This window comes from Ciconia boyciana, chromosome 2 (genome assembly GCF_034638445.1).
Source record: "Ciconia boyciana chromosome 2, ASM3463844v1, whole genome shotgun sequence".
Classification (NCBI taxonomy): domain Eukaryota; kingdom Metazoa; phylum Chordata; class Aves; order Ciconiiformes; family Ciconiidae; genus Ciconia; species Ciconia boyciana.
The window spans coordinates 163,162,104-163,303,006 of record NC_132935.1 but is presented as its reverse complement, the minus strand read 5'-3'; the positions used below and the strand labels follow the sequence as shown (position 1 = coordinate 163,303,006).

The following is a 140,903-nucleotide window of genomic DNA, read 5'->3' as shown; positions in this document are numbered from 1 at the left end:
AACCTGGGCTTCAGGAGAGTCACAAGTTTAGCCCGGGGGTGGGTCACGCTGATAAGAGGAGACAATAAATTTGTGGAAGAAAGACCTACTGAGGGCTATTCACCATAAAAGTATTGCCTCTGGCTCAGGAAATTCCCTAACTGCAAATTGTCCAAAAAGATAGATTATAAAAATAGATTGTAGATTATACCTAAAAGATAGATTATTTTAGGAAAATATCACTATGCTTATTTTATCCTTATGTTCTCCCCTAGGCATCTGTTGTTGACCACTGCTGGAGACAGGATGGACCCTCAGCCTGACCCAGCGTGGCCATTCCTCGCTTGTATTATTTTTGGCTGAGGGTTGCAGCTAGGGCCTCTGGCCTGTTGCTAGCACTATGAGCTCTTGCAGAAGTTTGAGATATTTACACTCATAAAGGGAAATGGACGATTGCGTGCACTCTTACGCACAGTATTTCCTGATGCCAAGGGTATCTTTGTTTATGCTGTTAGGGCTCCTGCAGTGGGATTCAGCTCAGAATCAGAAAACATCAGCATTGAGGTTTCTGCAGGCTGTGGTTTCATTATAGGACGTGCAGATCTGGGGCACAATTCAGCTGTCTGCACGAAGGCATCTCAAGTCATTTGAGAGGTCTCAGGGTATCCCACATGGCCCCTACCTCCTGATGGACACAGGTCATTTGTAGGTCCAGTGTCACACCTGGTAGCCCATAACAGATATCTTGGACACTCTGGGCTCTCCCAAATGCCACCTGATGCCCTTTTGTGGGCAGATGAGCCAAGCTTCTTTGGGACACAGCATCCCCGTTGAACACAACTCATTGGTGCTGTGCAGGTCCAGAGGACGTGTTTGGTTTGTGGTTACTGCAGAACCAGTTCCCTCTCTTCTCATGGTGTGCTCCATTCCTGGCTATGCTCGGGACGCTAAAAATCGGTGTCTCCCACAGCCTTGAATAGTTCCCCTTTTGGCCGCTCTGTACAGTGGGGTTGCATTTAGCTGCTCTCCTGTTACACTGTCTGGAGTCTAGACACTGGCAGGGTGCAGCTTTTCCATCCTAGCAGATCTGCCCTAAGTGTGGTCTTTCCCAGCATCTTATTTTGTTGTACCATCATCTTCAGGGATGTGCAGCTCTTTGCTTTGGTACGTTTGTGCTCTTTCCTGATGAAACTCAATGATTTGTTTCCCCCTGACCCATTATAAAGATGCTGCTTTCTTGCTTGATCGGGTCTGTTTTCTCCATCTTTGCATCGTGCTAATAATTTTGCACTTTAGGTTTCATGTTTTTATTGTTTCTCTCCAATATCTCAGGCTTTTGTTTGACCGTTAGAGGAATGTAAAGCCTGTACTGTGTGTGTTAGATGCTGGGTGGAGTGGGAAAACTTAGCTTGGAGGAGTTTCTTGCTACTTTGTGTTGGTTTGCATCCTTTTTCTTGTACAGTCAGGCACTGCTTCCAACTGGGCACTAATCCGTGCCAAATTATTGAATGTCTTTCATCCTTTCACGTTCACTGGACCTGCTGGCACTTTCAGTGCGATAGCGTCCCTCGTTTGCACTTGTAATAAAACCACGAGGCTCCGGTGTTTTGTTTTGAAAGCTTTGCCCAGCTCTCAGGTTTATCCTGTAGGGATAAATGGGGTCTGGGATTACAGCATGATGCCATCAAAACTGTGCACATAGGCTTGACTAGATGAATCAGGAGAACACTTGTGTTAATGAGTGTTGTGTGTCAGCCGTGAGTGGTGTGGTGATGAGCTCCGTGCACCAGCCTAGAAAAACACAGGTCAGGCCAGTGTAGATGCCACTTGTGCAGGTGGGAGAAACAAGGAGAGAAGATGGGGAGCAAATACACTTAAAAGGAACATTTCTGTGTTGAGCACTAGTATTAGTATGTCTTTAAATAGTTGCCTGTTCTTGCCTGTTCAGCAATATTTTGGATGGCGAAGCTGGCTACCTACGGGACCAAGGCGCAGGTAAGGTGGTGCCTGCGTGCTAGTCCTTCCCGTGGAGCTTCTGAACCCATTGGCCAATTCAGAGTGGCTTTAATCATGATTTCAAGGACACTGACTTACCTGACACGAAATGTACATACCTCACGGCAACAGGCAGCTGGCAGCACAACAGTTTGTGCTTTAGTGAGGAAAGACCTGAAATTGGAACGTTCTGGCTGGTCGAGAACGCGGCTGATTCTTCTCTCCGCTGCAGGACTGGGGAGGAAGGGGGAGGAGAGAGGCAGATTGGGAGTGCCTCAGCCTCAAGAAAAGCTTTGATCAGATCCGACGCTTTATTAGAGTGGGGTAATCCAGTCACGAGATGCAAAACTATGAGATAGAAGCAGAGGATGGGGCTTCAGGAGCTGGGCTTCCTCCAGACCCACTCCTTACCGATGAGGGCTGTGTTACAGCAGTGCTTACCGGGCTCTCCCCCGCACCCTGCACTTCCAGGAGATCCTTTACTCTCCTACTGCTGTTGTACCAGAGATCTCTGCCACTGTGCCAGCCAAACCCTCTAAGTGATCAGTACTTTCCTGATTGATACTTGTATTTTTGTTTTATTTCATTTTAAGTAAAGGAGAAGGCTCTAGGGAGTTTCATCTTTTTGTTAATTCCTGGTTTCACATCTCCTTTTACTTTCAAGTTCTTCTGTAATTGCATATTGCAGAGTGGCAGAGGCTGCAGGGTTTCTTGTCACTTCTCCAAAGACTTTACATTTAGAGTTATCATTCATTTTTAAACAAAATCTGTTTATAATAGATCCGTGTCCATCACCGTCCTGTTTGGGAAGTTCACAGCAGCAACCGTGACAGGCCTGCTTGCCCTGCAGTTATCCCAGAGGGGATGTACGCGCCCCCTCTGCCTCAGCTAAGGAGGATCTCCACTAGTTGTTGCACAACCTAAAGCCCATTCTAGGGGCTCGCTAGGACATTACGTGGTCCTCCTGTATGTGGTGGGTGTGTGTACTCATCGTCACCTGCAGTGCGACTCAGCTAGTGTGTGTCTACATTTATTAGTAAAAGACAATATGAAGACTTCTAATTGAGACACACCCCCCCACACTTATTTGATGATTTTAAATACTCCAGAATGCATAACAATGAGAGCAGACAGCGGAGTTGAGACCTGTTACGCACATGATGCATGCTGCTTAAAGTGTACTGGGATATACTAGAACTAAGGATAATAGGAGGAGATAGGTTTAAAACAAATAAAAGAAAGTACTTCTTCACACAGCAAGAGTGAGCTTCAGGAATTAATTGTTAGAGGACGCGGTGGAGGCAGCATCAAGAGGTTTGAAAAGGGGTGAGAGCAATTCCAGGACATCAGGTCCATAAACAGGTACCAAAAACCAGACAGGGGTTTTCCCTCTAATATCCCTGACCCATGAAATAGCTATTCCTCTTCTAAAGAACTCCAGCAGTGTAAAACCACCGTCACAGGAGCCTCTCGCATTGGTTGTGTGTTTTTGCAGAGGAGGACTGTAAGAAGTACTTACAAAGGAAGCAGGAGCAGGCTGACCAGCCGCTTCAAGTGCCAGCAGTAGACAGCAGCGTGCCGAAGACGTCAGAACTGATGGGCATCACCACCAGGGACGATCCGTACGGTAAGCATCCGTGATTACAGTGCTGGGTGGTACCTCGTGTTGGAATTGCCTTCAGCTGTAGCAGATCCCTGTGAGAAGTACAGAAAACCTGTTTGCTTTCCTTACTCCCTGTGACTTTTCACAGCCTAGGCCAGAATGCTTTAGCTGGTAGTCTGGAGGCACTTTCAGTTTTCCTATTCCCTAGGGCAGAGAGGAGAAGCAATTCCAGGGAGCGCCGTACCCAGAAACAGGCTGGCACAGAGCTCACTGGACACATGTGGGAAGAGACTTCCCAAAAATGTGTCCTTTAGCACAGCCTGGCACAGAGCAACAGCTGCTGAAAGTACAGCGGGCTGGCGTCGAGGGGGAAGGATGTCAGAGCTGATTGCTTTGGCTACGCTGCCCTGTCTTCAGCAGATGTAACCACCTTGAATAAAAAGGAAGCAGGGTTTGAAGTATGGCTGGGTGTGAAGCGGGGGGAGAGAGGAAACACAGTTCTCTGTGTGTGTGCTTGCTGGGCTGTGCACGCAGCTCTGCATGTGCAGCCACGTGCGTGTGCAATGGCATGCTGGGCTGCGTGTGCAGCTGTGGGCTGAGGAAGCGGACAGCCTATAAGTTTCTGTGACAGACAGAGCAGCAGCCGAGGCTGAATGGATACACGTCAGCTCACCTCTTCGGATGCTCCTCTGGCGAGTCCGACTTTGGGTGGCCACCTTTGCTGGATGTGGGGACATCATTAACCCTCCCCAAATGTCCATAGACCAGTATGCTGGTGTTTGTACATGGCAGCTTTGCCTGATGTGACCCCGAAGTTAGTACTGTACCCCTAAAGCAGTACCCTCAGTTTGATTGACCTGGCAGCCAGTTACCCTTCTGCTTGACTGGATGCTTCTTGGGCTGGATCTGCCTGCCGGGTTGATACTTTTCTCAGCAGCTTTTAGAGTCTGACCTATTTTTTCACTGTGGTAGGCTTTAACTGGCATAAAGACTTGAAAATATATGTAGTCACATTGATATGGGAAAAAAAATAACACAGTGGAAAACCATCCAGCAGTATTAAGGCACTTAATTATGAGAGACATTGCCCTTAAAATACAGCACTTTAATACTTGGATAACTGCTAAATAAACAAGAGCTGCCAGCCATTAACGTCTTTGGGAAACAGGGCCATTTACTTAGGATATGACTTCAGGTACCCAAGTTCGACCTCTTAGCCATAAAAACTGCAGGTTCCAAATTTCAAGGCCTACCTCATAGCTCAACGGACAGCAGATGTCAGGATGTTGCTGGATGAAGGGCCTGCAGGAAGGTTTTGGTTGGGAAGTTTGAATCTCTGTGACCTGAACTAGAGAACTAGGACCCAGAGCTACAAGGATATTTTAGATGCGTAACTTCCAGTGAATTCCCAGAGCATCGGGGCTCGGAGTTGCATCCTCTGGGGTACTCTGCTCCCTTTAATTCTTCCCAGACTCTGTCTCCGCCGCCTTCCCTGTGGCTGGATGTTACTGCCTCTGCAGATTTTGCATGTCTGCATCTCAGCTGCCCTTCCCTAACCACTGCCAGCCAACGTGGGTTTATGCGAATAGCCTGGACTGTGGAACAAAGCGGTCAAGGCAGACGTGTTACCTCCTGCCAGCCCTATTATGGACATGAGTCTGGGCTGAAGGGTAGCTGGTCTGGTAAAATGTTAAATTACCTTCACAAGTTTGGCCAGAGCTTGTCTGTCAGAGCTCCTGATTCTGAGTCAAAGTCTGTGGCAGCTAGTAGAAGTTCACTACAGGAGTTAACTTCATTTATAGTAGAAGATGACAGCTAAATTTTTAATGGTTTCAGGGAATGGAACAGAGATGTTTGATGCCTTCATCTGCTACTGTCAGAAAGACCTTCAGTTTGTCCAGGAGATGATCAGGGAGCTGGAACAAACAGAGTTCAAACTGAAGCTCTGTGTATTTGATCGGGATGTCTTGCCAGGAACGTGTGTGTGGTCCATCAGCGGAGAACTTATAGAAAGGAGGTAAGTGACCCGTGGCTGTTTGGGACAGCTGAGTGTAATGGAACATTACGTTCATTTTACCATGATGTCTGCAGTGTGGTGCCAGTGAAGCAGCAAAAATCCACAAGGATGTCTTCATGGGGTTTGTTTTATGCTCTTGGCTCCAGAAGGAAGACTCGAGCGTTCCCAAACATGTTGCTTCATTGTGTTCACAAGGAAGATGCCACTATAGTGGTGCTGCTTACGTTTGATGCTTTTTCTCTTGGCTGGATTATCCTGCAGTCACATCCGTGGAGGTGATCTGGAAATGAATACAGCTCCAGGCTGAGTTAGCTCCACCCCACAGTTTGGAGTTTGAGGGGACAGCACTGGTGTTGGCTCTGGCACTGACTTCAAGGATCCTTCAGACCTATGTGGGACTCGGGCATGGTGGGAGCTGTGGAACATAAAGCAGCTCCTGAGATAGAGAGTGAAAAATCCCAAGGCAGGTGTTTGGGTTTTAAACATCAGCCTTTCAGAGGGAGGTAGCTCGGCGTTAACAGATGCCCTCATAAGGCCTCGCTGTCCTGGCTGTTGTACAGCATAGTCTTCCCTACAGAACCTAACATGTAGTTTACAACCAGAAACCTCAAATGAATGTAAGCAACAAATTGGAGAATAAAGCTCAAACTTATGAAGCCAGGTGAATTCACAGTAATATGAGTACAATAAAGCTCTGTCCAGTTCATTCTTATATTAAAAAGTACCAGTTATGCTCAGTCAATAAAGGCAACATGTAAGCAGATAATTAAGATGGCATTATTTGTAATATATAGACAGAGGATCAAATAAAGATTGTACAGACAATCTGGACTTTCCTATTTCTTCATTTTTAGTATATGAGTGTGTATCCGTAATCAGGTTTTTATGTGTAACGTAGCTATCTGTCTGTCAGTAGTTCTTGCTCTGTAGTTAATTCCTGCTGGAACACCGCTGGTGGGTTCATTTCTCCACTGGAGCAATTCAAAGGAATACATACTTCTACCAGTGAGAATGAGAAGTATCTCTGTTGACATTTTATTTTTTTCTCCCCTGACTTCTCTATTTTCAGGTGTCGGAGGATGGTGGTCGTCATTTCAGATGATTACCTGGAAAGTGATGAATGTGATTTTCAGACCAAATTTGCTCTTAGTCTTTCCCCAGGTAAGATCTCACAAATATCCCATTTAAAATTGCATATCAATGTTATAATTTTTGTTACAGTAACACCTCCAGCTGAGATCAGTGCTGTACTATTGGGCACTGCACAAATGCAGAATGAGGGGTAGTCTCAGATGTGTTTAAACAGATTAGATAAATACAGGTGAGAAGGGAGAAAATAAATAACAGAACCGGTAACTCGGTCTCAGACCTGAGTTCTCACCACGGACCTACGTTTCACGTGTGTGAAAGTCCACCCAGGCACAGGGCTTGCTGTGGGTGTAATGCCCTTCACTAAGCACACAGAGATTTATCGCTATTAGAAGCAGCCATTAAAGCTAACGGTGGCTTTATAATTTTGTTGTGCAGGCAGGGACCCAGACTTGGTTCCTTGCCCTGCCGTTGACCTTCTGCATGACTGCAAGCAAGAAGCTTAGCTGTCGATGCTTCAGTGCTCCAGCTGTCAAGTGGGCTAACGCTGCCTGCTCCAGAGACATTGCAACTGCATGTCAGGCTTGTGAAGTGCTTTAAGATCCATTCAGGAAATACGTTACTAAAGAGAAAAGTATAATAAATTCAGGATGTGAGTAAATGCTGGGAATAGGGTAGCAGGTAATGAACCTGCAGCTTTTTGCAGAGATCCTTGAGTATTGTGGCTAGGTAAACAAAATACGGAATGAATGTTCAACTTAGATTGGAAAAATCTGTTACATATTTTGTTCTGAATTGAAAAGCCATCGATTTACTTCTGTCAAGTCTGTTCAGATTGCTTCTCTCTAACCATTAGTTATCCTACACTTGTGTGTGTTGCTGGGGAGTAAGTGCAGCACAGCCTAATAGTATGGAGGATATGTAGTATGTGTAGGAGCGTCTGCATGTAAAGTATCTTTTCTCGATGAAGTATCTGACATGGTATTATAAGTGACATGCCAGAGGTTAAACTGGAAGCCAGTAGCAGAGCTAGGAATTAGCTCCGTCTTCCTTGACACAATAATTTCATATGATGGCCGTTAATCCACTGAACACCCCTAGCATGTTGCATCAGCCCCCAGTCATCAAGATTTGTAGCAAAGTCCTTTTAGTTCTTCACCAGTTTTTTGTTGGCATCATATCTTTCATTAGAATAACAGGAAAAGAAATGCCCATCTGTAATGACCTGAGCTCTACCAGTAAAAACATCCGTGTAAGTACAGGCTTACAGAAATCACAGAGTTACTTGTTTGCGTGGGGTAACTAACGCACAGAAGGGTTTGGTGGCAAGTTCTGGCAGCTCCATGGATTACTTAAGCATCTGCTGCAGTTATGAAATCTTGGTTTCTTGCCTAATCCAGGTCTCAGTGTCACCTCTTGCACTGGGCAGCAGAGTTTGGCTGATAGCGGGTGTCCCTATGGAGAATTACAAGGGGAGAGGTTCCTCTTTAGAAGAGCTGCTCCTTCAAGCAGCAGCAATCACAGGGAGAGTTGTCTGATATTGTGCATGCCTCAAAAAAAGCAGTTCATGTTAGCGGAGTGATTCCTCGCAGCCCCTTGTAATCGGTGGGTACTGTCTGCAGTCTGAGTGAATCAGGGTAGGAGGAAAAAGAATGAGAGGTAACCCAGCAAAGCTGACCATCTAGAAGCAGCTTAGTCTCTCAATTTTCTCTTCATACACACCTGGAAGTAGTCAGGACTGTATACTCCGGTTTGCATTCCACAAGAAACTGGGCTCTGTTCTTTTACGTCTGCAGTTCATTAGGCCTTTATCACTCCCATCAGCGCAAGCCGCCCTACGCATGCTAGATGGGGCCCTGCTACGCGTTTGAGTGAAATGTTCTTAGCAGAGGGCTTGGGATTCAGAAACTTGCTCTCCAGGGTGAGAGGTAGTTGCATTATAATGAGGTGACAGAAGATCAGGAGCAAACCTGGATCTTGTGATGTGTGTGCTGCTGTGGGGAGAAAATGGGTAGAGGATCTGACTGTGGCTCTGTGTAATCCTCTGCCTGTGTGACCTGTCTTTCAGGTGCTCGTCTCAAACGGCTGATTCCAGTCAAGTGCAAAACCATGAAGAACGAGTTTCCAAGTATCTTACGGTTCATTACAATTTGCGATTACACCAATCCTTGCACCAAAAAATGGTTCTGGATGAGACTGGCAAAATCCCTCATGCTGCCGTGATGCAAAGTCATGAGAGCTAGGTGCTCTTTTGTAATCTATCCTGGCTGTGCCTTCGGACCGTGGTGTCGTTCACGCAGGGTCTTTTACCACTTCAGAACCTGGATCCTTGCAATTGGTGTTTGGAGCCTGCGACCGGGAGCAAAGAATTTTCTTTAGCACTTTTTTATAACTTGGAAGGGGAAATAAAGCAACTGTGTGGATGTTCCTGCTCAAGTCAGTGAGCAGCAGCATCCAGCACTTTGTGTAGTAAGCACTTTCACTGAAAATATAGAAAATATACGTTTAAAGACTGAGCGTCTAATACAAGAAGGCTCTATTGAAGCTTTTAGTAAGACCTCAGAGCCTCAAACTGCAGGCTTTCTTAAACAAATATTTCCTATTACTTTAAAAGCAATTTAATGGCTATAGTAACGTCTAGGATTGGTGGTTTTTTTTAAATTCCAGTGAAATCCCATGGCTGCCTGGTGATCTGCAGGAACTGAGGTTTCAGACTCTGTTTCCTGCTTCGTGAATGACCAGTGCCATGAGAATGACTTATTTTGGCAACCTGGTCAGCGGGGCCCAGCCTGCCCTGCCAGGGACGATGTCCCCTGCCCTGCGCTCCAGCCCTGCTGCTGGGCAGCGCGAGGGAATGCGTGTGGGCTCTCCCTGGCCCACACTTGTTCTGAGGGTAGACGGTCTCCTTTGGTCTTTGTTTTGAGAAAAGCAGAAGTGTATTTTAATTGTTAAAGCATTGCAAAGAAATGAATGGGTCTCCCATTGTTCTTAGCAGTATCTGCAAAATTAGAGCAATTATCCTTGTAAGTATAATTAATGCAGAATTACTGAGCTTGGTTTATTTTCTGTGGATGTTTCCCTCCTCAAGTTATATCACAATATTCCTGTCCCACGTTCATTTACAGGGTAAATCCCTTGTCACTAGTATTTTCTGGGGCAGTCCCTCAGATTTGCCATAATTACTTTTTCCTTGTTGAAAGCAAGAAGTGTAAGGAAAGACACTCTACCATGTTGGTCAAGTCTGTCTCTGTTCAGGTCACATTTGATTAAGCGACCTTATACCAGCATTTTATATTCACAGATCTTATTAAAGGTTTACAATAGAGCCTTTCTTTAGTAGAAATTCAGTCTTGAAATACATATTTTCAGTGAAAGTCCTCACTACACAAAGTGTGGGGTCCTGTTGCTCATTGACCTGACCAGGAACAGAGCTGTGCACATAAGTGGGTCCAGATCTTAAATTGTTTCACCTTTAAGAGCCTTCCAAAACACATGAGCTTTTGGGATGCCTCAAAGGTACAGGGATAAATATTGAATAAAGAGTGTATCAAATTATCGATTGGGCTATTTAAAATAGGAAACATTAATAGGAAAGAGCATATTTTAATAAACCCCGTGATCATTAATGTGTTTCTGTGACTAAGGCTAGGAGCAACATTGATATTGCTGTGCTTGTGAGACTTAGCCTTGAATCCTGCAGAGTGCCTGGTGGATCTCATCCGTTCTCAGTGCTTAGGGGTGAGGGGCAAGAGTTCTGCCCAAAGTCGTGCTTTAAAGTGACCCGTTGGTGTGTTAAACAGATTTACAGTAAATATTTACTTTTTAAATTGGGAAGAGAAGAATCTTGCTTATGTATCTGCAGTTGCTTGAACTCTGGCACTTTGTTCATTACTTCAGCCACTGACTCATGTTGATTTTATGGCTTAATGTTTTACTAGTTTACATTTTTAGGGTTGCAAGTGGATGTGATTTTTTTTTTTTCTTTTAGGATTTGTTTTAAAGCATTATCAGGGCTGAGGTGCAGACAGAAACGTGTGCTCTTGCCTTTTCCTCCCCCAGCCTGTCAATGAATGGTCCCTTACCAGGGGGTGCTGTGAAGTCCTGTCCACGTGCCGCTGCTGGTTCCTCCGGGCTGAGAGCAGCCAGCCCTTGACCTGAACATGGTGAAGCTTCTTCACACGCCTCCCGCAAGCGTCAGGGGACGTTTTTGGATAGGCCCACGAGCTGGGTGTTTTTCAGTCCCTCCTACAAATGTAACTGCTGCCATCGTGCCAAGGTGACGTTTGCACCTCTCTGTCTTGCTAGAACAAGTGAGAAGTCCGTGGGCATGGGAGGAGAAAAGTTAAGCTGATGATGGATTTCTAAATAGTTCGTCTTCATGTCCTATCGCCCTCAGGCCTCTCCTGCAGAAGCGGAGACAGCTGCTTGCCTCGGGGTTTATGCATAATTGTTAAATGTTAATTATAGAAGAGTTTCTGGAGGCTGCTTGATCCCCAGGCGCTCCTGAGGCTTGGTGAATTCTCATACTCTGGAGTGTCTATAAACATTAATTATGGGTCATTACGCACAGGACCAAACCAGGTTCCTCTTGTTTCGAGAGCTGAAAGGACTCTGGTAACTAATTAAGGGAGAGCACAGGCAGAGGAGGCCGAGCTGCAGACGCTAGAGGGAGGCAATGGCCCGTGCTGGCACCCTGGGAGGGATCCTGCCCGCTGGGTGGGATGGGGATGGAGGAGAGACGCAGGGATGGACCAGCTGCACGCTGACCCGCTGTCACGGGCGGGGTCCGGGATGGAGAAGAGGAGTGGTTTTTCTTCCTCTGCTCCTTGCACCCTCTTCTGAGGAGGCTATACCAAAAATAGTGAGCATTTTGGCAGATTGAACCTCGTGCGGTGTCTTCTGCGCGAGTCCTGATGGGTGGTTTGGGACATGGGATGTGGCAAATGAGGAAAAAAGAACAGCAGCAAAAATAATAGTCAGCTTTGTAGGAGATGATCTGGTGATTGCTGAACAGGGAAAGTGCTGCTTCTGCAAGGGAAAGACAAGAGCTGACTTCCAGTAGATAAATGCAATATTCCAAATAATTGTGAAAGATGTCAGTGCTTCGGTGAGATCTCGTTATCACCCAGCTCTCTGTGCCGCAGCCCTTCTGTCTGCCTGGCTCGGATGCCGGGCAAATATTACTGTTGTCAGACTGTTGCTTTCTTACAAGCAGTTACAATTATCTTGTAGGCTAAAATAATTATTTTGGGGTAAAGTGAGATAACAGCCCTAAAACATAAAATACGTGCTTTACATATGTATCCTCTTCTATGCAAAAAACAGAGTTTATGCACTTCTGACATTTTCATATCTGTCTTGTCACGGTGACTTGATGAAGTGTGACATCTATGAATGATATAAAATCTAGTTATTGTAAACACATTTCAGTGGCAATTGTGGTTCTCCTCCCCTCTTTCATGCTCAGTGGAAGGTCAAAATTTTTAACACCTTTAAAATTACAAAATTGTGATGTTACATTTTTTTCCATTTTGTTTCTTTCCCTCACTGAAATTGTCCTAGTTGAATCTGTTAGTACCAAATCATTTATTTTTATATATATACATAGATATTTATATTACTTTCTATCCTGACACAAATCTTTGTAAAAGCGTATGTGTTTTATAGCCATTCTGAAAACAGTCAATGATTCTGTGTTTTTTTCCTCCTCAAAACCCCAAACTTTTGCTACTTGTGAAAACATTTTAAAATAAAGAATTAAAACCCAGCAGGCTGAATCTCCGTCTTGGGCATCAGAGAATAAATACCAGGTCTCAAAGTGAAGTGTTAGTGAGAAATAATTCGGGCTAGTTCTTTTTTGTTTTCTTGTTTTGCCTAAACAGCTTCCTCAGGGGAGCTTTTTGTCCATCCCTGGAAGAGGGAGAGGTAGAATTGTGTCACGTCAGGAGGAAAATTATCAAGGAATCGTACTTCAGACACGCGTGGTTCCTCTCCAGGTCTCATTTTTGGTTTTGCAGTCTGTGTGTCGCCATCCTGGACCTGCTTCAGTCCTGGTACCCAACAGGCTAGAGGGGATGGAGCCAAGGCTTCCGCTGTCCGCCCCCAGCAAGCAGGGATGCTGGATGGTGAGCTCCTACTCCACGTCCTTTCTAGAGGCCCCGGCACGGGATATATTGCAGTGCAGCGATCTGGAGGATTTTGCCAGCTTTATTTCCTTTGGCTCAGAGTCAGTCCAAGACAGGGAAATAACTTAACAAACCCAGCAGCTGTCCGGCGAAGGCCCTGCCACAGGAAAAGACAAAGGATCACTGAACCACGGAAGTTTTGGTTGGAAGGAATTTCTGGAGGCCAAGGATGAGCTGCACTTCACAACAGGAGAGGCTATACACTAAGCCGCCTGCAGGACAATATTCCCTATAAAGCATGTGAAGTAATGTCTTTGCTATGGCTACTATGAGTGAACATATGCACAGTGATACAGAAACCATGTCTGAATTCATTATTCTAGATAGAAATCGCTGGCAAGAGCAGCCTGCCAGGAGAGTCCCACTCCCAGAAGTGCTGGCATCCCATCACGTTCAGCGCGGCTTGACGCCACTCACCTGTTTGGGTGTTTTTGAGAAGTTAATGATTTTTGCCTGTATTTAGCAGTGGCTCAGACTCGGGTGGGGTTAGGGGGTCCAGCTGTGGTAGCTCTTTCTATCTGTTACTCCTCTTGTGCCAGAAGAAATATTCCCAGTCCTCTCCTTCATTCCGATGCAGGAACGTCGGCGCCATTTCCTTGGGTACTGGAGGACAGCGTTTACCTGGTGAAATTCAGTAACCGCTGCAGAATGTTCCAAGCTTCAGAGATGGAGGGTGCGATGAAGAATTGCCTCTTGATGGATCAAATTCTGTTCTTCATTACGCTGACGTGAAAAGAGTCACTTTATCATGATTGAGGCACTGCTTGGTCCAGAAGGCACATTTAGTGGAAGAAAATTAGCATAGGGAAGAAAATGTAGTTATGCATAAAAATGGCTGGGAAAATTAGCATCCTGGAAACATATTTTAATAAGGCAATAAAAAGAAACAAAAACTACAAGGTTCACATTACTGGAAAGCATGCTAATAATGCTTATTAGAAAGCATCTCTGTCAGACCTGTTGGGGTTTTACCAGACAACTAGACATGTGCTGTGTACAAATATTTCTCTAATGATAATTTTCTCTAAGTGCTATGTTATAACCGTTTTTGATTCAGCTGATCCCCACCAGGATTTTGAGATGACTTTGAACCTGACACAACTTCATGATAAGCACTCTCAAGCCCTGCGGGGAAAACCGCTTTATTTTGTAGCAAAATCGGCAGTCAGGAGAATGGATATTGTTGTATCCACTCCGGAGCTGTGCTGCTCTGCAAAGGTTTAATTAATTGAAGGTGTATTTAGGTGTTAAGCTGTTCCAAAGTCTGATTTACAAACAATGCATTTTCTGTTCCTGTAGCAGAGCCCAGTTTAGCAATGCACCTTTCCCTCCTCATGTTTCCACTGATAAAGCTGCTCATGCAGTGCAGAGGTTGGGGCTGACCGTGCCCACCGGACAGCAGTTTATTCTAGCTCAGCTGGGTAAGATGGTTTCTGCAAAGGCACGTCATGGTGCGCCAGCGGCTGTGAACTGCTGTCCCGTGCTGCGTGGGATGCATCCCTTCAGTTCAGAGCATGAACGTTTCATCAGCTGCACTTGGGAGTTTCTCCTGGCTGGCAGCCAGCGGAGGGGCTCTGAATCCAATTTCCCCAATTCCTAGGCTTGCTTAGGTTGGGTTTTGGTGGGGCTGGACTGGGAAGGAGGGAACGAACGCGGTCTGCATTGGCCATGAAACACTTAACTACCTCTCTTTACAAAAGGTTGCTTGAAACTTTTTTCCTCCTCCTGTATCACAGCCGCTGCTGCCCTGCAGAGCGGGGACAGCCGAGCGCAGTGTCTGGGGCTGAGCCTGGGGACAGCAAGGTTGTTCCGTGCTGCGCTTCCAAGCCTCCCCTTCCCAGCAAACGCAGAGCCCCCCAGGGTGAGGAGGCAGGTGGCAGATGGCTGGAAGCACAGAGGCACCAGCAGGAACATGCCAGGGTTTCCTCAACAGCCAAGCATCCAGACTCTCCCTGGACTGGACAGATTCTGTACAGCTCTCAGCCCTACGGTGCATTCACGTGGGGAAAGAGCAAAGTAGCGTGCGGGGGAAAGGATCAGTGGGTCCTGCTGGCTCGTAAGGTGGATGGCTGCTTGTTTCACTTGCGCTGAGGGAGCAGGAGGGCTCTGTGGACGAGGCGGCAGGCAAGACGGTGGGAGGAGGAGGAGGAGAACCCTTGCTCCAAGCCCAGTGAGAATGTGCGGGCTCAACGCTATGAATCTTGTCTAGTTTGTTAATGAAATCAAACTCATGGGGTGATGAAACGGGTCTTTATCCGCTGTTCAGGATGCTAAAGTTAGGAAAAGGATGGACTCATGGGAAATATGTTCAGGCAAATGTGGGGGTTACGATGAGGTGAAATTTCACAAAGTCTTTGCAGCATTTTTCTGGCTCTAATCTTCAACTATGTTCGCCTTCTGTTTGTGTCAGCAGATCTAAATGTAAGAGCCACAAGTCCTAAGGTGCTTAACTGCTGGTGTGCCAGTTTATGGTCTGTTGCCTCAGAAACAAAAAACCCATTCAGGAGGGGAAAAGTGGGTAAGCGAACCTGAAGGTCCACATGCCACTCCCTGTCCTGCCGGAGCCACGGTGGACCCTGTGGACTGCTTTACAGCAATGTTTTCAAAAGTCTTCAGAAATCTGGGTGACGGATCTAAAACTAATGAATTGTGGAAGACTTGGTGTTTGATTTTTGGCAGCACTTGGCAGACACCCCCAACTGAAATACACGTGGAAATGAGATTTAAAAGTGCTTTGAGCTGAGGACTAAAATGGACATTGGCCTTAAAATGTCAGTGCCTCAGCATCTCTAAAACCTCACATGGGTATGCAAAGAACATAATTTTTCAATACCAGTAAAGGGCTTTTGAGATCTTTAGAAAGAAAGGCAAAGAAGAGAAACATCACATTTTTTACTCTAAAGCTATTTAGTCTAAAAATGAATATTCCCTGTTTTTCCTAACAGTTATTCTTTAGCCTCCTTGGTGACTTAACCTCTCCTAGCACTGCGTCTGGCATCTGCTTAGCTGCATTGTTTTATTGAGCATTGGGAATGGAAGCTTTTAAGATTTTCTATCTGAGCTCTCAGAAATCTCGCCTCATCAGCATGCTGCTCTCGGCAGATGGGTTTTTCTTCAGCTCCAAGACATGCATATTGATCAGTCATTTTCTTTTGTTACCTAGCATCCTGTCATCGATTTTAATTGTTCGGTATTGAAGAGGAAGCATTCAGTACACGTAGAATTACCAACTATGAAATTTTGCTTTCCGCATCTTTTGCCAGACGGTGCCCGCTGCTAAGCCCTTAGGAGCTGTGGATACCTCTCTCTCAGCTAGCAATCTGCACAAATTATGCAGCAGTCAATTTTTCTCTATTAAATCAATTTCTGATTCTCTGTGACAGCTTTCCCTGCCGCATGATTTCACACTTCAGCAATTTGTTTCTGAGGTGCCATGCGGGTTTTTTTTCTTTCAAGGGGGTGGTGGTGGGAATCCATTTAATTCGCAGATACCTTGCTCACGTCTTCCCAGTTCCCCTTTCCTACTGCTGTCCTGAAAAGATCTGTACGACTTCAAGTGACTCTTAGCAAGTCCCCTCTTGTGGGTCCTCCTTGTCAGCCCAGAGGGCTGCTCCTGGGCTGTTCCCTGAAGCTTCCTCTCCTGCTGCTAAAGTGGGACAGCTTCTCCATGATGAAACTGCAGGTTGGTCCTATATCTGATAGAGAGATGAATCTTCCTATCCCCACGGTGCAAAATATGAAAGCTGGGAGCTGGTGCGATTCATTAACTCTTCTTCCTCCTGCAAAATATCTTCTTAGATTGTTCCCATCTTTTGAAAACATTCCTGCACTCTCAGAGGGCTTCCATTACAAATATTTCCTGAAAGCTCTGTATGTAAGGGCCTTGGTCCCCTCCTACTGTCTCTCTGATTCTAGGTTTTCCTTTACTTTAGATAACACAAAAAGGATCCTATTTTTAGCAGCCAGCAGTCAATGACACAGGAATTCATGAGTAGGGAGGAAAGGATGTGAACTATCCAAATAGATTTTTTTTCAAATGAGATCTCTTTACATTCCTATCGCCATAGTAATAAGCTATGAGTCACTGTTACACTGAACTATTAGACTATTACTGTAAACTCATATCATTAGAATCTGCTAATGGGAACCACAAACCTTGCCTGGCCTCAGCTTAGCTGGGTTCAAGAAGATACTGGCCATTTATAAGGATAAGAACAATATTGCCTCACAAATTTTATTCCCAGATGGCAAGAAGTGAGTGAAATCTTATCCAACCCTATCTTTCTCTTCCTAGAGTTTCTCTTCTCACTGCCTTTTAAGAGAGTTCATCTTGCTTCATTGTAATGTCACAAAAGATGTTTTATTTCTTCAAAGTTTGCCAGCAGTAAATTGGGTCCAAGCACTCCCAGCTGACAGAATATCCATGCTGTATCACCTGAGAGCAGTCGTGTTTCCTCCAAAAGCTGCTTTCTGTGTTCAGTCCTGCCACGGGCAGCCCTCAGAAGGAGATTTAAGTACCCAGGGACACTTGGGACTTCTCTGTTGCAACAGCAAGTGGCAAGGAGGGGATCTTCTCTGGCATCGCTAAGCTGATTTCTGTCAGGAGTTATGTCCGAACTGAATATTTTTCTAAAAGAGTGTTGTTGAATAACAAAATGTCTGAAATGGTCTTAAATACACACACAAAGCTTTACATAATAGAACCAACAGTCCTTGGCCACCCTTCATCAACGGCAAAAGAGGAGTCAGGCCAGGTGTGCCCGCTTCTGTCCAGGGTCTGGAGGCTTATTTTGCACTTATGAGGGGAAAAGCTCTGAAACACATTCTCAACCCCCCTGTCCTGCTCAGCTGCTTAGAAAATGTTTTATGATGGAGATTTACCCTCCACAGAAAAGGCCAGTGGGAAAACCTTTCTGTCCCTAGAAGCTGTGACATTCCCAGGGTGAAAAGAGGTATGGGCATGTGAAGTGTCTTTCATTAGCTTCTGCAAAGACAAAGCAGTATGAAGAAAGCATTATTGTAAACCAGAGGAGAGCAAGAGCTGATTATTAAACTGTGGCTCAGGTATGTGATAATCAAGATTTTCTTATAATTACGTCTTAAACCTAGCATCGATTTTATATTAGATTTGAAGGAGGCAGCAAAGCTATAATTTGTTACAGAGAGGCTTAACTGGCTTTCAATTTGTATACTAAAAAGTCATAAACTTAGAAGAAAAGAGTAAGAAGAAAAAACTTGTCTTGGTCATAAGCTCTTTGCTTGTTTCCTGGAGCTTAAAATCTGGGGGATATTTTTGGTGGAGGAAGTAAGAGAACAGCACAGCATTTCTGTTGAGAGGCAGCAGTGATGGGATAAGAAGTGTGTTTGCAGAGCGAAAGCTGGTTTCAGTAAACATACTGTGAGAACCAGAATTCACCTGTTAAAACCAGGCCTTCAGCTACTTGACTTCAAAGTGACCTCAAAGGTGAATTTAAAATGACTTAGTACACCGGCACTCAATGACGGGGCGGAGGTACACGGTAGTACACAAGATCACTCAGGAAAACCTGCTGGTGTGGTTTAGACTGGCATTTGGCTTTTGTTTTGTAAACAACTATTAAAAACTTGCTCCAGTTGGAGGGTTTTAAATCACTTCTCCTTCCTCCAACGCAAGGTCCTTGCCTTATTTCTCCAAACCCAAAGCAAAGCTGCCAGAATAAATCCCTGGAGATAAAGTGCAGTGCCTGCCTTTGTTGGCTGGAGCGGAAACTGCCTTGTACTTTGTTAAATAATCAGCTGCTGTTTGATACAGTAGGGTCCCTTCAATAAACCTGGAAGTGTTTCCACGAAGCAAGAATAGTGGGCAAACTTTGTAGTGAAACAAGGTCAGGCATTCTGCTTGCCGACGCGCACTTGCCCTATTCTGAATGCAATAAGACAGGCATTGTTGGGCTCCCCCTCGCTTTAGCGAACCATGCCCGTACCAAGCAGTTCAATAAGCACATTAACTGCTATTGTTTGCAAGAATCATGGTAGCTAATGCACAGTCACTTACAAACAGCGGTTTATGATGCCTTAAAAAGCCTTTACCTAGAAATGCGGCAACAAATGCCGTGGCCCCAAACACTACTGAACTGTGACAGCAAATGCCTCTGCACGGCTGTTCTGAAAGAGCAACTTTAACAAGAAGAAAATGATACATTTGAGAGTCTACATGAATAGTAAGATGAAATCTGCAGTGCCTCGATGAGCAAACTAGAGTGTACACGAGTTTTCTACAATCCAAGTGTAAACGAAGTTAGTTTATGTTCACGCTTGTGATGATGATAAAACACACCAACCATCAAGGATCCTTTACAGGTACTAAAGCTAGTAATGTCTGTGCGCTGAGTATTAGAATCACCAATCTATGCATGAAACAACAGTTTTATGATAGCCAATATTACATGAATGGAAAAAAATAAAGGGCAAAGAGCTGGATAGTGCCAGTAGGTTTCACTGAAACAATAAGTAATTGGCCCACAAAGGCAGGAAACCGTGTGCCTTACGAGAATGGGAGCATTTTGTGCGAAGGCATGCGTTGTGTGCCTGTTGTGCAAAGGCTCCCAGCCAGTCGCCAGGGAACATGAGCCCCGGGGACATCAGTGAAATGCAGGTGTCAGAAGAAAGCCTTTACTCTGCAGCAGAATCAATGGGAGGAGGGCACTGCCTGCTCTCATCACCGTGGTGTTTTACTGGAAGACAAAAAATATGGGAAACCCAGCTCCGAGACTTTTTCTCGGACTGCAGCCTTCCTACCTGAAAGGCGTCTGGAGTTTTTCCAGTTCTCAGTCTCCCCTAAAGCCTGATCCAGAGCAGAGATGGATACACCAGGAAAACTGCTTTTCCACTTCAGATTTCTACTAAAGTTTCTTGTTATTACAACAAACCACTTGATTCAGCAGCACCACTTCACATGCTCTTTTATAGAGACACTGCCTCTGCCCTGAAGAGCTTACTACCTACATGGGACAGACAAAATAAAGCAAATCAGGAAAAGTAGGATGAGCAGAATATTAACGATAAAACAGGAGAAGGTGATGCTTGCAGATCTGACGTGGGCTGGAAGCCAGCTCCTTTTTTTCACCCCTCATCGGACTCTGGTTGAAACAACCCACTGAATGAATGAATGCAACAGCAACACCTGACTTTTGAGGAACCCAAAATGCTGAGTTCATTTAAAAAATAATACAAAATTTGTGGGACCCAGATTCTATGTGAATGAGAGATGTTGGGTTAAAAATGTGGGAATGCATTTTTCACTGCAGAGCTGGAAAACTAAAATACAGCATTCATTTGTGTATGCTCATGTGGCCACTGGTGGTCTTGTCAGTGCACATTTTAAATTTTAGTTTCTATCAGTCTGGTCTAATTCTTAAAGAACAAGGCTTACTGTGGGCCTAATCCTGCCCCATTGATCTAAATCAACAGAGTTTTAGCATTGCCTTCAGGGGGAGGATTTTTGGCCCAAAATAAGAGAGTTCAAAATATGGTTCTGACTTGAAAAACACTGTGGTAAAATTAAGCATATATAAGTCTCTTTTTGTTGTTGATGCCTGGCTCAGATCCATTTTTAACATGCTGTTAGCTATCAGAAATATGATACTGGCCACCCAAGTGCATGCTCTGGGGTAAAACCTGTTTTTAATTGCTATATAAACTCCTTTTATAACATGGTTAAAAGATCACAGAGACAGTTCCGAGCAGTAATTAAAGCATATTTAGCAAATATTAAAAATCGCTCAGCAGAGGAATGTTTAATAGAGACAAGTAGGAAAAACAAACAGCTTTTCAGTTGGAAGCTCTGCCTCGTGGACAGAGACCATCGTTGTTGAGTGCCTGCACAGCAGCAAGCGAGATGGGACTGTGGGCCTCTTGTCCTACAAGTAGGACAAAAAAAAGAGTAGAAGGAAGGAGTCAGTGTCCTGCGTTAGGTAGCACAAGTGCAAATACTGGAGTCAGACCATGCATTTGGCAGGGTACAGTGGCCCTCTACAAAGCCTGGTTCATCAGAAGCATCTCAGGAATTTGTCCTAATAAGCTAAAAATATGTATAACTGATGTTCTTTGACTCACAGTAGTGCCTGACATCAAGCTAGAAGAAGAACCGTGGCCGGCAAAGAAGAATGAAACCTGATATAGAAATTCCCAATCAGTTCTCCTGATGGTTACTATTGCGCCTGGTGATAGTGAGAGATGCACCGTTTTATCTATTTTATGTCGGAAAAAAAATAGATCCCCAAACTGCAAACACTTTCAACCCAAATACACAGACAGCAGCCTTTGTGGGTTCATGGCACCAGTTAGCCTCATATTCCTCACTCTTTTAATCTGAGTTTCTTTTCCCCACTGACCACCAGATGTACTTCTAAATGCATCTGGATCAACAAAGCTCCAGCTATGGACTTGTGGGCTATGAACCATAGGATAAGGCTGTTGGACTTATATCCATGAGTGTTCAAATTGCCGTGTGGAGCAAGCAGAAGCATCCGGCAGCTGGGAAACCAGAGAACTGCTCATCCTCGGAAGCGGCGAGGAGAAAACCAGACCTCCTGATCCCTCCATACCCATCGTAACCCTGGGACCTATTTTTAAACGCGGAATGTGGATCTCTGAAGCGCCTGGGCTGGGCTCCACACCTGCTCACCACAGGGCCGCGGCAGGCAGGGAAACAGATAGGAGACAGTGGCTTGGCTCTCTTTGCCTTGGGATTAAAATGTCCCTCCTGGATCAAATCCGGGCAAGGCCGCACCATCACTTTCTGTCCTTCTGTCCGGTGGGTTCCAATGTGTCTGGCACACCAGGGAGACACCAAAGGGCTGCCGCACCAGCCAGTTGGCACCACGTTTGGGAGCAGGGCTGCTGGCACGCTGCGCCTGAGGCCACCTCCCACCCGCCACGCTCTGAATCTCCCTCATGGCAGGTCCAGGCCCAGGCGCGGCCACCCCTTCCCGCCGCTCCCTGGTCTTCGCTCCCAGCCCCGGCCAGAGGCCCCGCAGGCGAAGGGACCCTGGAGAAGGACAAGACCCGATTGACAGCCTCTCCGTCAATAGGAGCTGCGGATTCGGCAGTTGACGGCCAATCGCAGCTTTCTGTGGGTCTTAAGCCAGCAGCTCCGCCCGCCTCTTGCCTGAGGGAGGGGAAGATGTGGGCAGCCGCCATCTTGTGTGTGGCATCCCCGCCCTTCCCTTTCTCTTCCTTAATGACTCCCCCTCCGCCGTCCGCTTTCGGCAGCCTGCCGTACCGGCCCGTCCCCTGAGGGCGGTGGCGGCGGCTGAGTAGACCGCGGTGGGGTGGTGTGGCGGCGGCGGCGGCGGAGGGACGCCACGCCCAAGATGGCGGCGGGCGGTTCCCCCGCTGTGGCGGGCGGGGCGTGCGCGCGGCGGCGTGCGCGGGTGACGTCAGGGCGCTCTGGGCATGGGCAGGTGGAGGGAGCAGGCAAAGTTTGGCCGGCGGTAGCGGCAGGCGGCGGCGGAGGCGGCGGGGTTGCGGGTGCCGCTGCCGGCGGGGGCTCGGCTGGGGGCCGGGGCAGCCGGGCCGCGCGGGGCAGCGCAGCGCCTCTCCGCTCCCTCGCTCCTGCGTGGCGCTCCCCCTCGCGGCGCGGAGGGCGGGCGGGCGGCGGGCGCGGCGCGGCCATGGCCGAGGACCCCAGCGCGCTGCCCTGGTCCATCAACAAGGATGACTACGAGCTGCAGGAGGTCATCGGTGAGCGGCGGCGGGGCGGGACGGGGACGCTCGGCCCCTGCCCGGCGTCTGTGCGCACGGCGGAGGGGGGGGTGTTTGTGGGGGGCGCCCCCTCGCTGAGGGGGGGTGTGTCACCCCGAGGGAAGTGTGTGCGTGGGGTCTGTCTTCCCTCAGCTGAGGGGGGGTCCTGTCACCCACCCCCCGTCAAGGAGTGGGAGTGTGTGAGCCCCCCACCCCCAGCGACATGTGTGTGTGGAGGGTGTGAGGGGGTCTGCCCTCCCCACCCCCCGCTCCGAGGGGTGTGGGGGGCTGGGAGACCCCTTTACTGAGGGGGGGTCTGCCCCCTCTCGCGAGGGGGGTGTGTGGTGTGGGGCTCTGCTCCCCTCCCTTCACTCCACTGTGGGTCCGGGCCCCCCCGCCGTGGGCTGTGCGTGTTCAGGGAGGGTCTGGGTGGGTGTGGGCCTGGGGGTCCGCTTCTGCAGCCTCTCCGTGGGCGCGGGGGGGCTGCTCCCCCTCCCCGTGTGCGGGACCCAAGGAGTGGGGGACGTGGGTCTGCCCCACCCCTAGCAGAGGCTTGGGGCAGGCATGGGGGGCACCCTCCTGGCAGGGGGCTCATTTCCAGCCTCTGCCTCCCGCTTCTGCGCGGGGGTGCCTGTATCCTCATGCCGGGGTGAGCGGGGACAGAGCGGGACAGGGCCCACGCTGTGGGGGCTCTTCTGTCTGCCGGTCACCCTGCGGATTCAGATGTGCTGGGCGTGTAGGAGCAAACTCCACGGCTTACGTGGGCTCTCTCCTTCCAGGGCACCCCTGTTCGTTTTGGGGGGACGGCTCCTCTCTTAGCAGTTTTGGAGCCCCGCGTTGCTTTGGTCCGTGCAGGGGACAGAGGGGTTTGTAGTGCCACCAAATGAGCCTTTTATCCCGGGTTTTTGCTGCTGCTGTGAATTTTCATTCATTGTCCTCACAGCTCGAGGCCCCAGCCCTTGCTCTCTCCATTAAATGATTTTTTTTTTCCCTCCCCCTCACTCTCTCTTGACTTTAAACTGCACGGTTACCGAAGGCCTCCCGCTGTACTGATTTATTGGCTGTCTCAACCATTTTGTTGGGGTGTGTGTTTGAGGGATATGTTGCTCTAGGGCGAGTATGTGACACATCTGAGGTGGTGCCACAGGTGACTCTAAGGTCAGGGCCTCCCGTCTCACTCTCCAGAGGCACGAAATAAAGCAGGAGGCAGCAGGGCAGGCTCCTGGCCAAAGGCTTTTAGGAAGGAGGTTAATTCTTAGAGTAATCTTTGTGGAGTGCTTTTATTTGAAGTTTATAAATGACGTAGCGCTATCATGCCCAGGCCTTCCATCTCTGCCTCGTGGGGAGACTTGTTTTCTGTTAAGGAGGGTGGGAGAGTTTGTGAAAATGCTGTTTTAAGAGATTAAATTCTTGGCATTGTTTAAAAGTAGGAAGGAACTAAAGCTGCGGAGGGGGGGAAATCCTTCTGGAAATCCCTGTTGCTCTGTGGGATCAGGCTTTGTCCTCTTCCTTCGCTCAGTGGGAGCAGGAGTGCTTTAGGAAGGAGACAAACTCCCCGTAAAGAGGGAAGGCGTAATCTTAGAGATCAACTCTTTAAACCTCCTTTGCAAAATGCACCCTGGGAGGATGATGTTCAGCCTCCGTGAGGAGCAGGAGATAAAGGTGTGGGGAGGAAGGGGGGGAACATGCCACCCATTTCCCAGGGAAAGGGAACTGCCTGTGTGTGTGTAGAAAATGCTTTTTTTCTTTTGGGAGCCTGCAAAGGGGTCCTCTGGTAGCACAAAGCAAGGATTTGAGCTTGAGTATCCAACGATAGGAGCGAACGGACAATCTGCCTCTTTGTAGCTGGTGAGCAGGGTGGGATGGGAACAAAAGGGACTGTAAATGCATTTCTGCTCTTAGGAGAACTTGCTGCTGGAGACGCGCATCCTACAGCCTCAAAGTATTAGGAAGAGCACAGCGATGTGTCGTTGTCTCACATTAACTGACAGAACTTGGGGAGAAATCAGGAAATAAGTATTTAATTTCTTCCATATCTTTTCCCTGTCCCTCTGTAAACCCTCTGTTTCTGGATGTCGCCTGCTCACTAAATGATTGTGTTGGCATTCTGGCATGTGATGGAGTGTACACTGAAATGTGTATATTGCAAACATATGGTTTCTCTTTTTAACTTTCCCATCCCCCGTTCCCCCCCCCCCCCCCCATTTCAAACATTGGTTTGTCTGCCAGCGTCCTGGATGGAGATGTGACGCAAGTTTCCTAGCACGTATATGATTTGTGGGACAAAATGTCACTGTGTTAACTGAGCTGGACTGCCTTGCCTCCTGCTTCATGTCTCCTGTAAACCTCAAGGGTTTGGTTTTTTTTTTTTTTGAGCTCTCTTTACTTCTGTTGAGCTGTAAAAGTCTTTCAGCAGGGAACAAAGAGATGTCCTGGTGTGGAAAGAGATGAACCTTGCACTGGTGCTTTTAAAGTATTTAACTTGTTTCCTGATGAAAAACGTTGCTCTTTACATTTAGAGTCTGACATTCAGTAGATTACCAGCTCAGCTATTTTTCCACATCAGAATAAAGGAAATCCCTGTGTAATCCAGTTCCTTAATTTGTGCTGGTTTTGCCCGAAAAGAGCCATATGTGGCTTTCATTTGATGTGGATGGCTCCATACCGTTTTGGTGCAGGAATCGAAAAAGCAAGTTCTCTACCTGCAAAGTGAACTTCTCCTGTAAAACTGCCCTCCTGATTCTGGCTAATACTAAATAAAGGATTACTTGGCACTGGGGATGACTCATGCCATTATAAAGGTATGGATTAATGCCTGCATTTATTATGCTTGGTTAGTGTTAGTAACTGCTGAGTAGCCTCCTTAGGCTAAATAACTTCTGTTCCACTGAATCCAGGAACCTTGCTCAGGATCAGAACCCAACTTTCATTTCAAAAAAGGATAAAATGGAGGTGGGGTAGAAGAAACAATTTATAAAGCATTTCTACGAAGTGTACACCCAGAGTAGTGATAGTCTTTGCAGGTGAATGCTGCCTCTGGAGACATCTAAATTTTAATCTAAAAAGAAAAATGTAGTCTGTGCTGGTGGTTGTGCAGGTGGTCTTCTAAGCGTGGATTGCATATAAATCATGGCAGTCGTCCTTTGAAGCCTGAAAAAAAAAATTGACCTCATGCTGCTTGTGCTGATCAGATACTTGCACACGCGGGTTCCCTTGGATCTCACAATTCCTGTTGGAAATGCTGGTAGTGAAGTTGGTTGGAACTGGGTCATTCTCATTTTGCTACTTTTTTGGAAAGATGAGAGCTGTGCTGGCTGTGGCTGTTTGATTTAGGAGCATCCTCTTTCCTGTGAACAGTCTGTGCCAGAAACAGAAGATAAATTAGCAGTGGGAGTGCTCCCTTGCTCTGTTCCTGTGCCCTTTCTCCCCTGACAGATTCCTTCGTAGCGATGAGGACAGCGCAGGCTGCACGAACAGATGTGGTGGGAGTTTCTTCTCCCCTCAGAAATCAAGCTTAAATTGAAAATTGAAGTCACCATTTACTGAATGATTAGGTTTTTTAATGTCTGCGGTTTGTGTAGCTTTTGAGTTGGGCTTTGCCTGTGAACACGTTGATCTTTTGGAGTTGAATATTTAGATTTTTAGCCACGTTCTTCCCAAGCTCTACATGTGAGTAGAGCTGTGTGGAAGAAATTTTCTTTTGCAGATACAGAGGAGCTTCTTAGAAGTAAGATTTCCGTTTCCCCAAATTTTATCAAAATGTCTGTGATCACCCATCTTCTGCTTGTATAGTTATCTCATGTACTGAAAAAGCACTGCCATTGAAAAAGAGCAGCCTGTAAGTATTCACCAGGTACAGTCGAAGTCTTTGGCCGTAAAAACCAGGCTGGAATGGGAGGCTCTTGTCCAATGATAACTTCTTAGGTTTCTTTTTTGAAGCGTGGTGTTGATTGTTACCTGTGAGTCTTATGTGCTAGCTGCAGCCAGTTTCATATGCCTAATTATTTAAAACCCATTCAAGAAAAATGTTACACTCTATAGAATATAACTGCTTGAGAACTAAATTGAGTGTTTAGACTTCAGTTTTCATGCCATATGTTTTGTTTTAGCGTTTCCTCGCAGATTCCCACTCCTCCCCCCCAGCCTAGCTAAACAAAATTGATTCCTACAGTGTATTCCCAGTATTCAGGCTGGTTAATTCATTTGAAGACTTGCTTTGTGTGCTCATTTGTAAATTTTTTCCACTTAAAGTTGGTAGAAAAGCCTTTGTTGTTTTATATTATGTTAAAGCTTATATAAAATTATCTTTGGGCAAATGTAGATCTGTTAAAAAAAAAAGTTAGCGATCATTCATAGTACTTGGTCTGCTCGGGCACTGAAGTGGATGATGCTCAGTACCACAGTTCCTCAGGTGCTTGGACGTAGACAATATATCTTGTGTATTCCTGAGTGAGACTGAATAGCCAGGTTACTCCTGCATCCAGGCTACCTTTCCTTTGAATACTTGGCACATCTCATTTCTTTAAGACCTTTGATACCATCGCTCTGCTAGAATAAGACTAAATTGAATTGATCTTCACCTCTTGGGAAGTGAAAGCAAAAGGTGTTTAGTTGTGCATGTGTCTTTGTTTAGTGTCTCTGTTGTTTGCTCTCTGATAGGAAGGAGGATAAAATGCACAAGGAAGCAGACTGAGGACATACAAAGCCAGGCGGTGGTGAAAGAGGTTGGCTGGGAAGAATACATCGTTGTTATCGAGGCAGTGTGGCTGCTTTTCCTGCTGATTTGAGGGGAGGGCAGAGACGGTTCCTGCTGCTTTCAGCTATTCTGGGGTATTAAAAAAAAATAAAAATCCATATGGAGTGTTTCATATGGAAGTAGTTCACACTTTCCCATGGTTGGTTTCTATGTGGTAGGTGCTTCCAGTACTGCTAGGTCCCGGGGCTGATGAATGTTTAACACTTTCATTTCTCAAGAATACCATTTAGATAGTTTCAATTTAATGCAAATATCTTGGCTAGTGCTGGGAAATTTGGGTGTGCTGTGCTCCTGAGCACACCTGAGGGGTGTATGTGCTGGCTGACAAATGCATGCCCGGGAGGTTTGTTCATTCTGCAACTGATGAAATCTTGGAGAGGATCAACTCTTCCCCAGAACATTTGTCTATTTAAACTTGGCAGCATCTATTTTATTTCTGAGTGTTAGCAGCTTGCCCACCAAGTCAGTGTCTAGAGATGTAATCTTTTAATAAAAGTTGGAGTTGTTTAAAATGATGGGCAATAACACTGGTTCTTTCTGCTAATTGTCTTAACGAATTGCGAAAAACTGCATTTTGGTCAAATTTTCTTGGAAGATGTCCCTTAAAATGCATGATATCCATCATAAATCTCTGTAGTAGTAAATTTAGCTGTGGACATGCTAATGGAGTGCTTGTAAACTTGGTGTTATTAAACTCTTGTAATAGGGAGAGACAGACTTGAGAGCTTTGTGGGTGTAGAAGAATAGCTGTTGGAGCAGTGGAATTTGGCATTGCAAAATCTTTGAAATATCAGGATCCTGGGACTTTCCAGATGAGTTTAGCCTATTACCCTGCACTCCCTTCAGAATCAAACAACTGAGATGCAGATACAAAGAACTTGGCTCTCAAAGTTACTGCAGTTTCCTGTGACTTCACCTAAGGGAGTTCAGCCTTGACATTTCTAAAAAAACATCAGACTCTATCTTTCTGGCAGTCATGCAGGAGAGTCTCGGAGGCAGGGTTAGGTCCCTGGCTGACAGGCGGTCCAGGCTCTTCACCAGAAGGTCATTGCTCCTAGTGTATGAGAGGAGATGTGGTACCTCTGATGTGCAAAATAATGCATATGCTAATGAAAGGAGCTGTACTAAGAACAAAATCAAACTTGTCTGATTAAGACAAGATGACTGTAGCAAATAGCATAAATACAGCTAAATGACAATAGGGTACCTGACTAGGTCTGTCATACCACTTCAGTATTTCGCATGTTCCTCTCATGCACAAATGCAAATGAAGAGACTGACCTTAGTGTGGGATTCTGTCAACCTTAAGTTTGATCCCTTAGGTTGTCTGGGTGCATCGTTTGCCTTGAAACGCTGCTCATGTGTGGGGTTCTCATGTTGATCATCACAGCCTGCCTATCCCCTGTTTTTAACCAGGTTATGTGGTTCTGTCACATAGTACAAGCAGGTAGGGATTTGTGGTGATCCAGGTGCAAAAAAGAAAAATCCAGGTTTTGGTTTTTTTTCACCCCTACTCAATAGCTGCCGCATCCAGCGACGTTTTTTTTCCAAGTCTTTTCTTTCACCACTCCCCAAGGTTCTTGAAGATCGTTGTTTCCTGATGTGTGTCACTGCATGCAGAATTTTTGCTTAACACAGATTTTCTTGCAATTAAGAGAAATTCCACCCTGGAAAAAAAAATACTTGGTTATGTATTAACTTCCACCAAACTAGAGTCTAACATGCCTCACAAGGATTTCTTAGACCCCTTTGGTTCTGCACACTGGGAAGTCCACAGGGGACAGCTGTCTTCAAGTCTTAAAGGCTTTACAAATCCCATCTGTGAATGAAGTACGGAGTAAATCCAGAGCACTGATTCACTTTCTCACCAAATTAGCTGAATCTTCCCTTCACCTCCCATCCGTTAACGTTTTATACAGCTTGTACTGCATGCTCGCGAAACAACACTTTCAAACTCTTATAACTCAGTCGAATTAAAATGCACTTTTGAGATAATACAGTAAAGCTCTTCTGAATGAGGTTTTAATTTCTTGCCAAATTTCAATTTTCTGCCCCATCCGTTTTGTCTTGAGAGCTACTGAGTTGGGGGTGGGAGGGAGAAAAATTTCTTGTTTTGTTTTATTTCACTGTTTCATGCTAAACTGACTTTATAGCATTATCCCAAATGGATATTTCCTTCAGGCAGGAAATGAGCCTATGTAAATTCATCCTGGAGAGAAAAGGTATGAGCAGCTGTTAAAGAAGAATAGTGTGAGCTGAAATACTTCAGTGATCATCTCTTACTGTAGTAAATTCTCCTTGGGTTTCGCCAAAATTTTACCGCTTTATAGTCATGAATGGTAATTTAAGCACAAACTTTACTCTTTTTACTGCTAGCACCTTGCTATTAATAAAGCTGTGTGGGAGGATGCTCGGTTTCCTTTTCATCCATCCACAGAATTGTTAGTTAAGTTAAAACTACGGAGTGAAATTTTGACCTTGAGTACCCCACTGTGTCTTCTGAGCACGTGGCTTGTCCTGTGGTATCCTCTGCTAGTTGGCTGTGTGGAAGAATTAAAGTTGCCATTCGTCTTAGAGCAGAGTTAATTGACAAATTTTGCAGTTCATTAGAGGGGAGAGTGTTGTCAAATAGGAAAATGTTCTAAAAACCTAGTTGTGAATGTGGAATTGCATTGACGTGCTTGTGGTCAGGGTGTGAGATTATTGCATCTTATGGCAATTCAACATATGTTTTGTAAAACTGGTGTTTTCCTAAACATTGGATGAAAGCTCCATAGTTACTGTTGGGCAGGTTGTGCATTTTCATTTTTTATTCGGTCTAAGATAGGCTTTTGCTCTTTTTTGGTCTTCAGGGGATTGTGAGTCCATTTTTGTGGGACCCAGGGTTTGTTCCAGCTCTCTGAAAAGGAATCTTTGAAAACGGCGCAGAGGGTAGTGAAAAATGATAGCATTTGAAAAGTGAGAGAGCAAGTTAATAGCTGTGGGATGAGAGCACTTAAAGAATATCTTTCTTAAGAAAATTAGCTGGCCTTGCTCAGAGCTGATACCTGTTGAGGTTAGTGGGGCGGCTGAAACAGCAGTCAGGCATTTCAGGCCATCTCCAGCTTCAGGCAGACAACACAATATGAGGTTATCTTGATGGCTTAAAAGATCATAAAGATGATGCTTCTTGTCATGGAGTAAACACCTTTCCTGCAAAATCCCCAGGGATGGATTTCATTATGTCAATTTTCAGAGCACAAATGGAAAGCTACTGTCACTTACTCTGCTGAGATGCAGAGCTAGAAAGAACTCCTAGGGTTATGGAGTCCAGTTCCCTGCTATAGCTGATGCCAAACTGTATAATCCCTATACCAAATTAATGAATGCTTGTGTTTGAAATGGCGCATGGGGGAATTAGAGGCACACGTTCTATTAAACACTCAAACCTCCGTGTGACCCTGTCATCGCTGTATGAAACAGCTGCTTAATGGATTCCCTATGACAGTGGGAAGAAACAATGCCTTCTCTTTTATAGCAAGCATCTATAGCTCAGTGTTTTTCTTGCGCTGCTTGCTTTACATTCAGGCTGTATCTGCAAGGACGCTTCCCGATGAAGGCATGGGAGAGCTGCAGCTTGGCGTTCATGCTGTCTCCAGACCTTAAACACATTGGCTACAAACGTCTCTGACTTGTAATTCATTAAGATCTGCCAGTGGAAATTGAGTCCTTTGGAAACTTGATGTGTTATATGTCCTCACCTGTAAGAAACTTCACTTCCTAGGCCACTTCTTTGGTGAACCTCTTTTTGTCTCAGTTTGTGAGGTAGCGCACCAAGCAAGTTGAGAGCTGAGGCTGTAAGTTCCATCCCTTTACTAAAGTAAAAATGGTCAGTGAGGATGCCAAGTGCTATCTAATAAATAACTTGGTATTAACAGCTAAGAAATACCTTGGTGTTGACTTCCACCAAACTGTACTTCACTGGAAAAAGTGTCTTGAGCATGAACTCTTTTCCTGTTGAACGACTCACCGATGCAAATCTTTATTTGAACAGCTAAGAGGCTGATGGACCAGCAGCCTGAGCATAGTTATCTGTCCAGATCCTAAGGCTCAGGATGGTTCTCATTACTCTTACTTAAAGAATGTAATTTTTAACCAGTGGGCTAATCTTGTGTGCTGAACACACTAATAGACACAGAAAGACTTACAAGATCAAGCTATTCCCTGAAAAGGAAGGATAATAGCCTTCAAGAGAGGACATATCGGATACTTAAAAGCTTATTTTACCTAAAATAACCACTGTACTATCAAACATCTGCACTGTATGCAGACAGATTGTTCTGTTTAGTGGAATCCCAGCCAAATAAAATATCCTCTACAGTTGACAATTACAGTTGAGACAGAGTTCAGAGATAAAGGTTGGGAGGGAAGAAAGGAGAACACTGGCTTGGCTACTGTACCAGGGCTGTGTGTCGACCCTTGGTAATACCTGATGACAGCCAGCATGATATTTACATTGCTGCATATACCATAAAGACAACTGACAGTGATTAAAAGGGAAGGATAAACCTTCTGCAGTAATATTGCTGTGTTTGGAAATGAGATGTTTGAGCCTGCTTTCCATCACGTAGGATTAACACTGCGTAGCTCCAGTGCCCTTTAAAATAGCCAGAGATGCTGGCACAAAATCAAATAAATATAATTGGTTGCAAACTGAAAATCTAATTTAGGCAAGCTAATAGCATCTTAAGTAAATGTGGCAGGTCACGCAGGACTTGTGTAACTGGCCCTTGGAGCTTACTGTAGTTACTGGCATGGGGAAAACTGTCTCAAAGGCGTTCCCCAAATCACCTGGGCTCCTTGTGCAACTGGAAGGTGTTTGTATTTTCTGGTGAGATTCTGATCTATTCCCTGCAGACTGTCCCTGTGTCAGTAGTGTTTCTGTCCTTTTCTTGAGGTGGGCTTCAGGTTAAATCATACCTGCTTAAAGGTATGATGGGAATGTATGCTAGTTTGAACTAATTTGGTATATCCTGGGGGCTGCAGGAGGTTAGGCATGTAGCCACAGCAACACCCTCTGGCCATATCTCTCCTCCATGCTTTGGTGTTCGCAGTGAAAAGGTTGGGGAGAATACTAGATGGGCTGATACTTGCCCCTGTTAATTCTTCTCTCCACTAATACCACCTGTGACCAGTGGCTTTTTCTCTTGTCTTTTTTTTTTTCTTGCATCTCTTGTTCCAGTGTAGAGTCTGACACCTGGGCAGCTGCAGCTCTTTGCTGTGTTCAGCACCGCTTGGAGATAGAGAAGCAGCTGCTAGCCCAACTCAGCTGCATGCACTGTAAATTGGTGACTGTAGGTGAAGCAGTTCATTGGTGAAATCAAACAGCAAAGTGATCTGGTGACAATTTTGTCAGATACCTTGCTGACGTGCTTTGCATGGCCAACTCTACTCCTCACCCTCTGTTCCAGTCCTGGCCTGTGTTATATTGACAGGCTGACTGTTTTCTCTCCAAAGCTGTCACTTCTGTGCTTAGTCTGTAAGGATTCCCAACCTGAATGTTTGCTGAAGGTGGGAAAACAGATGATGTTTTTCTGTGTTCAGGGCCTAAGAGATATCGAAAGAGTTTTGAGAGAACAATGCGGTGTGGGGTGGGGTGAAAATTTCCATAAGACTCCCCTTCCTTTCTGCAGAAACCTTGGCATTGAGTTTTGCAGTTTACAGTAGCTAGATCTCTCTACAGCATAGAAATCAGAGGCTCGTTTATAATGTGGGGTTTGATGGGGCTATGGGGAGACGTACCCAGTTGCAGCTATTGCCCCTCAGTTGCTGATGGCTCTGAAAATGGTATCGGACTTCTTATTTGTATTCCTCCTTTTGGGTTTGAGAACTGAATTAAAGACTTGGGCAATAAGTCTGCAGCGTCGAGTGTTTCTGTATTGATGGACCACTGGAGGGGAAGCATGTCTAAACAAGTGCTGGCAGCACTGTGTGATCTTTACTGGCTTATCATCGCTCTCCGCTGTACACGGAGCATTAGGAGTCCTGAGAAAGACATTGTCTTACATGGGCAGAAACCTCTGAGCTCTGAACGCAATGCGTGGTTTTCGGTGGTATTGTCAACAGCCAGAGCTCTCATCAAGATGGTGAATAATTCACTGTCAGCAAGTTTACGTGCAGTTCAAATATTTTGGCTGTATTTCTAATTCGATAGCTGAGTTTCAGAAATCTGCTTCTTATTTTCTGAAATTCTTTGAACATGCTGGATTAACACGGGAATATTAGTTGTCTGTTGGACACTGCAGGTACGAACATGAAATGATTGAGCAAAGATTCTCAGGCTTTGGGGAAAATATGTAATTGAGTCTTAACAACACAAATCCCTCATGTGTGAGTACTGTTTGAAATAAATGGCCTTGCAACTTGCACAGAATTGCAAACTACTTGAGCTCTGGCTATACTGGAATAAGTGACCAGAGGTCATTACAAAGAGATACACCTGCAATTCAAATGAAACAAACATAGGATTTCACAAGTAATAACTGTGCTTTTTCCCGTTCCTTCTTCCAGTTCTTTCATTAAAAGGTCTAGACTGTAGTCATCAGTTGTGCTGGTGTGAAATAGAAGTCACTTGTACTGAACTCTTAATTCTGTGCCTGGACATATTACCTCCCAATTATTACCCTTTCTCAGTGTGTTGTCCAGCACATGCCCTGTGTCTTAATGTATGTGCAGTCACCTTTGGCTTGAACCCAGCTAAATGTTCGCAGCACTTGGCTGTGCTCAAGGTAAGCCTGAAAGAGGAATGAATGTGCTGCATTCAATGATGTGAGTTATACCGTATTGAAGGGCGGGGTGACTTTTTGACATTGACCACATGGAAATGCAAAGTTTTAGAATAATTTATTTAAAACAGGGTTGAGCTATTCTTTTTAAAGCCTTTTCCTCAGAAATATGAGGGTAGCTGCTCTCTTGTAAATGTGAGTTCAGCTATTACGCCTGCCTGTAGGACTGCTGCACACGCATAGTGCAAGTGTCTTCATGTATAGTGTGTACTTACGCTGTGATATATAGTCAGTGGGGATTGCTGGTTTTCCTCCACCCCTCCGCCATATAGGCTTTAAAATTGGCTTCCTCACAACTGTTCAGTTAAATCTGCCTTTGCTTTCTGGCTTTGCTTATGCTTCTTTGTTATAATAGATAATTTATTTCTTCCCTGCACTGTATTAGCAAGTATTTCTTTCCCTCTTCTTTACTCAATATCTTTCCACCTCCGCTGTAGATCAAATACTGCACAGCTGGAGTTGAGACAGGGTGCACCAAGTTAAACCTGGCCTTGTACTACTTCTACCAGGCTTTTAAATAGGGTATTGCCATTCTTGTGCTATGGATGTGTCATCCTTCAGCTTGCAGAAAAATAAATGTAAAGCCCTGGTTCTTCTCTCCGTGGGAAATACTAGTCATAGTAAATCTGTATCGGGAACGAGTGGTGAGTGAGCGTGGCTGTGCTGGGGCAGCTCTGGGAGCTTCCTGGGCATAGGTGCATGTCTGCACTCCCTGTGTTACTGTGGGAGGGGAGCTCTGCTCACTCTTCGGAGTGAGTTTTTTTGTTGTCTTGGCCATGGATTGCTCTGCTGCTGCTTTAGTTTCCCACAGGTTTTCCAAGCAGGCACAGAACAAAACCAGCTGAATTCTCCCTTACTGGTTTCACTGTTGCTTGCAGTGTTTCTAACAGCAGCATTTAGAGTCAGCTTGCTGTTTGGGTTTGCTCTGAGCAGTGCTAAAAGCACCCGAGTGATCTTCCTGCTGGATTCAGGGCTGTAACTTCACTCCTAGCATTGTTAACATTTGCAGCTCTTCCTGCAGTACTGGGCTGAGTAGGTGACACCTTCCTGTGAAAGCTTTCTCCTCACTGTGGGTGAGCAGATTTTTTGTGGCAGTACTAGGAATATGTCTGAGTCCATTCCGAATTCCCTTTGGTTTTATTAATGTTATTTCTAACTGTCAGTGTGGATTGCATCTTCCATTTTGTAGTAGGAATTCGACACATAGTGGGGAGATGGCCTGAAGAGCTGTGGCTGTATTCAAGGACCATTAACGTTGCAGTACTTCACTCTTCCTGAATCGTGGGGCTTGTGCCAGGAAGACTTTTGACATCCAGTGGACTCTTCTTACCAAGTCCTGCTTGGGGAAAGGAGTATTCCCACCCCATACTGAGCTGGCTGCAAATTTAAGAATAGGCTTTTTTGCTAGCTTGTTTTCAGAAGAGGCTCATTCTTTGCGAGAGGACTCTCTTCTCAGCAGAAACCTCAAATGAGGTGGAGAAAATAGAGGCATAACTTTGCCTTTATAGCAAATGGACCGAACAATGCAAGATCAGTCTGAGTTTGCAATCTGGTGTTTAATTTCTGGTTTAATTAGATCTGTATCTGCCCTGTGCTCTGTAAGAACGCTTAAGAAATTCTATTCCCAGTCTTGTAGCTTCTTGTTTTATTACTGTATTGTCCTTGGAACGAGGAACCACAGAGCAGGGCTCCCACAGCTCTTTGGCATAAGGCTGTCAAAGAGTTGAAGCATCCGGAGATGGAGGTTGCCGTCCCCATGCCTGCAGTGGCAGTGTGAATACTGAGTCTGGGTTATAAAGCATTACAGGTCTCCTGGGTTTTGTGTGTCTTGTCTGTGTGATTTGGAGTGAGGACTGTCAATATCACATGCTTGACCAAGAGACCTTGGGGTGTGTGTGTGATTCTACAGCTGGATCTTCTGCTTGTTGTTATAGATGCATAATCCCATAAAAAGATGTAGAGTGAAGCAAACTGTCTACTTCTCTCGCTGCTTCTGCAGCTAATTGCAACAGGTGATTTCTTTGGTTGGTGTAACCAGCAGGGTGTAAGATAAACCCTTCGAGAGATCGTGCCAAAGCCCACAGGACATGGTTCTGAATTTTTGTCTTTTTTTACCTGAAACCGGATACCTGGAGCCTGAGAGCCATTACTTGGTCCAGAGCAGCCTTGCAGGGAAGTGTTTTGTGTGCATTGTTCATAAGAGGAAGACCCAGGGGCACAATTATAAACAGAGCCTGCGTCACGAGCGGCTTTCTGGCGCTGCACTCCAGATAGTGGAGGATGGATTCCAGATCTCTCTTAAAAATAGAGAGCTTGTGTGTGTGCTGGGGAATGGTGAAAGGAGAGGGCAGGGTTGTGCAGAGGTGTTCAACTGAGCGTGGTCTAATGCTGAAGGAGACTTGGGAAGATGACTTACAGGGGCAGGCTGGGAGAGCTGGGTTTCTTCAGCCTTAGAAGAGTGAGCTGAGGGGGGATGTTGTTGCTGTCCTCAGCTATCTAGTGGGACATTACGGAAGAGATGAAGCTGGACTCTACAGAGGTGCACGATGAAAGGCCATAGTTGTGAACAATGTTGGGAAATCTGATTAGATAGTGAAGTGAAAAAAAGCTTTACCATGTGGGTGGTCAAACACAGGAATAGCCAAAAAGGTTGTAGAAGTATCTATTGTTAAATATATTCAAAATTAGACTGAATTTGATGCTGAAGAACCTGATCTAACTTGAGATTTGGCCCTGCCTTCAGCAGGAGAGTGGACTAGAGGCCTCCAGAAGTTCCTTCCAACCTAAATTGCTTGTAACATTCATTTGAGCCTGGAAGAGCGTATTTCCTCTACGGAGGTGATTTGATACCACGTTAAGATAAAGACTGATGCTCCAAGGCTGTTATGGAAGATGTCCCCTGCTGATTGAAACAGCTGTGTGGGCAGCTGAGTTACCTTGAAGGGAAGTTTTCACATCTCTCAGGGTACCTGAAGCTCAGTTTCCAGTAGTGGGATGGATTTAAACCTTGGGCAACACTGTTTTGTGAGCGCTCTTTCTATGTAGCTGCTTTAAATTGCCATTGCACATGGTGGGGGAATACTGTTCTAGAGCCAGGATTTGATGTTTGTCTTGTGACCGTTTGGCATGACTGTTCCCATGGCTTAAGCAGACATCTCTGCCAAAAGGACCTCTGGCTTCAGTTGCATTCACCTGGGAGGAGGCATCACTGCAATTCATCCCAGTCTCACTGGGAGAGCTGCAATGTCTTTATGTGGCTGCAAAGATTCCATTATCTTTGGAAACCGAGTATATATGTGTGCTGGTTTTGGCTGGGATAGAGTTAATTTTCTTTATAGTAGCTAGTATGGGGCTATGTTTTGTATTTGTGCTGAAAACAGTGTTGATAACACACTGATGTTCTGGTTGTTGCTAAGTAATGTTTACACTGGTCAAAGACTCTTCAGCTTCCCATGCTCTGCCAGGCGCACAAGAAGCTGGGAGGGGGCACAGCCAGGACAGTTGATCCAAACTGACCAAAGGGCTATTCCATACCATATGGCGTCATGCTCAGTATATAAAGCTGGGGGAAGAAGCAGGAAGGGGGGACATTCGGAGTGATGGTGTTTGTATTCCCAAGTAATGGTTACATGTGATGGAGCCCCGCTTTCCTGGAGATGGCTGAATATCTGCCTGCCCATGGGAAGGAGTAAATGAATTCCTTGTTTTGCTTTGCTTGCGTGCGGGGCTTTTGCTTTCCCTATTAAACTGTCTTTATCTCAACCTACGAGTTTTCTCACTTTTACCCTTCTGATTCTCTCCCCCATCCCACCAGGGGGAAGTGAGGAAGCGGCTGGGTGGCGCTTAGTTGCCATCTGGGGTTAAACCATGACAATATGAACATGCTATGTCCTCAGGTCAGTCCTCTGTCTTTCCATGCCTCCAAATAGCCTTGAAATCATTGGTTTTCATCAACTTTAACAGATGTCAGAGGATTTGTGTTTTGGGTTTTTTTTTTTTAAAAGCAAGCTTCATATAAGTTATGTGATTGCAGAAGAGATGGTGTCCAGCCTCCCTTGAAGGCTGGCAGTGGACTTCTACAGGGAGTTTGTCTCAGCTTAAGAAGTTCAGGCTGGTGCTCTGGAGGAGCGTGGATCCAGAGGACCAGAGGAGATACCCTGGGAAATCAGGCTTCAGTAACCGAGTGCTTGGGGAGTTTTTGGTTTTGGCTGTTTTCATCCTTTCAGAGGTTGGTTTTATTTCAGAAAGAACCATTTAATCATAAAAACATGAAAGAAGCAAGGGTTAGAAAGGGTACGTTTTCCTCCTTAGGCAGTGTTTCCTAAAGCAGGTTGTGACCCTCTTAGGCAGGAATTTTGCAGCTGCTATCCTAAGTGTTGGAACTGTATCTGAGAGCCTACAGAGGTGAAAGCAGGGGGTATTAAACAGATCCTAATACCCACTCAGGGTCTCTTTCCTCCCCCCCAGCCCTCAACAAAATGCTCTCCTGCTTTTCAGGAATAAAGCAGCAAGCATTTGGCCGTGCCCAGTTTTCATTGTTTTGCTAAGCCGTTACGCTGGAAGAGATTAACTAGGGAGTGAATTTTCTCCGAAAGCTGATCTTGAGGGAGGCGCAGAGGGAAGAGCCTCAGCACTGACCTTGATCGGAGTGTCTTGAGGTAGGGAGCAAGCATGAACTGAGCAGAGGAATATTAACCCAGCGCGCTCCATATCGTTGCAGCTGAGCAGCGTGTGGGACTGCAGTTGGCTCTGATCGCAGCGGATCTGCGTCTGCTAGGAGAGACAGTTTGTCTAAGCTGTGCCACCCTAGTACAAACTGCCCTTGTGTGATTTTTTTTTTTTCTCATTGAAGATGGTTCATAGCAGCCAGGGAAATCGCTTCTCTCCCTACCGTGCCCCGTATATTTGTTACCCGCTCCTAAACTTTAAAAAACTTCCTTGCCAGGCTTTTTCTTTTTCTCTCCGTTGGTGTTGTCATCTCTATCTATGCTTGTTTTCACTTAGCAACATGTTTAGCATCCTTGCTGGAGCTTCCCTCTTTTCCTTCTCTTGCCACCCTGGAATTTCATAAACAAATTGTATGGCTGCAAAGCCTGAAGTGGCCGTGTTGCTATGTTTTCTGTACTCTTCAAAGAAGCATGGAAACCCGTCTTTGTTCGGTCCCAGAAGCACGGCACGCCGCTGCTGCTGCTACCAAAGAGCAGCTTGCTTGTGGCACATCGTGCTGCAGCTTGGCTTAATCCTTGCTTGATAGGCTTTTGAGATTTCATTGTTTCTCTGTAATTAAGGGCTACAGAGGAGCTGAAAGAAATGATGAATTAGTGGGAGAGGGGGGAGTGGGGAGAGCAGGTGGTGATCGAACTGAAGAGAGCTGCCAGAGAAGTAGGAGCAGCAGGGAATTAAATGGGAGGAGTCTTGAGTTCAGATGATTCGCTGCCATGTGCCCAGAAGGATTTAGTTTGGGATTTCATTACTGTTCAAATAACACCATACACCCATAACAGATCGGATCCCTGTAGGCTGGGGCATTGTCCAAACACTTAGTGAGAAGCAGTTTTTGCCCTGAAGTCCTAGCGATCATTGATCAGGCAGGCTTGAGGAGTGGGAAGGAGCTGTAGCATGCATGGTCCTGTTTTTAATTAGTCTGCATCTATTGTTTCTGGTAGTAACATCTTAAAAAAAGAAAACACAAAGCCACTCTTTGTGTAGTCACTTCTATAAAACCCCGGACTTCATGTGAAGAATTCTTGTGAAGAATTCAGTCTACAGTAGTGGTACTGCATCTGGATTGTAAGAAGCATCTCTGCCAGTCATGCTTATGCTGACTGGGTTTAACTGGCACAGAAATCCCGGTACGTCATGTTGTGGGGCGAAGCAGGTGTATGCTGAAGCTATTGAGTGTCTGAGATATCCAGAAAGAGTCTTTGAGCACAGATACTCTTGTGTTAATGAGGACTGTGCAAGTAGCTTTAGAGATGAAAATATGCACTCTTCATTTAGTTTTGCAGTGGAAAGGGTTGTGTGACAAGACAGTCTCTAAGGTGCACAGTTGTATATTCTTACAGCATCTGGCTTGTGTTTTCAGCCTCTGTCTATTACTATGCACCAAGACATCTAAAGAAAGAAATCATAATACCGGTGCTTTGAACGTGTCAGCAGCAACGTTTCTTCTGGGATCTAACTCTTTCCAAAGGAATGATACAGGCACAAATGTTTTGGGTTTTGTTCTGACCTCCAAAGGGCTATTGCTGTAGGGAGACCAGCAGTGCTAGGAAATGCAAACTCGCTTTTCCCACCTTTTGTCACCACTTCTGTATGCTCTGCTCTCTTTGTCTTAAGTCACTTTGTTGTGTGTTTTCACTTCCCCCCCCCCCAAGAAGCAGCAGAAAAGTTTAAAGAAGCAGGTACTGGGTGGAGAGGAGCTGGTCAGTGCAACCCAGGATTCCCAGTGGGTGGGAATACGTCTGTGCTGGGGCTGCTGCTTTTGTGTTGGAGTCCTGCATCTTGTACCTGCTGGGCAAAGCGACTACAGGGAGTGTGTGGAGGTTTGCTTTTGGGATTTGTCCTGTGCTTAATATTGTGTATTTCAGCCCTGCTCCTGGCAGTCTAGCCAAACTTGGCTGTCAAAACCTCCTCCCCTTGCTTTTTTGAGTGCTTTTTCTTAATGTCTGCCTAGACTCTTCCATCATCTCTATCCTTTTCTCAAGAGCCTGCTTATGGCACTCAAACTTTGTTTTCAAAGTCCCTTGTAAATATTCTTGCCCTTATAGCTATCCTTTTCTTCCACCTAAGCTTCTCCTGGTAGCTTTGCTTTGCCCTCTGCTATGAATAATCTCTGAAAAATAATATTTGTGCAAGTAATAAATGGCCTGTCTTGAACTTCTTAAAAACCCCTTTGCTTCATGAAATAGTACAGCTTTAGCAACCTTGCCATTTTGTGTTCTGCACATTGCTGCCTTCTGCTGTTAAAATGTAAACTCTTAAGTGCAGGGAATCAACTGGCAAGCTGAAGCTGTTGTCCAGGGTGTACTTGCAATGCCATATAAAGTGAAGTGGAACTCCTGTAGTTCCCCTGTAGCAAGTACTGGTTGAAGATTAGAGGAGCAGAGCCCCACAGTTCAGGGCTTGTAATTTATTTCAGTGTGACTTTGGATGGAGCAGTTTTTCCTGTATCTTTCAGGGCTGGATTTCAAGCTCTTTCCCCCACCTGGCACTTTATTCAGGTTTGACTGTGACTTGGTGCACTTCTTGCACTGCAAGACTATTGATGGTGGTTGCAGGGAGCTTCAGTAGCCTTTGTTTGAAGATGAGATTGCAGGATTTTGCCCCCAGTTTATATGAACAGACTAGCAAAAAAAAAAGTTTGCAAAAAAGTCGTGCTTGACCTGTATTGCAGAATCTGGGAACAGGTTTTAGAGTGTTAAGAATAGGAGAATCTGGTAAAATAGGTGTTATTCCAAAATGCAGAATAGCTGTTCTTGTCTCCCTTATCAGCCCAAGTGGGTTCAAGAGTTGTACCTGGAATAACGAACAAAATAGCTGTGGGTTTATTTTTAATAGCATTTTTTTAGGTACTGGCAATAGGAAGCTCTTGAGCTATTTTCCACCTACCCTACCTCCTTTTTTATTAATTTGAATTTATTCCTTTCCAGTGAAGTATGTAAATGTGGGGAACCAAGATGAAGGTAGAAAGTAAAGCAACAAGGTGTCCTATTGATAAGGCATGAATGTTGCAACTATTTCTGGAGGCCAACAAATAGGACTTAACATCAACTACATTTTAAGTCTCACTGTTGCAAACTCCTTTTGATATCAAAGGATATGCTATTGCTGAGCAGTTTAAGTCCAGAAGTCTTATCCCCACTTCTAGCAGTTTGAACAACTGTACATTAAAATGAGGTATTTTTTCACTATTTGAATTTAAACGTTCTCTGGCTGTGGTTTTCAACCTAGACACCGAGGCGGTGTGCTACTGTGTGAGAACTGGAACTGAACAGGCTTGAATGAAGCCTACCTCGTGTCTTTGCATAAAATGAGGGGAGACGAGAACAGCAATTAGTACATAAAAATATTTGAAAAATCTAATTAGTGTTGGTAGCAAACAGTGTGGCTTGTTTCGACACTTTGGGTGAACACATCAGGTTAAAAGTCTGTGTGACCTTGGTGGCCTGCCTTTTAAAAGCACATGAGAAGAATCACTCCTCTGTTATAAGTAAGCTGGAGTCTGGGGGTTTTTTAATCTGCAAATCTGTAATGATCCTCATAAAGATTCACTTGTTTTCGTTTGGTTAGCCCAGTGCTTTGATGTCGCAGCTGAGCTGGCCTGCTGAGTTGCACAGACCTGGAGCAGGGAGTGCCTTCCCTGGGTTTTCACCTGGCTGTGCTGTCTTTACTAACTGACACTTGTAATTTTGTTGTCTGACCTCCCTTTCTTTCTGCAGAAGTCCTGTAAGATGTTGCTAACTATCTATCTTTTTCACCCACAGGGAGTGGAGCAACTGCAGTGGTGCAGGCAGCCTTCTGCACTCCAAAGAAGGAGAAGGTGGCAATTAAACGGATCAATCTTGAGAAGTGTCAGACGAGCATGGATGAACTCCTGGTATGCAATCAAAACTGTCTGGGGAGTTGTATTTCAGTTAGCATAATCTCTATGTTTGCTAAGTACCTTAAACAACCTTTCTTGAGGTGGTGTGAGGGTGAGGGGACCCGACTGATTTCACTAGAGGCAGTTCAATTGTCCTGGTGGTGGGACATGGTACTTCAAAAGATCAGCTCTTGGAGAACTTCAGGCTGTTTGTTTAGAGCTAAGCACTTTGTATAATCCCTTTGTTTTGAACAGAGTTAATGTGCAAGTGTGAAGCTCAGCTGTACCCACAAGAGCTCTGCAGTTTGAGGGGCATCCAGAGCTATGTGCTTCCAGAATCTTTAAGATTTAAGGGATTGGTTTTGCTTTCTCTCCCTTTCCTGCAGTTCTTTACTTTTTTTTTTCCATTCACCTGTTAAGAGAAAAACTGAATAAACTAGCTCTTGTTCCTAATTGCTTTCTGGTACTGATGCCAGCTAAGGGATCACTCTGACATATCGCAAGCTGCCGTATGGAAACCCCCACTAATTCTGAGTTCAGGACAGGAGGTAAGAGTCCTTTGGAGCTGTAGCTCTGTAATTTTCTTCTGCTGTGTGCCTCTTTCTCAAGATTTTCTCAATGGAAAACAGCTTCTGGCAGGTAGCTGTGGTAACTAAAATTTCCTTTTTCTCATTTGACTTGTATGTTGATGGGCTTCGTCTTCTCCTTTCCTGTGTATGTGAGCTAGTGCTTCTGTAGTGCAGCAGCTGTCACATTCACCTCACATATGGAAGGTCCCTGGATTTAAGCCGGGCAGAAACAGGTGTTCCTGTGAACATTGAGCTGTCTCCACCAGTGGCGAGGAAGCTCTCTTGGGTAAAACTTTCCATAGTAAATACTGGCCGGGAGGGGCTGAGGAAAGGCAGTGAGATGAGGCCTTGTAGTACCTTTCCTTTTAAAGCAACTCTCTAGAATTTTTTTAGTCTTACCTGTCTGTCTTTTCACTTGCATCTTGACAGCTGCTGTAGTGTTAGCCCAGGCTTTTGTTTTGGTGATTGCAATTAGAAAGTAGAACAGAGATGGAATTCAGGAGGCCTGGCTATAGCTCTACACTTGACTAGCAAGTCACTTGAACCACAGTTCCAGTTTCCATCTAGTGACTAATGCTATTTTATCATTACGGGTACCTGCAAATCTGCTCTTGTAAAGAGGAAAGGCTCTATCCAGGCTGTCACATTTTAGTGCCCCTGTGAAGGGTTGCATGTAGGACTCTTAAGATGACCTGTGTTCAGATCCTCTTACAGCTCATGCTAGTGTAGGAGTTTGAGATCTCTTCCCTTTTCACAGTTGGTCTTTTTGTCCTGATACCATCCCTTGGTACTCTTTTCAAGTCTCTTATGTGGCTTGTCCATACTACTCTGCCTCAGTAGTATTCCTAACTGTATTGCCATGATGTAGTAATTGAGATTGTTAGTGTTTGAGTAATTGCCAATTCCAGCTAAAAGGGTTAGGTTCAGAAAGATACACTGCGGAGACTTGGCATGTAATTTTAGATAAGTACTTCTAATTGCATATTTTAAATCTCTGGCTGACCCATTCCTCACAATGATTTTTCTTGTTACGGGTAGGACTGCAATGAATTGCTGTCATCAGCTCTCCTAACCTTCCAATTTTGTGACCAGATCTAGTGCGGGTCCTTCTGTAGGCTTGTGTATAAGTCTGTTGTGAAGGCAAATATTCACGTCTCAGCATCATGTGGCAAATACTGTTCATTAATTCTAGGGTGAAGACAGGAAACTGAGGTCTTCCCATACCTGCTGTCAGTAAACAGACTCTTCATGACTTACCTTGTAGCATTTTACAGACAGCAACACAGGCATTAAATGGCTCCAAATGACAAATTTGGACACGGCCTATAAAAATAATTGCTTTAATAGTGAGACATTAGGCCAGGAGACTGTGCAAAAATGTAGAGGGAACCTGATGATAAACTGTTCTCCTGCTGAAACCAGTTGATTCCTCGACTGGTTTAAGGTCTTCCTCTTCAGACTCAGAAGTGGTAGTCTGTGAGTGGTTTTCCTTTTCTGTGTACCCCAGAAGGCAGATTATTGGCCTCATCTTTGAAATAAGCCTCTGTACTGTGTCTTGGGTTGTGCTCCCAAAGTCTGTAGCCCCTCTAGAAAACTTGTACAAGGCTTGAGGAGCACGAGTAAGTGATTAGTGTCTGATATTTCAGAGGAAAGTGCAAGAATCAGCCTCTGGGCAATTTTGGGATAATCTCTCCTGAAACAAGTTCTTGTCTGGACCTGTAACAGTTGAGTTTTACTTATCTAGATTTAAGCTGATCTCTTATTTTTGAAAGCTCTTTAAAAATGCAACTATAGATATTCTTGAACTTAAAATCATGGAGAGGTGGAGGGGGGAAGAGGATGGTTCTGAGCTGTAGCAGCTTCCTGAGGCAGTGGTTGCCAAGGTAGACATGTTGCGTGAAAAAGTGTTTTCCCTGGATTTGTTCTGAATTTGGCAGTTTATTGGATGTCGTTTCCCAGTGTGAGAGCCAAAAGGATGGAAGTTCCTGACTTCCCTGCTCAGTGCTCTTACCTCCCCTACTTTTTATCTTGTCTCCATTTTTATTTGCTTCTGCCCCAAATTAAATATTCTGAAGCTTTTCAGTCTTGTAGTCTCCTTTCATGGCAGTTTCCCCAATCAGTTTAATTACCTTTTTTGAGCAACTACTTGTTATTGCAGGATTTTTTTTTTCCTTCCAAAAAAATGTAAATGTAAGTCCTTGCAGATTACAGTGGTGTTAAGAAGCAAGTGCAAAGAGAAATATGATGAGTTCATATTGGGGTATGTTATGCCTCCTCCTTGCTTTCTCCTCTCCTCCAGTGCAGTTAAAAGCATGAACTTGGGCCTTTATTAGATCCATTATCCTTCTGTTGCGCTGAAGGTATCTGAGCACAATAGTCAGCTTACGGTAAACTTTGATGTACCACCTGGGGTCAGGACAGTGCTCTTGTGTTACAGCACTGCCTGGTCATCGGGCAATGAGATAGAAAAGGGAAAATTGTGCTTAAATTATTTTTAATTTTTTTTTTTTCCTATGGTGCTTCAGACCCATAGAATTCTCTGTTGAAGCAAGCTTGTTTATTCCCAGGACCTGCCTAGCAAAGAGGGTAAAACAGTGCCGTGTTGCTTGGGAGAGGGTGCAGAGAGTGGCAAACAGTTCTGCTATCGATAAGGATGACTTGTTTCTTCTACGACTCTTTCAATGTCCATGCTGCTTAGTGGCTGGTGCTTCTGTTTCTTGGGGTGGAGAAGAGGAGGAAGGTTAGTTTGGAGTGGGCTTGGGAAATGCACAGTAAGTGGCCCTGTCACTAGCTGAATGGATGAGTGGCCTTGAGCTTCATTAAGCTTCTATAGCAGCAGGTGCCCAGAGCACCTGGGAATCTGGGAGCACCTGTCAGCTTGTGGAGATGCCATGCTTAGGGTGGTTAAGTGGTGTGACTTGGCTCGTTAAAGGTACTGATCTTGATCCTTGTATCTTCACATACACTTGAGCCATATGGGTGGTCAGGGATAACCTGCCTACTTTGCAAATGCTGCATGACATTTTAGGTTAATGCAATAGATTGATTTATTGCTGCTACAGTGTATGGAAATGTAGGAAGGACCAATTTTATTGCATCGTGACCAAACCAAGTCGAGGGCATTAAGCTCTTCAGCAGAATTGCTAATTGCTGTAAAGAATGCAGACAGGCAGGAGTAATGCAGTACAGAGATGTGGCTCTTTCTAGCCCAGTTACTGAATTAGGTGATGTTAGTCAGGAATTTCCGTGCTTGATTATTTTTTTTCTGTATGTTTTTGAATGCTCCCAGATCTTTTCTAGATGGCATGTGGAGTTCAGCTGGAAGTACAATATAGTTTATGATGATTCTTGCTCACGAGTGTGACTGGAAGTGGAGTGTAAGGAGAGGTGGTCAAATACAGTGTTGTCTACACTTGGTCTTGGACTTTTTGATTTGTTACTGAAGTTCCACTTCTTACTTGTGTTGCAACCCACAGTAGTTAACAAACTTATGCAGCATTTGGTGGGTGTTGGAAAACAGTCTGCTCATGTGGTTTGTTTCACAGCTGGACACTCTTCACTGCTGTGTTTTGCTCTTACCTCTCCTTTCCTTTGTGGGATGCTGGGTGCATTGCTGCTGTTGCCAGTCCTTGAAACACAGTGGTATCACATCTCCCTCAAAATAACCATGCCTCAAGCTTTTTTTCTTGTGTAAGTGTGTTCTTGTTTTAAAGAATTATTGATCTCAAAGGCTTTAAATCTCCCCTCTGTTCAGCAAACTCTGCTTCATTTTCATGCAATTAAAGCTGAGTTAGCTTTCTTTCATCCAGATGGTTTTCTTCTTCCATGCTTTGAGTAGCAGACGACATGGGTTGTCAGCAGTTAGTAGGAATGTTGAATGGCAGAGAGGGGAACATAAGCTATGGGGTATTTCATGTTGGGCTTTCCCAGCTGGGAGAAACTGCTGCCTGTTAGTTTCCAGGGTGATTCAACAGGAGACAGGCTCTGGAAGCAGCATGGGAGATGTGGCATTGCTGCTCCTAGGAGGAGACTCCAAACTATTCCTAGTCTAGAGACTGATAGGACTGGGCCTGACAGCTCTACACATAAGAGGAGTGAAGTGAAGGTGGTACTCTTCCACTGCTATGGTCAGAGGGCAGTTAAGGAAGCCGAGGGAACAAATTTAACTGCAATAAAAAGAAGTGTCCTTTTGAATTTCATGGAATTAACCTGGGGAGCTTGCTGCCAATAATACGGAAATCAAACATCGTATGAGATTAAATAAATCAACCTATACTTGAGAAGGTTAAATTAGATAGGATTTAAAAAAGGGATTATGAACTCCCCTGGTTTAAAGCATAAGCCAACTGTTAACTGCCCAGGCTTAGTCAGAAGTCTTCCCTCTGGGCAGATAATTCTGTAACTGCTTGTTATAGGGTTTTACACCTTCTTTTGAAGACTTGGACAGGATATTGAACTCACTTTGATCTGACAGAGCAGTTCCTACAAGTGGATTAACCAGACTATAAGGTTGTTGGGAACAAAGCAGCAGACTGCTGTAGTAGTAGTACAGACATTTCATCCATGCCTGTTATCCTATGGGAGTTGCCATTATAATTCCATTTCCAATCCTGAAGACTTCTACACTTGCTCCAGGGGAACAAGTCCCCAAGTGTCAGTGCCAGAGAGTCCCATGTATAATATGTGGCTTCTGCATGGTTATTTGATGTGGCATGTTACATGTTTCTTGCATGATGAGATTGCAGTGTTACAGAAGACTTAAACCTAAGCTGGGTACAGCTTAGTTGTATTGTTTCGCAAAGCAGCAACAACAGAAATCTTAACCGCTGTGCTGGTTGAGTGGTTTTGGTTGGTTTTTTTTTAAAGTTCAGTACGAACATCAGGATTAACGGTGGGTGAAATCCTGAATGTAGAATGTCTTCCTTCACTTGGATGAGCATGAGATTGTGCATGTAAATAACTCTGGAGAGTTTGCAATTGACTGCGTGGACTACTCACAAATTTAAGGCATTGTTGAGCTGTAAATACTGGGTATTGATCTGAACAGCTGTAAGGGTCAGTGGTATGTTAGCTCGTGAAGTGGGTAAAGCTGGCTTCGCTTGTACCTGTGAGATGAGTCAGTTGCCTATTTGCTTTGTGGCTGAAACCAAGAAAAAATAGGTGTGTATGAATTGCTCCATTATAAGTTAACATCTGCTTCCTTCAGTACGTTGTCACTAATACTGCAGACCTTGAAAGAGGGAATGACCACTGAATGATGCTGAAGAATAGACATTGAAATGGGCAACTGCTGAGTGACTTGCCGCAGGGGTGGCTTGTTCCCATCACCTGAGAAATTTATGGATGAAGACTTTTTATCCCTTGAAGAATTGTTTCTTTTCTGCTGTTGCTCTGGATGGGCTAATCTAACCCCTTTTTAATTGTGCCAGTCTATCTCCTGTAGCCACATATTGAGGTAAGGAACTGAACTGGATAATCTGGACATGGAAGTTGGATCATAATCTCTGATTTTTAAGCTCTGTGCTCTTTCCCAGTCTCCTTCAAAAAATGTGTCTCGAGTTGATTGTGGTAGGGGAACGTGGGGTTTTTTTATACTGATGTTTAAAAAGGGGAATGAGTATTCTTAATTTTACAGCCTTTTAATTAAACCATTAGAATTTCACTTGGAGCAAAATTTGAACAGTGATGGCTGCCTGTAGGACCAGAGCTCAAAATCATGCTTTAAAAGGATGAAGAGGAGCTTTAATACCTTATACCTCAAGATTTCATCTGAGAGATAAGTTCTTTGCCAGCCATAGTTGGAGCATCGGTGTATTCAAGGAGGAGATCACATCTCACCTGCTTTGCTTTCCCTCCCAGGCATGCTTTCCTCCCTCAATTCTCTTAGTCATGATTGCTTTCGAATAGGGTAGCCAAGTTGACAGCTTTCTGGATTCCTCTGAAGTTGCAGGTAGCCACATAAAAGCAGACTGCTGCTGTGTTGTATCTCTTGAGTTCATGTCAACATGTAGGAAGTAAAACTAAATAAAGCAGGATTTTCATCCTTGTATTTGAGAGCAAGTGTCTTTGAAATGCACCTCGGGCTGATAAACACAAAGAGTAGAAGGTGACGATGTGAACAGAAAATACTGGTAAGAAAGTTCAGCTAGTAGCTTAAACATAGCCTTACGTGCCTTGTATCTCTGCTCCCATTAACTGAAACTTCAGTTGTATGTCAGTGGGCAAATAAACCCACTTCCAAAATAGCAGATCTCCAGAAGTATGCCTGACTTACAGGAGACTAATGGGTTTCTTATGATTCCAAATTACACTTCACAGCAGTTTTATTAGTGTTTCACAAGCCTTGAAATGCTTCTTTTATTGCCCGCAGAAGGCCTGAAAACATTAATCAGAACCCTTAATGGAAGACATGGAGGCCTTTATAGCTAATCGCAGTCTATTTGCTTTTGGTGTTTGACACTGCAGATATTTTTAATATCTAGCCCAGGGTGAGCATGCAACCATCTCCAAACCACTGCCTGTGTCTAGACATGTTTTTATCGGCAATTCATTCTCCATAGCTGAGCAGAAGGCAGCGTAACTTATGGATCCTGAAATTGGGAATTAGCAGTAAGGCTGTGTCTCATAACTGAAGCCATCTAGTGTGAGGGGTGTTTGTGCATAAGCAACTGGATAGAAGAGCTGTCTACCATCCACTGGATCTGCGGATGGTTTGAGTGGTCTGTATCCAGTGACCTGTGCCTGTTGGCAGAGCAGGAGTAAAGCAACGTTTCCAGCTTAAAACTTGTATATAGCAGCCCAAATAAATTCTGATGTTTAGCACTGACATTATTACAGAGGTGTAGAAATGGCTGAGATTTTTATTAGAAGTCTTCCAGTATAGTTTCGATGCTAGCGAGGGGAGCACAGTTGTAACCGGGTTATTTCTTCTTTGTGCAATTTGAGGATAGCAGTCTTGTTAGGGAGGAGGTAGGGAGAGGGAATCTTTGTCTGCTAGGACTTTGTGTTTGAAGAGCAGCAAACTCTCCTAAAAACTTTGGGGTAGTATTAAAGCTGCGCTTACTACCCACAGAAGGGCTGTTTCTGCATTTTATCCCCTCCTGCTCCCTTTTTCTGTAAGCACGCTTATGAGCAGAGCTCCCCAGTGATCCTTGATTGGGATTCCTGCCTTACCTACAGCTCTTCAGCCCTTGCATTTGTACTGCTGTAGCACAGACCATTGTATGTATGACAGAACTGGCTTGGTTTCAATTATGTGAGGAAGCGTTTTAACTGCAAAGCCCACTGTGATTTGCCATGACCAGTTAAAACAATTGTATGTGTTGAGCCTCCAGGATGTTAGTACCCTCTGTGGGAGTGAAGAACGACGAAGCTTTGATGTAGCCAGTGTGGGATTAGCCTAGAAAACTATTGAAAATGGGGTGGGGGTCTGTAGGTGAGAGGGAAAAAGTGTGCCTGGCTGCTGCTCTTTCTTATTGGTAATAATGTAAAAACACTGGAAATCATGGGCTGTGATGCAATTAATTATTCAGAGCTGTGCTACACTGTGTGAGAAACGGTTTAATCTGCCTGTGTTACACATCCACTAGCTGACGGAGGTGTTTAATTGCATAGATCAGGTTTGTGATTATTTATTTTCCCTCTTTGTGTGCCAAAGCATATGACAGACTTGAGCTTTTTTTTTAACTGTGCTTCCCAGCCCAGGCAGCAGACTGTGATAATGAACAAGAGAGGAAGTTCTTGGAAAATAGTAAAACAGTAACTAAGTGTCATGGAATGCCTGCAAAATGCTGTAGTACAGAGCCGTCTGAATGGCAAAGATCTGATCCAGGTCTAGGCTCTTAAGTAAACTTGGTCCAGACTTTGTCTCACTATCTCCTGAATTCCAGTGGGATACACTAATATATATAAAATATGCAGTGTTTGTGTGTATTTCTTGTACTACACTTTTGATCTCCCAGGGAGCTAGTTCAGAATATTTTGAGTGGTCTAGCTGAGAAAAAAATAAAACCAGCTCCTCTAGATCATTTTTGAGTGGTGGATTTGGGGCAGGTCTGGCTGATGGGATGATTAACGAGTCAGTGTCCTTCTTGCTTCTTTCTACCTGTATCTTCCCTGGTGCCATTTGTGCACATGTGGTTTTTTTAATTGTCAGAGAGAGAAGTTAGGCACCTGGATTTGCTTGCATGTTTAAAAGAAAAAAAAAATCTTTAAAATTAAGTTAAAACTTTAGACTAAATGCTAATTTCAGGCTCAGGGACCAAGACTGTGTCAGGTTCATGGATCCCTTAACTAGTGGCTCAGTCCAGTGCTCTGAGCAAGTCCAGAATGATCCTAGGGTAAGCAAATGAGTTCAAAACTCTGAGCTCGATGAGTTTTGGAAAGGTTGCATGAATCAAAAGTGTTGTACTTATGTTTACAGACAGTAGCTGAGAGCTTCCCAACCAGCCGGGTCTTGTGCAGGGAGTGTGACAGAAGGCACAAACCAGTCACTGAGTCTGACCTGTGTTATCCAGGGCCCCAGTTCCCATCCATCCCCTGGTAGAAATTTGAAGCAGGGAAGTAAAAAGAACATTTTTGTTGCCAGCTTTGTCCGTTGAGGGATTTTCCTGCATTGCAAAGAAACCTAACTAGAAGCATTAGAAAACTCCAAAGGTGCTGACTTATTTCAATTTTGAAAATTAGCTTGACACAAGTGAGTTTGCAGAGAAGGGAGCTGGAGCTGTCAGAGTAAGCAGAGGATATTGTTTCAGGCTGTATTTATTTTCACAGAGTGGTTTTTAGTCAATGAGTATGCTACACTGAGATGAATAGCCTACTCGCCACTCTTCAAATGTCCTTTCCTGTTTAGAAGGATTCTTCTTTAATCTGCTTATTGGAGTTTCCCGGAAAGTTGATGCCTCTTCTGGGGAAGTAGAAAGAGGAACTAATTGCATTTGATTCCTCAAATGCACCTACTCCCTGAAAAGCAGTATTAAAGTGGATAAATCAATATTGGCATGTTTCTTTGTAGCAGTGATTGCCAGCTAAACCCTTGCCAAGGGGAAGCAATGTGCCTTTGCGCTGTACTCAGTCAAAAGCAGACCTTTGTACATGAGCAGGAGAAGAATATGCTGCATCCGTGGGGCATCGTAGACAGGGGTAAATCCTTCTCAGGGCTTTCTCCTGTACTTTGGTACCAGGGAGGGCTCGTGCTCGGAGGGAGGAAAGGATCAGGGTGCAAAGAGCCCTTGCTCTCCTCCTTCCCTGTGTGTTTGGGATTATGGTGCTCGGCTGAGTCTGTGTCATGGGGCGGGGGCTGACAGTGAGCAGTGATTACACCTTTGAAAAGTAAATGGCATCCATGTGTTCAGTGAAGGAATGTCTTAGTTGAGAGCAGAAGTTCAGGATATCGGGGAATGAGTGTCTGGTGTGGGTGATGCTGGAGGGTACAACTTGACAGATTGGGGGGCTTGGCTGAAGCTACCAGCTTGGCTGAAGCACAAAGGCCCAGCTGGGTGTAGTACAGGGTGCCAGGCTTGGCTTAATGGGTGGCTTTTGTCTATGGACAGTCAAGAAACTGAGGCTTTCTGTCCAAACTGGTGATTTGTGCTTGCATAATGAAAAATCAGTCAATGCTTTCTGTGGTGTCGTTCCCCCCATAGCTTGGAAAACCTCAACCCTTAACCCATAACCAAATCTAAGAATAAGCACGGTCAAAACTCAATTTAATATCTGAGCATATTTCATATTGTACTCCATCTGTGGTAACTAACAACTTTCTAATCTCGAATTTATTTCAGTCGTCTTCCAGTATGACAAAAAATATAGCTGTCCTTTGTGCCTTCAACCTGATTGAGCTAAGCCATCTGCTTTCCTGCTGGGAAGAAACATTAGGAATAAGAGGCCTTTTTTTTCCCAGAGGCAAATATTTCCCTTTCTCATCCAAATGATAGTCTTCAACACATTAAGCATCTGTTGTGTAATGTCTCACTGAAAGGAGGAGTCAGCATGAACTTCTTAGGTAACAGACTGGTGTGAGTTTTCGTGAATATTCTGTTGTAGCTGCATGCAGGTGTTTTGGTTACAACCACTTTGTTGCCCTTGCCAAGGGGTTTTTGGTCAACTTTTTCTTTCTTCTAGACAGACAGGAAGAGCACCCTAAAATACCTTTGAGCCCTAGTATGATGCAGACTGAGTGTTAAGTGTTTCTGGATTTTCTGCATTTAGCTTCTAGGTATCCTTTTTCTTTGCACCCTCTTTGAACGTTGTGTCATGAGGAAGGTAGCTTCTGTGCCCGAGGAATAATAGTCATTGGGTCCGACTGCTAATGCTTTATTTTTCTCTACAGAAAGAAATTCAAGCCATGAGTCAGTGCCATCACCCCAACATTGTATCTTACTACACATCGTTCGTGGTGAAAGATGAGCTTTGGCTGGTGATGAAGTTACTTAGTGGAGGTGAGTGGTCCACTTTCTTTACCCTAAAAGGCAAGGTAAAAAGCTGTCTTCCTGTAATACCCTTTCCCTTGTTTGCTTCCCACTTGTGAATTAAGATATTTGAACAACACTATCTAACGTCAACCCATTCAGCTCAGATGTACTGATATACAGTCTCATGTTATGTACATCAGTAGTAACACCTAACTACATGACTGTGCTAGCTTTTTTCCCCCTTCCTATTTTGTGTATTTGTCAGTATTTCCTAGCATTATTTTGTTTGTGTTTGCTGAATGACTCACTTGAGTATTTGAAAACTGGAGTGTATGACTTCAGACATTGATAAGAGAAACTTAAGTGCAGATGTAGTAGTTGAAATCATCCTAAACTTCTAGAAAATAAATCTTTACTAACTTTATCGTGAGAATTGCAACTCCTCTTGCAAGGCTAGTTCCTTGACCTTTTTCTCACTTGCAGCTTGGAGGCGTGCATAGTGCTGAGGGCTTGTTGGTAACCAGCCATTCTATTGATTTTAACTTATTGACATGTTGGCTGCCCTTGTGACGAACTTTAAATCACCTCTATTTTGGGCAGGGCTACTCTTATAATGTCAGTGTATGGCCTTAAAAAGGGAGGAGAACATCAGTGTGGGTGCAGCTTGATTTGTATAGTGTCAATCCTCAGAGCTTGGATTACTTTGCCCACTTGTTCTAGTTGACAAAATAACTGGGAATACTTGGGGCAATTTCAAATTACTGCCTAGTTAACACAGAGCCAGGGAAGCTTCCCCTTTCTGGATTTCTTCTCTCAGACACTGGAGAAACAGCTTTTTTTTGGAGAGCTTTTTTTTGAGAGCTTTCTTTTGAAAACTTCTTATCAGTAATGCTTTATTTGATGTCATAATATTTTCCAGGATCCCTGTTTAAGTTATGGTCGAGACAAGAAATGGAATCAAGTTCTGGATGATAACACTGTTGCTAAAATCTTAGGCCTGTCTTTAGGAAGACTTGATTTTCCTGGAACCCTAGTGAAAAGGAATTGAAAGCTGACACCCCCCCCCCCCCCCGTTTTCTTGCTTTTAAAAAAACCCAAACTTCTTGGCTTCTCTGTTCTTGGCTTAATACTGAGGTCTGTAAAATGCCAGAAGATGATGTGGAAAAATCTGGCTAAACCTGTTGGCTTTTTCCACAAGAGCTCAACAATGACCATAAAACATGTGTCTTTGAAGATCATATTTGGAGAATTTTAGCAGTTCTCTTGGGGGCAATCAAATTTCATGCCAAGAAGGGTTTTTAATGTCTTGTGTCATTAAGCAATACCCTCTCTTTTCTTGGAGGGACATGTAACAGGTCAATAAAGATACGATGGCTGTTTGTGTGTAGAAAGGAATCCCCTGCCAGCTTAGTGCAAGTAGTTTTGCTGTGTTTATAAAAAGTGTACCTGTGGGAAGGTTTCCACAACATGACGAAATGGCATTTCAGGTGTTCAGGAGAGTACACAACCTCTTTGAAGAAAGTGCGTAGCTGCCTTAGCTAGTTTTCTGTCAGAACCAAGTCGGAATTAGGCTCATCCTTGAACCTCCAAATATTGTGTCTGTTTGTCCTCATTTTTGTGTGTGTGTCTTGTGTAAAGCTGGAAAAAAATCAGACTCTGTGGACCATCTTTTCATTATCAAGGCACCACAAATGTAAAGACCACACTGGAAAATTTCTGGAAGAATCATAATTGCTGCAGAACTAGCCTCTTGGCAGTGTGAATGATGACCTGTGTGTCATTTAGTATTCACTTAGGCTTCTACGTTATACAGACTGATAATTGACCCTTGTGCAGCTCTGGCATTAAGTTGGGTACTTCACGGAAAGTAGTGCTATGAAATCTCAGTGCTTCTTACTCTTGCATATGTTGAGGACGAGGGTCATACAATAAAAGATGGACTAGTAGCAGTGTAATCTCCTCCCCTTGCCCCCTGCAATATTTCCGTGAGCCAGTGTTAAATTTTCTCACTTAAAATGAATCATTTGGGGGTTGGGGGAATTCCTAAAATAGATGGAAGGACTTTGAGAATGAACTGTCACTACTTTTTATGCAGGAGGGTACCTTGAGAGGTATTTTTCAGCTGCTTTCACGTTGTACTTTTTTCATGGCTGTATTTCAGAAATCTCATTTTAGATCTCGTAGGCAAATTCTATAGGACAATCTTGAGAATGAGGGAAGAAACTTGTGTATTGGAGCTTTCTGACTGAAGAGCTTTTTCATTCACTTTTAATGAGACTTTCCAGTTGTTTTTAGGCCGGTGATTTATGTAACAAGAGACACTTTAAAAACTGCTTCTCGTTCCTTTCAGCTTACTTCTTATCAGTAATAAAGTGGCTGGTTTTGTGATCATCTGTTGTCCAGTGGGAAAATAATGATCTGCGTTTCTCAACAGGAAAAAACTTTGAGCTGTTTTTATAAACCAGAAAGGAAAAAAACCAGGGTGCAGCCTAACTCTTTCATTCCATCTAACTATTCGGCGAGGATGGACTGAAATTTGTACATCCCAGTAAGCACATATGAAATCCGTTTTGATATCCATTCTGTGTCTTGATTGTGGCTTTTGTACTTGAGAATTTCTTCTGGGTAAAAGTTTAGAATCTTATTGCTTCCCTTCCATCAGTGTCAGTCTATGCTGGCATGCGTTTTCAGGATGAAACTAGTTTTAATTTCAGCCTAGTCACACTGACCTTATTACTTTGATAAACAGCCCACAAGACAGACCAGTCTGTAATGCAAGCCCTTTTTTTTGTTGTTGTTGTAAGTGCAATTTAATTTATTTACTGGTTGCAGTTATTTTGTTGAAATCTTAACCTGGTCATATACGCAAGTATTTTAGAAATGTCTCTAAGGGAAAATACTCTAAATCCATGAAGTGTTATTGTCTGATAACTTGGTGCCTTGCTCCTCTGAGCACCCAGCTGGTGCACTCAAAGGTAGCTTAATTGCCTGACAGGCATTGTTGCTGAAACTGAACTATTTGTCTCTGCTTTGCAATTACTGTGTTGGTCGAAGATACCATTTTCCATCTTTGAAAGTTGTCAGCAGTGAGGAGGTAATGTACTGGTGAGCTATTGGGGAGTAACATGTAAAACTGCTAATCTGCATCAGAGCCAAGTCAGTCAGGCTGGTTGAAGTTACTGCTGAAAGCAGTTTGAACTGGCAGATTTGACACCGAAGCAGATGTAGGGCATAGTTGTTGATGGCAGAAATGTGGCTGTGATGATATCCAGCTGGTAGTGACAAGAGGTGCTGGTGTGTCCAGTTACTCTGACACCCTCTTTCACATCTGGTGATGTGTGCCTGAGTCAGGTTTGTGAAGTATCTGCTGTTTCTGTTCCCTTTAGTAGAAATTTCAGACCCTTTCCTCCAATGATGAAACTGTTTTGTAGGGATCTAAGCTTAGCAATGTCAACTTGGCACCCCAGCCTTTTGGTCCAATGTTACTCCAAACTAAACTCCAATGGCTATTTCTAGACAACTGCTGACCTGCACTTTGCCTTGCTGGCATTCCCCTGTTGTGAATTTTACTCATGCCTTTTTAAGGCCATCTGAAGCCCAGTCCTGCTCTCTAACTCCTGCAGCTTTTTAGTAGGAAGAGGAGCAGCTGTCCTTTTGTTCTTGTGCTTCTTCTGATTGTGACCCGTTTGCTCCTCTAAATTCTCGCTGGTTTTAACAAGAGCTCTCATTTCACAGGTGACCCAAGGCAGTGGCTAACTCTACAAAACAGTTGCTCATATGAAACAGCTGTCTGTGGTGGCTTGCTACATTACACAACAATTTTTACTGTCCTAGCCTACAGCAGATGAGACCTCCAAAATATTTTTAAACTGTGTAAATCCTTTAAATACTGAAACATTTCCAGATAGGGCTCTTGGATCTTCTGCCTTCCTGAAGGCTCCTAATTAAATCTGCTAAGGAGATTACTGCATTGGAATAGTTAGACCTTTTATTTTCCAAAAGTTTTTAAGATTATCTAATCAGCCTCTTACTTCAACCTTTGATCTTGATTATCTGATGAAGTGCTTGGCTAGCAGTTCAGCAAGCCAGACCAAAAGGGAGGTATGGCAAGTCTTAGGTCTCCACCAGGGAGGTATGACATCTTGTTCTACTTCTGCTGTGTCAATCTCTGGTCTGGCCACTCCAAATTCCATCAGTGAGTTATGATCAAAGCGCAAACCTCAAGTTCTTAGAAAGCCTTGTGTTTATGTTGAACTATTTTGTTAGGAGAGAGCTACGCTATTTTGAGTCCATCTGGAGGATGTTTGATTTTATTTGTAGAGACACAACTTAATTTCAAACAATTAAGGATGGGATAAGTCAGAGGCAGAAGAAGGTAGGGACTGTACATGATTGCAGAATGTGGAGCTTGTAGATACATTGCTACTCCTAGCTATAATAGGAAAAGCATGAAAAAAATAGTTTGTCTTCAGAAATTCTCCTGTAAATGTCTCAGTCTCAACTGCAATAGGCTGTTTTGCCCCTTTACTGTATTATCTTGCTTCCTGCCTTAATCTTGTCGTATTCCTTACACATCCAGGCAAGTGCTCTAGAAGGAAGGAGGCAAGAAGTGGAAGTTTCCTTAACACTCCCTCTGTGCTGAGGTGGTTTAACCACGGTTAAGGAACTTCAAAACCAGAAACCCCAGCAATCTACTTAGATGTCTTTTCCTTTGTTTTGTATAACTTGTTCTTTCCTTTACTTAGGTGCTCTTGCTATATCTGTATCCCTCAGCCCCATAAGTACTGAATCCAAGCAGCTGTTCCTTCTTTTGCGTTTTCTTCCTCCATTTGTCAGAGGCTGACAAGACGCAGATTTAATTCTTGGCTCTGATGACAGTCAGACTCACCAAAACAGCTGGCTTCTGCCGAGTTGTCTTATAAGAAGCAGCAATGAATCCTGCCAGCTCCCAGTTCTCAAAGATGCAGCATGTTCAGCATCAGTGTCCGTCAGGTTTGGGGCAGATCTTGATTCTTGCAAAACTGTGTAGTGATCCTCAGCACTGCTTTCCAGCCTATTTATGCCAGGCCTCTAAATGGCAAATCAGTGCAGCTACCGTTACCTGCTTTTTTTTGTTGGAAATTAAGTTGGAGTATTAAATTTTCTTGTTCTGCTTGCCAGACAAATTTAAAGGAGGAGTTTTCTTTGCATTGAACTTATGCTGTGTCTTTGTCCTGTCACTTAGGTTATAGTATAACATACAAGATGTGGTTCCCACAGCAACTAGCTCTGCTGTACATTTCTTTTGCCTCTGGGGGCATGTAAAATTCCAGCTGTAATACTCCTGCATTTATCCATAATCTTGTTCTAAACAAGCTTTCCTTTCTGCTCAGGTTTTCATACCCTTCTCCGCTTCAGCGCCATGTGCTGAAGTATTAAGTAGCGTGGCTGACGACTGTCACGTGGATGCTTTCTTCCTCTCCTGAGGAGGAACATCAGAAGCAGGCTTCCTAAATGCCATTATGCGTGCTTGCTGATGTAGGTGAGGTCAAAGAAACGCTCTCTGAATTTGGAACAGGAAGCTTCGATGTTTGCGGTGGCTTGCTGTTGAAAGTGAATCAGTGGAACAATTAGCACTTCTTGCCTTGAGGGTGTGATTACACAAAAGTTTTCTCCAGTAGCGAAGCTAGTTTAAGAAGTTCCTGGCTGCTGGGTCTCCACCCTGCCTGAAAAACTGGATTACCAAGTACTGCAGTGATCCCATTTACAGTATGGCTTCGTAAGCAGATGCGTTGGCACAACAGGGAGGTGGTGAACCGTGGAACTCTTTAATCTCATTTTGCTGCTGAAGAAAACACTGGAGTAGCACAAAGTACAGGGTGTTGAAGGAGACAGTTTTACTGGGTACATGTGTGGGGTGAAAGACAGGACTGTGTTTTCTCTGTTTCAGGACAGTCCATTGCAAATGGTCTGCCTGATGTCAACATACAAAAACTGAATATCCCTCTCACAAATTCAGGGTATTGGTCTGCTTATGGGTTTCTTGTCTTTATTGCTCAGATACTGCCATCGTGGGTGGAAATCAACTACTTGCTTCTGGAAAGTTGGAACTGGCTTCTGTGGATTGGCTCAGGCCTAATCAGATATACTCTAGCCATGACAAAATGGGAAGGGCGACCTGTGGGGCTTCCTGCTCTTCGCTTCTGGGGGGCAGTGGAGTGAGCAATGGGATATCTGTTTGTTTGTGCAGCCGGACAGACATTAGTCTGTCTGCTGCAGAACTGGTGTGAGCAATAAGGACTCCAGAAAAAGTTGCTCACTGCATGTTTGTCTTTGACCTGCAATAGTTACAGGTTGGGTTTCATCAGGTGAGGGTAAGTCTACGTACAGCTAGTTCCCAGTGACTTCCGCTGTCAGTAGCAGCAATTGCATTAGCAGCTTTCAGAGCAGGCTGGTAAGCTTATGAGTTTGAGCAGAAAACCACTTAACTTTCAATTGCTGTACAATTTGCACTGAGAGATTATGCTTTACTAAGTAGATGTAATACAGTTTGTGATTGGTGTCAAAATATACTGGGACACTTTAACGATGAATGATAAATAATGCTAAACGGTTTATCAGATTGCACAATATCTTGTAGGCTTCCTGTTGGTGTGCTGCTCACTATGTATTTGATGGGCAGGAATTTGTTCATAGCCGCATTTTTTCCATATCAATCTCTAAATGTCCTCTCCTGTCTTTTGTCTTCTGTTGGTCTTTGAGATCTGTTGCTCATCACCAGACTTCTTTAAACATCCTTATTAATGACAGCATTATTTATATTTACATTTAGGTTCTAGTTCTGGCTCTTCCCTCTGTCTTGTTTTGTCTTTTCCTGATATTTTTCCCCTCTGGGCTTGGAAGAGCTTTCCATTCAGCCTCAGCCAAACTTAATTTCTTTCTCACTTAAGCCTGACCCTCCTGTTCTGTGAATCTGTAGCTTCTATTTGTGCATTTCTAATGAGAAAAATCAGGAGGGAACTGTTGTAATCAAACATAGTGCCATGTATAATACACACCAGAGTATTTCACAGCATTATCTGAAATAGAAGCTATTTTCTAGGGAGGAGTCAAAGATTTCTTTAAAGAAAGACGTTGTAGCGGATTGATTTTTTTTTTCTTGAAAATGTTGTAACTGTTCTCTAATACAGAGTGGGTGCCTTACTTCCAATGTGAACCTCATCTTCTGGCCACTAGATTATGGGAGACGTTTGTCTTGCAAATTGTTCAATCTCTTTGCATATGTAGAGCACCAATCTATACTGAAACTACATTTAAGCAGAGATCCAACTATGTTTGGATGTACCCTTAACTTCCCCAGTTACTCTTAAACTAGTTTGGAAGCTGGCTCAGAAACTGGCAGTATCAGGAATCATGCTGGTGTTTTGAAACAGGATGATGGGTTTGTAAAGTACATGCTCTTGTGTGGACTGGATCTTAGTTCCAGTTCAGCTGAATTAGCTTCCAGTTAATTTCTAGCAGTTAATGTATTGCTGGATTGGGAACAGGCCAATGTTCCAGTTAATTTCTAGCAGTTACTGTATTGCTGCATTGGGAACAGTCGTTTTCCCCCTTAGGCTAAAGATGAGGCTCTGACCTACTAATCTATTGTTCGAGTGTAATGCAGTTGGTGTAAGTGAGAAAATTTGTCTACATCCTAAGGCAGTGGAGGTCTTACCCTAGTAAGCGTGCAACTCGCTTAACTGATATCCTTGGGAACGACTGCATTTCGACATCAGCCTGATACATATTGCATTGAATTTACCTTCTAGCAGAAAGTGTTTCCCTCAATAGTGACGTTCCTATGACTTCTGCTTTCAAAGTAGCTTCATGCTTAGCTATGGGTTTCTGTTTGGGGATCTGGGTATTCAGTTGCTCCATGTCAGGCTTCCTGAGCCAGAATGCCAGAAGATTTTGAACGTGGCACAAAGCAGTGTGTGGAAATGCAACTTGGCTTTGTTCTTCGTATCCTGTGGTGCTGTGCTTTATGAATTTGCAATTGAGTTGGGAGTCAGTACCTACCTCCCAAATTTACTGATCTGTGAGGTGGAAAAATCACAACTTTACTCTCTTGTGGTGCCAGTAGCAAAACTTTTTTCCCTGCGCAAACAAAGTGGGGGAACACTTTCTTCAACAGGAAGGTGGCTCTTGCATTGCTTTTCTGCTGTTTCCTGAACTAAGTGTTTTGCTGATAGCCTTTTGGTATTCTCCTTTCTGTAGAAGACTGGCAAATTCCTCCACTTCTTTGAACATCTTAATGTGAAAGTGGTTTTTAAAAAATGTGCTTAAAAAGTGGCAGGCTGGACTGGGAGCAGATATAGTATGGGTGTGAATCGGCCCTTTCACAATGAAGGCTGGCTCTGTGTGCCCTCTTGTCTGTCTAACCCCCACCCCCTTTTCTGGGTTAAATACAACCTCTAACTTGGCTAAATACAGGATTTTTTGACCAAGTGAATTTGAGCACCATATGATCTGCCTCCTCATGTTCCCTGAGCCCTTTGCAGGAGAAGGGAAATGTTTTTGAACAAAGTCTGCTAACAGAGTTGTGGGTGGAAAGAGGACAAAACGAGTACGTGAAGAACCACATATTTTCACTGGACTTCCAAAACAAGTGACGGTTTGTTCTCCAGATAAAGGCACATTTGAGAGGAAAAACCTGAACAGTGAAAGTGGAGGGGTTTTTTGGTGGGTTTTTTCTTAGGTGTCACAAAAATTCTTGTCCAAAATAAGAAGCGTCAAGGCTTGTAAGCACGTAGTTTTAAAATATGAATACGTGACAGGCTGAATCCCAGATGAGTCCTCTCATGACACACAACAGAGGACACTAGAACCTAAAGGCGAGATTTCAGTGAAGGGGAGGGTACTCTTACATCTGGGGTTTTACAATTTCCTTCGGTAGAGATAATCTTGCTCCCATGCAGGAAGTCCAACATATGTCTAAACAACCTGAGTTAGGGCTGGGTGAAACTTTTGGCTAACTAAATAAGACCCATGTCAAAATTTACTAAAGATGACTGTATCTCCATGCTTGGACACAGTAAAGGAAGGCTGAACATTGTGAAGAGTATTCTTGCATAAAATGTTGGGGGGATGTTATGCAACTTCATTTCTGTATTTTTTTTCATTTTCCTTATTTTTTTCATGTCTGCTGTGTTAAGGTCGTATCTTCTGCAAATACCTTGAACCAAGCAAAGGTTTTTTGGGATGAGGAAGCTGGAGGTGCCATTCAGGGCAGCCAAGGAACTGGTCTAATTGCTTGCTGCTGACAAAAGGGGTTTCTTCCCCCATTCACAAATGTGTTCTCCCTCCTTCTTCCCCTCCTTTTTCCTCTTCATTGGCTGTGAAGCTCATCTGTTCAGAGGTTATGCTCACTACCAACCAAATATAGCTTCCCCCCTCCCCCTGTTTGTTTTTATGGTGGATTTAGGGGGTGGCTTGGTGTATACTGTGAGCATCGACACTGGTGGGCCGGAGAAGATAGAAGGTGTGTGGCTGGGCAGAGTGGGGAATAGTGACTCTCCTGGCTGCAGCAAGCTGTTAGATGAACTCAGCACATACCGTTTCCCACAAACTAAGGGACACCGTGCACCCATGTAATTGCTTCCTGTGCAGTTTTAATTGTGCAAAACAAGCCTTTCCGTGTGGTGTTCGGATTCGAACCTTGCAGCCTTTTTGCTTTCATGTGAGAATCCAAAAGTAAAGTACTTTGCTAAGTGAAAACCTATGTGCATGATTGTTTTGGCCAAGAAATTCAAATAGGACAGTTAAGAAAATAAATTTTAAAGGGGGAGAAGTTTTTTGTCAACCTGAACCTTAAGGATGAAAAGGAAAAACAAAACCCTCCATGGTATTTTTCTGCTTGCTTCAAGAATTTACAAGGTGGAACTTGTAATTTCCCCACTGACCAAATTCAGGAGAGTAAGTTTCTCAGCTTTTACTGTTCTTCAGATACAAAAATGTTTGGTTCCTTTATGGGTTTTGTGGTTGCAAGTTAGGAAGAATGAACTTTCAGCTTTTCTAAACTAGCTGACTTAGTACTGAGATGTTTGTTCCCTGTAAGCTTACTGTTCAAAGACAATCAAGGCTGGAATTTGTGCTTTGCAGTCATGCCTGCTTTTCTTATTCTTTCAGAACTTCCTAGTACTATTGACACTGCTTTGTGTTCATAGCTCTAAAAATCCTACTAGCTGACTATCCAGTCATTAAACCATAGAAACCCAAGTTTGAAAGGGTGAAATAGCACAGGCCTGGAAAACGGGCTTAGACATCCTATACTGGAGCAATAAAAATATGGTTCTGAGAAGACTGTCTTCAGTCCAGATGCAAATACAAAGAATACAGTACCCAATATATCATGAAAACAGGGCCTTGCACAAGAGGCGTGTTAGTAGTCATTGATTCCGTTTATTCCTGGGTGCAATTCAGAGAGGTGGTTTGCTCCATAAAGCATGGTTTGTCATGCGAGATGATGTAATTCACACCATGGTTGGGAGAGAGACTAAGCGTGATGTTTCTAGGGAAGGATCTCAACTATTCCGGTTTTGTACGCAGTGAAGAAATGACTTATTGTCAGAATTCAGCCTAATTCAGAATAATTTCCACTTTTTTCTTTTAAGGCAGTGTCATCCCTTTAAGTATTAGATTTTTCTTGCTATTCTTCTGCATCAAATTTATAAGAGCTGAAAAAGAGAGTCTAATTTTATCAAGCTTGTTGCCTTCAGCTTGTGAGTCCTGGCAGCCCCTTGCTTTTTCCATTTCCCCCTCCTGCTTCTCCAGTACTTCAGTACTAAAACAGCTGTAGCATCAGTATCTACTTAACCTTCCAAGAGTCCTGTGTATGTACACTTTACATTTTGGCTTGTTCATATAACTTCTCAGTTACTTGTGATCACAGGGATTTTACAGTCCACCTTGAGGATCTGCACGCCTGTAAGGCTCATGAATGTGAGGTATCCATTGTTGCCTCTCCTTTCCTGCAGCAAAGGCTTCAGTTACTGACTCTGATCCTGACCAGTCGTTGCTTTCCCTCCCAATAAATTCCTTGGACTTGTATTAAGTGATTATAAAATACACTTAGCTGAGAATCAATTCTTCTAGTTTAAACTGATGTGTTTAACTATTTTCTCTAGGCTCTGTTTTGGATATTATAAAGCACATTGTGGCCAAAGGAGAACACAAGACGGGTGTCCTGGATGAACCCTGTATAGCCACGATCCTTAAGGAGGTGCTGGAGGGGCTGGACTACCTGCATAAAAATGGACAAATCCACAGGTATTTTTCATCTTTTCCTCATCTTTGTCCCAAAATGTGTGTTGCTGAAACAGAGCAGCTGAGCACATGCAGTCTCATCCTACAACCAGCTGTGAGGGCATGGAAAGAGGAAAATAAAGGTGGGAGCTTAATCAAAACTCGGAATTCAGTGTCTATATAGTGGCTGCTGCTTTAGGACATACTATGACTAGGCCAAGTTTGGGTCAACTTTGGGGTATCGAAAGTTCTGATATAGACAACCTCTTTCCAAATGTCAACACCCAGCTGCAAAGTGGAGTTGTTGGAGCTGGAAAACTTCAGCTGGTTCTGTTTCTTGCAGAGCTACAAATCACCAAGAGCACTGCATAAGAAGTGTTGAGCAATTTAAAAGGGAGGCTTTCAAGCCCTGGTTTTTGGTTTTTGTTTGTGTGTTTTTGTTTTTTGTGGTTTTTTTTTTTTAAGGCTAGCTGCGAGATCAACATCATGACACTTTTATTTGGGTAATTTAATTTAAAAAAAAAAAAGATGGAAACAAAATTAGTGGAAATACTTCTTCTGTAGGCAAAACCCAGTTAACTAGTGGCCTGTGATTTGATGGATCACTGAAATGTGTGGGTTTCTGTGCTGCTATGGTGTTTGGGAGGTATTTTTAAATCATGTTTTCCCTTCCCCTGTTGTCACGGTGTGGTGTAGCTCAGGAAGACAGCATACTAAGTCAGTATGTTGTGCCGTTAAAAAGAATGAGATTTGCAATCCTAAATATGTGCTGAAAATAGAATATACCGCTTGTGGGTAATATACATCATCCCAGCCACACACTGCTGCTGGGAACAACAGCCTCTTCTTTCTTGGGAATTTTGTGAGCTTGGCTGTCTTCTGGTACAATGCCATTATAAGCATAGCTGCTGCTGTGCTGGAGTAAGTTTTTGTCCTCTTATGATAGCTGTGTAAGAAGAGGTAACTCCTTTTTGCCAAAATGTTATTTTAATTAGAAAATCCAAGAAGTATTTATTACATATTTTTGGTCAAACTGACTGGCTTTTGTAGATTGTTTTGGGTTAAAAGGAAAGAAATGGTTGGAAACAACTCAGGTGGAGTTATTTTCCCTGAAAGAAGTCTCAAATTTTGGTTTCCATTCTCTGTTAAAATTCTGATTTAACAAGAATGGTTGTCTTCATTGAAGACAGTTTTGATTTCACAGCTGGTTACTTAACTTAGTTTTTTAGAGATAAGACTTCAGGCAGCTCTGGGAAGTTGGAGTAAAGTAACAGACCAACTTACTCACTGAGTACATAGTAATTTTTCGCCCTTGCTGTAAGTAATTTACAAAACCATGCTCATCTGTGACTTGCAGTTGATTTGCTTGACTAATTTAGTTCATCTTCTGGTTTAATGAAGTTGAAAGATACATGTTAAAGCAGCAGTAACCTGTTAAATTTCAGTTTTTTATGAAGATGTCACATAGTGATTTCTGTATTGAAAGAGAGGTGGTTCTCAATTTGACTTGCTGTAGTGAAACAGCAAAACTAGTAATTGTGGTAAAGATTATAGAGGATATATTAATGTGGTGTTTTTTTGCTGCACTCAGCAAAAATATGATGTTCACAGAAAGTTCAAACTGCTTGGTCTGAAGAAAATGTGATTCATATTGAATCATTTGGAAGCAGACTGGACCAAACCTGCTGCAACCATTCTCGTCCTGCTTGTTTGAAGCATTTTGCCCTTATTTAGGGGACTTCAGCAAAGAAATCAAAGCTGTGTCATTGCTGCAGCTTAAGGTTGCGGTTGTGCGTCAGCTACTTTGCATGTGTTGCATCCCTGTATTTTGGGGCTGCTCTGACAACTGCGTAATGTTTTATCAGAAAAAAGCTTTTGGATTACCTCGTGTTGGGGCACGGTGGTCTGGGAAATTTGGAGAAGTGGTAATAGTCATGATACAGAAGGAAAGTTTTGTGTAGTTTCCTACCTGTGATGCAAAGGATGGGTTTTTAATTGTTGGCAGAAAGCAAGCTTACACGCCTTTGAGGAATGAAACATGTTTCCTTAACAGAGTTAATTGTGCTGTCTTGCGTTTTATCCAGATGTGTGTACACCACTGAGAAAAACAGTTTAAAATGGTAGTGCAGATGGGACCTTTCCTCATACATAGCGATATCTGTATGGTTTTCCCATTTTGCTTAACGCCAGGGGTCATAATATTGGTCATGCCTGATGGGAAACGCAGGTGGAAATCTTGCAGTCGTGCCAGAGATGCTCTGAGAGGAAGCGTTTAAAATAACTAAACTTTGGACCCCTGGCTCAGCTTAAAGTATCTGGCTCTAAAGGAAACCGCATCAGGTGATGGCTGAACTGCTGAATATAGTGTCTACAATGTGGGGCAGCTGCAGTTGGGGTGAGCTTTAGGCCAAACCATGGTCAGCTGTGAAGGGTCAAAATTGAAGGGCTTTGGTTAGCCCTGGAACAACCAACCCAAAGCAAGCAGCCATCCAGCAGAGCAAAGTGTTCAGCTGGTTACACTAAAATATCCTAACTCCATTTGTATTACACCTAGGATAAAACAACTTGATAAATTATGGGTGAAATGAATGTAATTAGCACATCTGAAGTTGGACAACCAGGCTGGTGGCAAAGGCCGAAGGATGAATATCTGGACCCAAATGTAATTTTGTGGGTGCTGTTGACCTGAAGCAGGGACAGCTTGTTACTGCTGTAAATCATCAGTGAGATCAGAGAATATATGTCTGACAGTGGAGTTGCTCGATACTTTTAAATTATGCATCATCTTAAATGGGTAAATTAAGTTAACATGTGGAAGACTGGCTTAATGAAATTTTGCTGCTGCTGAATCTTACTCTGTGTAAGCCTGCCTTGAACTTAATGCCACTTCCAATTAAGGTTTGGGGACCTGGCTTTGCATGGCAGTGTAAATCCCTGCTTTGGACAGGAGTAGCTTGACAGTATTCTCTAGAGGAGATTAGAAAGCCAAATATCTAGTGAAGGCTTAAATTATATTTTTTTTTTTGTTTACTTTCCTGATTAACAGCCAGAGTAAGGCTGAGACTTGAATAGATGCCATTGTTCAGCAGCAAATGCTTAAGTCTCCCACATTGTCCAAAGTGATATTTTTTTGCTTTCTTCTTGCAAGGGCTGTTGGGAACAGTGTCTGAGGCCTTACAGAAAAAGACAAAGGAGAAGGCAAAATCAGTTTGATTTTTCATGAAACACTCTATACCAAGGTAACGATTACAAATGATCCCTGTCTTCCTCCAAATTCCCCACTGCCTCCTGTATCTCAGAGTTGGCAGCTCTCTGCCTTCATTGCCATGTGCCTGTCCCTGGCTGTCTCTCCCATGCCAGCTGCTGCTGTCCCCGTTGTGGCTTTCTGTGTAGCACGGTGATCCCGATGATAATTTGAAATCCTAGTGATCTGGCTCATGTAAAGCCAGTTAAATACCTGGGCACCAGCCAGCGTGCTGAGGACGGAGGGCCGGATTCAGAAACCTTTGGATGAAGCTGTCCTGCAGGAATCCCCTCGGACACTTTTTTTTATGGAGGTCGAGCAAGACTGACGTGCTGCAAGGGGTTGCTCCTGGGCTAATCTTGTCTGGGTGACACACAGGGTATGTTGTACCTCTTCCCCATTTGGACTCTGATTCCTCTGTGTACTTGAGATTTAGCAGGAGTTTGATGAATGACTTGGAAATAAAACTAAAGCAAAACCAACCCAAGAGGTTTTATTGCTTAAAAAGACTTGTTGGAGGGAAGTTCAAGGCTTTTTCAGGTGGTGCTCTTTATGGCAGTCTGACAAATGAATCATGGTGATTAACTGTTACAAGGTGTCTCTGTCTTTCTCCCTATTTTTATCTCTGAGCTTATCTTCTGTTCATGATTAGCTGTTGTGTAACTGAATATTTCAGTTAGTCCAGGTGAAATGATATGCTGCTCAAATATAATCAGATTCTCCTATTGCAGCATAATAAATGTGATACTTGCATGCTTTTTTGTTTTTACAAAAAAGCTTAGGAAGTGATTTAGGGTTGCATGCACTTGAAATATTGGCATGGCAGTGATCCAGCTATTAATTTGTTTGCTGCTCTACTTCTTAGGGGGTGAGAGGTGCAACAGCACGTTTGATATGCTGAGTTAGATCAGCTTATGCCCCCATGCAGAATGTTTTGGGGCTTTTTTGGTGTCTTTTCAAAATCGTTTTTTCTGAGTATGGAGCAGTAGGGTGCCATGGCAGCTGTTCGAGTGTTGCTTTGAAGAGACCCTGGAAACAATATTCCTCCTGTGTTTTTATGCCAAATATATTAGCTTATTTTTTGGACCTTAGGATGGTTTTGACACAGGATCCAAGTTTAATTGTCTGCCTCTTCTACCTACGTTAAGAGAAAATAACTTCTGAAAAAAGGATGTCTGTATGCGAGCACATACACATCACCAACGCTTGTGGGGGTTTTGCAGGAGCGCTCTTCCAGTAGCAAGTTTCGGATTTAAGATGAAGGAGCTGATGGATACATTTTGGCAGAACTTGGCTGTCCTACAGTATTCAAGCTTAACTTTCATGTAGCTGATTAATGCATTGATAGCCGTGCTGGCAGGTATTGTGGTTAAACTGGATTCCAGTATGCCACTAATTATTTTGACGACTGAAATACTGAACTTTTTTTCTGTAGCAATACTGTAGAACTTCACAGCCCTCCTCTCCACAGTGCTATGATCTTGTTTTGGGGAGTGTGTTTTGGAACTGAAGTTTGGTAGGGGAGGATTGAGGGATGGATAATGGGATGTGGAGCCTTTCACCTCTAATTGCCAGTTTGATTTTAAGTCAGGACACTAGTAATTTGAAAGCTAGCTATGGCTCAGCCATGGGAAATGGAATTTTATATTCAGAGAAGTGTACTTTGGTCTCTTCTCCCTTATAGTACGAGATGGGCAGAAGTAACCTTTAGAGGTAGTTGTAAATATAAATTTTAAAGCTTTAATTTCTAAACAGTTCTGTAGCCACAATAATAGAAATGTTACTCTGGGTTTCTCAGTGGGAAGGAAGAAAAGATGCTGCTCTAGATTGTACTGGGCGATTTGTGTCCCCAAATAAACACCTTGCTGTGCAGTGTCAAGGGCACAAGGACTACTGAATCTCCACTCTGTGTGCATGGCAGTCAGACTGGGCTGTATTGTGGTGGTTTGGCGAACCAGCAAGTTCTCCTGATGGCTGTTTCTTCCACTGCATCATCCAGAAATTCATTGTTTAAAAAAAAAAAGTTCCTCTGTGATTGCAGAGAGAAAATATGAACCAGATGTAAATCCCAAATCCGCAGACAGCCAGAAACAATAGCTCCTGTGGAGACAGTTTTTCCTCAAAGTGGATAAAGACAGCCTCTGCTCTGAAGCCTAAAAACCTGGCAATTAAAACTCTGATGGTAAATATCACTGCTGATGAAAGCACAGGAATGCTGGGGGCTCTGCAGTGGCTTCAGGCTAACGTCAGTGCCCCAACCCTCAGGGCCTCCGTCTGTTACAAGGGTCCTCGTAGCAGCTCGCAGGGGGATGCCTGAAGCCAAGCGCTTGCTGTATGGCTGTTGCGTTCAGGTGTCTGTCCCCACGTCACTCTCCTTGGACCCAGGTGCTGCCTTTGGACTTTGTCACTGGGTGTCCTGCAGTTACTCAAAGTAACTTCAATGTAGTCCAAGGGAAAAATAACTTTTTGGTACAACTACTATGCACCACATTAAAAGGGAGGTGAGTGTTTAGGTTTTTCTCTCCCCCACTTTGTTACATGGAGATGAGAAGCAGGAAAATATACCATGAAGAGCAGGAGATAGAGGCCGGGGTGATCTCCGAAAGGCTCTACAGCAATGACAGGTTTTGGTCAGTGATCCACGACAGAGTTGCACACTGAACTAATATGGTTTCCAGCAATTCCTGAGTTGTGAGGAGTATTTGGGTTTGACATGTTTCTAGGGGAAATAATCTTCATTCACTGGCTGCGGCATTAATTGTATCAGGTGAGGATGTAACAGACCCTCTTAGCTTCTGACTTTGAAGAAACCAATTCACACATATATACAACCACTCTGTTCGTGACATCTTTCTCATGTCATGGTTTTTATCTGATGTAGATTACTGGGACCAGATCACCCAGTACAGGCTCTTGCAGCATCTCTCCAGCAGTAGAGTAATTGTTTAAATCACTGGTGTTCATCCTGTTGGTCCTTTCTACTGTGATGCATAAAGTAAATAACCCACTTCAGAAAGATAGCTTTGAATATTGTCCCCTGTTGTAATGCAGCCGATTTTCTGGCCTTTGTAGGTCCTAAAAGCTGCGTATGTAGAGATGCCCTAAGCATTTATTCAGACCACTGCGGTCTTTTCATTCATGTCTTATGCTAAAGCATGAGAAAAAGGTCACTTGCTAAATTTGTGTGGTAACATATTAAGCACACTTGAAAATTTGCGAGGCTGCATCAGAAATTATTTTTGCATGTTTACTAACTCAAATTATATCCTGTCTTACAGAGTTCTTGGAAAATTCTAACAGTATTAAGCTTTACTTTTTAACTTAAAAAACAAAAGTGAGGCAAAACCCACACACATTTAGGACAGCAAATAGGGAACTGCCACAGAGAAGTTTATCATTTCATGGCAGCCTGGAAAGCATCACCAAGTTAGACTGGGAGTGCCAAGAGGACTGTTTCCATTGTACAGATATGCAATTTTATAACTGCTTTCTCCATTTTATAGGAATAGCTGGATGAAATAAGGAGATCTTTCCTCTTCCTATGCTGGCTATGCTTAAAACTGTCATCTTCTAGGTTTTGGAGAAGGAAGTCAAGCTGGCAAGTCTCTCGTGAGCCCTGGTTGTCTTGAATTTCTCCTTCTGCGTCACGTTGCAAGTCTTGCTGAGCAAGAGCTGTGGGTGGCTTTGTAGATATGGGTGGCTCTTGGCTGCTTAAGGGAATGCCTTGGACCTCGTGCGTATATAGATATATATGCCGCTTCTCCAGAACAGGGGTGCTTACTGGCTTTTGGAAATTAAGATCTTTTTGAGCTGCCCTATATCAAAATTTTTGGGCCCTATTTGATCCAAGTTGATTATGTGTTTACTGGAATGAACTTTCATCTCTCCATCATGGCAGGATCAAGGCAGGGAGATACGTGAATCACTGGCTTTCCTGTTTCTTCTGCTACCTGATCCATCTTGTACTCAAACTGGGGCGACCTGTGTGTAGTAGTTTTCGGGAAATTCCTATTTCTGAGCACAGTAGGAACATGTTTTAGCATGCAGGAGATGCCACAGCATGGTGGCGTGCATCACTAGTATTGCCACATGAAGCATGCCCACCTCCTTGCACATTAAATAATTTGACATGAAACATTGAAATAAGGCCACGTTATAACTTGACTATTTTCCTCTGTTACCAATGACTAAGGCAGGGCCTCCCAAAAATATCTGGGCCTCCAGGGGTAGGAGGCAGACCTTGTGACTCCACAGCTTGCTCTGTGTTGCTTTTCATGCAGCAGCTGTTAAAGGAGCTTTGTGCCTTGTCTCCACTGCAGACCTTAGGAAGTAGGATCAGGAAATGGAAGCGCTGAATAGATGAATTTGTGGAAGAAATCCTGGTACCTTTTTAGCTGCTGTTCAATGGTACAAAAACTTGATTTTAAAGCCTGCTGGGCAGGGCCCTTTCCTCGTGGGGGATACAAGAGAAAAAACTGAAGTTCTGACTGAGTAGGGGAAACTTTAAAAAGTGGTGTATGAGGTTAGAGATGTAGCTTCTCTCTTACATTGACTGCCAAAGGGCTGAAGCTTGTCAGAAGCCCTAGCTGCTTGGCAAATCTTCCTTGCCATAAGCTGATATTACAACAGTAATGTGCATTGGGGTGAATATGTGAAGCAACAGCCTCTTTTGTAGGAGGAAGAAGTGGGGCTGTGAGGGTTGGTATGATTAGATCGTCTCTGTGTTGGGAGATAGGGCTAGGTCTAGTGTTCGTAGCACTTTATTATCTGGCTGAAGGAGCTGATCTGTCTGAAACTGTTTTTTAAGGTTTTGGTTTTAGCTGGAGCAACTTCCCCCGCACTGATGTGCAGTTGAGGTTACTTGAGCACTGATGCTGGGCTGGAGGCATGGTGATGGATGGGAGGTAAAGTCCAAGGCAGACAGAATCTGTCATTGAACCGCACCTCCCTTAACTATCGTTAGGCTTGTAAACACGTGGGAAGAGAAGGAATTAATGAGAGCGCAAAACCATCAAAGACAAAGTTGGCATAGGAACAAAAAGCGTAAGCTGGACATAATTTGCTGAGATAAAGGAAAGTTGCAGTCCCTGTGATAACAGTGACTGTGTGACAGACAGGAACGCAGTAAGTGATGTGACACACCGCTTGCTGTCTCGCTTAATGTCAGAGACTTGCACAGAGTTAGCCCAAGGTCTGCAACGCTTCCTTTACTGCCTCAGCATCTTACCAGCCCCTGGAGCTATTCAGATAACTAAGATGACAGAGTGACTTTTGGGAGGGTCTCCTGCAGCTTTCTTTGGTGAGCCCTCCCTTGTCTGAGCTGACATAGCGACTTAACCTAAAATGAATCAAATTTCTGAGTCATGGTTTCTCGGACCCCAAACTCTCTACTTAAAGCAGCAGTCCACTTCTGCAGCATTGGAGGGCAAAAAGCAGGAGGAATTGTACCTAGTAAGTGTATCGTGGATCCTCTGAAAGGTGTCTTATGTTTTAACTAAAATAAAGGAGATTAATTTCCCATGTAGCCCTTACTGAGGTTTCTGTTTGCCTATGCCAGGAGACTGGATGCAGTTCTCTCCCAAGAGGTCTTTTCACTGTGCTGAGTGTGATTTTTACCTGGATGTTAAGGGTAGGGCACGGAGAAAACAAGTACTCAATGTACTTGTATGGCTCATCTTGTTGGAAGCTGACAAGCCTTTCCAGTAGGCTTTGTCTACACACCCCTCTTTGCAAAGCCACAGTCTGTCAGTCACTTCTGCCGTTCAAAGCCTTGCTTCATGCTGCTTGGAAGAACCAAAAAGAACTTTTAAAAATTCCTGATAACACTGGATTATTCATCTAACTTTCTCCAGACATTAAAATGACAGTTAAAAAGCCCTTAAATATTCCTGCCTAGCCCCCATGAAGTTGGGGCTTTAAAAATGCCTCTACTGTTTATGAACTCAGAGTAAATCATGAGTTGCCTTGTGCTGCTGGCATTTAGCTCCTGCGTTGAGGCCCTGATCTTTCACCACGGCCCAGCAGCCGGCGGAACAGCTCAGAGAAGAGGGTAGAAGCAGTCGCTGTGCCTCCCTCATCCTGAGCAATAAAGCGTGTTGCTGGGCTGGTCCCCCGCTGTAATGTATAGCAGCCTGGCTGCTGCCACTGGTCCCGGCTGCCAGTGGCTGCAAGAGCCTGCTGAGAGGGCTGTGCATGAGCAGGGATGAAGCAAGCTGTGGACTTGGCCCTCTCTTCCCTCTGCTTATGCCTGCCTCAGCAGGGAGGCTGGAGAGAGGAGCGTGGAAGCTGCTTTGCCAGCTCTCTGCTATTGGAAGACCTTCAAGCTTTGGGAGATGTTCCCAAGTCCAGTTCTGCAGAGTTAAGTACAGCACTGTAACAGACAGTGATTGCATCTCGCGCAAGAGTTTGAGACCTAAGGCTCAACCCATCAAAAATGTTAGTACACACAGCTTTTCTGAGCAGGAACAGGGAGCATGCTAATGTACAGCACTTCTAATACAGTTGTCTTGAATGGCTTCTCCTGTGTTGTACTGAAGGTGCTGACATTTTAGGGTGTAAAAATACTACTCTGCTTGCATGCTCCAAGCCTGGTTTCCCTTTTGCAGCTCTGTTTCAAATGGTAAAGCTCTTGCGTATAGCCAACTTTTTATATTCTGGATTATAAGGCAAAAGGAAGAGGTGGCATAGGTAACGGCATATCATCGAAGAGAGAGTAATATTCGATAGGAGAGAGAGAATAGTGCTCATTTGGTGTATAATGTCACAAATTGCTTCATATTTAACTGTACATAGAGATACTGTCCTGGAAGTATTTTGCAAGTTACTCAGAACAATGTCAACTCCAGCAATTGGTTGCATTCAGTATAAATATTGAATTATTCATTACTATTAACAGAAAATAGTAATTCTTGTATCTTGCACCTTCTCTATTTTTAAATGAAACTTGGCAGGACCAACCACTCCTTCTTCATGCCAAATTATGCACTGTAGAGTTCAGTCCATGAAAATTTATTGTTACAGTTAATGTCAATTGCATCTAATGGGCAGATGACTCACGGCTGTGCTGACAGCCAGCATTGCATCCTAAAGGCACATACGAGCAGGTTGGAAGCAAAGGCATAATAAATAGGGCTTATCTCCATTTCCCCCTTCATGTGACAGTTTTCTTCTCAGTGCTAGGCTACAGAAGTCCTGGGATGCCGCTCTTTGCTCAGGTCACTTGTATCGCGGCTGCAATGGCCTTAACAAATTGTCCTAGCTATTGCTCCCAATGTAGACTTTTGAACACAAGCCAAGTGAATCCTTTTCAATTTCCAAACAATATTAAGAGCTTGTTTAAAAAGCAATAACTTAACATGCTTCATTGCTTTTCTTGCAAACACCAGTTCTTTTAAGTCTGTAATATGAAGTTTTATTGCATATGCCAGGATTGCAGAGTTGCAGCTGGCTATTGATAACACTGCTCTCCATTATGGACCAGCAAGTCTTGCTTTTTCCTTTAGTGTTGTCACTGCAACGACAACCGCTATATGGCGGTGCCAAGGATTGGGGGCTGTGGGTGAGGGCAGATCTGATCGTTTAGCAGGATTTTAAGGACTCGTGTAGGATTTTTATAGTGGGAACAAGCCATTAGGATACAGTTCCTGTAGTTCCCTCCCCCGTCCCATTGAAAAATTAATTGTGGGGGGTGTGGGAACACTGCACTCAAAACTGGGGAGCATCATCTCATTGCCTTCCTGTGCTCCTGTAGCTGGATGCTTGGTTGTAATTTTGTTGGACTGGCGATCAGTTTTGGTTATATGGCATCTAATGCCTATGGCCCAGCCCTAACCTGGAGGCATTAACGTGATGTAACTGGTACATTAGCGCTTGGCCCATTGGGAAGCTAAACCAGTTTGGAATGCAGATGAGGAGGGATTTCTGCCCTGCTGTGAAACCTTTAAAGGCTGATGTGGAGAATCCAGCTTTGCACTTCAGCGAGTCCAAACCACTCTTCCCACTCTGGTTGTGAAGTATGAGGTAAATAAAAACATAATTGTTATTTTGCGGAAGGGCTCTTGGAGGCTTTAGAAGGGAAGAAGGTGAGAGGCTACGGAGCAGGAATGTCCAGAACTATGGTAGTATTTGTTAAGCTACTGACAAGAAAGTTTACTTCTGCCTTCTGTAACTTCATTTAAAGTGTGATATAATTACTATTTACACTACAGCCTAAAGCTGCTTCCTGTTTCCAGTATAGTAATTATGCTAGAGGCACACCATTTATTCCAAGTGTATCAGCCCAGGATATGGTCATTACCACATTAATAGGAAGTACCTTCAAATTGTTGTACTTGGCAATAACTATATCCTGGAGTAGCAAACTTCTCGCCATTCAGCTTTTGAGTTTATAAGCATCACCTGACGAGAATAAACAGGAAAGCTCTGTTCCTCTCTCCCCCACCCCATTGCTTTAAATGCAATTAATTAATCTTAAAGATGGTTTTAAAGGAGCACCTCATTTGAAGATACTGCCAGTGACACCAGTGTATGCTAAAGAAAGGGATCTGTGTTCACCCAGTGTTATTGCTGCTCAATGTTCACCCGGTGCCATTGCAGTGGGCAACGCGATGCCAATACACTGGGGTGAGGAATGGGAAAGCTGGAAGTTGCCTCTATGTTACAGTAACTCTGAAACGGGAGTCAATGTCCCCAAACAGCTTGCTGCCAATCCCTCTTGCTGCTCTGGGGTGGAGTATACCACGTTGGGGTGAGTAATGGCCTTTTCAGAGGGTTGGTCACTAGGAGGAAATGCCACATCAAGTGGTGATTTAATTCTGCAGCTTGACTTGGATATTTGGCAGTGGCTGTTGTTGGCCTCCTGGATTTCTTATTGTAGCAACGATTTGTTTTAATTTCTTGAACCAGCTTGAAACACCATATTTACTGACTTTTGTTTCCAACGAGAAAATATGTAAATTTTAATTAATCCAAGCTGAAGTTAAAAAGAAAACAAGTCTCTGTATTGGAGGGGGTTAAGGGACTGGAGTCCTTTAGCTCTTTTTTTTTCTTCCTATGGGATTCAATCTGAGTGCTTGTTTCACTGCTTTTTGCAAGCCAAGCCTGTCCAGCTTGCTCTGTTATGGTAGGATGGTATGGTGGTATTGAATGTGTGCTGCTTTCTGGCTGCTGTTGCTACATCAGTGAAACCTGCCTGAGTTTTTCTGGACTCTGAAGCACACAGTGGTTGAGACTTCATCTTTAGTTCTGCTTAAAAACATCCCTGGCACTTCCCTCATTGCTGAGTGTGGTCTGCTTCGGGGGCTCGGTGAGCTGCACACGCCATTGTGCCGGCGGGGAAAGTTTGGAAGGGCTGTACGATACTCCACGGCCCAACTTAACTGGGGAAACGCTCCAGCATCTTGGGGTGCCTCGGAGTACAGATGGAAGAGGAAATTACTGTTACTTGCGTCCATCTTCAGTAAGAGGAACAATAACTTCAACAGGCAACCTCGGCGCATGCTATTCCTTTGCCCATAACCTGGAACTGGCAGGCAGCTTTGAAAGAGCCTCACATGTCCTGGCTGTCACAGGAGAACCGACTGTCTGGGTAAACATTTCCAGTACGATTGGAGAGCTTCCTGAACACCCTCTGTTCCCTCTGAATTAGTGCTGGTGCGAGGGGCATTCCTGGAGATGGCTGCGCCTGTGCCAAGCACATTTTGTGCCATGTGAGCCAGCTCCTTACCTAGGAAGCAGCAGATGTGGGTGCTGTGCCCTCATGGCCCCACGTGCTCATGGGGTTGGACCCCAAAGGCATCTTCTACCTAAATATTGGCAGGGACCTTTTCCATTCCCTCACTGTTATGGACCGTGAACGCTTTGTGGGAGTGCAGGGGTTAGGTTTGTGTCTCTCATGGCGATTAACTCTACAACTCCGATAGCATAGCATCCATTGGCCAAATCCGATACCGGGGGGCGGGGGGAGGGGGGAGGTGTAGCATAGCTACATGCTTAATGTTGTATTTAATCCCTTCAGGTCCCTCTGTCTGCTTAAGAGTCTCCATCCACTGCGGTGCTGATGCTTCTTGTCTGCAATGGCTGCAGCTGTTAATTGCAGAAAGAAAACAGAATAATGCTCCTTGGAGGGAAAGCTGACTTGACTAAACGCATGTTCATATATTTGGCCAATGTAAAATGAGCAGGACTGGAGCTGACTGGCAGCGATTGTTTTATGTTTGTCTACTTATTCCAGCATCACTGTCACAGCTTCTTACTGCTTTGAATCCCATTCTGCTATTAAGTCAGCTTCTCAAGGCCATCTCGCCATACAACTTCAGTGTTTCCATATAGATCTATCCAAGTGTTCTTGATCATTAAAGCAAATGAGTATTTTCCTGTACCTGCTCTTACGCTTGTGCTTCAAACAGTGACTAGGTTCCAAGATGGTTGCTGCTAGCAAGAGGTGTACGTTTGGCAGGACTTGAAATACTTGTTTGAAGGCTAAAGGCTGCTGTCAGCTGCGGCTTGCTGTTAAAGTAATCTTTAGTGGGACTGTCTTACGGACAGTCTCTGTTCACTTTTGTTCTGCTGTATGCTGGGAGAAAGCCTTGCCATGCCAATGTCCTAGACTGGGTATTGGGAAGAAGCTAACAAATGCTAATGCTGGAGAGGATGTGTTTAAAATTATCCTGGCCTGGAACTGGCAGTGGCCCAGGCTCTTCTTCATAAGAGCAAAGCCAGGAAGGAGGAGATTTCCAGGGCCCGACCGGGGCTCTTTGGCCAGGCCATCATGCCAGTTCTGTTCTCATGATGCACGAGGGAGGAGAGAAAAAAATAGCTTTTGACTTTTTTTTGTGTGTGTGAAAGGACTTGGAATATTTGCGGAAGGCAGTGGAGGGAGAATCTGCCTGTGTTTTTTTGGTTGTGTGTTTTTTTTCCTTTTCTCTTCCATGCAGGTGGTTGCCATTAAGGTGAGGTGTGGTGTGAATTGTCTATTCACTGGCATCCGTTCCCCAGGCAGTTGCTTTGCTTGCAGCCTTATTGAGGCAGCACCTGCATGTGCTCTGGGTCTGCATGGTTTCCTAGCCAGTGCAAGCTTAGCAGCCATGCTGATGAATATGGGTGTCAACTATAAAGGTGCTTCTCTCAGCTTTGCATGAGGAGCAGCCTGTGAAAATAAGCTGTAAAACTTCTAAGTATATTTGGAGTGAAAGTAGTGTTCCTCTCGAGGATGGAGAAGTGCTGCTGTTAACCTAACAAACCAGAGCTTTTTTGGGGTAGAAAGGGGATAGTACAAAAACTTTCATAGCCCATGCTGGATGTTCTTGGGTGTTCGTTGGCTTTGGTCAAAAAAAAAAAAATCAGGGAGACTTTTTCACTAAAGTTGAGACTTCACAGGACAGTTGAGTGGCCCCACTTTCCCATTCTCATTGTCTCTGTTGTACCAGCTCTGCTCACCTGACTCTTGGTGATGTGGTTCAGCTCATTAAGCCATGAGCAAACGTTTTTCTTCTGTCTAGATTTTCACCAGTGTATGGGGCTAAACTGACTTCCTGTGGAAGCATGTGAACTCCTCCAGGGCTGGAGAGCAGAGAGACTTGGGGCTGGGGAAGAATAGGAAGCATTTGGTGGTAGTGAGACTAGATCAACTCACAGAATCGTATAGGTTGGAAAAGACCTTTAAGATCATCGAGTCCAACCGTAAACCTAACGCTGCCAAGCCCACCGCTACACCATGTCCCTAAGCACCTCATCCAAATGTCTTTTAAATACTTCCAGGGATGGTGACTCAACCACTTCCCTGGGCAGCCTGTTCCAATGGTGGACAACCCTTTTGCTGAAGAAATTTTTCCTAATATCCAATCTAAACCTCCCCTGGCACAACTTGAGGTCGTTCCTTCTCATCTCTTGGTCTCCCCTGCGAAAGGGTACCTGCGTATCAGACCAGTGCTAGGTTCTATTTTCACATTTTTAGTTAACCTAAGAAACTGGGACAAACCACTTTCCTTGTATTTTTGAGGGTACCTTCTGATAAGTTCTTCAATTTTTTTTTCCTGTGCATTAGTACTTAAAATGCTACTAGCTGTAAATCATACAAATGCCACTTAGTGTCTGTCTACTGAAGTTACAGTTGGTGTTAAGTCCCTACTGTTTCTGCATGATTGGAAGCAGGAGGTGCTAATGCAAGAAACAAAATATAAGAAGTAATAACCTTTTAATATATCTTTGTTGGTTGAAGGAAAGATTTAATGGCTTCCACTTATTGTTGCTTTATCTTTCTGCAGGGATGTGAAAGCAGGAAATATTCTTCTTGGAGAAGATGGCTCAGTGCAAATTGCAGGTAACTTTCCTGGTAGCTTTGAATAAAGTTTAGGTGTAACTGTGTATCCAAAGAGATGGTTTAATGATCAAGAAGAAACCTACATTAAAATGTTAGCTTCAAGAAGCCCCACAGTTCTTAAAACAAACAAAACAAAACCACCAACACCAAAAACCCCAACAATAAACAAACCACAAAATGAAACAAAAAAAACAACCCAGAGTTTATGACATCTTGTTATCTTAAAATACCATTCTTTGGAATAATGACAATCACCATGAATAAATCCTTTGACTGTTAAGTCCTCAGAAGCAACAGATTAGATAAAATTCTTGGCATAAGCTAGGCAGATTTTTAAAACGGCGAGTTCATAGGCTTGGAAGTGGACTGCACAGACCTCACTGATTTATCATCGATAAATGTAAGGTGGCTTTCAAAAGGACTGTGGCAAACAGTGGATAGATTCATCAGAAGGAAATTGGTATGTTTGATGGTAAAAGTCACTTGCAACTTTGCCTTAACCAAAGATCTGCCAGTCAAACTGCTCATGTGGATGCTCCCTAGTCCACTTCAGTCAAACCGGGTGGCAGAATGCATGTTTCACTGACTGCCCTAACCCAGCCCACACTGGGGTGAACTGAAAATCTTGGAAGCAGCCGTGCAAGCTGAGGGACAGGGTAGGGAAGAGTGTTAAGACAGTTGCTTTAGCTAAATACAGATGTGCCTGGAGGAGATGTCTGTTGTAGTCACTGCTGTCACGAGCTGCATCAACACAGCTATGTTGGAAACAGTCCTTGGTGTGGATGGATCATATGTCTGTGGAAAAGGCTGTTGTGGGGTTTGGTGTGGTTTTTTTTGGGTTTGTTTGGGGGGGGCGCAATAGTACTCTTCTGTTCTTTTATTTCATACGTGTTCCTACAGACTTCACTCTTCTTTCCAGAACTCAAGAATTTTTATCATTATTATTATTACTGTAGACTATTAAGACAAGATTTTTGGGGAGTACATTTAGAAACTGTGAGACTTGTTTTTCCTCTTCTTCCCAGTGTGCCGTTTTCTGATCCTGAATACAATTCCTCTCCGAGTGTCCTTTACCTCAGGACTGTGCTCTTCCCGTGAATCTTGTGGTGCCTTTCCAGTCCTTGTGCCACCTCTAGTTGGAGGGCAGAGCTCGCATCTGGTCCTGCCATCTTAGCAAACATCCTTGTAAATGTTTAACTCTTTCAGTCCCATATTTAATTGGAAAGAGCCATATCTGTTTGTGGTAAGGTCTCTTTTTTTAGTGCCTTGTCTTGCTGGTGGAGGCACAGCAGTGGGTCAAGCCAGTGTGCTGGGGGTTAAGGGACAGGGCTTCGCAGCTGTGTAGCAATGACTGTCATGTCAGGCAGAAGTTCATGTTGCATTGTGTAGCGCTGAGAGGCATGGACTCTTTGGTATATCTGTGCCTGGATTTGCATCTTGGAATGAAAGGTGTAGATTTTCCACCAAGAGGCAGAATGCATTGTAATGCACAGGTGTTTATAGGTAGCTCTTTTCTCTCTGCAGAAGGCAATAGGCCCTTTTACAGGACATAACACCTAAAATACAGGATTTCTGTTTAAAACCTGAAGTTGCTTTGTTTTCCCTTTTAAGTCTCCCAGTGCTCTTAATGCCTGCTGTTATATTTCTAATGAGGTGTAAATAATTCATCCCGTGTGGCAGCTGGTGGAAGGTAGGGAGTGGCTTCTAAAATGCTCAAAGGAGCAAACTTTATACAGTGACATCCTACAGTTTTTTCCATAATGGGGCCAAGATGTAACGTTTTGGATTTGTAATTTTACAGAGTTTTAGATTATGTTCTGGGAGAGGCTGCAAATAGCTGTTACGTTAGAGTAATGCACTGTTATTCCAAGCGTTACTGCCAGCCTAGCAGAAAGCTAGAAAGCTGCTTGTGTTGCTCTTCCACAAAGGGTGACAGGGCTTGGCTTTTCTTTTTATTAAGGCTCATTGGTAATAGGTACCTGTTCATGTATTTTTTTTTTTCTGCTGAATAATTTTTAGTTGCTAAGGAGTTTTAAGGTTGACTAGTCTTACTGTACGAATTTCAGAGGATTTATTTTGTCTGTGATTTGTACATGCTCTCCTGGACTGAACTGCCTACTAGTGGTTTATATGTGCAACATTTAAATGATAAAATCCATCTCTCTGCATATCCTGCAAAAGCAGCATTGCGAGGTGTGCAAAGTTTCGTCTTTACAAATTCTTTCTTTGAACATGCAAAAGGACTAACGCTGTAACCTTTCATGAGACACAGCAGAGCGACTAAACTCAACCAAGGTCAGCAAGTTCACCACAGTGGCAGGAAGCACTTTTGTTTCTGCAAAGGCAGCTGATGACTTGAAAGAAACAAAAATAAATGAATGACTGAATACTAGAGAAGAGCCTGACCTGGTCATAACATGAGATTTTGTTTCTGTGGGAATTTCTGACACTTAAGCTTCCTTTCCTCCTGATCCAGGATGAAATAGCAAAACTTCTCGTGAAATTTTTGAGGCGGAAAAAATGCTGGAAGCAAACCAGTCCCAATAAAGTGAGTTTTATTTCTGCAAGATCAAAGCACTTGCCTTTGACAATAATATTAATGCATATTAAGAATAATTCTGTTGATCGTTGAGTGCTTCAGTTATCAGCTGGATTACATCACTGTGTTCCCATGAAACAAACGTGTTTAAGTTTCACTGGAAAGTTATACCACAAGGGAGGGGGAAAAAAAAAAGATCAATCAGCTGTGGAGTGAAGCCTGAGGGTTAGAGTGAATGGGGTACCTCCATTGAAGGAGCTGGTTTGGTGTATATCAAAAATGCAAATAATGTAGCAGGAAAGAAAGACTTCAATTCTTTTATAATGACTCGTTTCCCTTTTGCCATCCCTCTGTCAAAACTGCCTGTGAACAGTTGTTAACAAGGTCTTATTCAATGTTTGGCCTTTGCAACCTAGTGTTCCTATGTGTTTCCTACTGCTTGACACAATTCATGTTTCTTTTCTCAGAAGAAATGTAAATCTTAAATGTTAATGTAAGGAATGTAAATCTCAAACTGAAAGTCCTTTGAGGGGAAAAAAACCAAAGCTGCTTTCAAGGTTTAGAAAAAACGGTCGACCCTGTCGTGGAGGAAACCCCACTGCTGGGTTATACCTCTACAACATGGCTGTGAATTTAATTACTTGGGAAACTTTTACTGTATAGAATTCATGGCAGGAATTTTGCTGCAGAATTATACAGTTCTAACCAGTAAAAACTAAAGCCTCTTGTTAATTTGGGCTGTGCTATTCTAAGGCTGAACAGAAAAAGCAACTTGATGAAGGTGCGTCCTGTTATAAACGTTTTTCTGTTTGTAACTCCTTATTGGTGGCTGTGCATCGGACATCAAAGCCACTGTGAAAGCACTGGGAGCTGAGGCAGGTGCAGGTAAAACGACAGAGGAGAAATCTGTGAGCTCGGGGACATTTGCTGGAAGTAGGAATTCTAAAAATTCCTCTAATGGCCTGCACAAACGCCTAGCTTCAAACTCCTCCCCAGGTCCTGGGACTTGGTATTTTTACTCATGGCTCTGTCTGGTTTTAACTATGTAGCTCCTTTTCCTTTCAAAATGTGCATCCACTGAACCAAGGCATAAGATTGCCTTTAACAGGTCCAGCTGACCAGTGAGACCTAAACTGAGGCTGTTTCCTTCTATCTTAACACTTTTTTTTTTTTCTTTTCCCCCCAAGGGCACTGGCTTGGGCTTGTGGCTTGGCACCAAGTTTTTGGAGCCTGTTACAATTCAAAGAGTATCGCTTTCTCAGTTTGAAGTGTTTTCCTGCACACTTAATTAATCTATCTTTTGGAGAGATACCATTGTTCTAGGCCGTGCTGACGGTGGTTGCAATGTAAATTGAGATAGCCACGTTCTTTTGTGTTCCAGCCTCTCCATGGCAATTATTGTAAATTTTTCTTTTTTAATCAGAGCATAAAACCTCTTTGCCCTGGCATTTACTGGCTCCCTGGAGTCTAAAAGCTGCACGGGTAAAAACACTCTTTGTCAACATAAACTGTGTTGGCACCAATATTGCTGCATAAACCGGGAGATGACTTCTCTCAGTAAGCAAAGCTTAATATTCTTCAGTTTGTTTAACTGTGCAGGCCCTACAAATTATTGTGAAATGAAGCAAGAGTCTTGATAGACTGGGAGGGGATGGGAGAGGTTGAGGGGCTGTTGAGGGAAACTCTCTCAGGGTGCATGAGACTTGCTTGGTACAAACCATGCTCCAACCATGGCATGGTATTAGCATCCTACTGAGACTGGGTGCAGACTAAATCTTTTTTTCCCCTGATTTTATCCACTGGGATATTAAATAATGCTGTCCCCCACCCCTCTGTCATTGAATGTGAAGAAGCAAGGGTCTGCTGAAGGCTGAAAGGCGCACATCCCTCCACGTGTGGGATTTTTCTGTTGTAGTGAAAAAAACACGCTATCTTCAGGTTTTAAAACCAGTTGGGATTATTATTAACACGTACTCCAAGAGGTGCTCAGTGTGCCTGCTGTGTCCCGGGCAGGCCGTGTTGCCAAGCGGCTGAAGTAGATTGAGATTTCATGAAGTCGTTCAGGACTTGCTAATTGATACTGGGCAAATTGCCTAACCCCTCTCGCTTTATCTATTTATAAAATGGGGATAGTTAAGGCCAGGCAAAACTTGTGTAACTGAATTTGTGTAACTTTCCACAAATCCATGCCAGCTTGTCACCAGTTCGCTGTGTTCCTGACTGCTCTTAATTCATTGTACTAAAATAGCGCTCTACATAAACATCGAGCTATGATGCAGGAAGCATCATTCCCCCAGGAAACTCTAACTTTGGGAGATTAAATTGCTTTAACAAGGGGCAAGGCGCAAATCTAACTTGGGGAGAGGAGTGCTGATTGCATGGCTGACTCGAGCAGCCGGTGCTGCGTCAACGGACACCTCTGAGCCTCTTCTCCCCCTTGAAAAAGGGCAAAACCATTTTTCTCTGCAATTAGTAGAGAGTTGTGGTGCCTTCCCTTCAGCAGCATGATGTGAAGTAACTTATTCTTTGTCTCAATTGTAATAGCTGCGTTTCCTGAAGAGATGTTGCGCTATTTGGTTGTTGAAACAGCTTGTGAACTTCTCCAAGGGTGGTGGCTTCTCCCAGCCTGGGCTTTGTTATCCTTAAGTTACTTTGTGCAGTATTAACTTATCTTTATTAACACGCTGTTGGGGCTCGGTTTCAAATGTGATCTTTATGTTTACTCGGCAAAGGGATTTCATACATCTTTTATGTGCCTTGACATTATTGCAAAAAGGCTAAACTTGTGATGCATATAAAAATAAAGCTGCCATTCTGTATGTGAATTGGTTAGAAATATATGTGATTGTAGAGACCTACCTTTCCAAATGAGAATTTGGGAGAACAAGTGTGTATTTATGGATCCAATACCACTGTATAACCATATAGTCTTTAAAGGAAAGAAGGTTTTGATTCTTGTTCTTCACTGATCTTTTGTCTCTCTGGTGTCTTACCAACCCGCTGCATTCTCATCACAAAACTGCTATTTACCACTGCCTTCCTCCTTTTCTTGCCAGGCTTTATTCATCTTCAGTGCTCTAAAAGCTGTAAGGTTTGCAGAAAAATGCTAAGTACAGCTGCAGATATTTTTTGATGGTGAACAACTGAACAAGAAGGAAGGTGACCAGTGAAAAAAAAAAAAAACAAACCATAGTGCTGTCTTCTGAAATACTTTTATTTTTGCTTAAGGAGGGATAATACCTTGGCTACCCAAGTTTAAAAACAGCTGCGAGTGGTTTGAAGTCAAGATTGGTTTATTCTGTTGTTTTGCCCCCACTGAAGTCAGGAACTGCTGTTTTAGGGTCTGATCCAAACCCACCAAACTCTGTAGGAGCCTTTCTGATGTCAGTAGGTTTTGGTCCTGGCTCCTGATTAGTACACAGTCTTTCCCCTCTGGTAGCTACCTACAGGAGCAGATACTTGGGCTTTTTAGGTCTAAGGTAATGTTACAATATGAGATGGCCAAGGAGAGATGATTTTTAATGGCTGACTGCTGGATTGGGAACAAACAATCTAACTTAAGATACTGTAGAAATCTATCTTCCTGACGTACACAGCGGCAATGATGCCCGTTGTGATGTGGTCCTGCCATAGCATTCTTGTGTTGGCGAGATGTTTAGACTGGGTCTCTTTTTTTCTGCAGTGCAGAATAGTAAGAGGAGATTTTCCTTTCATCTTTTGCATTTCCTCAGTGGCCAGAATAGTTTTCAAGTTTGACAACTTGGGATACCTTAATAGCAGGAATTGTTGCCTAATACCACGCTTTTTCAAACACTAGCCCGCAAGTGCATTGCCACTGTAGAGTGTTTTGTAGGGTATGTGGTTTGCAGCACATGATGTTTCTACTGAAAAAGATAAAATTGGCCATATTTTCTGCAGAGCCTTCATCAGCAGAATTGTCACTTCCATTCTGGATTGTTTTTTCTGTGATATGAGAGTCTGGAGAGAGAGATTTTTTTTTTTTAAAGAAGTCTTTGGTTTGTATCACTGAAACAGGCCCAGCAGATGAATCTTTTCTACATTGCTTCAGAAGAATGATAAAAAAAATGATCTTACCACTTGCATCCAGATGTCCTGGAGACTATTATTTGCTAGCAGGCTGCTGGAAGTCTACATTTTTAGGCTCCTTTAGGATATTTGACAGTCGTTGGATTCCCAGCAGTGGTGGTTACTGGTATTGCAAGCCAGGCCCAACATTTCCAATTCCTCCCTGTTTCTGGTGATGCAGTCCTTTCCAGTTATCACTGTAGTGAGCCAATATAAAGTACAAGCTGCCAAAGAAGAGTACAAACGTAAACACTTCTGAGCTATCCTACCTCTTGAACTTCACGACTTCCCCATTTTCTAGAGTTAAGTTTATTTGGAATAACCTTGTTCTGTTTTAGCCTTTCTGAGGGTAGTTAACAGTGGCAGAGAGAATGAGACACAGATCGTACCAACCGCTCAGAAATAAGAATTGAACCCTAACTTGTGGTTAGGATTTTATTTTATTGCTTTACAGATATTTCTTGAGAGCAGGCACATTCTTATCTTAATAGCTGGGACTAGGATAAAGTTAGTAAGATGACATTTGAGAAGACTGTTTCAAAGTCATTCCTTACAGCAGAGTAGCACAGGCTGGTTGTGCCTGTTTTAGCCCACTGGAAATGAGGGGAAATTGATTGGGAAAACATTGAATAAATCAACCATGTAACAGAATACAACTTAATTCCGTTTAAGCTTTCTGCTGACCTCAGATGGCAGACAGAGGGGCACAGTTTCCCACTGGAATTTATTAAACCCACGTTTGATGTGAAATGTGGTGAATGCTGTGTGCTGTGTAAAGGACTTGTGTTTTTACTGCTGGAATGATTTTGCTTTGAATGGCATTTCCTTTACCCTCAAAATGACTGCATGGAAACTTGAGGTAATATAATATACACAAGTTCAAATACAGCACATCACAATCATATGCTGATGGCACATGGACAAGTTTCTATTAGTATTATCTTATTTAAAAGAACTTCTAATTGCTCTTGTGTTTAGAACAATAGATCTTGCGAGACTTCCCGTAATGAGGGGTAAAGTGCAAGTAATTTTACTCTGAACTTTTTAGGAAGCTCATTCAGTTTTCTGAGAAAAGCAGGGATGGTGGATACACATGGGAGACCTCAAAGCAAAATCACTGTTACAAAAAGTGGGTTTCCAGAAAAAAACAGATTGCAGTGCTGACGGGGACAGTGATCCACCTAGACATGCTAAAACTTCAAGGTTGGCAGGAAGACAAGATGTCTCTGGCAACAGGGAAGAGAATAGGATAGTGCATCTGGAAGAAGCTGAACCCTAATGTCAGGCATTTTCTGGTGCTTGTTTTAGCCCTGTGATTTCTATGCAACTTTCTTTAATGTCAACTTTTAGTTATCCATGTCTAGTATTTTAGCGAGCACTAAGTTCCTGTCCTTGGAAGCCTCTAACCTAAATGAGCTGGAAGCTTTCAGCACGTTGTTCTTCTGAGTGATAATTTCAGTGGTGTTTCTCAAATATTGAAAGACTGGTGAGAAAGGGCTCATTGCACTGCTGGTATGACGCAGAGGAAACTTGGGACCATCTTCACGTGGATGCCATTGCTTGCAAATTGTACAGAGGGATCTTTTGTTGCAGTGGATTCTTCGGGATAACATCCTTAAGCCATGGAGTAACTCTGTGGCTCCTCTGGGTAAAAATCCTCCACATGTACAGTTAACTGTGTCAGGCAGCTGAGTTTCAAAAGTTTTTAACCCAGTTGTGGTCAATAATGTGTTGTTTTTATGTGAAATAGCCTTTGAATTTTAGACACTTATCCTTGAAGCCCGTCATCAGTCTCAAAAATGGCATTCAAGATTTTGATTGCTTGTACTGTGTTTAAAAAAAAAGGGGGGGGGGGAGTAGTAGGTAAAATGGAGTTACGGAGAATGACCCATTACAGGTCTGTAATTCTGCAATACATAAGCAGTGTAGTTCAGAGCAAATTGGGAAGAAATTCTTCTACAGTTTTGTGTTTATAGCTTCCCTGTCACCCGATTTATTTTATTTACTCTTTTTTTCTCTGAGGAATGTCTACCGTCCTCTCTTGAATGACTTGGTTGCCAAATCTTTTGTAATGCTTGTCTCTGAACAAACATACTGTATCTCATTGCTATTCCTGCTGCTGTTCACAGATCCTGTTTTCCATGTCATTCTTAATTGCATAAAACATCTGCGTTACATGAAAACTATGCTTTCAAAGGTAAAAGAATGATATAGTTTAATAAAATTACCAGTGAGTACATGGGGTATCCTTGAGCATCCTTCAGCTTGCAAAAAGTGCTTCGAGTGGGGGTAACGCTGTGCAGAGCGTGAATACCTGTCTGCAAGGCTTCCTCTGGGATGGCCGGGCTAGTTAGCAGCACATGCTGCTCGATTCAGTAACGCTGCTGTATCATCGGGAACCGGTCCAAGTTCCTGTTAAAGCACTGAGCATCTCAGCGATGGAAGATTACCAAGCAAAGCATATTCTGGTAATAAACCATCCAGAATAAGGGGCTGATAACTCCAGTCTGCAGGATTCAGTTAGGACAGTTAAATGTTATAAAGTCTAGTAACTTTTTGTGTACCCGACTTTATTGCTGCAAATATTAACAGGATGCTAATGGAAGTTCAGTTATTACTTGTTACGTATGTATACAAATGTAAATGAAGCACTGGCTGTCAGAGGCAGGTTTGTACAGTAGCAGGTCTGCTGAGGGAGCGCGGGCGTGCTGTAATGTGACCAGTGGGCTGTAATGGAAAGTGGAATTTTCCTCTCTGCCGGCCAGCGCTGAAAGCTCTGCTGGTAATTGAATGGTGCACTACAGGCCGTTCATGTACCAGCACTCTTAGCTAACTGTTGGTCATTCTTTGTTCATTAGGAAACTCCTCATGCGTAACTGTACTTAATAGATGGCTGGGAATATGAGGAGACGGGGGGACAACCCTTCAGTTTGCTCAGGATGTGTTCTTAACAAAATCTGCTTTTGTTTTCTTTTCAGACTTTGGCGTTAGCGCGTTTCTGGCCACTGGTGGTGACATTACCAGAAATAAAGTCAGGAAAACTTTTGTGGGCACACCTTGCTGGATGGCACCAGAAGTTATGGAACAGGTGAATTGTTTTTCCTAGTATTCTCTTAGCTGATCTGCACCTGGAATTTGCTGTTGTCAGCAATGGCCTTATTTACTTCAAACTAATGTGATAATTTGGCATCCTGTAAGGCTTTCTTAAAACCACAGGATTGTCTTTGATTTGCCTATTGTAGCCAGGCTTGTACTGGGGAATATTAACTGCTCAGTGGGTTTTTGCCCTGTTGCTTCTCTTCAGGCTCCTACCTAAGGTAAGGATGAGACAGCTCAGCTGTTGCGTAAAGAAGATTAACCTGCCCATCCCTCTTCCCAAATGTGAGGGAGAATATAGTTTCACATGTGGTAAATGTGCACATATACAGCTTGGCAAAGTGCTCTTCTGCATTTGCAAATGCAAGAATTTGGGGTAGCTAATTGCAACGTGTTAGAGAGTGGAGTTATTGCAGTAAAATAAAATGTAGTTGACTTTATTCAGCTTCTTAGTTTCTCTTGGCTTGTGAGTGTCCAGACTGTAATTACTGAGGAATGTTTGCCTCTCCACCTTCGTCCTCTGCTCTTTTGGCTAGCTAAAAGATGCCATACTCCTTCCCATTGGGTGGAGATAGGTCACTTTTTGTCCTCCACTACTTCTAGACTAAACTATAGAAGCTTTGTCTGTGTCACTACTGATGAAGGCCACCTGGAAACTTTGTTCAATGTAAAATATTGTTGCCTGTTTCTGAGCAAGATCCACAAAGAAAATTATGCCACAGTCCTGACAGGGCATTTGCAGTAGCTGTCTCTTGCATTGATGTTCAGTGCCTTAAGCATTCTGAAAATTATCCCTCATCCCCTTGAAAACAGGTTGACGGAGGGCTGGACTCAGGGTTTGATTTTTGACAGGTGCACCCAGCAGAAATAAAAGTGACTAGAAAAGTTTTTCTGTTTTTACCTTTTTTCCTTCCAAAAAAATATTTGAAACAAATATTTTGGGAAAACATTGTTTTATTAAAGTTAACCCACCTGGTTACTTTTTTCCTTGCTGTTCACAATAAAATATTTTGAAGTTTAGGAGGAACTTGAATAAGACCCCCCATATATATATCTCTCTAAAATAAAATGCAGCTAAAACAGTGTTAGAACTTCAATGCATGCTTTCCTATATCTAAAACTTGAGGAATTGAGAGAATTTTGCAGTAGCTTAAATATACTGTTGATGAAAGGGTTTTTCAATGTTTGGCCTTTTCAGTGGCTCCCTGTGGTGGCATCGAGGGGCTGGTGCGTTACACTTTGCAACCTCCTCAGAGTACAACTCTAACACCGTAGAGTACAAGACACGCTCCCCAAGTCAGGAGCCGTCTTTGCAAACTTGCTTCTGAACTGCTTCACTGTCACATACTTCTGGATTTTTTTGTCATGTTGATTTAAAAATAAATAAAAATAGAGTATTCAGTGTTTCCAAAACCAGATCAGAGTTGTCCCTTGCTTTTCTGTACTTTGTGTCCTGTCCTGGTGCACAGGGCATAGCAGGCTGGCCAGGACCTAACGGTGCTGCTCCAGGCTCATTGCGGTTAGGGTGGCTGCAATCCACAGGACAACAGGGGAAAAAAAAGATCTTAAGGAGGGTGCTAAGAAGGGGAAATGAAGGTTTTAGTGACAAAGTGGGGGTTCTTAATGCAACAGATGTGTTTCCCAAAGGAGGCAGATTTTCTAGGGAGTCCAGTACTTCCATGAAGGCTGTGTACATCCAATTTGTTGCAAATATTAGACGATAAGGAGGTATTTTGGATGCTGATGTGAAATCCTTCAGTGTCCATTTATATCATCTTGCTGTCTTCCAGTAGGTGTCACTCTGAGCCGCTATATCCAACCCGGGAAAAAGGACGAAGGGGTTGCTGTAGGTTAGCCTTCGATGTGTAGAAATTATCGACCCAATTCCATCTGGTTTACTTCAGCGTCATTAAGTTCCTTTAGCATGTTAATACATGATAGCCTGGCATTGTCTTTTAATGTATGGTCACTTGACAGACTTACGGCAAAAAAACATTCCATGAGAAAAATAAATGTTGATGTAAACTAACTGCAGGGTGGTGACTAATATGTATTGGACAGATGTCAAGATGCACTGCTCTAGACAGTTTTGAACTTTGTACTTTTCATTTGCAAGCAGGATTATATGATGTAATTAAAAAACCCAAAACACTAAAGAGTTAAAATCTCGGAGGGGAATGGGGAGTTGTACCGTGTTTAGATGTGCTGCAAGACTAACTGAAAGATAAAGCTAAAAAATGTCCCAAAGTTATTCTCAAAACCTAAAAATAGTGGTGGTGGTGGGGGAACCAAACCCTTACAGCATATTTCTTCCTGCACTGTGTTCTTTTAAATTATACTAGGTATCTGTGCTTGTTTAATTAAATGACTTGAAATCTATTCATAATCATGGTGTCCATAAACTGTGGCACTTCAGGAAGCCTTTCAAACCTTTAAGGCTCATGAAAATGATGCCTACAGAGTTGATGACATTAGTACAAGGTATAAACTCCTGTTGCTATAATAAATTTCCTTTCAACTATAGTATTATATGAAAACTAGTGCAAGAGGGTTTTTTTGTTTGTTTGCCAAAATTCAAGATCATCTTAAAGGTAGTTTGGGGAACATTTTTGCCTTCATCACAATGAGTGTCTCTCTCAAGCTTGTTATGTTAGCTGAACACAATATCCCTATTAGCTTTGCTTCAATATTCATTTTTCCATAGTCTAGTGAGAAGAAACACAAACCATTCTAAGCAGCCAAAACGCTCTGATTTTTGTAGCTGCTCTTGAAGTTAGTACATAATGTCTCTCCTCTGCAGCGGAGAAAGCAAGTGCCAAAATATTACCTAATGATAATGAGGAAGTAACTGCTTTGGCATATGAAATATTTTTTCCTGTGCATGAGGGGAAGTAAATGCTATAAATTTTCCTGAACAAGTCTGTGTTTAATGTCAAGTGCAGAAGCTACTATTAATTAGTGGAGGGAAATATTAGTCTGCAGACTGGAATGAGGGGCTCTTTACTGAGGTGGTGTGTACTGAAGTTTCAGGATTGAGCATGTTTGCAGTCAGGTTGATTAAGCGGTTGACTAAAAGTGTAGCGAGGCATGTGTCCCAAGGGGATAGCAGTCCATCTATTAACTATGAGAGTTTCATTATACTGTTTAATGACTCTCTGTGTCTTTGTGTGGAAGTCAGAGCCTGGGTTAACCCAGTGCCCCTTTATGTTCTACACGTGGAGAGGTTTATGGCACAGCAGTCCTAGTTGCACAGTCCACAAACATAATTTTCATCAAACTATGACTTCTAAAACACCTCCTCAAAGGTATAAGGAGCTGGGAGGGAGAGGAGGGAGAAAGTGTTCTTTCTGTCTCTTTAATACTATAATGCTGGACTTTCCAAATTTGAGGGGAAAGGAAGGAAAGGGCGAAAGGATGTCTAATAGGCTAAAGAAAGGGATTGTAGTTTAGGATAGCAAGACGCACATGCTAATGTCCTCCAATATTTTTCAGGTCAGAGGATACGATTTCAAGGCCGACATCTGGAGCTTTGGGATCACTGCTATTGAACTGGCTACAGGGGCAGCTCCTTACCATAAATACCCTCCAATGAAGGTGAGCAGGTCTCCAGATACTTGTGCAACATAAAGGATCAGTGTGTTCTGTGGGTGTTTCCAAGAATTTGGCCAGCATGCTTCGTTGAAGAGTTTGTCCTCTCAACTTGCACTTGTGGATCATGATGTTCTTGGATTGATCTGAAGTCACCTTTTAAAAATATGCCACTTAATCAGCATTGTCTGAAATTGTGTGCAGTTATTTAGATCCTGAGTCTCGCCGGGGTCACCATTCTTGAGGATAGTGCTGTGTGTTTTAATCCTGGAGCCTCTGAAGGCAGAGGATGTTTTTAGGGACATAACATTTTCTGAATCATTAGTTATCTGGCATCCAGTGACACTGGGATGGTGAGCCATTCCTTCTCCTGCACTGATAATCCTTCTTGATACCTCTCAGAAGTCCTGTTACCAGTTATCCAAAAGAACATCTTATTTTGTTTAATGCCAACACAGTCTGTCAATCACCAAACCAGGGTAGGGCATTTCTGCAAAGTACCACATCAGTATGAAATAGCGTGGTATTGGCAATATGAATATTTTATTGAAGTTGAGGTGGGGAAAGCATTCTTGTTTCAACAACACTGACACTTCAAAAATCTTTTTTTAAGTATCTTGAACTTTGGATTGCCATATAGTTTGGCTAACTTTCCCTATTTTCTGACTCTTGAACCAGCAGCTGCTTCCAACATCCTTTTTTTTTCAGGGAGTCTACATCTTAAAGTTAACAGAGTTAACCCCATCAGTTGAGGTCTGAAGCATCCTGTCCTTCTACTGAGCTGTGCTATCCTCTTCCTTAGCCCCTTTGAGATCTGATGGTGCCCTGGCTCAAGCATGAAACCTTTAGTCCCTTCTGCATTTTCCACCCTCTTGAACGCCACTTTTCTTCTACTCCTGGGATGCATACTCCCTCGAATCGAACAGGAGGGGGTGGAGAGCTCTTTCTAACCTTTATGGTTAGACTACTTACCTGGGATATGATGCCTATGGGTGCCAAGTCCCTCAATTGTAGGCATACCATGGAGCAAGCTTTCCTTTTCTGAGTCTTTTAACTGCTGGAGTGCTATGCAAGGTGGGTGTTGCCTCTTTAGGACCTGGGTGCATCTCCACCTCTCAATTACAATAGCATTTGTGAATTCAATAGCTCCTAACTCAATAGAAAAGGGACATCTGTGTATCACTTTAAATGCCAGGACTTTGCACTGGTTTAACTCTCGTAGAACAGTATTTTAAGATTTGTCATCTCTGTGCAGGGGCTGTTGAGTAGCTGAGTGGTTTAGAAATGCCATTAAAGTTGGTACCGTATCAGTGATTGCGGCAGAGCAGTGAGAAGTTCAGGGAGATGTATTGCTGATTTAGCTGTTGCTGTTTTCATTGATGCTTCCTTCTGTGCTGTAAATATTGGTAGCATTTTTGCAGTAGCTTCTGCAAGCTGTACTTCTGTTTATTGTGTTTTGAATGCATTGGTTGTAGCTTTGAATACAGAGATAGCCTATTTAGTATTGTGTGTTGTCATATGGTAGATAGAATTATGAGTCTCTGATTCTATTAGGTATGGGTTCCAGTCGTGCAGCCTGCAAGAAGACTTCTGTGTTTTATTTATTGAATGTAATTGTATTTCACTGCAGATTAATTTTGTTATGTGGTAAAATGACCCATGCATTAAGTGACCCTCCAAGGAGAGGGGAAAAAAGGGAATTCTGTCATGGTCTGTACAATTTCAGCGAGATTGATGAGCTGTTGCTGCCCTAAGCAATATAGCTGTTGAAAGCTATTTAAATGTGCTATGTGCTGCTTCCTTTTCTAAAAATAGATATTCATCTGTATGTAGGTGACAAGTGAAAATGGAAATGAGTAATTTTCTTTCTTTCCTTCAGAATAAGTGATGTGAAGGAAATAATCAGTTTGGCTTAATGGATGCTTGTGTGAGAAATGTCTTCACCTGCTGTCGCATTGGTACATGGAAGTGAACTCTTGTATTTTTTTATGTTGCCCTTCTGCTTTTACATTAATTTCTAGCTACGAAATACCTGCAGGGAGATTTAAACAGAACCTTTGAACCAAATGCCTTGCACAACTGCTCATCTCAAATGAGGGAGGACTGGTAGGAGTTCTACTATGCTTACACCTTTAATCACACCAGACAGGCCTGAAAGCACGTCCTAACCTTGTGTTTGGCCCGCAGACTGCACTGTGGGCCAGGAGATGTGATGGAAAACAGTAGCATAAATTGTTGGGTATAAATTAGCCTGGCTTCCCAAGGAAAGGAGGTGGAGGTAACTCTCTCTAGATCCTGTTGTATGAGTCTTAAACCTCTCAGCTGACAGTCAGAATTTGCAGAGGTGTAAAGGTTTTGAAAATAAGTGTTTCTACAAAGTTAGTGAATGTGGGAAGCGGAGGGAAGAGCAGAGACCCTATAATTGCCTTGAGGAAAAGGTAGGTGAGTTTTTGCTGTCTGGTGAATGCAAGGACACAGTCTAAATTGTAAGAAACTTCACTCTGAGCTCAGGCTACCCTCAGAGAGCCATTGTAATGAACCAGTCCTTGTTGACTCAGGTGCTTGATGAAAATGCTTGTCTAAAATACAGTGTTCCCAAGATCTGTCTCTAACAAAGGCCAAGAAAAATCTCATTGCCAATAGATGTAATTCTTTCAGGTTTTAATGCTGACGCTACAAAATGATCCTCCATCTTTGGAAACTGGTGTGCAAGATAAGGAGATGCTGAAGAAGTATGGGAAATCATTTAGGAAGATGATTTCATCGTGCCTACAAAAAGACCCTGAAAAAAGGTAAGAACAGGTAACACCAAAATAAATAAATAAACAAAAACAAACAAAACAACAACAACAAAAACCCACAAATAAAAACCCCCAAACCCTAAACCAAAATGACAAAACTCATTTTATTCCATATTTTTTTTTAAAGCTGGTACACTTTCTGCCCCTCCAGGCCTTTCAGTCACAGTGAACACAGGAATCTTGCTGTGTGGCAGCAAATTCTCTTGGCTGTCCTTATTTTTAAGGATAAATGTCTGGCATTGTGCCTGGCTAGGGCACACATCTTCCATTTGGGTTAATGAGAGTGCATCCCAGTCCACTGCATGTGTAGTGCCATTCTCCCCCTTGCCACCTCCAGCACGTGACTGCAGTCTCTGTTTTGTTCCCAGTCAAAACTGCTCTGTGTTTATAAATCAGAAATTATATGTTGGGCAATACGTGTTTACTTGTGAAGCTTCATAAATAAACTTTTTAAAATTTGCCAGTGCAAAGAAGGCTTTCAGTGTAGTTTTGACTTGCTTAATTATAAGTAATATTTGGTTGGGGGGGGGGGGGGAAGGGGAGAATTGGAAAAAACAGTGGCAAATTTTACCAACATGTTTTCATCAATACAAATTGCTTAAGTGGCCTGATGACACTTTCATTTTTCCTTGTAACAGTAGCTTGACTACTCAGTGATGTTAGAAATATACCAAGGGGGTGGTGCATATGCTGTCATTCTCAGGATAGCATTGTATCGTTATGGTATGGCATCGTTCAAAGCTGCACGAGGGTCCGGCTGTCTACGGCACTGTTTAAAACCCACACCCTGTCACATACGAGTACTCAGACGTGTTTTTGTGGAGGACAGTCATAGCGTTTGCCAGCCTCAGTGAAGCTGTTCAAAGGAGTGTTCATCCTGCGTTTAAAAGTAGTGTTCCTTAAAATGCAAAGCTAAAGAAACAAGCATTCCCACAAATCAGTTTTTATACCTCTTAAGTTTTTTTTTCCCCCCTCAGTAAGCAGACTAATTCTGGAAAGGGAAAAGTCCCTTCATAAAATGCTAATAATGAAGACATTTTTCAGTTCCCTCTTGTGATGGATCCAGGAACAAAGGCTTCTCGCGCATCGTGAGATGGGATCTCTCTTCTAACAAGCTTTACACTTGGAATGCTTAATGAATCCAGTGGAGTGCTTGATAAATGCTGATAGCAGGGTTTTTTTCCCAGCGTGATGTTTTTTCTCCTTTCTAAAGCATATCCTGTCCCTGCAGGTTAGAATGTGTGCTGATCAGAATTAAACATAACCACTTTGAATCGTGGCAAGCCACTTCTCTCTTCTCAAGCACCACTAACAGCCACTGTCATCATCCTGACTACGGGAGCAGGAAGTTGGCCCATAAAGAGCAACTAGCAGAATCAGATATGCTTATGCATATTGTATGGGTTCTCAAAGAGAAGAATTTAGTGCAATTGCTTTTTAATTATTTTTGAGGCTCCCTTGCTATAAGGTGGATGATTTTTTGTTAGTCTGAGGTGAAATAAACCTTGTAATGAATGGCCTTTGCAAGTCACTAATTAAACACTGTTACTATTTAAGCACAGTTTGCAGTGTGGGAAATGCTGTAAGCTGGTAGTTTCTCACGTAGGCCTGAGTCTTTAGAAATCTCCTTCTAAACTGACCAAGGGATGTCTCTTACTTTCCAGTATTTATGCTAAAGCCTAACTTAAAGGGGAAAATAGTTTGTACTTGTTCCTTTTGTATTAGACAAAGGTTGGTAGTTGTCCTGCCTGTGTTTAATAGAACTAATTACACACATATAATCAGGTATCTCAGAAGTAACTCTTACTTGCACATGGTGAGTACTGCATGCCTGCAGTAGGTGATGATCCTTCATTTCAATGTTGAGCAAACTGTTTCTGTGATCCTATCAAACTGGCTCTAAGAGACTCAAGTTCAGCATCAAAATGGGAGCAACTTCTTCCCCCTGCCCCCAAGTTATTCACTGCTTTTGAACAGAATAGGCTTTGATCAGAATACACTGAGTGTTTAAAAGACTGCTGGTGTAAAAGTTGCTTGGAATACATTGACTGATTTTTAGGGGAATTGTACAGGAGAAGCCAATGCCTGTATGAGATGCCATGTTGTAACAAGCTGCAGCAACCTGGAAGACCATTGTGTTGAAAGGGAGCACTTATAATTATCTTTTCTACATCTATTTTTATTGACAGACCGACAGCAGCAGAACTCTTAAGACACAAATTTTTCACAAAAGCAAAGGTAAGAAAACACTTCCTAAACTGATCTGTGCAGAAGCTGTGGAGAGGACTTTTCTGAAGTATGATAGGTATGGTGACAGCTTTATTGGCATGAGTGTGGGCTGTTTCACTTAGGGCCAGCATAGCTGAGTGAATGGGTCATTGTGAACAACCAGAATGAAACCCCTCTTCTCTACTTCCTTGTGTATGCTGCTATTAAGAAAAATTATCTAGAAATTCTTGAACATTTAAATGTCTTCTACTGGCTTTTGGGGTTTTTTTTTTCTTCTCTTGTAATGGTGCCATTGTGGCCGCGTGTCCAACCATAAAGGTCTCTGTGGCAGTAAATGTAACTTATATTTTAGTAAACTCTATAATCAGTCTGTATGCAAAGCAGTCAATGAGGCTCACTGTGCGGAGGGCTACCTACAACTATTTCACCCTGTGTTGCCTTATGGAAAGTGAAGATCCTGTGATACAAAATAGCAGGAAACTCCCTTTTCTAGCCTTGAAGTGAACTGCCAGTAAGCATTTATGTAATTACTGCCTGGAGATTAGTGCATATGCAATGTGCAAGGTCTTGTTGAGGGAGACAGACAGGAATAATACAGGGGAGAATTTATATTTCCATGGGAATGAGGAAATGTTTTCTGTTTTCTTATTTTTTTCTGTGGCATGCTTGTGATCAAAATATATGGGGTTTATAGCAGAACACAGATTAAACTGTTAAAAAGATATCTGATACTTGGGATAGCACAGCAGCATCACCAATTAATCAAAGCAGTTTTCAGCTCCCAGATTAAGACGCCTAAATGGAAGTGGCCACATCTAGGTATCTGTACAGTAGCTGGATGTCCTATTAAAGTTGGCAGAAATCTAACAAGTGCAACCAAGGAAGTCTGGAGACTGATCCAGTTTATGAAATATAGGAGTTTGCTTTAGGGCAAGTTTAATTGATGCCTGGGCTCTTGACAGTATTAACTAGTTTTTCATTGTCCACAATGGGATTTTAGGCAACTGAATAGTCTGCATCTGTATACTGGATGCATACTTGGTGTCCAAAGTGACAAGATGGTTTACACATTGCTGACCTTTCTCTATTTGGTTATGTGAGTTCTGGTTCATGTTATACTTCATTGTGTGTAAAATGCTCCTTCATGCTTTCATTAAGCTGCTGCAGAGTAACTTATTAGCATATGTGGTGATAGAAAATTAACATTATTGTAAATGAGGCAATACTTAAACCGGCACCCAAAGTGAAAATGTGTGCCAGTTAACACTCGGTGTTAAATTACTTTCATACATCAGCCATTGCCAAACTGACAGCTGTAACTTGAGGACAGAAGAGTCCAACTTCTATATGTCTATATTGAACCATATATTTAGATACAATCTATGTTAATAAAAGTATGTTTTGATAATGCTGAGAGCCACTTATCAGGAAGTGACAGCGTGCGTCTTGAGGCTCTCCATCCTATGTGCGAGAAGCCATCATGGGGGAGTTGTGGGAGCGCTTCACGGGCAGAGTCGGCAGGGCTATCCAACCTCACTCCTGTGGTGTGAAATACCCAGCCAGATCCCAGTGCTAATGCCAGGGTACTTGCCTAGCCTGCTTCCTCTGCAGCCAAGTAGTTTGGCTCTGTAGTCAAGCAGTTGGAAAACTGTACGTTCAGGAGCCCACATGTTAGCCAGTCTGGAGTAGCTTGCTGAAAAGGAAATTTAATACAGTAAAGCATCACAGCAATTTCCCAATATTTAGTCTGTTGTGATCACCGCATTTTACTTCCTCTCTAAATGTCACGTGCTGTGCATTTTTTTCAGCCACTGTAACTCCTGTTGCCCTAATTCCTGGGTCTCATTACTCCAGCATGTAGAAGTTCCTGTATCCCGGCCTGCCTGACATCTGAGGCTTGCCTTTGACAGTTGGACAGGCATAAATTTAGGGGCAAGATAAAGCAAAGTGGCTGGATCCAGGTGGTGTAGTATCTGCAAATGGAAGAATGCCAAATGTCTCAGCAGGGTATCAAATGCTGGGATATAATAAGTATAAGCATGTTCCCCAGTAAATCAGATGGAATAGTATACAACTCCTTGATTGTTAATTCCCTATTGCTTTGCATAGGGAAAGTTCCACCATTAGCTTAAAAGGTATTTAGGATGAAAAAATCATATACTGTAGTCCAAAGGAAGAAAGTGGTTAATATCTTTGCGGGAACGGCGGTGAAACATGTAAAACGCTTTCTGCTAGAAATAGCTTAACAGTTTCTTTATCGGAGACACTGAAGGAATCAAAGGACACTTTCAGCAATGCAAGTGTTTGGTGTTTTGTCTTTTGCAGAATAAAGAATTTTTACAAGAGAAGATGTTGCAGAGAGCACCAACAATCACTGAAAGATCCAAAAAGGTACTGAAAATCTCCTGGGCTCTTGCTGTTACAGTCATACTAGTTTGTTTTATGCTTGTGTTCACATTTCTAATGAGAATTATTGTAGTACGGCATTTTCTAGATACAGAGCTAGACATTTCAATAAAATACTCATCAAGCGCCCTGGCAGATGGTGCAACCTGAAGATGCTCTTGTGCTATTTCTCTTAAAGATCAACTGTAGAAACTGTCTGCTTGACATATCAGTTTTCCGTCTTTGTGCTGAGCAGGTCCGGAGAGTCCCAGGTTCCAGCGGACGTCTTCATAAGACTGAAGATGGTGGCTGGGAATGGAGTGATGATGAACTAGATGAAGAAAGTGAGGAAGGCAGAGCAGCAATTTCACAGCTCAGGGTGGGTCCTCAAACTCCGATAGCTTTACTGTCTTTTGTTTTCTAACTGTGGTACATCTAAATATCCCTGGGAAAGCATGTGGCCTTGTTTTAAGTATGAGTAAGTTATAATACCTCCCCTCGAGTTTGTAGCTGAACCAGAGAAAGCAGACTGAAGGCTGAAGAAATTGTATTGATCTCTCTTCTGTCGTCACTGTGGGCCACAGCTGGTCTCATTCAAGGATGCTGAGCATAATTGGGAACATGAATTCAGACAATCTGCTCCCAGCTCAGCATACTAATTCACTTGAGCTAGGATATTCTCTTTGTTTTTAAGGGTGCTGGCTGTTTGAGGTGCTTTCTTCTGGAAGTGTCAGGAGAGGTTTTGTCCTACTGCCCTCTCAAAGATGGAGCTGAAATCAATAGGGCCTGTGCTTATGGCTGATACCTGAAACACACAGGGCCTGGTTCCGTCCCCTCAGTTACATTGAAATCGATTAGTGCTAGTAGAAAATGCTACGCCATCCGTGAAGTCACAAGGAGTGATGGTCTAGCACTTGAAAATCCTCAAAAAAAGTGTACACCACCCCCCCCCAACACATACCCAAAAAACCCCAAGCCCAGACTAACCCCCAGAAACACAGAGGATTAATACATAGTGATCAACTAAAAGATTACAATAAATTTCCAGATTGTCTTCTCCTAGTAGTCAGTAGTGTGGATTTTGACTGTAATGGCTTACCAGTTCCCTTTTCACTACAGCAGGTAGCTTGAAGTAGACTATGCATTTTAATCATTCTGTAATTGAATTGGTGAGACAGTGAAGGATTTTTAGAGGAAACTTTTCAATATGAAAGCAAAAAAAACACAGTATTGGTTTGAAGCATTTATCCTTTTACAACTTTAATTTTTCTCATTTCTCTTTCATTGCTTTTTCTTCTACTGGTGCTGTGTATAGACACTTAAATATTGAATGCAAGATTTTGCATCTTTTTGGCATCCTTTGAAATGCTTGGGTTTTTAGAGGCTGCTATTGATACAGTAATTCCATACTTTGTGGCAACAACTATTGTGTCTTTTTAAAGAGCTTACTATATCCATCTTTGCATTACATGGTCAAGGCGGATCTCTTGATAGCAGGTGGATACTACTGAAATTCTTGATCCTTTATAAGCTGAAATCTTCTAAATTCCTTTTGTTGGTTCAAATATAACCAAAGTTTAGGAGGGAATATTGTGAAAGACCCTAACTCTATTTCAGAGATTACTTAGAACTTGTTCTATCGTGTCTCTAAGCTCAGGATACTATGACTTAGCACTGTTTACTGTGTTTTGAGCAGTACTTACTTGTTTCATTCCTCTTATGCAGAAAAGAGCAGATTGACACACATGTTTACAAGCTCCTTTTCAAGCCAGTTTTTTTTTTTTCTTGGAGCTTTGGCATATTTCCTTGTACTGCTGTCTGTTCTGATCTCTCTAATTTGGGCCGTGCTTGGCCTTTACTTCTGGGTCTCCCATTCAAGAAACCTTTAGGATGGCTGTTGGAGCACTAGATCTCAATTCAATTACCTAAATGTAGATGTATTGCCATTTTGGAGGCACTCCGTGTAGATATAACAGGTTTTTTTTATCACCATGGCATCTTAGAACTCACTACACATCTGCTTAGGTGCTTGAATCCTGCCCTGGGTGTCTTTCCTGTGCACAGCTTTTGAGTCGTCATCTTTAGCGCGAAGATGAAAAGATAGGAACGCCTGTGTACCTCTTGCATTTGATCCCTTTTCGAGCAATCTTGACTTTTATTTGAACTGCCAGTGTTTGCCATGAATATGGTGGTAGTGTTGAGGACTACTGTTAATCCTGTGTTTTGGCCATATTTCAAACACAGGGTGTAAATTTCACCTGCTTGTAATCCCTCTGCAATTTTAACTAAGTTGTTAAGATAGAATAACTTACATGAAGTATAGGTGTTACCTTTTATTCCTGCCCATAGCAGAGGGGTTGGACTAGATGGATTTTTAAAGGCCCTTTTCAACCCAAACCATTCTGTGATTCCAGCTGTACCTGCGTTTTATTGCTGTCAGCCTTAAAGTAAAAGAATGGCTTGGAGATTGACTTAATTTGCTAAAATACTTCAGTATTATCCTGCATAAAAGCTTCTACATAAAGGTAAAGTGTTTGTATTTTTTTCGCTCGTCTCCACTTTACAGAAAAAAAGGTGAATTTAGTATGTACAAACATGTATTTTACAAGTCTCTTGCTAGGACTGTACCCGAAAGCAGACCAATATTTTTTACAAACAACCAGAAATATCTGCCCAATTCATTGAATAAGCTGACTTGCTGGCTTAACGTTACCTTTTGGATGTAAAGGCTTACTGAATTTCTTTACTCTTGGTATTTAAAAGCTTGAATTTGAATTAGAGCAATTGTGCTATGTGGGGTCTTAAATAATTCGCTTCCGTTACTCAATGAACCTGTGCAGTGGCACACGATATCGTCACCTTTCACTGGTTACTCACATCTTCTCTGATCACAGAAGCAAAAAGTAAGTTAGAACTAATACATGCACATCCCCAAAGTCATCTTATTTGTGCCTTAATTAGGTAAACATCTTTCAATGTTTGTCCTATTTCCTTTCTGTCTGTTCATATTTTTCCTTAGTTTACCTCTGTTTGCCATTTATCTGGGCTAGTTTTTAGCTGTGGGGCAGAGCCAGTGTTTCCATACTTGTCTGTATGGTGTCTAGCACACTGTGATCTTTCAGACAAGCTCCTTTTGAGTTATTCCTTGAGGCATCCGGGTACTCTTGGATATGAGCTTTGTGCCTGAAAGAACAGTGCTGCAGCCGTGGCCTGCAGATGTGGAACATGGCTGTTTTATCTCTGGGAGCAATACTGTGTTTTTCATCTTGCCTGGTAACTGTCAAGTGAAGGCTCAACATATTGAGATGGATTTCAGGCTTTACCTTTCCAGCTGTGTGACTTTTTTCCTGACGCTGTCTACACATAGTCACCGTGAAGGAACTGTTGCTTCTCCTCCTCTCCAGAGGGCTTTTTGCAACTTGCTGTTCTGAGAATTAAGAGCTTTTACTTTCTCTCATGAGAGGCCTCTGGGTCATATGGTACAAATTGCTCTGATCTGCATTGGTTAAGTTAAGTGGCATTGCTTAGTCCGTGAACTGGCTCAAGTTAAGATAGTGGCATGATGAGACTTATGTTCTTCTGTCAAACTTGTACTGTCCTCATCGCAACCTGTCTTTTAGACCATTATGTGGAGAAGGAACATCTATTTTATTAATCCCAGCATGGACCAAGCCATCCCACCTGTCTATGTGCACCTGGTAGTTGGACCTGTTAGAAGTCAAAGCTGCAGGCTCTCTTAGTTGCAGGGTTTTCCGGGAGTACTTGGCAATTCCTTCCTGCTCATGTGAAATAGCTAACGCACGCTATCTTTGTTTTACTGATAAGCAAAGATTGGCCGCGTTGCTTTGACTGCACTTTCCCCTCCATTCCATTGATCTCTCTGTTTCACTGCTGAACTTTGCCTGTCTGTTTTCTGCATTCTCTCACGGAGAGCATAGCATAATGCAGAGTCCAAGGGCAAGGAGAGCAGGCGAGAGATTTCTTTCTCAGTAAGGCTGATTTCTCCGCTCCCCTCCCGGCCAAGGTTTTGTATGGTTTAGGCAACTTGGTTTGCAAACTAGTTCCCTGAGTATACAAAGGGGATTTGTTTCCTAGCAGAATTCTGCAAGGCAGATTTGTGTGGCTTATCTTTTTCTGCAGGACTTGGGTAGCTTAAAATGGATTTTGTCATACTGGTGCACAAGTAATTTGATCCAATCTGAGTGATCTTCAAGAGTACTGGATTTTGCTAATGGTTAACAGTGATAGCAGCTTAGGTATTGTATGCCACTGTGTAAATATCAACTGCAGGTCCTGAAACATGACTGTGTGTTTCTGGGTATTATGATATGCTTTAGGTTGCCAACAAATTGTGTGGCTTCCCTTTTATTATGCATCTTAATACATATAAGTAATTTGAAAACAATTATGTAGATTTCATATGTTCAGTGCGGTTCAGAAAAGTCCTTCTAGTCATTAAGTCTCATTTTTGTCAAGGCATTGACAGCTTTTTCTTTGTTTTTCAGTCTCCCAGAGTGAAAGAACCTGTACAGAATTCCGAGGTAAGTTATAATTGCAAATGACTTCCCGAACTGATGACTCCTAGTTCTTGCTGTTGTTGCAAGGAACATGTTTTTGAAACATGCCTTTGGAAACAATATTGTGTGACGTAGAAGCTAGTATCTAGCTGAGCTCTGCTCGAAAACCTCTCTATAAAAGGAATCATTAGCTGTGTAACGCCAAGAGGCGTTTCTGAGGTAATTTTGGTGTATATCTTTTCAACTTTACTTGCTATGGCAAAAGTCTGTTTGTTGTAAGATAATGAATTGGTCAAAAGAACAACCTAAGCAAAACAACTGTGTTCCCATTTCCTCTTTTAAAAAAACCCCAACAAAACACAACTTTAAAATGTGTGTTTTGCATAGTCTAATTCACTGGTTTGGAACCTATGCTCAGAATTGTGAAATAAATCTGTAGTAGTATTTAATAGCAAACTTCAGTTGCAATTTATAGTCTGCCTTCAGTTCTGTCCTGTGTTTCTTACATTAGGAATATTAGTATATCTTACCTTTCAATGGTAGAGACTGCTTATCTTCTAGAGACTGTGCTATGTCTGTCTTTTCCCTACCTGTTTGGAAAGATAAACAGGACTGTCTCCTAGAAATTACTCTTGGGTTAGGCTGTCCTGTTCTTCCTTCATCTGTTTCCAAGGATCGGTTATAAAGGGAGTTCTTAAGAAAGATTACGGTTCTGCCACTGTAACTTGACATAAACTCTAAATTCAAAGAAAAAGCTGAAACCCAGAATCCCTTTGGGATTAATTTCCCCATTATGATACATCCCTTAATATATTGTGGTTTGGAGGTCTGCTGCCCATGTTTTCAATATTCAGGGTGATTTATATTTCCTACAGCTTAGCAGAGTAAGTTGGAGGGCGCACTGAAGAAGTGCCATCAAGCTTACAGTTCTTCGGCTACCATGCCAAAATCAGTTTCTCTGTTCTGAATAACACAAGAGGTAAAAAAAGTTAAACTTTCATTTAGCTCTTTTCTTCCACCCCCAAATTAATTGCATATGATTTTTTTTTGCAAGGGACTAACTTTAAGTCCAATCCTAAACAGTCTTATCTTGTGTGTTTTGAAGAACTTAAGCTCTGAATTCACTCTTCAGTTGAATATCTGGATTGCTTAAACTCTGACATTTGTTTTACGAATGGAGAAATTGTCGATAGTTATCTTAATGCTATGCTAGGCCGCGTTCTCTGAAAGGAACTACAAGTCAAAGCAGAGTTGCTCTGCTCTGACTGCATGGCTACTTGGAGATATAAGTAGGACTCGGATTCTGAGAAGGGGTGAAACTAAAGGATAGGGTGCTCTCGTCCAAGCTAGAATATGATCTGTGTGCATCCAGCCTTGCTAGCTGCAGTGTGTAATTTTTGTCCAAGATCCACAGTCATGCTGTTATCTTGGTTTCTTATCCTTCTTTACTGTTGAGTAAAACTTGAAAGTATCAGGGCAGAAAGGGTCCCTGGACGAGAGGAAACATTAAACCACTTGAACACCAACTTGGGATCAGTGTTAGTGTCCTGGAGGCCTAGGAATGCCCTTGGCATTGAACTTCTCCAAGTGATTTATGTGGCAAACAAGCACTTTTTGGAAAGCTGGTGCTTGAGTCAGAACTCTTGAGTTCCTTTTCTCATTAAAATGCCTTTTTGCTTGCAGCTGTTCCCATCAGCTGAGCCACCAGGTCCTTCACTCAGTGCTCCAGCACAGGCACCTACTCAACTACCTCAGGCTGCAGGACAACTACCTGCACAACCTCAAACTGCTGTACCTCCACCTAGTCAGGCTCCTCCAGCAGCCCCAGCAGCAGCCCAGGTAAGATCAGAAACCCTTCGTACCAGCTTTCAGCTTTGCACTTTGCCGTTCTGTTGAAGACTTGCTAAAATGATCTGAAGCCATGAACGTTGCTTGTCTGGAGTTGCATTAGTGCTGCTGCTTATGCAGAAGTGACAGCGGGCCTGGTGGCTTGCAAAAGGAAGACAGTCAATGTGGGTGCAGCAGTTTTTCATTCTTATTCTGTGGGTGAGCAGTGAGTTTTTATGCTGTTCAGGGAGTGAACTCTGGCTTGAGGCAAGGTTAAAGGTAAGAAAAAAGGATAAGTGGCATTTAAGTGGCAGCTGCTTGTTTCTAGTGTTTAAGGTTCAGCACAAACAGGCTCTGATTGTGTCTCAGCATCACTGGCATCTATGGGATAAGAGCGGAGAGAAAAGTGAGAGGAAGAAACTAGAATGTGCAAGTTCTCCAGGGTTCAAAAGAGAGACAGGATGCCTGGGTTAAAACTGTCCTTGTAGGAGACAAAAATTGTGGAGAAACTCCATCACTGGGAAGCTCTGAACCTTGTGGTGCTTTCAATCACTTCCATTTCAAGCAGAGAGGGGAGAATGGACCTTTGAGGGGAAGTACAGGGAGTATGAAAGCTTGCCAAGTCCGTGTTTAATTCTTAGCTACATCACCCTGAAGTGTAGGATATAGGTCGGATAGGCAGGCATAGCAAAGTCAGGAAAGAGCTCTGACTTGTGTTAAAAAGAGAAAAATGGCCAACCCAAATCATTACTGAGATACTTGGAACATGTCTCGTGGTTTGCTGGAGTAAAGCACTGCATCCTGAATGATGGCACCTTTATAAAAGACAGTAATGTTCATATTTGTTGGTGGGGAGAGGCTGTCACTGTTGGATGGGGCCAAGCTAGCATCACCCTTTGGCAGACCCAAGGGGAAGAGACTTGGCAGTGTTGGTCAGAAAAATAACTGTTAGACTTACTCCTTCCTAGGAATGTTTCATTATTTTTATTTTAAAGAATGTAGAAAGATATGTATATCATTTCACTGCAGTCAGCTCATGTTCCTGTTTACAAAACTGTTAAAGACAGTGCATTAGTTATTAAACAAAAATAGTGGAGTTGGGATCTGACATATTCTTGGCTACATTAAAAGTAGCTTTAATACTTAAATCAAACCCCTTCAAATCTCTTGAAAAAGGGCCAGTGTTTAATCCCTGAATTTTATGCAGCAGTTGAAACATCAGCAGTAGTAAGGGCCAGGACTCTCAGTTTGGTAAATTGAAGTAGCAGTGTTGGCCTTAATGAAAGTGTTTTGATTTGCACTAGCAGAGTATCTTGCTCCCTGCCACAGGTGCCCAATAGCTTATTTGTTGGTAGCTTGTCCGAAGGTGAACTTCATACCTTTGTGTCAGTGTGTTCTTCTTTATAGCTCCTTTTTGTCAATATGTTCTTCTTTATAGCTCTTTTTTGTCAATATGTTCTTCGTCACAGCTCTTTTTTGTCAATATGTTCTTCGTCACAGCTCTTTTTATCAATGTGGTGTTCTTTATAGCTCTCCTCTGGTTCTTCTAACTTGTTGGTTACTGTTTTGCAGACCTCTGGGCTTCTCTATGAACCCTTGTTTGTTTTCACTGACCTAGAAAGCTTTCAGCTTCAATAGGATCAAGGTTGTGATCAGAAGCCCTGAGCTGCATTGCTGGCACAAGAGCACCAACAGAGGAGTAAAATACTAGTCTTAAACAAAGGGTTATTTTTTTCTCTCAAGAAAAAGCAAGTGATCTGATGGAAAAAACTTGGTCAGGACTTCTAGGCTTAAATTATAAGCCTAGCATTGTGCCTGACTTGTTACTGCAGATTTAAAACCCCTGTCTCGGCATGTGCAGTACAGATGACTTGCGCAGTGGAAGAGTGACTGACCCTCCTCTGTGTTGTTTGAGGTTTTTTTGGTGGAGATTGATTAAGAACTAGCCCTTTACTGGAAGTATCACAAGTGCTATAAAGATGGACACCTCTGGATCATTCCTTCTGGAAATCTGCTGACCAATATAAAATGCTTTGACTACATGTTCCAATAATTACTCAGAAGTAATTTAGAAGTGAAAATAGACAGCTATAAAATTGCAGCTAGGTACTCTTAAAGCTTGTGATGTCACAAAAAAGTGACTGAGAGTATATGCTAATCTGCCAATTAAATTATTTCCTAGGTACTCTGCACAATTGTATCAGGTTTTTAAATCAGATATTTAGGGCAGGGATTAAAACACAGGAGGTCTTGAAGCTGTCATGAATGCCCAAAAACCTTAAGTTGTGATGCAAAGCAAGCAGTCTTTTTACATTTAGCACTTCTTCTGAAGTCTCCTGCCATTTTGGTGTTTCTCTAAGTTATGTAGCTTTTACTCTTTTCAAGAGAATTGCAGAGAGAACCTCCTGGGTTACTATTTAAGCGTGAAGTTCTGTTTCCTTAGTCTGTCTTCCTTTTCACAGCAGTGTCATGATTCCACTGATGAGTTAAACTTTTGTTTGTATTTGTAGTTGATCAAGGCTATCTCTAGTTTTAAAACCAGAGAAAGGAAGTGTTAATATGCTTTAAAATTATGTCATCCTATTGCAGGCCCCACCTGCCCCTGCTGCAGCTCCGGTACAGGAAGATACAAAAGTCCCCATCAGCCTTGTACTAAGGTTAAGGTAAGGACACAAAACTGACCTGTTCTATCAAAGTGAGCCTTTGTAAAGAGGGACACTGAAAGACTTCTGTAGTGCATCTTGCCATCTGCCTTTCAATTAAAAGGGTGGTGGTTATATGTTGTTTGTCAGCTTGGATTTCATCCACTCTTCTGAAACTGTGACCCAGAAAAACAGTTCATCTCATTCACTTCTTCAGTTTGGCAAGAGCTGTAGATTGAAAGAGGTTTTGATATTTGTACAAATATTCCTAATCTCTAGGGAACCCAGCTAATTCCTTCCTTCCCACCTGGTAAAAGGGGATCAGGGCTCCAGGGGTTCTGGCCTTGTACTGGACCATCTGACTATTCAGGCACAACTTCAGACTTCAGCCAGTTCTGAGAGTGAAGAGCTTTTACCCAATTCAAGGCATGGATTGTGGTCTATGTCCCTAGAAATAGGCAGAAAAAGGATTGTAAGCGCATTCTACTATCATTACACATATTGACATTTCTCATTTAAGGAACCTGCCTCTCATCTCTGTAGGCATCTTGGTTGTTGGTAGGCATTGGACTGGGACTTCTGAGCATCACCTCCCAGTCGTTCCTGGACAGTTGTATAATGTGTGTGCATCTGCAGTCCATGAGTGCTGTCTTCCTCTGAAGGATGTGCTCCAAGGATATATCTGCTGACAGATATGAGCTGCTGAGACAGTGGAACAACGTGGCCTTATACCAGAGAGGTGGCACTCACTTATCCTGGACTTCAGCCCACTCAGGCTCTGTCAGGGTGAGAGGCAGAGTGTGCTGAGAGCCCTGCTTCCAGATGCACACACAAGTGATTAGTTTCTGCCCTGCGAGGGGGAAATGTGCAATGAATTCACTTCTCTTCACAGACTGATTATTCAATGACAGCACTTTCTTTTGGGCACTGATCAGTGCAATAAAATGGTCTCTTCTATATAAAATTCTCTTCTTTCCACAGGAATTCAAAAAAAGAGCTCAATGATATTCGATTTGAATTTACCCCAGGGAGAGGTGAGCTGATGGGAAATTCCAGTGTGTAAAGGTGGTTTTGGTGAAGGGGAAGTTTTATGTTCTGTGTTGTGCAGTTGTGTGTATGGAAACCCTGTATGAGTGCCTTGTCCCCAGTGCCTTCCTAAAGGGCTTGTCTTATGGTTGGGCTCGGAGCACTGCTGTTGAGACGACCCTTCTTGTGAAACTGTTCATGGATATGACCAAAGTGCAGCACTTCAGTGAACTCCAACTCAGAGTTTGACAGCATAGCTCAGAGCTGTCTGACTGCACCTGGTGTACACCCTAATATCCGTCTTATGTAAACAATACTTTTTCTGTTTGGTTTGTACAAGCTCCTTTAGATTTCTATGTGATGCCTTCATCAGTTGGACAATTTCTATTATGTGGTGACTGGCTCTTGGGTTTCTCCCCAACAGATACTGCTGACGGGGTGTCTCAAGAACTCATTTCAGCAGGTCTTGTTGATGGCAGAGATCTGGTAATAGGTAATTACATATTATTTTTTCTGCTCTAACAGTTTCAGTCACTTTTTGCATTTTTTAAATGACCTGATTAGTGGGTACTAGGAGAGTTTGCTGTGGCCTTGGTTCTCTACCCCAATGGCTCTACAAAACTGCTGTTAATTTTGGTGGCAGTTCTGTGCCAGTACGTTTAGGCAACCCTCAGTCCGTAAGAATAGGAGCTAGATGGAAACATTATGAAGGAAATGTTCCTTGTAATGCAAAATGAAGGCTAATCGATGCATTAGCTAATTCATTATCATCTGACATATATGCATTGCTAAATTGCTGCACAAGCCTGTACTGCTCACAGGTCTTGTGCAAGAGAGGTCTGGGACTGGAATCAGCCAGGCTTTTTTGTTTGAAGTAGGGCTGGGGAAAGGAAGCATGAAGTGCGCACGCACTAGGGCAGCAGCACGTGTTGCTGCACTTCAAGTGAGCATGAACAGTTAGATGAAACAGCTACCTCTAGCAACAGTTTTCTGAATAAATGTGTCCTGTGTAGCAGGGTGAGACTTTAAAACCGTCAGCACTGCCTGTGTATTTCGACTACAGCAAACAAAACTTCCTTATCCACAGGCTGCAACATCTGGAAAGGTTGCTAGTGCAAAATTAACTGTATTTCCAGATGCAGTTGGGTAGTTTATTACTACTAATCCTACCACAGCCAGGAAAAAAAAACTATTTCTGAAAAAGCATAGTAACAAATGACAGCATTTTCACAGTTTAAAGCTTCTGATTTAAGGAGACTGCGTCTAATTGAGACCTAAACTTTTTCTATCATTTCTAAAAGTTCTAAGTTTGCTGAGTAATAGAAAGAGGCCTAAGGAGTTTGGGATGTTGTTCTCTAGCCTGTCCTAATATTTGCCTATTTTCTTTGTGTGTGTGTGATTTCAGTTGCAGCTAATTTGCAGAAAATTGTGGAAGAGCCCCAAGCAAACAGATCCGTCACTTTCAAACTGGTATTTATTCCTGTTCCCTAACTGAACAAGTTGTCACTTGCAAAGAGAAGGCATTGCATATAGATGCCTGCAATGTCCACTTTAGGCATCTAATGTATGCACTCTAAATCCTCCCTTCTTTCCCAAAGCTTCCTACTGGTTGTCCAACAGTAGGCAATGCAGGGTCCCTGCTTGTGTCCTCTAAGCAGCACCTGGGTTAAATAACTGTGTGAGATGATGTGCTAACACAGATATTCCCTTATCCTGGCTAATAAGAATATAAAAATGTTACAAAAGGGTATTTTCTGGGCTTGGAACATACACTTGCCCAGAAAGGGCAGAAATACTTCAGGGCAGGTACGTGGGCTACGAAATGCCCCAGACTCCTTTCTTGAACGAGGAGAATGGGGAGGGTCCAGATACACTGTCTCTGAGGAGGAGATGAGGAAATGAAGGGAGGAAGGAAAAAAAGGGGGGGGGGGGGGGGGGGGGGCAAAAGAAGAGAGCCAAAACTAAGAGAAGATAGGCTAGGAGAGGAGAAAGAACTGCAGATTAATCCTTCAGAGGTAGTTATAGTGGCAAAGCGAAGGTGTAACCAGTTTATTGGTAGTGAAGCAGTAAGTGCCATTATTTTTTACTCTCTTTGGAAGGAGTTTTCACTTGTTTTGCCTCAGTTAGTGCACATAGCCCTAGTCAGAGCAGACATTGGCAAAACTTCACTCCTAGCCCTTCCTAGCTTCAAAAAAAAAAAAAGGCCAAAAAAAAGAAGCAGCACTCAATTTTAAATTTGGGTAGTGTGCGCTGCTGAAGACAGCGCAAAGCTGTCCTGTGACTGCTCCCTCCCCAGTCCGTATCTGATACACCTTGTGGTGGTATGTAGTGTGGTATGTATCAGAGGGTAGAGCATGTGTGTTGCTATTTGGATCTCTCTTCCTTGTGTTTCAGGCATCTGGTGTCGAAGGCTCAGATATTCCTGATGATGGCAAACTTATAGGATTTGCACAGCTCAGCATCAGCTAAACAATGGTCCCAGGAGATGTTTCCCAACTGAGAACCCACATGTGCATATTTGTAATGCTTCTGTTAGCCTAAAAAAAAACCACTACTGCCAAAGAATTGAACTACAGCCCCCTTCCTAGAAGCTTTAACATTTTCCTTAATAGGATCACAAACCTTCCTGAAATTACCGATGGCGTTTACACCTTTTGTAAACAACTCTCATGTTTTTGTATCTGTCATCTCAAACATGCAGATCCAACACGTCATTGCCTGCATGTTCATTTTATTATTGCCTTACTTTAAAGAAAAATACTACTGAGTACGAAGCAGGGGGTTCCACTGCTCTGATGATCTTGCCTAAATGTTTGCTTACATGTGGTTTCATTTTTTTTCACTTGCTATTTTTGCACAAGTTTAATACTGAACAGATCTTTTTTGTTCTTTACCTGCTTCTCCTTCCATCTGAAACACCAATGTACATGTTGTTTGGGTCACCTGGAGTGCTGAGAAATCTGCTTCTCTTCAGCTGTGTTTTTTTTAAAACTGCTGGTTTGAACGCTTGCATATGAGAAAGCAAGCCAAGTCTTAACCCACGGGAGGGAGAGCCTTCTTCCCTTGTGTTTGTGTTTTTGAGAAGTTCCTTGAATTTGAGGTGTTAGAAGTCAGCTTCCCTTTGTAAACTGCCTTAATTTTTTTTTTTTTTACAATTTTGGTTCTCTCCACATGAGTGCCAGGCATGGCATGAGGGCTGAACCTTTTAATTTACGTTAAGCAGTCCTTCCTCAAAATGTCTTTCATTCTGCATCTTAGATGTAGTCTGTTCTTGAAGCAGACCAATGAGGCATTGCTGTCTGGAAACTGGTCTTTCAGATGATCAACAAAATGTTTGCGGTCAGAGGGAGAGGAGATCTGTGTCACTCTGCGTTTGGAAAAGATGCACTTCAAACTGTTCCTGAAACCCCGTCTGTTATGCCTGGCTGCGCGAGTCCTCCCGACATGTTTCCCAGTCCTTTGCAAACTGGTACCCGTGGAACCACCCCTGTCGTGTTTTACAGCAATAAAGAATTGCCAGTAGAGTGGTAGTACTGGGCAAGCAAGCGCCGGGCTGTGTCCCTCCTGCACTAATCGCTTGGCTCGTCAGCCTTCTCGTCGGTCCAAGCCTCGACGTTTCATCAGGATGTCACTGAAACCCTGTCACACACGTATTTAGCTTTTATTTCTATGTGGTGTTGAATTTGAGTTTCTACATGAATAATATAAATTATACTCCGAGTTTGATAAGAGACACTTGTAATGCAATATGTGAATAATAAATGGTGTTGATTTCTTTTTTTCCTTCCTACCGTTTCACAGTTGGCCTTTGTAACTGCTATTGGCTCTGGAGTGTTTTCTACACAGAAATTGTAAGCCTGTAATTAAACACACAGATGGAAACGTGTTTTGCTTCCATCAGCCACAAACAATGCAGAAACAGAGTGTTAAAGCAGAATGACTGGGTTCAGTTAGGACTCTTTTTTTTTTAATTTCCAAGTCTTCAGATGAACAATCTGTATTTATATATTGTTCTCTATGAGCAGCTGTGGAAGCTTCCTGAATTGTGCATGTTCTTTTTATACCGCCCTTGTTGCTTTTAGCCTGTAGGTGGATATTGAGTATGTCCCCATGGGCTATTTGCAGCCCCATGGCTGGTGAGTGTGAAGGGGACGGAGAGGAGAAGGAGGGTTTGGGAGCAAGAGCATCCCAGGGTGCTGAACAGATGCTCTCAAGAGCCCAGGAAATGGGTGCCTTATACCAGGGAGTTGGTGGTGGCTGGGTTTGGCCAAGCGTGTGCGTGCATGTGTGTGTGGCACCTCTGGCACTCTCTCCTGTTGTCCGACACAAAGCACTCCCTATGGCTTCCCCCATTGAGCTTCTTGGCTTGGGAAGAGCAGGCTGGCATCTCGATTTTCATGTCACCCTGTGGTTGATATGGTTGTATTGGAAACCCTTAGGATATGGAGACAAGGTAGTCTTGGTACAGTATTATTTTCCCTTCTGCCTGCATGCCATGGGGACCTCCTTGTTCATTTGTGTACTGGTGCTGAGAAAAGTAGGACTCAAACGGAACAATGCAGCATCTATTTATTAAGTTATTCCCCACCTTCCCAAAGCCAGGACTTAAAGAGCTTGAGCTCACGCTGACCTAAGGCTCCTTAGTTCTTTAATGGAGAAAACAAGTAAGGAAGAAACTGATGTGTTTTGCTCTATAGATCTCCAGATGTTTGGGTAGGGATCCAAAATATTTACTTGGGCTATTACAATGCTAGACAACTGTCTTTTCTGATGTTGTTCCAGTAAGTGCCACTGCTGTTCATAATTGTTTTCCAGTGTCATTAAGAATTTGGTTTTTGTGCAAATTTCTGATCTGAACCTGGAAACAGGTGGTAATTTTAAGTTAGTTCCTACTTTCAAGGACAATGCTCTGTTAATGAAAATGGATCCTCTTCACAACTTTGGTGTATTGTAGATTATAATGGAAGATGTAAAATATTCAGGCTTTTTTCCTTTTTTGGACTTTGTATTTTACTGCATGTCTCTAATTTTTAATCAATAAAGAACAAATTGTCCATTGCCGTGTGTTTGGTGTGTGGTTTACGTGCCATTGGGTTGGACGGTGTGTCTTGGGGAAGGGGTTTGTCTGAGTGGTGTCTGCAACCCCTGGGGCATTTCTGTTTGGGGCAGTGGGAGGTTTGACAGCCCCCAGGAAGACTCGGTGAGGAAGGGGTGGGGATGCTCTGCAGGGGTTGTGTGCAGAAATGGAGCCAGGATGGTATTTAGGATTGTACCCCGAGAGTTTTCTCCAGTGGAAAGGTTTGCTTCAAGCTCTGCATGCCCTGTGCAGCTGGGGATGAGCTTCCCCTGTCCAGGAACACCTCAGGGTGCCAGAGGCTGGTATTAAAGTGGGATGATTTAGACTTTGAGAAGTGTTTGGAGCATGAACTGCACTCCTTCCTTTCTACCTCCACTTGTTCTTTCTGAATTTGAAGGTTCGGGGCAGATCTGATCCAGAGGTGCCTCTGAGGTCTCCCCCTCACATTTGTAGTGGAGCCAGGACCTCAAGAAAATGCGCTGACGGTGAGAGGTAGAGCCCAGGCATGTCCCCATCTCTCATCATCCTGACAGCTTTTGCTGGTTTTGGCTGGGGTAAGTTAGTTTTCTTCACAATAGCTTGTGTGGTGCTACATTTGGGATTTGTGCTGGAAACAGTGTTGATAACACAGGGATGTTTTGGTTACTGCTGAGCAGTGCTTACACAGAGTCAAGGCCTTTTCTGCTCCTCACCCCACCCCACCAGCGAGGAGGCTGGGGGTGCACAAGAAGCTGGGAGGGGACACGGCCGGGACAGCTGACCCCAACTGACCAAAGGGCTATTCCATACCATATGGCGTCATGCTCAGCATAGAAAGCTGGGGAAGAAGCAGGAAGGGGGGGACATCCGGAGTGATGGTGTTTGTATTCCCAAGTAACCGTTACGCCTGATGGAGCCCTGCTTTCCTGGAGATGGCTGAACACCTGCCTGCCCATGGGAAGCAGTGAATGAATTCCTTGTTTTGCTTTGCTTGTGTGTGGGGCTTTTGCTTTACCTATTAAACTGTCTTTATCTCAACCCACGAGTTTTCTCACTTTTACTCTTCTGATTCTCTCCGCCGTCCCACCAGGGGGGAGTGAGTGCGTGGTGCCTAGTTGCCAGCTGGGGTCATGACAGTCCATTTTGGTCCTCAACGTGGGGCTCGAAGGGTTCGAGATAACAACAGGTTTGATAGTAATGTGCTAGATGGAATTTATAGTTGTTATGGCTGTGTAGCTATTAGGCAGGCTTCTGTGCTTGCAGTGGGGCTTGCTTGCCTTACTGCATATTAGTCTAGTGCTCGCTAGTGGCTGCTTTTTGCTTTTGCTGCTTGCTGTACTGCTGACAATCTTACTCTGCTGTGCCTGGGAACGTTTTGATAACAGCAATGGTGATGTGCCTGGGCTGGCAGATGGCCAGGGCATCGCTGCTGTTTCTGGGCTGCTGTACTGGACAGGCTGGAACTCCAGTCGAAGGGACTGTGACCTGTGGATGAGTCCATGCAGGAGCAGGACACCCCGAAGCATCTGTGAGATGCTTTCCTGGAGATGGCTGAACACCTGCCTGCCCATGGGAAGCAGTGAATGAATTCCTTGCTTTGCTTGTGTGTGGGGCTTTTGCTTTACCTATTAAACTGTCTTTATCTCAACCCACGAGTTTTCTCACTTTTACTCTTCTGATTCTCTCCCCCATCCCACCGGGGGGGGAATAAGCAGAGCGGCTGGGTGGTGGGGCTTAGTTGCTGGCTGGGATTAAACCACGACACAGCTCTTGGCTCTAGCTGGGCTATTCCTCTCTGTAAGCTCCAGAATCCTCTGGTGCGGTATACTCGTGTGCCAGCGGTCATGCTTTGGGCTGCGAGAGCAAGGAGGTGTCTGAAGTGAAAGGTCTTCTCCAAGTGTGCAGGTGACAAGACTGTTGGCAGACTGTCAGTAAACCTCTTGCCACAAGCCTTAAAACACTGCTGTGACCTGGCACTGAGCCACTGCCATGGTTGTGGCAGTAGGTTTGCCACGGTGAATGCTGCAATTTGATGTCAGTTAAACTGAGTGGGCATCTGGACAGCTTTCCCCAGTCGTGGTCATCTTTTAAGAGTGACCTTGGCCACAACCTTTTAGTGTTATCTAATGTCATGCAAAAGAAAAGTGCCTGGGTGCAAGCAGACTACCTGACTCCTTGGAAAGTCAACTCTCGGAAGCACTGCACTGGAGAAACCCTGGAGTTTTCCTTCACATCCTTCAATATTTCTTGCCCACCTTCTACCATGAAGGAAGGAAATTTTCAGAAATTAAGGGAAAGGTTACCTGAGAAGTAAAAAACCCTAATATTTCTCACTGGAGGTCCTTTTGGAAACTTCTCCCTAATGTATGGCTTCTGTTCTCAAGGTGCTCTGTTCATTCAAACTCTGACCGCTTTGTTGACATGATTTACCCAGAGCTTAGTGGGGTTTTGTTTGAGCAAGGTCACGGTGTCTCCATTAAGAGAAGCAGAAGGGTTCTTCCTGCTCAGAGTGTGGGAATGGAGGAGTTTCTCTAAAGCTTCAGGGACTGTCAAGGGCAAGGTGTGTGTCTTTTGGGAGGGGATAGGGATGGTCCAGTTGCAGGCATGTTCCCCAGGCCTTTTGGCTGGGATGCACCCACACGTGTTTGCTTAAAAATACGCATGTTCTTGCTTAAAAACAAACAAAAAACCCCCACCAAAACAAAAAAAAACCTGGGGGTCTTGGATGGTGGCACTTTCTAAGCTGTCTCTTCCGTTCACTCTCCTTTCTAAGGCTCTTGGGCTTAGTTCACCATTTTCTGGCTCTTTATTTCTCTGAAGGTGTTCCTCTTTACTTGCAGACCCAGAAACTTTTATCTTGGGCGAATGTAACTTCCAAGTTTAAGACATGGGATGTTCTGGGTTGCTGAATCTCATCCTCTGCATCTAAGCCAACTTCTTTGCAGTCTTTCCAGTATTTGGCCAAACCCTGCTTAAAAAGTCCCAGAGAATTACATCCCAGTTTCTTCTCCTCTGCCTCTGAAGGAAATCCCTTTATGGACACTCCTAAAGGCTTTCTGTGCTGCCTTAGTGCAGCGCCTCATAGTCCTCCTGTGACTGACTAGTCCACCCCAGTTACCTTCATCCTTGGATATTTCCCTCTGTGGGTGCTCACTGGGAGGTGTCTCGTGCTGCCTGTGCCTCTGGGCTTCCCTGCCCTTCATACTGCACCCTGATCACTTCTCGCAATCTCTCCTCCCAGCTGATGAGTTTCCAAATGGAAAGTAACCTCCCCTGGAGGGTGTGCGCCTCCTGAAATTTCTGTTTTACTTAATGGGAATGCAGTGTGAGTACAAATCCCAACCCAGAGCATTGCTTTTGCTTCAATTTGCATACTCGTCGTTGTGGCTGCCTACAGCTGCAGGGCTTAAGTACCGGTTCCAGTCCTGGGGAAGCCTGTCTCTGCAGATACTGCTGCCAATGTCAGGTGTTAGGGAAATGTTGGAAGTGGTTGGTGATTTGGGGCCATTTCAGAAATGGCTGGTGCTGCTCGCCTTGTTTCAATGCTTCAGTGTGGCTTTCCACTAGTTTTGCCAACTTTTTATGGTTCCACACGTGCCACATCACTGTGACACCAGCTGGATCCGTGCCGTTGGCCCCAGCCTGAGGGAAGAAGAGCAGCTGAACCTCCCCCTCGCCCACCATGCAGACAGGGCGTACGAGCAATGCTCCATGTACCCACCGGTGGACTGGGACCTTGTCTCCATCGTGGCGTACAGCCTGAACGCCACGGAGAAGTGCAGCAGTGGCTGGGTGTACCCCTCAGAACATGAGGTGTCGCTGGTCGCTCAGGTTTGTAGCATCCTTTTATTTCTGATTGCTTTGTGCTGTGGTAAATGGTGTTTTGAAGGCTGAGGTGTGCTGAGCTCATGCCATGGCCTCAAGTTGCGCCAGGGGAGGTTTAGACTGGATGTTAGGAAATTTTACTTCACTGAAAGGGTTATCAAGCATTGGAACAGGCTGCCCAGGGAAGTGGTTGAGTCACCATCCCTGCAGGTATTTAAAAGACGTTTGGATGAGGTGCTTAGGGACATGGTGTAGTGGTGGGCTTGGCAGTGTTAGGTTTACGGTTGGACTCGATGATCTTAAAGGTCTTTTCCAACCTATACGATTCTGTGATTCTGTGAGCTCAAGCAGGGCATGACCCCAGAACTTTGGTGCCCAAGATCTTCCCGAATTGCAGCAGATTGATTCCTCCTGACGTTTAGCAAAAGCCATGGAAAGGTGTGTCACGGATACATGCCCTGGTCAGGTCCTGAGGAGGCCATCTCAGCCCAGAGATGTGACTCAGCTCCAATCAACCATTGCTGCTTCCTCACCTGTTGTTGGAAACCTCTAGCAATGGGGTTCCCACTCCTTCCTTTGGTCCTCAGTCCAGGGCCTCGGTATCCCGCAGCCTCCTTGAATTGTGATGCCCAGCTCAGGCTCTCCAGTGCTGGTCAGAGCAGAACAGACCCCATATTCTCTCTCATAAGTTCTGGCAGTGTTTTGTGCCAGTCCTCTGGCTCCTGCTTCTCCAGATCCATGAGACCCATGACTGGTGTCTGACTGACCCTCCTGGGCTTCCCCATTTAAACCATGACAGAGAAGAGTGGATGAGGCTGCTGTGTCCTGCACTCCTAGCATGGAGCCAGGAGACAGCCAGGGGAGATGGCAGGATCAGGCCTAGGAAAGGCTCCTGAGCTTGTGGACGTGCGTGATTCTGCTTTTACCAAGGTTTGGCCTGTCCTGTCTCCTGCCAGTGAAGCAGAGCCCAAGGTGAACAGGGGCACCTCAATTTCATCCTCCATCTGAGTTTCCTAGTTGACTTAAACAGACCCAATTTGTTGTCCAGCACCTCTGCCTGCTTCAGTGTCTGCCTGCTTTTCCCTATCTTTGGTGCTCCCTGCTTGTGGCTGCTGAGCTGGGCTTATCCCAAGGGCAGCATCTCTCCTCTGGCTGCCCGGAGAGCTGGTGTAGCTCCAAGTTTGACCCATGTGAGTGCCCTGGACAACCCAAATGGGGCAGCCATGGTCTGGTTTCCATCATGCTTATACAATGCTCTTCCCACGGATCTGTGGGCATCCAAGTTGCTTTCGGGCACTTGGCTTTGCCTCATGGAGATCCCAAAGGGACCTCAGGCAAATGCTGTTCCTACATCAGGGAAGGGCTGAACGGAGTTGGTTTCATGTTCTCAATGATCATTTTAAGGCAGGAAGGCATTTGAGCTGAGATTTGCCAAACCTGCCTCAAGCAGCATTGCCCTGTGTCACATTTCTCCCATCCCTGTATGCCTTCCCCAAGTCTTCCCTGCATATAGCCCCCACCAGCCTGTGGGGTGGCCCAGAACTGGTGGGAAAGGTGGATGTCCCATGCGTGGCTTGCTCGTGGTTGCACAAGGAAGCTGCAAAAGCTGAAGAAAATGGAGTCTCCTGTGGCCTGGGACCTCAGCCAGCTGGCCGCCCTTCCTCATCTCCATCTCTGCCCATCCGTTAGCATCACTCCCTCTGTTCCCCTGGACTTTTCCCAACTCTGCATCGTGCTGGGCTGGCTCAGCCCCTCTGAACTTTGCTTGCCCAAGTGGAACCGCTGGGGACCGTCTCAGCAGTTCTACAAATGCAGCTCCTGCCGTTGCTTTAGAGAAGAGTCTTTTCCCCTGTGAATGCCAGCTGGCCCTGGCAGAGGGGGTGACCCAGGTTGCCTGAAACAGGGGTCCTTCTGCTCCAGCCAGCACCGTATGTTTGTGAGTGGCACAGAGATGATTAATATATTACACGGTGTACTTAGGACAGGTAAAACATCAGGCATTAAGTCTATCCTGACTTTACATATTTGTGGTGGCTGCCTATGACTGCAGAGCTTATCTTAGGTTTAAACATTAATTCCAGCCCTCTGGAAAGTCTGTCCCAGCACTGTCCGGTTCCAGACACAGCTGCCAATGTCAGACATCAGGGAAATTTTGAAAGCGGTTGGTGATTTTGGGCCATTTCAGAAATGGCTGGTGCTGCTCACCTTGTTTCCATGCTTCAGTGTGGCTTTCCACCAGTTTTGCCAACTTTTTATGGTTCCACATGTGCCCCATCACTGCGACACCAGCTGGATCCGTGCCATCGGCCCCAACCTGACGGAGGAAGAGCAGCTGAACCTCACCCTGCCCCGGGACATGGACGGGGCGTATGAGCAGTGCTCCATGTACTCGCCAGTGGACTGGGACCTTGACTCCATCGTGGCATACGGCCTGAACTCCACGGAGAAGTGCAGCAGTGGCTGGGTGTACCCCTCAGCACAACCACCATCCCTGCTGACCGAGGTCTGTAATCACCTTTTGACCTGCCGGGGACATGGAAGGGATGGGACACCCAAACGGCTGCCCTGTTCTGCAGTTCAGTCGAAGCCGGTGCCAGCCATTGTGCAAATGGGCTAGGCTGAGATTTATATCAGGTGTATTTTGGGGACCTTGGCTCCACCACCCAGCCCCTAGGTGTGGTCCTGGAGGGGTTGTATGCAAGCAAGCTGCAATATAGGTGCCAGAGGGGCCACAGGCAGAGCCAGTGGAGAGACTAATCACTCCTGGTGGGACCTGTTGGGTCTCCCTGCCCCAGCTGCCCCTCTGCAGACAGGGAGTAACCTTCCAACTTGGCCCTGTGCACAGCTTTGTGCTTTGGACACCCCGGCCAGGGGAAGGAGGCAGGGCTCAGCGCTTGGTTTCTGCTCCCTCGCATGGTGGGGAGCTCTCAGGGCAGGCGGCTGTGGGGTGTCTGCCTCGGGGTCTCAGCGTGGCGACTCCAGCTCAGGGTTGTCACAAACAGCTCAAGTTCCTCACCCCTCCTTGCTCTGTGCGGACGTACCAGGTTTGAAGAGGAGAGGAGAGCTTGCAAAGCCACAGACCTGATTGTCACCAGGAGCTTCAGCCACACTAGCAATGCTCCAGAGAGCAGTGCTGAACTTCTTTCAGTGCTTTCTGACCTCTCTGTATTTCCTATACGTGCTATTCCCTATGTGACTCCTTCTCTAGATGCTCTCTGGATGCTGGCAGTTGCAGAACATCTCTTTAACAGAAACTGCTTGGCCCAGGAATCAGCGTTGCACTCACCCTTTTTCCTCTGGGAGGGAAAGCAGTCTAGGAAGAAGCAAGCTGCTGGGACTTCTGTCCCACTTTAAGCAAAATTTGCCAACCGGGAGGCTCCCCTGGGGGTGCCTGGGCTGGGGGGGATTCCTGCAGGTCCCAGTGCTCGGGAGAGGGACACCATTGAGTGCCCTGTGGGCTTGTCCCACCACTAACTGGTGTGCTATGTGCACACCATGGAGACTTCCATCCTTGGAGGCAGGATCTCTGCTCCCAGGGGCTGGAGCAAGAGCCCGGGCACCTGACTCCTGGGTCCACCATGGACCAGAAGGGCTGCCCGCCCTCAGAAAGCAGCTGGAGCCTGTTGAGAGCAAAAGCATCTGTGTTTTCTTCCTCCAGTTTGACCTGGTGTGCGACAGGAAGAACCTGAACTACATCTCCCAGTCCATCTACATGCTGGGGCTGTTCCTAGGATCCATGATCTTTGGGCCACTAAGTGACAGGTGAGGAGACACAACCACCCTTCCAGGGTCTGTGCAAAGCTGGTGGTGCCCAGAGCGGCATGCTGCTCCCAGCCTGGCTGGGCACTGCACCCCGTGCATTTTGTCACCGCTCCTCACTAACAGGGACCCTGACCAAAGTCCTCAGGTCCCATGAGGACATGGCCACAGCAGGGGTGGAAGGGAGAAGGGCACAGCATGTGCACAGGGTTCTTCACATGTCAGCCGGGAGTCCAGTCTGAGCCTTATCACCCTCAAGAGAGGACGATACAATCACTTTGTATTCCACTGGGCTCTTCCCCATCTCCATGATGTCTCTCCAAATACCAACTGTGTCTTCCCTCTTCCTCCTCAGGATTGGCCGCCGGCCTGTCATTCTGATTTCCATCTTCCTCCAGGGCTTGTTTGGTGTAGGAATTGCCTTTGTGCCCCATTTCTATGTGTACATGGCCTTCAGGTGTGTCGTGGGGGCTTCGGTGTCAGGGATTACCATGACGATACTGGCCTTAGGTGAGTAGGATGCCCATGCCCTGAGGCAGACAGATGTGGCCTCTCAAGATGCAATAGAAAAGGTCTGTAAAGAAATAAAAATCATCATGTAAGACTTGAAAAACACCGTGGTGAGGACAGGTCTTGCTCTGCACTGTCCTTTGGCATTTTGGCATCTCCTCAGCCCTGGGCGAGAGCCACGGGGAACATCTCTCCCGTGCCAGTGCTCAGAGGAGGGCAAGGGGACAGCCTCCCAGGTCAGGAGGTCAGTGTGGGGAGAGAGTCCAGTGGCCCTGGGACATGATTGATTTGGGCCCCAGCTCTGCCCCAGTGAGGGGCTCTGTGGATGTTGAGAGCAAAGAGGTGACATACCTGAGCTTCATGTCCTCTTGCAGAGGACCAGGACACCCTGACAATAAGGAGAGGTGATGCATCTCATGAAACACTGGTGACTTGCATGCATGAGTGATGCCAGAGCCCTGACTACCAGTCTTCTCACCTCCAGGAGAGCTCTTCCCCAGGGGAAACACCCTGTTTGCATCAGGGGAAATCATTTGCATGGATGACTCTGAACCTTCATTCCTCTTTTCAGCTACAGAATGGGTTGGTGTCTCCTCCCGGCCAAAGGCAGTGCTTATTTCTCACTGCTGTTTCGCCATCGGACAGATGCTTTTGGCTGGCTTGAGTTACGGTATTCGCAACTGGAGGCTGCTGGAGATTGCAGGATCTGCTCCAATATTTGCCCTTTTCTTCTACATCTGGTAAGCAGGAGCAGGGCAGAGCTTCTTGAAGACACGACAGCAGTGGGTGTGAGGGCTGGCAGCGAGGAGGCAGCAGCTCAGGAGCAGGCTGGCTCTTTCCCATTATAGTGCAGAAGCTGGAGGGGTTTCTGCAGAGCTCAGCACATCCTCCTGGGGCACTGGACCCCTGAGAGCAGCAGCTGCTTTGCTTCAGGTCTTCAAGTGTGGCCTTTGGGGCCTAAATGTAGGCTATTTAGACCCCCTAAATCACACGTAAAGCCTGTTGCTTGCTGGACGTGGTTGCAGGGAGCTGGGCTGCTGCGAAACTCAGCAGGTCACAGCAGCATCTCCTGATTTCACCTCCTTGGCAGGGTGCTGCCAGAATCGGCTCGGTGGCTGGTGACAAAAGGCAGAGTAGAAGAAGCTAAGAAGGTCCTCCAGAAGGCAGCATCCATCAACAAGCGCACCATCCCACCAGGACTCCTTGAGCAGGTACCTCTCACGGCATGCAGAACAGCTTGCTGTCTTCAGAGACTTTCCTCTGCGCTTGCGTTTGTAGCAGCCATTGGCGCTGAGGTCATCTGATCAACAGCTTTCCCTGCCTGCTGGGGATCCTTTGGGAACGGACTGTGGGTGACTCCAGCGTCAGCTCGGTTGTACAGAGACGCGGTCAGGGAAGAGCACAGCTTCTGCTGAGGCTCCGTCCGGGGCTTTCTGGAGTCCACCTTGGGATATGGAAAGGATTCAAATGCTTCCCTGGCTTTCCTTCAGCAAGGACTGCAGGAGTGTTGAGGATGAGCATGAGGCCTCTGTTTAGTCTGTGGTTTTCCACGTATAAATGCCCAAAGCGGGGGTTAACTCCTTGCCCACCCCAAAGGCCCTACACTGGAGAAATGTTCATGCCGAGGAACCTCTTAGTCACCAAAGTACTGCGCTGGGCAGCCAGAGCACAGGCACAGGAGCCCAGCCCCGCTGGGCTGCCTTCCCCCCCAGAGCAGTTTGGGGTCACAAGCCTGTCCCGCTGAGGCTTCCATTTGGCTGCAGCTGGAAAAGGAGCTAGCCAGGGGTTTCCTTTGCCTGGTTTGACTCTTTGGCTTTTTGCATTTTGAAGTTGAAGCCTGAGACACAGAGCAAGTCTGGAAGTACTCTGGATCTCTTTCGGAAGAAGCACCTCCGGAAGGTGACTTTAATCATGTCATGCACCTGGTAAGACATTCTCTGGTCCTCTCTTTCTGAACTTCTAGGTGAATAAAAGAAGAGATTGATGGTTAGTCATAACTGTAAATTCACCTTGTGTTTTTGGGGTGTTATTGATGGATATTCCTGTTTCTGGCTATTCAAGATGCTATGTGGTTTCTGGGAAACGTTAGAGCCGTTCCAGCTTTGTCAATCCTGTGGTATTGGTCTGGTTTTATGTCCCCTTGGAAATGCTGTGGCTTGGTCAACATGTTGTCATTGGAGATCAATATTGCATTTGCTCATGGCCAATAGATATGCTCAGTGCCACCCTGCCTGGCTTCCAGGTTTGTGAACAGCCTTGTCTACTATGGGCTGAGTCTGAACGTGACAAATTTTGGTCTGGACATCTACCTGACACAGCTTGCCTTTGGAGCAGTGGAAATCCCAGCCCGTGTTGGTTGTATCTTCACGCTGCAGTGGTTCGGGAGGAAGAAAACCCAGGCTGTTCTTCTGCTGCTGAGTGGCCTGGTGTGTCTCATCATCACTGGCATCCCTGAAGGTGAACAGCCTCTTCCCATCCTCAGAGGACAACCTCTGGGACAGGGAGGCACAGAGCCCCAACCCTTCCCTTGCTGGTGCAGGTCCTGTCCTCCCAACCAGGCTAGCTCACATCTCTCAGGGCTTCAGCTGACCTTGGTGCCATGGCCACAAGGGACTTGGTCAACTCCCCAAGGCCCATTCTGATCGGCAAACCTTTGCCTGCTGATTGCGATAGGAGAGGGTAGAGCTGAGCCTCGTAGGTCACCTATTAGCAAAGTTGTCCTCTAGGAAAATTAATACGTGGGGAGGTGAGATGATGGGCACAAAGTGCGCTGAAGGTGGCCCCCAGGCCAGAGCTGCTCCTCGGTCCACGTTCAGGCACTGTTCAGAGGCAATGGCTCCCTGCAGATGACACAGTTGTCACCGTGCATCCCCAGCCTCCATCCCGAGCGGTGCTGGGCCCCCCCTCGTCCCACAGCAGTGGTCTCTCCTCCTCCCTTCAGACCAGCCCGTAGTGACCACTGTCCTGGCCATCATTGGCAAGTTTACCTCCTCGGGCTCCTTCTCCACCTCCTACGTCTACTCTGCAGAGCTCTTCCCCACAGTTGTCAGGTGAGGTCTCCCCACGCATTGGGGCTTCCTTCCGCCATGTCTGGTGGCAGTGGTGGGGCAACAGCCCGGTTGTCCCCATGGCTGTCCTTGGTCCCACGGTGGCCTGGGAGGGCCAAGCCCTGCCTGTGCCTCCCGCTGCCCCTTGCTTCCCCAGGCAGACCGGCGTGGGACTGTGCTCGATGTCGGCACGGGTGGCGGGGATCATGGCCCCACTGATCCGCCTCCTGGGCCAGTATCACCATGCCATCCCCATGGCCATCTTCGGGAGTGCCCCCGTGGTGGGGGGGCTGCTCTGTGTCCTGCTGCCCGAGACCCGTGGCACCGACCTGGTGGATGACACAGGGGGCAGCTTCCCCCCAGCTGAGGTGGGTGCCCGGCGGTGCCCGTGCTGCCTCTTGGGCAGGGGCATGGGGTGCCAGCGCTGCAGGAAGCTGTTGGCATTGCATGGGCTGGGGCTGGGAGTTTCTTCCAGGGCTTACAGTGGTGGGAGGGCAGGGAGCAGGGCGGCCTCTCTGCAGAGGGAGGGGAGGAGGCCCCATAACCCTGCCCATGGTGGTCATCCCTTCATTCCTGTCCTTGGAATGGAAGGACTCCAGGAGTGGCCAGCGCTTCGCTTGGCTCCCCAACCTGTTCTTCCACCAGGGAAGGGCTGGTGCCTTGTAGCCGTGTCCTCTGGCTTTCAGCCTTGCATAGCTCCCAGCACGCCATTGCCCATGGGACAGGGTAGAATTGCACCCCGATACCTTTGTTGGGAGAAGGGTGTCCATGGGGGCCGAGAGAGCGAGTGGTGAATGGGAAGCCAGGTTGCTAAAGGCTGTATGTCTCAGAGAAGGCTGCCATCAGCTCCTAACGGGTCTTTCTTTGCTTTTAAACTATTTTCCCTTTCATTAGGTCTGTGAAAATGCCAACAGCAGCTCTGAAAATGGACACGTGAAAGGAAAAGATGGTGGCCAAGACAATGAATACACAAAGACCACTCACTTCTAGCTGGGCCTGCAAGCGGCTGTAGCTAAAGGCGACGTAGTGCTGTGCTGGCACTGAGGACAGTCAGGGTCTCCATTTGCAGGACACCACCACCTCTCAAGCAGTCACTGCCAATTCTTGTTTTTCCTTTTCTATTTTGCCTTCCTGTACCTCCCTCTATAGCTTGTCCTCAGGCACTGCATGCTGGCTCTGGTGTTCAACAGTGCTCTTTCTGGAGAAAATCTGATGCTTTTCATTTAAGGGAAAAAAGAAAGAAATCAGAAACCAGGCTGGAAGCAACATTTTATCTTCTTTTTTCCTGTCCCATCTCCAGGAACATGAGTCTGTAAACTTGGTCTAAGTGAGATACCTGCTAGAGCATTGAATAGGCTTGCAACGGAGTACTGTGCTCACTAAAGAGAAAGCCAGAGCGGATGCAAAACTGAAAACAATCTCACACTTGCAAGAAGGAGTGATTTCTCTTGACTGTCTAGCATGATCTTCTCACCCTCTCTTAAAAACACTCTGTTTTTTTTTCTTTTTTTTTTAATTTGAGACACTCAGCTGAGAAACAGAAGATGCAATGGAAGAAACAGCAAGCAGTGAGCAAGGATATCTAACAGGCAGCAGAATTTTTGCCTTAGTGCTGGTGGCTTTGAATTAAAGCATGTCATGATGCTTTGTGCACAGAAAATGGTGCTGTTGGTCTGTGGTGTAGGACCACATTAATTTGTCTGTTCCAGGAAACTGAGAGACGTTGTGGCAGTTGGTCTCTTAGAAGAAAGTGCAAATCTTTCTGGGAACTGTCAGGTCTATTCTACTCTGTTCTAGTCTATTCCTTCTTGCTGTATCCATTTCTGTCTTTAAATGGTTTAGGACCACTTTTGTCTTATACTATGAAGAAAAAACATGTGCTTTTCCTGTGCTTCCCCTCCTCTTATCTCCTGTCCCTCAGGATGACTTTCTTTTACCACTCTCTTGGTACAGATGAAGCCCAGAAGTTATATAGTGGTGGTGTTCCAGCTTTGTCTGTACACAACTCAAAGGCTATTTTCTGGTATTGTCAAGAAGCTTTTAAAGCAGACTTTATTTCTTCTCCCTGTTGCCATGCCTGCATGTTTTCCATGGATCAAAGTACCCCACGGATATGCAGTTTGATGAAGACAGCGTTTTGGATAAAATCAGTGACATGCGACAATGCCCCACCAGGAGGGGCTGCCTGTTGGTCCCATCTTCTCTCTGGGACTGCTTTTCAAAGGATTTGCTGTGGTGCTCCTGTTCAGAGGCCCTGAGTACAGAGGAGCTCGATCCTTTGTCCAAGGGCACTCTTTCCTTGGCAAAAGCTGGGGGCTGCCTCCTTCGGGCTTTTATGGAAAATAAGGCATTGAGGGTAAAGGCTGAGGAAAGAGCTTGGAGCAAAATGCAGAGTTATTGAGTGGACCACGGCTCCTTTTGGGAATTCTGCTCTGAGACTCTCTGTTTCAGCTCACTTCATAAATAAAGGTGTCCAAGCACATCTGATGTACTCCTGCTTCCATCTCATTCATGACTCTCTCTTTGAGACTCTGACATCCATTTCATCTGCTCTTCTCTAGACCACTGCACCTGGTTAGTTTGAAGACCACTGGATGGTACACTTTTGGCTGAAGAGTACCTCAATAGCTCGACTCATGATGTTTTGCCCAGGTCATCAGAAATACGATGTCCAATGGTTTTGCTGTCCCTTAATGTCACTGCTACCTGGTCCACACATGGTCTTGTGCTATAATAAATAGAGCTCACAGTACAGAGTCGAGCTAGGTGTGGTGGAGTAGCATGTGAGAATGCAAACACACTTCTGCATGCATACAATGGGATGTTTTGGGCTCTCATCATGATGAGGCTATGGGCAAAGGGTAAAAGTGCCTCAGGTGACCTGAAGGGATAACTAAGGGAAAGAGGACGACCCCATAGCCAAGGGAAGGGAGACAAAAGGTGGAAGAGAAGGTGAGGACAAAATGGGGTAGCAATGTTTAGCTGGGAAGAGCAGATGCAAGACCTTAGTAGAGTGGCTTACCAAGCCATGACTGGAGAGCCAGTTGTGGGAAGGTGCTGAAGGTGGCAGTGATGAGCAAATGCCAGGGACACTGTGAAGGGTTTGCTAAGGGATATTGATTACTGTCCAAGCCTTCTTCAGGCCCTCCTATATCAGACATGGGAGCGAGGCCCTGCTCCTGTGCTTATACCCTCACTTACGCCTGTCTGTGTCCAGGTCGGAACCTTTCGACCTCCATTTCCCCTTTGGAGGAGACCCAGGTTCATGTATCGGAACCTCCCCACTGCCGAGGAAGCTGGTCAGGCAGGGCCAGAGGTATCTAAGGCATGGAGGGGCAGCAGAGCCTGGCCTGGTCCTGTTCCCCAAGGTGAGGCGAGGTGAGGAGCTATGGGGTGAAGCAGCTCCTGTTGCCAGAGGAGCCCCACAGGGACCACTGAGACAATCAGCACATCCTCTGTGCCAGTGACACCAACAAACTATACTGCAACTCTGACTCCTGGCTGTGGGGCAGAGGCATCAGGATCCTGGACCTTGTCCTTTGACATTGTCCTCTCCTTCCTCCTGACCCCATGTTGGGAAGGCCCCAGGTCCATCACGAGAGCAAAGCCTGCAGAAAGGGACCCAGCGGGGAATGGGTGAGGAGGTGAGGAGAAGCAGTATTAATGCTGCTCTCATGACTGTGCAATGAGTCGGTTCCAAAGCCCAGATCCTGCAAATGCCCTGCCCCATCTCCAGCCACAGCCAGGTCCCATGTGACACTGGGGAGATTTTGTGCCCCAAAGCCAAAGCACAAGATGAATATCACCTCCAGGCATGTCTGACCCGAACACCCCAGCCTTCAGAACACCATTTACTACAGCACAAAGCAATCACAAACAAAAGGATGCTACAAACCTGAGTGACCAGCCTTCTTCGACCAAGAGTCTGTGCTGTAGTTTGAGGAGATAGCTTCATGAAAGGGTGCCAAATACATTCTCTGCTTGCAAACAAGGAGCACAGGAGAGGAGGTCACCCTTCTCTTTCTTTTGCGTGACACTAGATGACACTAAAATGTTGTGGCTGAGCTGGCAGCAGCCAACCAAGGTCACTGTTAAAGGCTGACCATGACTGGGGAAAGCTGTTCAGATGCCCACTCTGTTTACCTGACATTGAATTGCAGCGTACACCACACAATTCAGGAAACTTCCACAGCTGCTAGTGGAGAAAACAAATATAGATTGTTCATTGGAAGACTTGGAAATAAAAAAAAGTCCTAATTGAACTCAGTTGTTCTGCTTTAACACTCTGTTTCTGCATTGCTTGTGGCTGATGGAAGCAAAACACGTTTCCATCTGTGTGTTAAATTACAGGCTTACAATTTCTGTGTAGAAAACACTCCAGAGCCAATAGCAGTTACAAAGGCCAACTGTGAAACGGTAGGAAGGAAAAAAAGAAATCAACACCATTTATTATTCACATATTGCATTACAAGTGTCTCTTATCAAACTCGGAGTATAATTTATATTATTCATGTAGAAACTCAAATTCAACACCACATAGAAATAAAAGCTAAATACGTGTATGACAGGGTTTCAGTGACATCCTGATGAAACGTCGAGGCTTGGACCGACGAGAAGGCTGACGAGCCAAGCGATTAGTGCAGGAGGGACACAGCCCAGCGCTTGCTTGCCCAGTACTACCACTCTACTGGCAATTCTTTATTGCTGTAAAACACGACAGGGGTGGTTCCACGGGTACCAGTTTGCAAAGGACTGGGAAACATGTCGGGAGGACTCGCGCAGCCAGGCATAACAGACGGGGTTTCAGGAACAGTTTGAAGTGCATCTTTTCCAAACGCAGAGTGACACAGATCTCCTCTCCCTCTGACCGCAAACATTTTGTTGATCATCTGAAAGACCAGTTTCCAGACAGCAATGCCTCATTGGTCTGCTTCAAGAAAGATTTGGATCAGACTAGACCTTTAGTATACACCTGTCCATTCATCCCTTGCTCTCTGAACATCTGTAGACATCCTTCTCCAAGTCTACTCCATCCTCTGTGGTGTCTCTCTTGGACAAAATTTCCAGTCTCCTGCTGCTGAAGACAAGGAGGAAAGAGGAAGAGATGATACTGTTTCCATCCTGGTTTCTGACATATTTCTCTTTGCCTTAAATTTGCACCTTTGGATTCTTTTTTACCTTAAATTCAGAGCTCCAGGTACCCACCTCAGCTAGGGGCGGCCGCCCCTGTGTCGTCCACCAGGTCGGTGCCACGGGTCTCAGGCAGCAGGACACAGAGCAGCCCCCCCACCACGGGGGCACTCCCGAAGATGGCCATGGGGATGGCATAGTGATACTGGCCCAGGAGGCGGATCAGTGGGGCCATGATCCCCGCCACCCGTGCCGACATTGAGCACAGCCCCACGCCGGTCTGCCTGGGGAAGCAAGGGGCAGTGGGAGGTGCGGGCAGGGCTCAGCATCCCCTGGGTGGCCTTGGGATTGAGTGTGGCCACGGGGACAACCAGGCTGTTGCCCCACCACTGCCACCAGACGTGGCGGAGGGAAGCTCCGATGCATGGGGAGACCTCACCTGACGACTGTGGGGAAGAGCTCTGCAGAGTAGACGTAGGAGGTGGAGAAGGAGGCCGTGGCTGTAAACTTGCCAATGATGGCCAGGACGGTGGTTGCCACGGGCTGGTCTGAGGGGAGAGGAGAGACCACTGCTGTGACCTCCGTGGAGAAGGTTCAGTTGGGACCAAAGGTATCTGCAGTGGGATTTCTTGGGACAGCCTTTTCTAATGGATTTACCAAGCAAATCTAACACCTAGCCCATTGGAAATCATTCCTAGTGCACTCTTTCCTGGAAAATACCCTCTAGACAACTGGCAAAGAGAACCCAGATTTCTCCTGAGGCCGTGGGCATTTCCTAAATCTGCAACTGGAGTGAGCAACTGAGCCACCGCAGGTCTTTGGGGAGTGCTTGCTTGGAAATATCACGTCCGTGAGCTTGAAGGCATCATGCAGCCCCTCTCTTTCCTTCAGCCTCACTCACAGCACTAGCACAGCAGCAGGGGTGAGGGTACAGACTGCAGCAATGTGTAGGCAGAAACAGCTAAAGGGGAGGGCGTTTGCTTTTCCTGTTCATCTAAAGAAGGGACACACGGTGGCTTTTAAAACTCGTCTTCTGCTACACCTTTCTGAGAGGAGGTGGTGATGTATAGTAGGTGGAGGTGGTAGTGTGTAATGGACGCTGCCTGCCGAGGGCCAGGAGCTGTGGAAGGACCAGGCACAGCTCTGAAGGAGAAGAAAGTCATGCAGAGAGGAAGCCAGCACGTTGGGAGCTCAGCTCCTGGGAGTGAGTGTGGGTCTGCAGCCAGCCGGGCTGGGAGGATGGGTCTGAACCAGGATAGAGCTGGCTGGGGCTCTGCCCGGCTGTGCTCTCAGGGTGGGAAGAGGTTGTTCACCTTCAGGGATGCCAGTGATGATGAGACACATCAGGCCAGACAGCAGCAGGAGAACGGCCTGGGTTTTCTTCCTCCCAAACCACTGCAGCAGGAAAATGCAGCAAAATCGAGCTGGTAACTCCACCGCCCCAAAGGCAAGCTGCGTCAGGTAGATGTCCAGACCAAAACTTGTCACGCTAAGGCTCAGCCCGTAGTACACAAGGCTGTCTGCAAACCTGAAATTCAAGTAAAGTGGAATAGACTGTGTAACCAGATGGGTTTTCTAGGGGTTTATCCTCAAAAATTAAGGTGGTTAGACCACACGCAACTTATTTAAACTCCCAGCAATCTGTTTTGCTTCTAATCACCATTAGACAATTCTGTGGGACGTAGTTACATGAGATACAGCAGTATGGATCCCCATATGGTCAGCAACTTTTAGACTGCACCCAGAACTTCTAGGGGGGCACAAAACTAGCCCAAGGCCCAGGGATTGCCAAAAGCCAGAATTACTCCAGCCTTTCTCACAAAACCCAGAGCATCTTAAATAATCAGCTTCTCCCCATGCCGAGACAAGGCAGATCTGGTCCAGTATGGGGAGACAGAAAGATAGCAGATGAACACATAGACATAAACATGACCCCAAAAATCAAATAAAGTGAATTTACAATTTTTGTCACCCCTCAATCTCTTCTTTTATTCACCTAGAAGTTCAGAAAGAGAGGACCAGAGAATGTCTTACCAGGTGCATGACATGATTAAAGTCACCTTCCGGAGGTGCTTCTTCCGAAAGAGATCCAGAGTACTTCCAGACTTGCTCTGTGTCTCAGGCTTCAACTTCAAAATGCAAAAAGCCAAAGAGTCAAACCAGGCAAAGGAAACCCCTGGCTAGCTCCTTTTCCAGCTGCAGCCAAATGGAAGCCTCAGCGGGACAGGCTTGTGACCCCAAACTGCTCTGGGGGGGAAGGCAGCCCAGCGGGGCTGGGCTCCTGTGCCTGTGCTCTGGCTGCCCAGCGCAGTACTTTGGTGACTAAGAGGTTCCTCGGCATGAACATTTCTCCAGTGTAGGGCCTTTGGGGTGGGCAAGGAGTTAACCCCCGCTTTGGGCATTTATACGTGGAAAACCACAGACTAAACAGAGGCCTCATGCTCATCCTCAACACTCCTGCAGTCCTCGCTGAAGGAAAGCCAGGGAAGCATTTGAATCCTTTCCATATCCCAAGGTGGACTCCAGAAAGCCCCGGACGGAGCCTCAGCAGAAGCTGTGCTCTTCCCTGACCGCGTCTCTGTACAACCGAGCTGACGCTGGAGTCACCCACAGTCCGTTCCCAAAGGATCCCCAGCAGGCAGGGAAAGCTGTTGATCAGATGACCTCAGCGCCAATGGCTGCTACAAACGCAAGCGCAGAGGAAAGTCTCTGAAGACAGCAAGCTGTTCTGCATGCCGTGAGAGGTACCTGCTCAAGGAGTCCTGGTGGGATGGTGCGCTTGTTGATGGATGCTGCCTTCTGGAGGACCTTCTTAGCTTCTTCTACTCTGCCTTTTGTCACCAGCCACCGAGCCGATTCTGGCAGCACCCTGCCAAGGAGGTGAAATCAGGAGATGCTGCTGTGACCTGCTGAGTTTCGCAGCAGCCCAGCTCCCTGCAACCGCGTCCAGCAAGCAACAGGCTTTACGTGTGATGGAGGGGGTCTAAATAGCCTACATTTAGGCCCCAAAGGCCACACTTGAAGACCTGAAGCAAAGCAGCTGCTGCTCTCAGGGGTCCAGTGCCCCAGGAGGATGTGCTGAGCTCTGCAGAAACCCCTCCAGCTTCTGCACTATAATGGGAAAGAGCCAGCCTGCTCCTGAGCTGCTGCCTCCTCGCTGCCAGCCCTCACACCCACTGCTGTTGTGTCTTCAAGAAGCTCTGCCCTGCTCCTGCTTACCAGATGTAGAAGAAAAGGGCAAATATTGGAGCAGATCCTGCAATCTCCAGCAGCCTCCAGTTGCGAATACCGTAACTCAAGCCAGCCAAAAGCATCTGTCCGATGGCGACAAAGCAGTGAGAAATAAGCACTGCCTTTGTCCGGGAGGAGACACCTACCCATTCTGTAGCTGAAAAGAGGAATGAAGGTTCAGGGTCACCTTTTTCAAAACATGCAGGACTATCTTTTCTTATTGCATCTTGTGAGGCCACATCTGTCTGCCTCAGGGCAAGGGCATTCTACTCACCCAAGGCCAGGGTAGTAATCAGAATTCCTGACACCGAAGCCCCCACGACACACCTGAAGGCCATGTACACATAGAAATGGGGCACAAAGGCAATTCCTACACCAAACAAGCCCTGGAGGAGGATGGAGATCAGAAAGATTGGCCGACGGCCAATCCTGAGGAGGAAGAGGGAAGACATAGTTGGTATCTGGAGGGACCCCATGGGGATGGGGAAGAGCCCAGGTGGAATACAAAGTGATTTGAGAACCATTCACACCAGAGTAGATTTGACACCCATTTGAACAAAGCTGCTCTATATGCCCCAGGAAGTAACCAGCAGGAAAAGCAGCATCTCCACTTTTGACCAATCGCCATGCTAGCAAGGGCAAAAGGAGATGTTTCTAAAGGAACCATCCCTAGAAGGATCCCCATGTCCCCTCTCTTGAGAGCAATGAGGATCAGACTGAAATGGACTGTAGTGCTGGTTCCCCTGTAAGGCACCCTGTACACATGCTGTGCCCTTCTCCCCTCCATGTCCCCTGTGTGGCCGTGTCCTCTAGGGAGCTGAGGACCTTGGTCTGGGTCACCGTGAGCTGAGCAGAGCCACAGGAAGGAGGGACACATGATGTGGTTAACACAGCTGAAGGTGGGTCCAACTGTGTGCCCAAATGTAGGTTTCTGGGATTCCTGGATACACCCTTGGGTAGCTGAGACACCAGCTGGGGCTAGACCTGTGATTCCTGAAGGACGCCCCTGATAAGGCTGATCTGCCTTCCTTTATTTTCAACCCTCAGACATCTACAGACATGTTAGGCAGCCCCAGATGCCCTTACAAGAGTCCTGCAGAGGGAGTATTTCATGCTCAGTGCATGGACATCCTGAACTCTCAGCTGGGCTGTCTCTGGGTGCTAGGCTATAACTCTGGGAAGGTGGCTGTGTTTCCTCACCTGTCACTTAGTGGCCCAAAGATCATGGCTCCTAAGAGAAGCCCCAGCATGTAGACGGACTGGGAAATGTCGTTCAGGTTCTTCCTGTCGCACACCAGGTCAAACTGGAGGAAGAAAACACAGATGCTTTTGCTCTTGACAGGCTCCAGCTGCTTTCTGAGGGTGGGCAGCCCTTTTGGTCTATGGTGGACCCAGGAGTTGGGTGACCAAGCTCTCACTCCAACCCGTGGGAGCAGAGAACCCACCCCCAAGGACACAAGCCTCCATGGTGTGCACGTAGGACACAAGTCAGAGGTGGGACAGGCATACGAGGTGCTCAGCCTGCCTCTTCATCTTGGTGCCCCTCTCTTGAGCACTGGGACCTGCAGGACTCACCTCCAGCCCAGGCATCCCCGAGGGAGTCTTCTGGTTGGCAAGTTTGGTTAAAGTGGGCCCTTGGGATAAGAGTCCTAGCAGCTTGCTTCTCTGGCTGCAAAGGCAGGACAGGGTGGAAGGAGGAGGAGGGCAGGAGAGCAGTGTTTTCTCTTGTAAAGGAGGACTGGCGTAGGAGCGGGAAGGGATGCAGAAGCTGCTCAAGAGCCTCTAGACAAGCTGGCTGTGAAATGGACACAGTGCTACAGGGACCCCAAGGAGCCTTTGCACATGCCAGAGGCTGGACTCTCTCCTCTGGTTTCAGCTCAGAGGAATGTACTTGCGAGAAAGTGCTGGAGCTGGGAGTGAGGAAGGGAGGGAAGGAGGAAGAAGGGAGGAATGAGGGAAGGGAGGAATGAGAGGAACAGAGGTCCAGAGAGGGAGAAGTTGGGGATGCTGACAGACAGATGCTTTGCTCAACTGCATGGCCCACGGGATGTCTTGTTGAAGCCCTGAAGGTCTCTGGAGGCCCCAGAAATGTCAATGACAAGCCCTTGGAGGGTAAATATCTTTCATAGAGAAGGTGATGTGAGGAGAACCAGGCTGAAGAATAAGGGAAACTGTGGCAGGGAGACCCAAAAGGTCCCTCCAGGCAAGATACATCATGGGTTCAAGGGCCTGGATACTGGAAAGGGGAGGGATCGTGGGCAGAACATGTGCTGGACTCACATCCCCACCATCTCTGCCTGTGGCCCCCCTGGGCATCTACATCATGGTCTTCCTGCAACAACTTCCCAAGGATTGCAGCTGTGATCTGTGTGATGGAGCCAAGGTCCCCCAGTGCCTGCTGTAAATCTCAGCCTGACTGCACCACAGCTGGCATTGGCTTACCAAACCACAGGACAGGATATGCCCATCCCTTCCCTTCCACATCCCCAACACGTCAAAAGGTGATTACAGACCTCGGTCAGCAGGGATGGTGGTTGTGCTGAGGGGTACACCCAACCACTGCTGCACTTCTCCGTGGAGTTCAGGCCGTATGCCACAATGGAGTCAAGGTCCCAGTCCACTGGCGAGTACATGGAGCACTGCTCGTATGCCCCGTCCGTGTCCCGGGGCAGGGTGAGGTTCAGCTGCTCTTCCTCCGTCAGGTTGGGGCCGATGGCACGGATCCAGCTGGTGTCGCAGTGATGGGGCACATCCACAACCATGAACACTTGGCCAATCATTTGGAAAGGATTAATAAGTAGTGGGAGGGAGAGGAACAGTACCAGCAATTTCTGATATAGCCCAAACTCCCCCAGAGCACTTATAAAATCTCCAAACTCAGTCATGGTGACTACCTCTATGGCCAGGCTGCACTAGGGCATGTTGCTTAAATATTCAAATATTAATGTTTAAACTACATGAGCACTAAACCCCTAATCAGGTGTGATAAATTTAGCACTTTTATCAGCACATTCGTCCATGATGATGATATACTGCAGTCCTCCAGGGTGTACTTTGTCACCAGCCATTCCCTCCCTGTTCTTGGGGCCAGAACAAAGGTGCCAGAGCATTCCTGCTCTTGGGGACAGTGCAGGGACAGCTTGTCTTGTCCCAGCCCGGAGTGTTTCTCCAAGCCTCCTGAAGGCAACTGTGCTGCAGCACAAGGTTTTTGTCCAAGACATGAAGTTGTGACTCTGCAAATGAGGGCTAATTTTCCTAAGTATGGTGAAGCAGAGTAAATCTGCTGTTCTCATTAATGGCTTAATGGATATATGCCCCATCCTGGAGACTAGGAAAGAGAAGCAGAAAAGCACTTCTCTGGACCAAGAAATATGGCTGTAGTCAAGTGGACTTGGTCGTGACAGTTGTGTCCCAAGCTGTCGGTTTTCATTTGCCCCATGTAGAAACCCTGGTTAGTCATAAAACTAGATCTAAACTACAGTGTCTTGGTCAGAATCCTAAAATAGATTTGGCTTAGAGAGTACCCTTAAGGAAAACATAGCACATTATGCACACAGACATACAAAGTACACAGGATTTGGGGATAAGAAACACCACCAGCTTGGCTTTGCCCAAGGTTCTGATATCAGTTGAAAAGCGGATTGACCTGATTTCTTCTGCACGTCTGAGCTGCTTCCTGGACAAACTCCCTGAGTGGTTTGTATCTTTATTCCTGGAAACTGGAAAGCCGGATTGCCCTCAATGTATGAAATTCAGTGTGTAATTTGGCAAAGGTCTCCTGGCTGCTTTCACCAGAGTGATAAGGACAGGTCACTAGACATTGACCTGCTCACTTCATGTCTCCTCTCAAATTCTTTGTCTTTCACTCTCAACCCAGATAGTACATCTGGGCCTCCAGCAAAAAGTTACTGAAGGATCACAAAAGTCTGGGTTGGTGTTTCATGAGTGGGTATGACCCTGGCATGCTTATGGAAGTGGGAAGAGGGGTAGAAGATAGGATCTTAAAACATCATCCCCTATGCTGGGGTATTTCCTGGAGCCCCACTGCTAGAGTTTCTGTGCTTATTTCTCTCTGTCTGACAGTTTTGCCCAGGTGGATTACTAACGCTTGCAAAGCCTCTTGAAAATGGAAAAGCCTCTATCAGAGGGCATGAGAAATCAGCAGGTCTCGGGGAAGACCTGGGATGGACAGCTGGAAAGCCTGTACATCCATGTACAAATGTCAAGGACCAGGGGAAGGGAGAGGGAGCATCCAAGAAAGTAGTTCAGAAAGAGAAACCATTGCCTGGGGAGGAAGGCTGGTGCGGGCATTAGGGCATTGATGCACTAATTCAGAGACTTGGCTTTTCTCTTACATAGCTCTGAACGTCAGGAGTGACTGGTTTGAGACCCGTTTGAGCACCTATACGTTGGGGTGAATTGCAGCCAGAACAGATTTGTACCCACCAGCTGTGGTGCTCCTGCATTTTCCCTCTTCCTGTTAGTGCTGGCAGGGAGAGGTCAGGTTTATGGACGTCATGCTAGTGACAACTTGGCCTGGGGCAGAGCCTCTCAGAGCATCTTTGGCACGGGTAACAGGCTTACCCTCTTCCCACTACTTCAGTGAAAGATGCTTGATCCCTGCAAGCCTTTAGGTCTCATTTCTCCATTTCTAAACATAGCTTGACCAGCTTTCAGGCAGGGCTGTGAGATGGCAGCACCTCTGTCCCAAGACTCTTACCCCATCCCAAGGTGAGACTGACTTTAGCATCTAATGAATCATGTAACTTTCAAGGATATCCCTCTTTTCCCTGATTCATGTTGATTGAACAGTCTCCCTGCACAGAGCACTGATACACTGCTTTGCAGCAGATGCAGTCATTAAGCAGCTTTATTCCTCCAGCAGATCTGACAGAGCCAGGGTTATTTCAGCACTGGTGAGGCAGGGAGGTTGTGTTGGTTTTTTTAATTTATTTATTTTAAAAATTAATTATTTTAACATCTTCATCCCTTTTTTTTTATGGACAGCTGATTAAATCAGGTGAAGTGATATGCTCCACCGTCCT

The 140,903-nt window shown here is 44.7% G+C and overlaps 4 protein-coding genes across 9 annotated transcripts in view; 3 read left to right on the top strand and 1 right to left on the bottom strand.

Annotated features, from left to right (window-relative positions):
- Positions 1-12,464, top strand: part of MYD88 (MYD88 innate immune signal transduction adaptor) — a 14,331-nt gene extending 1,867 nt beyond the window's left edge. The window contains exons 2-6 of one of the 5 annotated variants that reach the window (XM_072854792.1): positions 3,470-3,601; positions 5,414-5,594; positions 6,664-6,755; positions 8,752-8,811; positions 10,743-12,463. In XM_072854792.1, the coding sequence (XP_072710893.1) occupies positions 3,470-3,601; positions 5,414-5,594; positions 6,664-6,755; positions 8,752-8,811; positions 10,743-10,753 (476 nt within the window). In that variant the 3' untranslated portion in view covers positions 10,754-12,463. Of the gene's footprint in view, positions 1-3,469; positions 3,602-5,413; positions 5,595-6,663; positions 6,756-8,751 lie in introns of all 5 variants that reach the window. The other 4 variants (XM_072854791.1, XM_072854790.1, XM_072854789.1 and 1 more) reach the window with 4 other exon arrangements.
- A 9,870-nt stretch (positions 12,465-22,334) lies between these two features.
- OXSR1 (oxidative stress responsive kinase 1) lies at positions 22,335-116,359 on the top strand. 2 transcript variants are annotated; one of them, XM_072854787.1, is made up of 19 exons: positions 22,335-22,591; positions 42,658-42,770; positions 53,655-53,763; positions 64,884-65,025; positions 80,509-80,564; positions 90,168-90,277; positions 93,778-93,879; positions 96,532-96,665; positions 98,864-98,912; positions 101,229-101,294; positions 101,545-101,667; positions 105,794-105,829; positions 107,489-107,644; positions 110,222-110,295; positions 111,256-111,308; positions 111,725-111,793; positions 112,706-112,770; positions 113,695-113,810; positions 114,619-116,359. In XM_072854787.1, the coding sequence occupies exons 1-18, from the start codon at positions 22,522-22,524 to the stop codon at positions 113,767-113,769; spliced, it is 1,602 nt and encodes a 533-aa protein (XP_072710888.1). In that variant the 5' UTR covers positions 22,335-22,521; the 3' UTR covers positions 113,770-113,810; positions 114,619-116,359. The 2 variants fall into 2 exon arrangements, with proteins under 2 accessions (XP_072710888.1, XP_072710887.1); XM_072854786.1 differs by having other exon boundaries at positions 22,336-22,591; positions 113,695-116,359.
- Positions 116,360-122,312: 5,953 nt separating this feature from the next.
- On the top strand, positions 122,313-128,487 carry LOC140647184 (solute carrier family 22 member 13-like). The gene is made up of 10 exons (XM_072851544.1): positions 122,313-122,684; positions 123,840-123,943; positions 124,296-124,450; positions 125,022-125,190; positions 125,541-125,661; positions 126,281-126,375; positions 126,693-126,907; positions 127,392-127,500; positions 127,655-127,865; positions 128,392-128,487. Exons 1-10 carry the CDS (start codon positions 122,313-122,315, stop codon positions 128,485-128,487), a joined length of 1,647 nt encoding a protein of 548 aa, XP_072707645.1.
- Positions 128,488-132,703: 4,216 nt separating this feature from the next.
- Positions 132,704-138,743, bottom strand: LOC140647183 (solute carrier family 22 member 13-like). Its single transcript, XM_072851543.1, has 9 exons — positions 138,372-138,743; positions 137,059-137,162; positions 136,133-136,287; positions 135,847-136,015; positions 135,376-135,496; positions 134,662-134,756; positions 133,941-134,155; positions 133,067-133,175; positions 132,704-132,911 (listed from the first exon to the last, which is right to left on the bottom strand). The coding sequence occupies exons 1-9, from the start codon at positions 138,741-138,743 to the stop codon at positions 132,704-132,706; spliced, it is 1,548 nt and encodes a 515-aa protein (XP_072707644.1).
- Between the last annotated feature and the right edge of the window lie 2,160 nt (positions 138,744-140,903).

Excerpts from the sequence above, each read along its gene's own strand:
- LOC140647183 (XM_072851543.1), bottom strand. The coding sequence starts at position 138,743 with ATGACTGAGTTTGGAGATTTTATAAGTGCTCTGGGGGAGTTTGGGCTA. Across the intron at positions 136,016-136,132 it reads GATTACTACCCTGGCCTTGG|CTACAGAATGGGTAGGTGTC; the intron begins GTGAGTAGAATG and ends TCCTCTTTTCAG. Across the intron at positions 134,156-134,661 it reads TTAATCATGTCATGCACCTG|GTTTGCAGACAGCCTTGTGT; the intron begins GTAAGACATTCT and ends CTTGAATTTCAG.
- OXSR1 (XM_072854787.1), top strand. The coding sequence starts at position 22,522 with ATGGCCGAGGACCCCAGCGCGCTGCCCTGGTCCATCAACAAGGATGAC. Across the intron at positions 96,666-98,863 it reads CAAAAAGACCCTGAAAAAAG|ACCGACAGCAGCAGAACTCT; the intron begins GTAAGAACAGGT and ends TTTTATTGACAG. Across the intron at positions 112,771-113,694 it reads GATCCGTCACTTTCAAACTG|GCATCTGGTGTCGAAGGCTC; the intron begins GTATTTATTCCT and ends CTTGTGTTTCAG.
- LOC140647184 (XM_072851544.1), top strand. The coding sequence starts at position 122,313 with ATGTCAGACATCAGGGAAATTTTGAAAGCGGTTGGTGATTTTGGGCCA. Across the intron at positions 124,451-125,021 it reads CATGACGATACTGGCCTTAG|CTACAGAATGGGTTGGTGTC; the intron begins GTGAGTAGGATG and ends TCCTCTTTTCAG. Across the intron at positions 127,501-127,654 it reads CTCTTCCCCACAGTTGTCAG|GCAGACCGGCGTGGGACTGT; the intron begins GTGAGGTCTCCC and ends TTGCTTCCCCAG.